The following is a 113,634-nucleotide window of genomic DNA, read 5'->3' on the forward strand; positions in this document are numbered from 1 at the left end:
CCCTGCTATTTCCCGGACCTGGGGAGCCGTGGTTACAATTAACTGGTGCATAAATGGTATAGGACGCTGCCAAAGACGCCGCCTTTAATTTATGAACAGATATAAGACTATTTGCTTGTGGCATCAACTTGTTTTTCTCTGATCTACATATCGTAAAAGTTCCGTTTATGTGTGAATAAATGAGAGTACTTTTCTGCCTATATTTAAACCCCCATTTCATTTCGAAGCAAAAATGCGGATTCATTTTTGGACTGGCTTGGAAAATCTATTCATCATTTTGAGTGTTCAGTATTCTAATCAATTGAACCACCACCATTATTTAAATTTAAACTGTTTAACCAATAGAGAGATTAAAACTAATCACATGATAATCCTGTACAAACACAAGAATGTGGACTGAATTCGATACGTTATTTTGTTAAAAAATATGTAATTTAGAAATGCGGTCGCAATCAGATTAAGCGTGTATACAGATTTCCCGCACTCAATATGGGGATGCTTTTAAATCATGTCAATTACATCACTTCCGGTATGAAATTTGGCGCTATCCTCTATCTCTTTCACTCATCCAATGGGATTTTCCTGCGTCTAGTTCCCCCTTATTAACATTTATGTTCAGATTTTTTATGTTTTCCCGTCTGTTTGTTAAGCGCATGATTTAATGTTTTCGTTTTAAATATTCCATAATATAACATTTCTAAATGTATTAGTATTTTGTATTTTTAACGTATATAAAGGTAATGAGATCTATATATTCAGCCTGAAATATTTGCACGTGCACGCTTGTACTATAGGGCTCATGTTGTTGTTGTTGTTGTTGTTGTTCATGTTGTTGTTGTTGTTGTTGTTGTTGTTGATAGTTTATACTTATTTCTTTAAGCTCGATTGTGACGAAAGCTGACAGTTGAAAGAATCCCGCTCGAGTCCATTTCCTGTGTAGAAACCAGTGCCTGTGTCCATTACCCGTGTAGAAACCATGCCTGTGTCCATTTCCCGTGTAGAAACCAATGCCTGTGTCCATTTCCCGTGTAGAAACCAGTGCCTGTGTCCATTACCCGTGTAGAAACCAGTGCCTGTGTCCATTTCCCGTGTAGAAACCAGTGCCTGTGTCCAGCAGGTACCTTTGGTAAGAATCGAACCCATAAACTCTTGGAAGAGTCGGAAACCTTTAGCACCAGATCACTCTGAACCCCACATTTAGGTTATCTGACGGGCCTCAAAAAAGTTCAATAATTATGTAGAGTTACTATCTTATCATGATCAACAAGCACTGTGTGTACTTTAGTTGACCCCCTTATCATTTGTAAACGCGAAATGTTAGTTATTACAAATAGCATCATTTCTGTGACTTTTATATATCATAATGATATTATATGTTGTTATAAATGCTATTCCAAAAATCAAAAACATACACAAACAAATAAGCTATATTGGTTAAATATGAATTCTCCAGCCGAAAAACAATCGCGTTCTTTTTCAACGGAGTAAATAAAAATTGTCGTAAAAGATTCCGTACAGAGCATTGTTCCTAACAAAACATACACCACACTGATGGCTGACTAAAACGAGACTCACAACACAAGACCACACTCTCGCGCAACATCGTGCCAACGAGAGTGACTTAGTATAAGCTATCATAGCTTTCTTCACAATCGTTGTAAAATATATAATGTTTAAACTAAAACGAGACACGGGTCATCTCATATGGAATTACGTACATGCAAATTCATAAGTTAACAATAACCTTGTAATTTGTTATTTGTTAGTTAACATGCTAGACCTTTAAATCTTACAATGTCAAAATCTGAATTTCATAAAAATTGTTGTTATCGTTCCGTTATGTTAGGCGTGTTCAGAACATATATATGTAGTTCAACTACAAATAAGAAATGAATTTGCTATATTTGATAAATTAGGATCGATGGTGTGCATGTTTTGCTTTCAATTCATACACTGTGATGGCAATGGTGTAAACTACGGAATTCTGTTAGAGCTTCCGCCTTGAATGTGTAGTTCTTACACGCGATACTCGATAGTACGAGGATGGTAACATGACAGAACGATGATCATAATGCGACAGTACGATGGTGGTAACGCGACAGTACGATGATGGTAACGCGACAGTACGATGATAGTAACGCGACAGTACGATGATGGTAACGCGATAGTACGATGATGGTAACGCGACAGTACGATGATGGTAACGCGACAGTACGATGATGGTAACGCGACAGTACGATGATGGTAACGCGACAGTACGATGATGGTAACGCGACAGTACGATGATGGTAACGCGACAGTACGATGATGGTAACGCGACAGTACGATGATGGTAACGCGACAGTACGATGATGGTAACACGACAGTACGATGATGGTAACGCGACAGTACGATGATGATAATGCGACAGTACGACAATGGTAACGCGCCAATACGATGATGGTAACGCGACAGTACGATGATGGTAATGCGACAATACGATGATAATAAGGCGACGGTACGATGATAATAATGCGACAATACGATGATGGGAACGCGACAATACGATGATGATAACGCGACAGTACGATAATGGTAATGCGACAGTACGATGATAATAAGGCGACAGTACGATGATGATAATGCGACAATACGATGATAATAAGGCGACAGTACGATGATAATTACGCGACAGTACGATAATGGTAATGCGACAGTACGATGATAATAAGGCGACAGTACGATGATGATAATGCGACAATACGATGATAATAATGCCACAGTACGATGATAATTATGCGACAGTACGATAATCATAATAATGCGACAGTACGATGATGATAATGCGACAGTACGATGATGATAATGCGACAGTACGATGATGCTAGACAGTTCAAAAATGATAACGAGAAAGTACGTAGATAATAACGCGACAGTACGAAGATAATATCGCGACAGTACGAAAATAAAAACGCGACAGTACGATGATGGTAGACATTGCAAAAATGATAACGCGACAGTACAAAGATAATAACGCGACAGTACGATGATGAAAACGTGACAGTACAAAAATGATAACGCGACACTACGATGATGATAACGTGAGAGTACGTTGATGATAACACGAGAGTACGATGATGATAACGAGACATCTCACATCTCGCGTTTTCATCCTGGTACTATCGAGTATCGCGTTTCAGATCAACACAATCACAGGCGATGGCTCTCACTTAAATTTAGTATTTCGTATACTACTGTAGCTACCATAAGAGTTTATACCTAGACATGGTATATTTGAGAACATACCTGACAAAATCAATCTAAGCGTTCTTGAGTGTAGTCTTGTTTGTTTTTTTCATGAGTGCCTTTGCAAAGCATTAATTGGTGTTTGCACTTAATTCTGTGTACCAATCAAAGAGCATATGTTGTGGGTTTAGTTGACTTGGTGCAGTACCCCGTCGTTTAGATCGCTCTGTCCTCTGCGCGTGCGGGGCGTAACAATGACTGACAGCTGGGGTGCGGTTGTTTCGAGGCTCATGAACCATTATTTAAATAGATGTGTAAACAGCTATCAAATCGAATTGACAACTACTCAGTACACAATTTAAATATGTATGTGACAATATTCAATTTAAAATTAAGCAATCACGTTTCTTTCTTTAATATGCTCTCTATAATATACAACCAATCAACAGATTAAGTACCAAGATGTGCATTATGTTGTTGATCAATTTGAATAACAATCTTAACCCAGTCATCCCAGTAAAGTTATGTTCTACGCATTCAAACCTATGTAATTCTAATAATTGTTGATATTTAAATGAAAAATATTGTAACGTGTTTCATGTGTCGGTGCTTCTTAATTTTTTTTGCACCAACACCATTTTATTGCTATTTTAGGATATTCACAAAACAGCATGTGACCTCACTGCTTTCGTTCCATTTTCTGTATGGACAAACATCCTACCAGTATTGTTGAATCTGCAACATATGAACCTCTGGAGGATGATCCAGAGGTGAAACATTCGTGTTGCTTTGCTATATGTGTAAACAGTGCAGGAAATTTCAGTTCTGTCATAGAGCGTTTGGAATACTCATCTGACTGGCACAGAGCAATCAAGTCTGTTGCGCTTTGTTTGAGATACATTTCAGTACTCAGACGAAGAGTGGTTAGTCGAAAAGCGGATTGCTGCTGATGGAACATGCCAAACTACTGGTTGTAAAGCTAGTTTAGTCTCTTTTTTAGAAAGAGAGAAAAGAGGTCTCTACATCGAAGATGATGACTAAGGTGACTCTAAGGTATGCAGCAATACACTTCTAATATCCTCTTTTCTTTTCCGTCTAGATCCATTCATACATAATGAAAGCTTGTTGTGTGTAGGCGGACGCCTCGCCATTCTACTTGCCGTATTCTATTCGGCATCCTCTTGTTCTGCCACGACATGGACACATAACAAACATCATTGTAAGGCATTATCATGAACGAGTAAAGCATCAGGGTCGCGGAATAACCATGAACGAGATTCTTGCAAATGGTTTCTGGATTTTAGGTTGTCGTTCAGCAGTCGACAGTATAATTCGCACGTGCGTGAAATGCAAACGTTTGCGCGAAAAATGCCAGACTAAAAAAAGGTCTGATTTGCCAGTTGATTTAATTGAGCCCTCTCCTCCTTTTTAGACTATCTACGCATGCGCGCAAGTAGTCTTAAGACCACAAACTCCAAAGAACTACTTCTATTCATGTCGTTTTAACCCATTTTTATGTCTCAATGCGCTCTATGTTTAGCAGAATGACTTCGAAACCATACAAATGGATTGGTCGTGTTGCAGTCCGCGTATGAGTTCTTGCTTGTTCGGCTATTTCCGCTCTGTTACTTATTGTGGTGTGGATTATTTTGGACATTTCTACATTAGGGAGGTTCGTAAGGAATTGTACTGGTATGACGTGGTATTGACATGTCTATCAAGCAGAGCTGTTCAAATTCGCTATGTACAAGCTCTTTTATCAACGCATTGAGACTATTCTTGGCTATGAGAGGTCATTTCAGACATATTCGGTCTGATCGCGGAATTTCGTTGGTGCAGAAAGAGAGCTCAAGGAAGCGTTGAAAAGCATTGACACATCATACAGATCATATCGGTGAATTTCTTTTAAAGGAAGGTTATGATTTCCACTTCAAAATAAATGTTTCAGCAGCAAGTAATATGGGTGGCGTAAATGAGAGGCAAGTACTTTCTATACGCAATGTATAAGCAAGCCTGATGGACACGTGGGGCTCTCATGTAGATGATAAATAGTTGAGAACGTTCATGTGTGAAGCTGCAAACATTGTCAATTGAAAACCTCTGTCGATTCTATCAATGACACAGAACCACTTTCACCACAAAACCTTTTGACTCTCAAATCAAAGGTTATTGTGCCTCCTCCTGCAAATTTTCTACGTGCTGACCTCTACAAGGAAGCGCTGAAGACGTTTTCAATACTTGGCAGAACAGTTCTGGTCAAGATGGAGCAAGGAGTACCTTCAAACTTTGCATATAAGACACAATTGTCAAAATCCCTCTCCCAATCTGTCGATTGGGGATGTCGTTCTGATAAAGGATGACAATGTTGTCAGAAATCAGTGGAAACTCGAATTGATAGCGTCACTGTTGACAAGGATGGGTTGGTTCGCAAGGCTAAGTTATCCATGGCTAGAAATCTGAACGCCAGAGTCAGGTCTGTTTTGTCTGAAGTTGTTCTCGAACGTTCAATTCACAAACTGGGGCTAGTTGGTGTTGTTGGCGAGAGAGACCGAGGAATTCCAAGTCGATGAGCCTTGATTTAAGTTTGTTTGTATCGTGTATGTGCGATAAAAGTGTTCAGGTCGCGTGTAAATATCCTTGTTGATTTTGTAGGTGATTCTTACTTAAGTCAAAAGGTATTTTCTGTTTTGTCATATTCATCGTCATATCATTATTATTTTTTCATTATCATTATCATTATTATTAAAACAATTACATTATTTATTATTGAGATATATTAACTTGTTAAAATTAGATTACTAATTTTGGGGAAGCCATGTGACGGCAGCCGCTGACGGTATTTTGTTTTGCTTTAATTGTGTTGACATGTATTGGGCATGCGCAGGTTTTAGATAGGGTGCGTTTTTGGGGAAATGTGCAGTCAGTCGTTTTTAGTCCGCTCGAAAAACATTGCGTTCTATCGAGAATTATAGTGTTTCATGCGCTCACAGAACTTTTCGAATTCTGTGAGAAGAAACTAATATTCCCAAAAGAGGTACATTTTATGTCTTAATTCTCAAATTGTTTTAATTCAAATGCTGAATTTTTAAGGTGTAATCCATACGTGTACTTTTTTGTAATTTCTTACAGTCATAGTGAAAGTTATCTTATTTTAAGTTGTTTTAAGTATTTTGTAATTTTTTCTTTCAGTTCGACGTAGACAAATGTAGAACGTTAATGAAGCTAATAAAGCTACCAAACTACATAACTATGGTCTTCAGTCGCTCTTTTAACGACATGCGATATCGGGCCGTTACACCCACCCTACCACATTTCACAAAGTTATGGACAATGCAAGCAATGTTTTTACATAACTGTAATGTTGTTTAAATGGTAAGGGAAGCTGAAACAATACAAGCAATCTATGGCTTAAAACTTCATTTCATAGGGTTAGCCTACGCTGATTTAGAAAATGCTGAAATTTAACCAATGCATGCACTTAATCCGACGTATTGTTTCATGCATGCCATGTAATGAACTATGTTCATTTTGATTACTGGCAAGTACATTTTCTGTGATCTTACGATTTTTCAGGTGGAAACAGTGTGCTTTAGGTATAAGAAAAATATCCAAATTAACAAAAGCGAACATTCTTTCATGTTACAATGAATATCTTCCCTTAAATAAGTACAATTAATTTAACACAATTCATTTCGTTGTTGTTACAATGGGCCTTCTTTACGCGGATTGAAAACGGTGTTAATCACCGGCGGCCACATCGCCCTTTTGTACATCCTTACAACTATTGACGATGTCTATCTCGAAGCTTGCCGGAGGTCGCCGAGTTATTACGATTGTGAACCTGTTTAGAAAGGGAAACACATAAAATATTATGGATGGGGTTATTTTTGTTTTGTACAATTTCCGACTGTTATTGTTAAAAATAGGAATGGACACTTTTAAAATTGTTGTGCATTGCACAAGTATACGTGTCAATCAAGAAATGTAATAAAATTTCCAGTTATGCTGAGAGACAAAGTTTTGATTGAAGTTTGACCCCAAAAAACACAGAAAAGGGCAATAATTCTGTAATTTGCTAAAATAATTTAATGATTCATGTACACTGAACTCCTGCTCATTGTGCTGTACCATTGTATAAAGTTTTATGACATTCCGTCCGGTATTTTTCAAGTTATTCTCCGGACAAGAAAAAAGTAATAGAGGGCAATAACTCTGCAATTGGCTGAAATTAAATCGTGGTTTCTGTACACTGCACTTTCTTACCTTATGACCAACACTGTATGAAGTTTAATTAAATTCTATCAATAATATATTTCAAGTTATGCACGGAACAAGAAAAAAGTATTAAAGGCCATAACTCTGTTATTAGCTAAATTAGAGTTATGGTTGTTGTGCACTTCACTTCTCCTCATTGTGCTTTACCATTGTAGAAAGTTTTTAAAAAATCCACCTAGTAGTTTGCAAGTTATTGTCTGGAAAAATAATTGACAACAAAAAAACAACAAAATAAAGGGCCACAACTCAGTAATACGCTCAAGTAGAGTTATGGTTCTTGAACACTGCAATTCCTCTCATTGTGCATTACCATTGTATGAAGTTCAAATGAATTCCATCCAGTAGTTTTCAAGATATACTGCGAACAAATCAAGTAACAAAAGGCAATAACTCAGTAATAAGCAAGAATGGAGTTATGGTTATTACACACTGCACTTCCTCTCATTATACTCAACCATGGTATGCAGTTTAATCCAATTCCATCCAGTAGTTTTAAGTAATGCTCCGGACAAGGTAAATTGCAACGGACCGACTGACAAACCGACAGACCGACCGACCACAGGCTGACTCCAATATACCCCTTCAAACTTCGTTTGTCGGGGGTATAATGAGTCAGAGCTAAGCATTGTTAATGTTAATAAAGACTTGGATTGTTTGTCATTATTCAGTAAGTACATGTATATATCGAAATTGGCTGATGAAATGAACAAAGCATCCAAAACGTTTATGGTCAGTTTGTGGTACATCTCGTATTTAAAACAAGTGACAGTTTGTGTGCTCCTCCTCATAGTGCTTGCCATGGCAACAGGGTATTGGTCCATTTAGAACGTCTGAATGTTCTTCAGGATAGTGGCTTGAAGGCATGTTACATCACAGCTAAGTACATCAAAGCTGAGTACATCAAAGCTGAGTTCATCAATACCAAAAATGATTGCGTTGACTTCCTGAAGGCTTCAGATTTCTGAAAGTACATGTACCACATACATAATCATTAATATTCATTGTGAAGTACGAAGTGTTTATGCACCAGTCAATTGTAACCACGGCCCCAGGTGGTGTGGGGGTATACCGGGGATAACCGGGGGAAAGGGCCGTGTTTTTACTTTCAAGGTGGCCCCGCAGTACCGGGTGACTGCGGTGGTTTTGTGTTCACGCCAAATATAGCGGGAAATTGGCCTTATCTAGGGTTCCTTGGTGGCGCGGGCATTTAGGGTGGGTTTTACCAGCAAGTGATTAAGTGAAAGAACCGATTTGCAGAATTGATTCTGTTGTGATGACAATGTGAGTTGTACCTTGACCTTTGGGGAGGGATGTGGGCATTGCTCATTATAAGTAGCCAAGTTAAAGAGCAGACACAGCCACCTTGACTAAATGCATAGGACACATCTATAGGCAATGAAAGCCACTACATCCTCAATGAATGTTAAGACATAAGAAATGCATAGGAGCTAACAGAATTGTGTAGGACTCATAGACAATGAAATCCACTACATGCTCAATGAGCGTAGTGGTGACGGAATCGCATAGGATGTAACGGAGTTGCACAGGACACATAGGCAATGCAATGATAGCCACTACATGCTCAATGAGCGTTAATATGACAAAATTGCATAGGAGGTAACGGAATTGCGTATGACACATACGCAAGGATAGCCACTACATGTTTGATAAGCATTAAGGCGACGGAATTGCATAGGAGGTAACAGAATTGCGTATGACACATACGCAAGGATAGCCACTACATGTTTGATAAGCATTAAGGCGACGGAATTGCATAGGAGGTAACGGAATTGCGTATGACACATACGCAAGGATAGCCACTACATGTTTGATAAGCATTAAGGCGACGGAATTGCATAGGAGGTAACGGAATTGCGTATGACACATACGCAAGGATAGCCACTACATGTTTGATAAGCATTAAGGCGACGGAATTGCATATGAGGTAACGGAATTGCGTATGACACACACGCAAGGATAGCCACTACATGTTTGATAAGCATTAAGGCGACGGAATTGCATAGGAGGTAACGGAATTGTGTATGACACATACGCAAGGATAGCCACTACATGTTTGATAAGCATTAAGGCGACGGAATTGCATAGGAGGTAACGGAATTGCGTATGAAACATACGCAAGGATAGCCACTACATGTTTGATAAGCATTAAGGCGACGGAATTGCATAGGAGGTAACAGAATTGCATAGGACACATCTATAGGCAATAATAGCCACTACATGCTCAATGAGCGTTAAGATGACGGAATTGCATAGGAGGTAAATGAATTGAATAGGACACATAGGCAATGATAGCCACTACATGGTCATTTAATGAGCATGAAGGTGACATAATTTCATATCGATTCAAGACAATGGAAAGGGCAAATAAAATACTGATCGAATGGTTAAACTTGATTGAACTAAACTGGTACATTGAAATCTCAGTATTGTGCAAAGTGATCTCGATCACGTTCAACTAATCTCACAAAAATTGGTATGGCATACTCCAAATCTTTATTATATTTCATGTTAAAATGAATGGCATACCTAAATGAAATTACCTTCAAGTTTGACTTGTGGGTCATTGACAAGGCAGCTACCTAGTGTACATGTTGAAGATGACTTGAAGCGTTAGCTCAAATATGAATTCCTCCATTATCAGAATAATTGCCAGTTCCTCCCCTGGAGACTTTGCTGGTGCATGTTATCTTCCTGAAGCAAACATTTCAAAATTCATTGCCTAATACCGCATCTTCCTCTAGGAAGCAACATAGAAGCTGGCCAAAAAGAAAGTGATGTGCTTCCAGAATCTCAACATAAATTTTATCCATATCTGACGACTGAGTTATTTTTTTGTTAATTTCATTTTCAACAAAGCATAAAACTTTAAAGGCTGAAATTTAAGGAATAGTACGTCATGTTATATTTAATTTTGATAAGGCCACACCAAATTGATAACTTGTTCATCGGATTTTTTTCTAAAAAATAATGGGGCGAGCGAGCGAAATAATAATAAAAATATTTGTTTTGCATTTAGCAAAAAAGAGGAGCGAGCGAAGAGCGAACAAATATATATAGTGATTTAACTCACTTTTGCTCACATTTTATTCACTTATTAACTAAAGAATGATATTGTAAACAGTACAAGGATAACATCCAGTGAAAGAATGATAACACTAAAAGATAATTCTATACAAATATTAGTTTTGAGATCAAACAAATGTTATTTGAGATCAAGCAAATGTATTTCTTAAACTATTTTATAAATGAGAGAACTCAAAACCACAGTTTTCCAGTTTATTAAACCTTTTTTTTCAAAATACCCTTTGCATGGCTAAGAAAAAGCCTGGACACAAGCGCCAATGGCCACAGGCACCTGCCTGCACATGACATATCCAAATCTATTAACTAGGTTTTCCACTTTTCCTTAGGAAAACTTGTTTAAAATAATTCTCTATTAAAATACATTGTCATATCTCATGCCATGGGAATGACTAGACAAGATGACTTGAAAAATAACTCACAAAATGAATATAGGCATTTGCAGTCAAATATAAACTACAGCTATCACTCTTGCTTTTACTACATAATTGGCCTTGGTAGCCATCTAAGTTCTGGAAGAGAATTTACAAAAAACTACAACTTATTGTAAATCATTTCAGCTGAAAATATGTCACAGAAAATTCCAGCCAGCGCCAGTTTGATTTTAGGCTTTCTCAGAATTTAATGCCTATCATTTTTAAATTTGCAGATTTTCCTTATTTTTTTTTAGATATCTTATTCAAATTTAGACAAGTAATAGAAAACATAAACATAAATGCAAAAGACACTTTTACGTCTTTTGTACTGCAAATACTGATTGTGTCAGTTTTCATAAATAGCAAAAAAATATTTCAAGAAAATACAAGAATATGCAATATTTTTTTCATAGACAAAAACCAATCAGCATAAATATTATACATAGTTTAAATATACACATGAACATCTAAACAAATCTACAAACATTTATTCGCAACACAAAGCGTGATCAATACCTTTTTCCAATCACACAGTCAGGCACCATTTTTTTTATCCTTTTTGACTAATATTCACAAAATATACACAATCCGGCTTGTTAGATGTTTTTGTGTTAATGGTAAAACTCATGGCATTGCATGAAGCACATATAAATGTCAGTCAGGTTAATTTTTAGTGTCATCCTACTGTCCACGAACATTGACTCATCGGCGACCAAGGCCTCCACCACAAGCATGCCCTTGTTGCCTCATCGGGACAGGAATTTCATGCTTCGCTGCGTTGGAGGAATATGAAATTTTGATAAGCAATCTATACATAAATGTTCATTGTAGTATAATGTAGTATGCATTACTGAAACAGTTTGATGATTACACAAGAAAGATGGTGCTCGTTTCTTGGCCAAACTTTATTTTTCTATTATTGTCCATGCATTGCATATGAATTAAAAAACAACAACACTATACTCTGATCTGTAGCAAAATAAAAAAAATGCATAAATAATTAAATGTAGTGTATAATTATTTTTGAAGAAAACAAATAATACAAAAAAACATCATATTTGCTATATTAACAGCAAAACAACAAAGAAGTTAAAATACACACCTGAAGTTTTTACCTGGACAGGTGTAGTAGTTATAGATGAACGGTTGGAAACTGTCTTTTCACTGTAACGGTCATCCGAATTCCCGTCGAACTTCTACCTACCTTGTGTCTACCTTGTGTCTTCTAGGGAAATGTTTAGCCCTTTGGGCTAGTTGATCCCTTTAGATTACTTCTATGCAAATCTCCACTCCGATCTGATTTTGTTTATCAATGAAAATATTGATGAATTCACTCCGGTCTGATTGTTCACTGATGAATTTATTGATGAATTTAATACACATCACTTAGATCAAAACGTTTGTGTGCCCATAACTTATCCAGTTGTGATTTAAAACTGTTCACGGTGCTGCATGTAACAATATTATGTGGAAGGCCGTTCCAAATGGATATAGTACGATGTCCAAAAGAATTTAATCGAATAGATTTGCAAGCTTCAAACAGTGACCTCTTGTTCCACTATTGTCCGCAAAATTGAAAAATACACTTGCATTGATGTCATCAACTTCGTGAATAATTTTGAAAACTTGTATCATATCAAATCTTTTTCTACGGTAGTCCAATGTTGGGAGATTCAGTTCATTCAATCGTTCTTGATAGGAAAGTCCACGAAATTCAGGTATTAGTCTTGTGGCTCTACGTTGCGCATTCTCCAGAACTTGCTTACATTTCTTCGTGTATGGGAAGTATATTAAATTTCCATAGTCCAAGTGGGAACGAACAAGAGACTTGTACAATGTTAAGAACAAGGATTTGTCCATGAAGGTGAATTTCCTTCTAATAAGCCCAATGATTTTGTTTACTTTGTTGACTGTATTATTAATGTGGGTTTCAAATTTCAAATTATTTGTGAAGAGCACACCCAGGTCTTTTTCAGAAAAATCCCTTGCAAGTTTGTGAACATTTCCATTCTCATCTATCATGTTATAGTCATTGTAAATTTTTTCATTACCAAATGACACAATTTTACATTTCTTAATATTAAATTTCAGTAACCAGTCCTTACTCCACTGACATAAACGGTCAATATCTTCCTGAAGCTGTTGTTGATCAGTTGCGGAAAGAATATTATTATAGATTTTACAGTCATCTGCAAACATTTTACAGAGGCATCCAACTACATCCGGTATATCGTTCACGAAAATTATGAAAAGAATCAGCCCAAGTATGGAGCCCTGGGGAATTCCTGACAAAACTGGATTCCACTCAGATTTTTGACCATCAACAACTACTCTTTGTTTGCGTCCATTTAAAAAGTTTTCAAGCAAGTTCAAAATTTGTCCAGAAATACCATATTCATTTACTTTCTTAAGAAGTCTACGGTGAGGTACACTATCAAAAGCTTTTCTGAAGTCAAGGTATATTGTATCAACTTGAATATTATTGTCATCTGCTTCAGTCCAATCCTCCAATACTGACAGTAGTTGGATAATAGTGTTTCTGTTCTTACGAAAGCCATACTGACAGTCTGACAAAAGTTTATGACGGGACAAATGTTCAACTATAACAGCCCGAATTATTTTCTCAAGCAGTTTACAAATCACAGGAGTCAATGACACGGGGCGGTAATTTCCTGGGTCTGTTTTGTCACCTTTTTTAAAAATGCATGTTACATTTGCTAGTTTCCAATCACATGGTAGGATCCTGGTGGAAACTGACTTCTGAAATATTTCGCTCAACGGTATGTATATTTCTTCAGCACATTACTTTAAAAAGAAAGGATGGCAGTTATCTGGACCACACGCTTTAGAAGCATTTAGAGCTTTTAAATGTTTTAACACCAACTGGGGTGATACAATAATATCCGAGATGAAATTTTCTTTTTCCAACTTATCCTCAAAATTAGGAATTTCAGAGTTATCTTCCCTCGTGAATACTGATGCAAAGAAATCATTTAAAATGTTAGCTTTGTCTTTAATTTCAGTAGCAATGTTACCGTTCTTATCTCTTAGATCACCAATCCCACTCCTGGTATTTGTCTCCCCTTTTACAAAACTCCAAAACGATTTTTGACTTGTTTTTGAACTTTCTGCTACACCTTTTTGGTATTTCTTTTTAGAGAACCGAATAGCTTTAGTTGTACTATTTCTTATTTTACAGTATGATTGATAGTCCCTATAACTACGGCTGTAGGTGTAACGCTTCCATGCATGATACTTTTTCTTGACCTTTCTCACACAGTAATAGTCCATCCATTTTGTTTTTTTACATCCCCCCCTTAGTATTACACTCTGGAATAAAATTCTCAACACAGAAATCCATATGTCGCAATAGAAAGGACCAAGAATCTTCAACATCCATATCCGCCATCTCCTTCCAGTTTACACTACTTAGGTAGTTTTTAATTTTAACATAATCACCCTTAAAGAAGTTTACTTCATTTACTGGTTTCCTGTCCTTGTTTACTACACATGGAATTTCACAGATTATTGATATGTGATCACTTGCGCCGAGTTTGCTACTCAAAGTTAAGTTTTCAACTTCAGTCTGGTCAACTTGTCCGAACCAAATTCAAACTTTGGATAATCACTGTCATTCACGATAAAATTCAGCACTTCTTGCCCAGAATATATACGTTTACTTTTAGCGTGAGCCAAATTAAAGCAAACACATTTGTCCAAAATCAAACTTTAAATGGTTGCAGAATTGTCATTTGTTGACGTAATTTTCAAGAATCAGGAAGTGAAATGCCAATTTAGTCTCGATCATCTAGACGCTTGTATCCGGGTCTATATAGTTCATTGACTCTTCTTAGTTAGGTTACACACCACCATTGTTATTCCCTATATAATTCAATGTAAAACGATATTTTTTAGACATTTAAAGGCATTTCGAGCGAATGCAGGCTATGATAACCACATATATTCTTAAAGTACAAGCTTTAAATTACCTTTTAAGCCAATAAAAAAGGGGGGTCAAGTTATTCCTAAGAAAAATCACTCCACTTGAAAAACAAACTCTAAAAAACTCTAAAAATTGCACCGTCCGCCATGACAGATCTTCCAAAATGACCTTTCAACTATAGGGCAGCGGTTTATGCTTTAATCTCTACTCGAAATGATAAATCAACCAAATATAGATACTTAAGGTATCAAAGTTTCAGGAATAATGATAGTTTTGATTTACAGTGTATTGAGCATGTGAAAACATGTTTATCAATCATAAGAATATTTTTTTTTTATTGAGAATTTTCCACACAACGGAAGTACATATGACGTAATGGTGACGTCATTCCTATAACTAAGACAGCCCCTGCATTTTTATGAAAAACACTTTCGATTAGTCCTTCATACATAAATACACCCAAAGCTAGCTCAATCTGATAGTCTGTGTCAGGTTTTCCAGTTTCACTGCCTGTCACCCAAGTGCCTGTGCGTCTGTATTTTCTAAGGCGTTTTGGCCCAAAATGCCATTCTTTGAGGTTTTTCAACTGAACCTTGACTCAAATGGCATTCTAAGCATCAAATGGGGCAGTTCTACACATCTTTGCACACATTTCAAGCTCTCGCAGTCAAATTTTCACCAAATTTGGACATTTTCAGTGCTCGTAAGATTGCAGACGACTCATTTAAAAAAAAAAAAAAATAGGCGAAAGTTGTGAAAACCAGAAAATAGCATATTTTGATCAACCGGACAAGATAAATGCATTTAATTGTGAAAATTTGCCAAAAATAGTGAAATGCAATACATTTCTTACCAAAAATAACACTTTTTAAACAAAGCAGTTTGGTCCCTTTTAGGTTACACACCACCATTGTTATTCCCTATATAATTCAATGTAAAATGATAATTTTTAGACAACATTTAAAGGCATTTCATTCGTTTGCCGAATGACTTTGAAAATCCCAGCGCTATAGCGTATTGTCCTGTTACACGATACCTTGTTATAGGAGGAAGTGAAAGTTTTGCTTTGATATACAGAATCACTATCTGAATGTAACAGTTTGATATGGCCTTAAGGTTGTGTTAAATGTCTAAATTTTACATGTTCACTTTCAGCAAATTAACCTCAGAGACAATTTATGAAATAATATATTTCCTAATAACATGTAGATATTATTATAAAAAAACCATATAATATAAGTTCTTGCTTGCATCGGATCATTGAACATTATCTTTACCCATTTTGAAAAACAAATAATCTTGAACTCCTATCATAACGCGCATACACAAAAAGGAGTGTAAGTCTCGCTGAGCAGGTGTTATTACAAATGATTGATGTAATAAATTACCAGAGAGGCAGGAAGTAAATATAATTTTCATAAATCAAGCAAAATTGTTATGGTTTACTAGATTGATTTCATTTCAAGTTTAAGCGATATTCCGGATTGCGGTCTTAAAGCAGTCTTCCGGTTTCCAAGGGTGACACCTCAATGATAAAATCATAAACCGTCTGGTGATCCTATTTGCGGAAACATGAGCGTAAACACTCAAATATGATAAAATATTTTAGATATTTTATTATGTCGTTTCGTTTCAAATTCAAATAAAGTATTTTCATGTTTAGTTTGGTCAAATTAATGTGTCTTGTATGGTTGATAATGAGGTATGCATTTCATGCATATCAAAGCATTTGTTAAATCAAGTACTTATAATGGCAAATATTAATCAATCAAGTATACGTATTAGTGCTACAACTGGCGTGTGTGGTGATAGACACAGTGTGTGTATACCACGTGAAAATTGCGTCGTATATGCAATATTTTGCTCTGAAAGAATACTTTAAACAAAGATAACTTTACTATTCATTCACCATTTTAAATAAAACATAGCGCCCCGCCTTCGGTCATTTATCAGAGTTTGATTGTACAAGCCTTTTCGCAATACCGCTGCCTGTGACATGCTGTGTGAGGTTAATACGTAGGAAGGCAAATTTGGTGAGGCAAAAGTCGAAATTATTTGTGAATATTTTAAGTTATTTCTTATTTTTTACTTAAATTGCTATTATTATTGTTTATTAATAAAGTTGTTGTTGTCGTTGTTGTAGTTGTAGTTGTTGCTGTTGGTTTTTGTTATAAAAGACAATGTTATATCATTGCAAGAAATTTCTGGAATTGTAATTTTAATGCACTTTGTTTCATTTAGAAATTAGTTTCTATGGAGTGGGCAAAGCAAGATGATACTTTGTATAGAGTCTGGACTATATGTTGTAACTTGCAATTGTTAAATCATGCATTGGCTTCCTGTTAAATTACTATTTTTTATCACCTTTCTTTGAATGTAGGCCAGTCATATCTTGACAAATTTTTACCAAATTGTGCACTTTGGGTTACAATTCTGAAACTTTGCCTGATGACTCGTTAAGGTTTAACAAAGCTCATGACTTTTCGTCCAAGATGGCCACCAACATCCAAGATGTCTGCCATTACCCTTAATAGTTTTAAGAGGAAAAACTATAAAAGAAATATATTGTAATATGACGGCAGTAAATACATTATTTATGTTGTATTTATTTTTTGATATATCTTACAAAGACACCCTATAAAATTGAAATATTGCTAAAATCCCCGCCCTGCGGGAGCGAACAGATGGTAAAATCCCCGCCAAATGCCCCCGCACCCCAGGGACCCTTGGTAAGGCCCATTCCCTGCTATATTTAAAGCGAAGACAAAACCACCGCATTCTACCGGCACTGCGGGGCCACCTAAAAGGTAAAAACACGGCCCATTTCCCCGGCTTTCCCCGGACCTGGGGGGCGGTGTGGTTACAATTGACTGGTGCATTAGTCCTTTTAACACTGAAAGCAACCCCATGCTCATAAGGCTGCGTGTTTACATGCGTTACAGACAGAACCAAAGTTTCCATGGCAGCGCCAGTCCACACTTCCATACGGAAATCAACACTCGTCTCCACTATATTGAAACAGCGATCCATTCCACAGAACGTCATTGGCATTTTGACTCCAGGGTCTAGTGTTGTCAGTCAACCGAGCACTAGCGGACTCGTGAAAGTAGACCAGCGTTACTATTCTCAGAAATAAAGGAACAATAGGGTTCATTCCCGTTAAAATCGGTAATTTGTTCTATCATAATTATGGTAATGACAGCCATATCGCATTTTGGCAGCCATATTGGATGAATTCAGAGTGGGTCATGAACTTATTTAAATCATATACATATTTTCTGCAAGTGTAAAGAGTTTTAAAATTTTAACCCAGTGTGCATTTTTTTAAAAAAATATCAACCGAATAATGGTGCAGTAGGCCATTGACACTACAACCTTCAAGTTTTTAGAGTAATTAACAAGTCTTACTTACTTGTCTTATTTGCATATTTATATCCCGAGATTAAATTGGCCAGTAGTTATGGCTTTTCCATATTTTGTGAAATGACTTTTTATTGGTTAAGTTTTCTTATTGGGTTAGGACTTTTTGTAAATGAGGCCTTATATAGAATTTCGGGTGAGATTTGGGACTGGACTTTGGCTTTCAATTAGAAAACAACTGATTTTTTCTAAATGGCATAACCATAGTCATACTGGGATAACAAAAGACTTCTAAACAGTTGGGCCACATATGAAGACTTCAGTTGAATAAACATAAAATAAACTTAAAACATACTGGATTTGCAATTGGATGAATGTTATTTGTTATTGGTAATATCTGATTTGAAAGGATTGCTATTCACTAAATAAAATATTGGTTAACTTGAACTTGACTCGGTGTTGAAAGGCTACATCAACCAAACTCAATTACAAGTTTCAGCCTTCTATAAGTGCCCCCCCCCCCCCAAAAAAAAAACCTTGTATTTGTACACAACCTCTGTTAATTGATATTTATCTTATTGCCTCATTGGCTTATCATATCTCCAATCTGAGTATCCTGCTGTGCAGTTTTCGCTGTTATATTATTAAGATGGACCCTAAATTGCCCTGAGCCAATAAACGAATACACAGGAAATTGGCCACTACAGTGACACCAGTGCAATTAGCAGATGCACAGCAGAGGATTACCATGCCAAACATTCCTTAAACTAGAACTGTAAGCCATAGGCTAACGAATACCCCCCACCCCTCCATGTCTAGGTTGTTTGCCCTGGAGTTAGGCCGGACAAAGCTAATTTTGCCTACAAGGGGAGATAACTCCAGTCAGGGTCATGTGACCTGTACCAAATTCACAGAGGCGAAAGTTTACAACATGGCCATTAATTTCTGAAAGTTTGATAAAGATTTGTTGAATAATAACAAAGATGAATCCCGGACAGGGCTTATTTTGCCTACTTTAACACATCAAGGGGAGATAACTCCAGTCAGGGTCATGTGACCTGTACCAAATTCACAGAGGCGAAAGTTTACAACATGGCCATTAATTTCTGAAAGTTTGATAAAGATTTGTTGAATAATAACAAAGATGAATCCCGGACAGGGCTTATTTTGCCTACTTTAACACATCAAGGGGAGATAACTCTGGTCAGGGTCATGTGACCCGTACCAATTTCACAGAGGCGCAAGTTTACATCATGGCCATTAATATCTGAAAGTTTGAAAAAGATTTGTTCAATAACGACAAAGATGAATCCCGGACAAAAAAAAACGGACGGACAGACGGACAGACAGACAGACGGACAACCCGATTCCAGTATACCCCCCCCCCGAACTTTGTTTTGGGGGGTATAACTAGGCCTTTAAGGCTGAGTGACCAACGTTGTCCGTCAACAGGGACTGAAAACAAGGAGGCACAGGGGCTCTACCTAGCTTTCCCAAATCATTCCGAAGTACTCCCTGTAACCGCTTCAGGGAGCTTGCACCCAAGTCCTAACAAAGGACTACATATGAATGTAGTCTTCTCCTTCTAGTTAAAGTGGCCGCCGAAATTCCAGACTGGCAAACTACCAAGTGACACATATATCACATGTCTTAATTTGGCTTTTCATAATTAATTTTTCGATTACAATAGTAGTGTAGAGAAAAACAATACAACACCAATAATGACAGAATAGGCATAGTAGCTATCATATAAATTTGTTAGACCATTTACAAACATTAAAAAACAGCCAATGAGATCATCTTACAATTTACCGGTAGGTATGGGGTATTTAGGCTTCAACATTTCACATTACAGTCACTTACACATTGAAAAGAACAGCATAATAGGAGATCAAAAAGTTTAATACTTTACAATGCTTGTAAGTGTCTGGATTATTCCGCTCAAGTTTATAATTTATAATACAGCTTAGATTATATAACCTTTTTGTCATCAAAAGCCACACACACACTTGAAATAAACAACATTTTATTTTACTGTCTCAAACAAAGTTACTATAACATCACATAATTGCATTGATATTTGTTCAAACACATGGCAACTCAACAAGTGAATTGCAAGAAAGACATTCCGGGAAAACATGTTAATTTTTACAATAAAGTACTAAATACATCCACTACCACACAGTTCACATGCTCCAAGTGTCATCAAGTTATAACTTCATGTAAATCATCATGTACTGTTAATTTCTGCTTAACCAAACAGCTTGGAGCAGCTTGATTGCCGATTTTAATTGGGGTTTTTTAAGCAAAATTATATATAGAGAGTTTTCTTAGTTTGGGCGCGAATGTCTCTACACTAGCCAGTACACACTTGTGAACTGCTGCATAACCCCCATAACACAGCCAATTAATGACAATATGGAACTTCGGTGGTCTTCTTCTCTAAATGATTAAATCAGAATTCATCTGACGACCCCATTAGAAGAGACATTCGCAAAACAACTAAGTAAAACTATAATCAAAAATAAAAGACCACTCATCAACAAGATAACAGCTTAATTGGTCCCAATGTAAAAAAGCTTTTAAAAAATTATCTAAAACACTTAAATTTCTATACAATAAAATATGCAGACAGTAACAAGGAAAGAACATATATATACTAATATTACTGTTTGAGAATAGAACCAGTCGAGAACCAGTGCTCCAGGTAAGTGTAAACAACAGGGCAGGGTGCACTGCTGCCTTTTCAAGCACCCTGATGTATTTTTATTACACCCTGCTGTGCCCTTTTGTTTTACAGTCAATTTTCAGAAATAGGTATAAAAATAATATACATAATTTAAACATTAAAGTAAAGGGAACAGCTAAGGGCAATAAAAATCAATTGCTAGATTTTCATCCATTTTAGTATGCGGTGGGCGGTAACCCTTTTTTCATTTTTTATTGTTCTTAGAGGACTGTTTCACCTTTGAATATGTGTTCATGCTTTTTCTTGTTGCATGAGGGACACTACACATGTTTTTCTAGTTTTCTCTAGACAAACGAAGAATACCATATAATTATTCTCCTTTTTTACCTGTGAATGTTTACATCGACACTGGCTTGTAGGAATAAACACCATTCCCAACAGTACTGAAGTGATAAGCAAATTTATACAGATCCTCATTCAACACTTTTATTTGAGTCAATAAAAACGAATGGGGCTGCAGAAAAAAAGAGGGAAAGGCAGGGGTGACAATCTAGCAAATAATTTATAGAGCCTAAGGTATTCATAACAAACTATAGGTATTGAAAGTATTACAACACATACACAATATGAATTCAACAATGGCCCTTGCAAGCGCTTATTTAAGCTTGTTCAATGCGCATCAAAACTGCCCTTTCGGACACCCTGCCCTTTTCAAATCCTGGCTTGAGCACCTAAATGAACAAAACTACTAACAACAGAAGGGAGGTAGATAAAAAGACTTGTGACTTGAATATTTTAACAATTGTAAATGCTGTGCTGAAATTAAATGTGTGGAAGGCCAAAGGGTTATTCTTTACATTTGACATGGACAGTATAGGTATTTACATTTGGATAAACCTGTAAATAATTATGAAAATAGAGATAATATATAAGATAGAAATTGTTTCTTTAACTATACTTAAACTTGAAAGTCAGCAGTAACAACATCTTAAAGAGAAAATTACATTAAAAATTTATAAAATATAAATACAATTGACTGCAGTGTTACCAGTAGATGAATGATGGTCTGTAACAATAACTATACTGAGAAACATACATATATTCAGATCATCAAGAATTCCAAACATAAAACATGACAAGTTAACAACTACGAAATCAATAATCTTCATTAAATAACAAAAACAATATAGAAAGGCATACAATTATTTCTAAAAATATTTTCAATATCAAAAAAAGTTTGGGCCATTTAATTCTAGTGAATTATGAACTATTTCACAAAGAACCTACTGGCTGAATATGAACTTATTTTTCATTTATCACAAATAATTTTTAAAGTAACTTTATTGTGTTTATAAAGACGGTAAGCCTCTTAATGTACATCCAAATGAATAAGGAAAGTAGCTGAATAGCCACTTACACTTGCATACTTAATTTATATTAAGTATGTTGAAATATGTAAATGTTGTATCGATGATCAATTATATTTGAATATTGACCAAAAAGGTCAACACATGCGACTATTGATGATGATTTTGTCATAATTAATTATTGAAAATATACATTTTCATTCTTTTCTTTTTTTCTTATAATACAAGTTAATCAGAGGAAATGCATTATTGTAGTTATAAATTATTTTTTCAAATAATATAGCATAAATGCGAAGAGGGAAGTTTTTGTACAAGTATGAAACTATTAATTGATCATCATTCAGTTTTTAAAACTGACAATCAACAATAAAATTTGGTTCAATTCCCAACACTTATGTAGGCCTGACTCAGTGGAATGACAATGGACTTTAATTCATTTGTAATTGACTAACTGGTACAAAATATTTTCTTCATAAATGAAAATGACTAAAGTAGAGCTCAAGCCAGCTCATGCAGGTTTTTTGTGGTATCCACAAATGAACTAACATCAAATATTCCAGAATCCCAACCCCATAACCGCATACCACATCAATAAGGTGATGCCTACCAAGCACCACTCTGGAAATTGTCACCGTAAAAGACCAGGCAAGAATCAACAGTTCCTTGGTTGGACAGCTCAGATACTCAATTAAGAAGAAGCATGCCAGCATGCCGGCTCTTGAAGCGTGACCAGATGGGAAGGAGTAGTTGTCGATAGAAACAGTGGCAAACATGTCCATTTCGTTGTGTTTTGGTCTAGATCTTCGGAATGCAACCTTCAAGATGCCGATCACGATCAGATCAAGGATCAGACCTAAAGGAAAAAATAGCATCATTTGAGATAATGTATACATTTAAAAATAACTTTTTCTGAATATCATAGACTTTTCTTAAATGTGTTTTATTATGCTGCATTTCAGGATATCAACTTTTGTTATTCTGTATGATTGTAGTACATGTAGATATATGTATTTTTTTAAGTGAATCAAATCAATCTTGCACACAAAACCTTCAGGGTCAATAACTATTACAATTACTATCTTATAAAACTGTTGTGTTTGCATAAACACTCTGCATTCATTAAAACAAATGCTTAATTTTGTTCCTTGTCTGCATGCAAAAAAAACATACACAATTAATTGATAATACAAGTTAAAGAAAACCTGGGAGAAAAAGTCTGACCGGTGTGAGGCTCGAACAATCGACCGCTGTTACACTTAGACAGAGCTCAAACAACTGAACTAACAGGGTGACTTGTTCTTACCAACACACACTAGTACCAGGGATGTGATTGACCTGGCAGCTCGAGGGCTGAAACCATTTTTGGCCATGGGTTCTTGGGGAACTTTTGGAGTCAAAAGCACACTGCCATAGAAGAAAATCTGGCTTTTTAGAAGCTGTTTTGAGGGTTCTTCTGACTTTAAATTTGAAGCAAACTGGGATATCAACTCTAACAACCAAAAGCACACTAGTAACTTTTTTAATCAGCTAAAAAAATTTTTTTTAATTTATATTATTTTTTTTTTTTTGGGGGGGGGGGGGGGGGTCCCTGGATTCCGAGGACAAATCACATCACTGACTACACACCTCTCCCCTTGAACATTTTAGGCCGACAGGAGCCTCCTGCTGTTTTCCGCTGCCACCACTAAAGAAAAGTGCTCCCAGTGTGGGGCTTAAACACACAACTACCAGGAGAGTAGTCTGTAGCTCTAATTAACTAAACTAACTGGGCAGCTGGTTCTGGGTCCCTAGACTTACCGAAATACGATTATTTACCGAAAGACGGATAAAATTACCGAAATACGCATGAAAGTTACCGAAAGACGCCTTCTAATGCATTTGTATTTAAATAATCTTGTATATATAATGATTATACGCATTGTAGCCAAAAATTAAAAAAAAAATATTTAGAAATAATGACTTTATTGACAAAAAGAATTTCCCTTTTTTAGTCAAATAGAGTTATCTCCCGTCGTCAACCGAAATACGATTTATGGATATGGTTAAACTGGAGTAAATCAAACTCCGCGCAGTGTTACTTCCCTTGCAGTACAGTAATCACTGCCACCACAAGATTTTCATCCAAAATTGGATGAAAACTTTTAATGGCATTTTTTTTAATCATATATATTTATTCTTATATCCTTTCTTAAATAATTACTTTACGCCAGTTGATAGGCATAATATGTTTTATAAAAAAATAACAATTAAAAAAAACATTCGGAAATGTTCGGTCTTTTTTCAAATTGAAAGTAGGATTTACAAATTACAATATCAACATGGATGTGTTGTTAGCTATTCAGACATGTATCGAACGTTTTGCATTTTTTCCTTTTATGGAATAAAATCGTTTATTTTCTAAACAAATGAAACATGTTGCTGGAATTTCTTTTAAAGGTGTTCCGTCCATTTTGTAAATTGCAATCACGTGCCGTTTCTATCATCACGTGATATTTGTGAAGGCAGTGATTACTGTACTGCAAGGGAAGTAACACTGCGCGGAGTTTGGGAGTAAATATGATAGAAATTTACCGAAAGACGCTTGCTATTGTATTTATTTTTAATATTCATATATATTTGATGATTTTACACATTGTATCCAAAAAAAAATAAAATAATATCTAGAAATAAGTTTTTTGACAAAAGAATTTCCTTTATTTAGCCAATACGAGTATTCTCCTGTTCTCAACCAAAATACGATTTATTGATATGTTTAAGGTGAAGTAAGAACAAATATATACAGTTAACTTAATACTAAATTTTTATTTTATTTTTCATCATTTCTCTACATACATGACATATATACATTTGATTAACATCGAACATGGAAGGCTGCATAAAACATAAGCCATACACATAATAAAATTATATGAAATATTGAATGCTGCAAATACAAAATAAAATGATTAACTTACAATATGTATTTAAATCATTGACAAAGACATATACATGTTAATGACAAAAGCTATGGTAAATGTACATTGAAAATTCACCTTGTGTTACAAACAAATGTGTCAGACATACAAACAATAAAATTGAGATTGAGTTATAAGAATATATTAATAATTACCTTTGAATGCACCATGCGTATATATGTCCATGAAGAAAAGAAAGTTGTTGTTACCTAAGTTCATATGTGCATGGCAATAATGTTGCCCGAATTGAATTATGTATCATTATTATGTGCAATATTTATTATTAACTATGTAGATATCTTCATCGTTGAAATCAAACAGTTAAAGTTAAAATACTTTATTTTTTATGGTTTATCATGGTGCGCATTAGAAATAATAGCCTGCATTTCCAGCACATATAGCACAAGGAAACTCATCCATCATTAATGATTTCAGAGTGTAAAGTTCTATTAATTTGGACTTCTTTAATACTTACAGCAATAACTTACCTTTTTACTCGCAATTGTTATTTATGAATCTTCAAATGAAGCCGTCAATTTGTGTGAAAATCACCCGCAATTATAAATGTACACGTAATGCGGTCCTTTAATGCGTAATTATTATGGTATTTGCTCAACACGTGTCACAGAGCCAAAAAGGGTTTACCCAAATTAACACACTTTCAATAATACCAAACTGTCCCCCAAAAAACGTGCCGCTACTTTGTGGGGTGTCATACACTGGGTGATAATTATGTTGTTTTAAACATCGCCTGATTGTGTGTATTTGGTGTGGTCTGGTTATTATTGTCCATAAGTAAGCTAATTTATCTGAAGATGAGAACCTCGCTGTTTAAAAACTTCTTTTTTTTCAATTTTCATATAAACAAAAATTAAAATTTGAAAGCCCTGAACTATACTGTAGATCTAAGTTAGTTAAAGAAAATGATTTTAGCGACATTTTCGACCTATTTCAAAGGCAATGTTTCAAGTATATTCCAAAATACTTTCAAATGCTGTATATACAATTGATCTAACATTTCCATAAGAATATAAATGCTATTATTTGAATCCAAATTCATAATCATTTTCATAATACAACAACTAATAAATTAGTTTTACCTACGTTAAATCGTCTTTCGGTTGGCGAAGGGAGACAACCATTTCACTGACACATTGTCTTTATTCAATTGAACAATAAGTAAATATTTTCATGAACTTTTTCATTTTTATGAGTGTGTTTTAGTTATATGGATATTATGAGATTATCATTAATTGGAATAATTGATTATTTTGGAAGCTTTTATCTGTCTTTCGGTTGGCGAGTCGGCACGCGGAATTCGATCTCGAACACTGAAATTTCAACTGTCTATTACATCATTATATTTTAATATTTTTCTCTAAAATTTGGTTTGGTAATGTATTTGCGGACCCATGTATTTGTATAATATTAATATAAAAACAATAAAATAAATGCATTAGAAGGCGTCTTTCGGTAACTTTCATACGTCTTTCGGTAATTTTATCCGTCTTTCGGTAAATAATCGTATTTCGGTAAGTCTAGGGACCGGCTGGTTCTTACCCACGCACACTACAAAGTTCCTGGATTTATTCTAGGAAGCTTTTGTAGTTTGTAAACAACTGTATTAAAATGTAGATGTACCATAATATAAAATATACATCTTGAAGTATAGACAAATAAATAACCAGGTAGGAAAAAATCATTGACAGACTTCAACTTTATATGGAATGTTTGAGCTTGTCACTGTGTAATTATGACTTACCAAACAGAAGATTCACCGACATTTCCACATGATGAGCCAAGTGTACAGAGAGAATCAACAGCACTGTGCCAGTAAGCCATGGAATTCCGTGACAGGAGATCTCCAGCAGCTTCATAACTGGTCTCAAAAGGCTTAATGGCGAGTCTTTGTTTGCACATATTGCACAAATTGAAGTGTATTTTTCGTCCAGCTGCAAAATGGTTGCCAAAAAAGAGGACGAATCATTTGCAGATTTTCGTTTCTTTGATTTTCCACCAATGTGGCCGTTGGCTTTTCCAGAATCCTTACCCTTTGTTCTTATACGTGAAGTCGACATTTCGTTACACTTAATACAAAAAAAATCCAAACATTCGTCCTTAAACTTGATCACGTACTGATCAATAAACTACTATCTATAACGGAAGTCGGCTATTCCAAACATTTAGAGCATGCCGGGACTTGTTACTAAATATAGAACATATAAAGTCCATAAATTTAATAAATTTAAATCTACCGGTTACATATCACCATTAATTATATGGCATGCATCTCAAGGCTGCAACGCAAATATCACAGTAGAAATCTGAAATTCCATTTAACATTTAGCTTTATTCTATTAAAAATCATACTGACATTACTTGTCATTGATTATTTAATCAGCATGAAAATCGATCAAAAGAGTTTGACTTCGACGTCGCGAACGTCACGTATCCGAGAAAGTATAAACACTACGTGAAAAGACGTGACGCCGTCGCTTAGTAACAAATAAGCGCTGGTGAATCTGCGAGTCAGCATTATAACATTCACCGGCTTCATAATTTCGTTTATCGTTCGACATTTTTTTATTTTTAAAAAAATAATGGCTCATAAGGGTGACAAAGACCAAGAAATGGGCAACATCAACAGAGTTGTTATTAAGCCGGGGCATTTGAAAGAAATTCACCAAAAAGTTAGGGTGCTAAACTTCCGCACGCTTATTGATAACCTTCCAACCAGCATTGACGAAAGCTCTTCGACTGTTTTGAAGTACAAAACACCAAATTTTAGGTGGGTATTATTTCATAAACCATAGTACGTTATTCTTAACCAGAACATTTATAGTGTCAGCCGTGTTAGCCGACTTCCAACAGACTTGCCCTTAAGCGACGCGGTTGTATACGCTGTCCGCATGCCAAACAAAGGGTCCGGGGTTCAATCCCCGGTCGGGGCATGAGACGGAATTCGGTAGCGTCTAAAGAAATTCCACTTTGCCCGCGCTCTAACTTAATTATTTCTTATCCACTGTAACCAAATTTCGTTACAACGATTATGGGCGTTATATCTCAACCGAGTGCGACCAATAGCCAGGATCGTATTATAAACTGTGGAGTTTTGGCCCTTTATTTGTCAAAAAATTCACTGTGTCCCCTCCCTAACTTGGTAACAATATTTAGAGGCTTTATATATCTCAACTGGGTTTGATCAACAGCTTAATTGCATTATGAACTCTATAGAGTTATGGTCCTTGAATTGTCAAAAATAGATCTAACATGCTAATTCACTTTGACGGTATTCACATTATCAAGCATTCCAATGAAAATTGCGTTGCGAAAATATCTCATTTGATTTTTATGAACAAGAATATCATAATATCATTATGTTTTCCAGTGTTATGGCTTAGGGATTTTTCAAAACCAAATTCACATTTTTCACAATTTCTCAGCAGTTCTTTAGCGTAACTAGCTTAAGTTCCTTATTTCATTAAGCCAAATATCTTATTTAAAGTTAGTTTTTACTAGCTAGTTTGTTAAAAAGTCCCCCAAAAAGCGTTAGAATGCAAATATTACACAATTTACACCGTTTAAAAATAGTGAGCCTAGCTTAATCCTGTTAAATGGGACCACAGTACAGTTATTCGATAATTGCAAAAACTGTTTGGTTCGCAAAATTGTCATGTTTTTTTTTTTCAATTTTCCATGCTTTCCTCGAAATATGCAAGGAAAATGTCATCATTGATGTAAATTGATTTTCTACTTTTTTATTATATGATATACAAATGTATTGAACTCAGTTCAACAAATATCGGCGCTCCCGTCAGGCGACATGTCTGATTCGTGTTTTCTGGTACTAGTAGAATCGAACTCGCTTGGCTCGATTTCCTCGCTGGGTCGAACTGGATGTAAAGGATCAATTTTATTCTATTAAATGTAAGCATTACCGCTTGGCTCGAATTTCCTGAGGCTCGAGGTATTTTCGCCGGTCCTTGGGAGTTCGAGCCAACGGGATTCGACTGTATATAAACTTTATTTGCTCTACATTTCACCTAAAATGGGTCATAAATGACTTTTTTTTTAATCCTTGTAGACCGAAAAAACAACAACAAAAACTTGTTATATTATTACAGTAAAAGCTTTAGATTTTTTTCTGAACATTTACTGCCCTTTAAAATGACACTCACATGATCTGGAGACACCAGACATAAAACAATCGAATATTTGTGTCTCGGATGCCTTACAGCCATCCTACATATTTATTTCGACGCTACAATGGAAGGACGTTTTGACACCGTGACTTGATGCTTGGAGATTAAATGTTATTATTGACAATAAATTTATTGTGACAATGCTCGAAGTCATTGTTTATAATTGCATCCACAAAATAATCCTTAATTATGCAATAGAAAAATACGTACCCGATACTGGTAGCTACTCTCGTTTATAGCTACCAGTGCTTTGTATTGCACCTCCCTTAGAGCTAGCGCAGCGTGAGCTGCATATGGCGCCCGGGTTAGAAGATCGTCTATATCATTGCATCACTTGTCTTTAAGCTTAGCTTAAAAATTGCAAGATCTCTTACAGAGCTAGCGCCACGGTGGAAATGGCACCGCTGTCAGAGCAACACAAGTGGAAGATCGGCTGGATCCAGGCGTGCACTGACATGACCTTCCATAACACGTACAGCGACGAGGGATAGTGAGTGCTTGTAGTCATTTTTATTGTAAATGTACATGTACATCGTATAAACTTATCTCGTCAAAGATGCGTTTTTACCGAGGATTTCATATTCCCTGTCACCCATATGTTAAAGATTCATCAACTAAGATTTGAACACGTTTGCACATGCCATGTTACGCTCAATCATCACGACATAACATAAATCATTAATTTATCACGTCACTTCCTGTATTAAGCACGAGCTGGGAGTTCCCGGAGCTGAGTTCCGGTACACAAAACATGATCAGCGACTGTGACGGGCACCACTATCCCTGGTATGGCTCCCGGAACGAGACAGTGACATTCGAGGGTCCATGCAAGATGTACCAGACGGCCACCGTTACCATGAACGACAACTTCCACCCGCATGTCACCTGGAGAAATCCCGCCATGAGGAGCCAAGGTAACCATGGTAATAATATTTCATATTTAGTCAGTCAGACTTCCTCAGCAATTTTCCATTGAAAACGTGTTTGGATGTATGCAGAATATAAGTAGAATATTAACCGTGAATACGGTACTGACTACTGTGGTTAAAAACAAAGGAATTGTATGTATATAGGAGGTAGTCTAAAATAATAGACGTGTTATACGGGATTCTTCCAATCCCTAACGTCTAAACGGGAATGTGCAAAAAACGGGGGTGTTTTAAAAATATTGAAATTGTTTTAAGTGAAGTATTTTATGGTTGAAATTGATCATAAATAGTTATATTCATATTTTACCATGTAAGTGAAATGTTATTTTGCACAAAACAAGCATTTAGTGCATTAAAACAAGTTGTTTACCTTTCCAATAAAACGAAAGCTGACTGACACAGACAACAATTATGCGAAGGGGAACAACTCGATACAATCGTAATAGCTCGGCCTCCTCCGACAAAGCTTGATAGACCTCGTTATACAATCGTAACAACTCGGCCATGGCCGAAATGTTCCGAGCGATTTAAAACTGTGCCCTAAAGCCTTGCAGGTGCCCTTCATGTATATATCGTTATGTTTTGACAGAATGAAATGAAAAAAAGCCGTCAAACTCATAATTATAAGTTGGATATTTATTTTTTTGTGTACGGAACTAATATAAAATAACATTATCTGGTAATATTTCTTGTTTTTATGATATTTTATAGACGCTATATGCTTTAACCCGGAATCCTGATCGGAACAACTACCCACTTTTGATACTAAACAATTTGTACGTGAAGGATTTGCCATATCAAAAATCTAAAAAAAATCCGTCAACGTACAATTATTTGGACTAACCCGGAATCCTGATCGGAACAACTACCCACTTTTGATACTAAACAATTTGTACGTGAAGGATTTGCCATATCAAAAATCTAAAAAAAATCCGTCAACGTACAATTATTTGGACTAATATAGGAGGATGCGGCAACGAAAACAAGAACCACAAACTTGACACTTTTAGACAAATAGTTAATGATTTCTAGAGCTCACATAAGTTCATAGTGTATAATTGAAACATGTATGTGTGTGCAGGTCCCCCGAACTTGACCCATATCACCCGGGATCAGACTTTCAACGTCTGGCTTGTGGTCTGGAACATGACCACGCAGAAAGCCTACATTCTCAAGAACATCCGATGGAACATGCAGCTAAATATTGACGTTGACCCCTCGAAACCTCTCGGTAAGAATTTGAAACGCTGTAACCATGTCGCCATTATCACTGCCAATACGTAAGTCTCCGAATATGTCAATAGCTTAAGTGCCTTATTCATCACACGTCATTTTCACAAGCGTCTGATAAAAAAACTACACCGAACATTCTTATTGCATCGATTTCGATTCGTGTTCCATTTTCTCTATGACATAGTTTATATCACCGTTACGCTGGTTTCATCTTAAGCTAGGTATTTGTTTTGTAAACAAAATTTTAGTGGTTGCTGCCGACGACGACGGATACGGGTTTGTTTTGTCAACTACTTATAAATATACCGCGAAGTTAACTTCTCTCTCATCTTAGGTCAGAGAGCGAAGCTGATGAGCAATCCGGTTCCCCGCCAACCGGAAGTCCTCGAACACCACGTTCCCATTCCTAAATGTGCCCTCATGCCGCCTAACGCCAACAGCGCCCAGATGCTTGTGTGGCGCCCGCGCGTGGGCCAGCCCATGTGCATCATCCCGCCCGTGTGGAAGAAGGACGTACCCATTGATAAACAAGTTCCTAGATACGACAGCAAACTTACCAAACTTTAACTCGGCAACTAAGATAGACATTTATTCGTTGAATTAACTCAATAGATAGATCTAATCAATTTTTAGATATATTTTTGAGAAATTATTTAAATTTTAGGGAAATTTTTACTTTTTGGACCAAATTTTCTAGTGCAATAATGGGAATAAAACTATTGCTTATATACATGTATGGTTGTAATTACATTGTGTAGGTTTATGTATTTATTAAGGAGAAATGACCGACGGGAGGCAAATCAAACAACAGCAGATGCACGATGAAAGTTTGTATTACAAAAATCACAACAAAGCAAGAACAAAGAATGAATAGCTTAAGAACATGTGACTACGTTGATTTAAACACTGTTACACTTTCAACATGATTTTAACACACTTCAAATAAAGCCAGCCAACAGTTTGAATGGTTTGTATTAACCAAGAAATTCGACTTGATATTACACATGATTTAATGTATTCAACATACAATATTTGTTTGAACAGGTCAATGAATTTCATGAAAAAAGCTAGCCTTTCAGTCTAGTTTACACACAGAGAAAGTTATTTTATCCTATAATTCATCTTTCAAGTCACATAGTTGTACAAAAAAACATGGCAACATGTATCCCTATGGTGTAGAAGTTCAGACTCTAGTCCCCCACCAGCACTGTTTCAAAGGTAACCATGGTAACTGTTGCTGCTCTAGCCCCTATAACCACTGAAAGAGGGGCTGGATCTGAAACAAGGGGAGTTAAATCTTTTTTAAAGATCAATACAAAGTTCTGCAAAGTGTAAATTGTCATTTATTGTCTGCATAATTTATGTTTTATCACTCCTTATGACTTTATTTCCTAATTAAAAAAGAGTGCATTTTCAAACCATGACCGCCCTTTAAATGGATTGTCTTAAATAAAAAAAACCTCATTGTAAAATTACCTTATATATATATATATATATATATAAGATAGAAGTTTTATGACATTTGGTTAGTTCTTGACTTTCAAAAAGAGGCTGTATTTGGAATGGGAAAAACAGTTTAAGGAAATCTTAAATGATTTTTTTGCTGTTTTGAAGAAAGACCAGGATTGCAACAGTTCAGCCAATCTTGATAGCATAAATAAAAGAACTAAATAGTTACCCAAAAGTGTTGCCTGTGTTTCCACCAAATCCTGAAATAAAAACAAATGTTTCAGTGAGAAAGAACAACCCACATCCAAACCATTCTTTCTGCCAAATATCATCGAAAAAAACATTTATCTCGGAAATATTTAAGTAAAAATCCACAATTACTGCAAACACGCATAGAAGTGTACGTCTTATATTGAATTAATACTGTTATACTCTACTCCCTCTAATATCATAAGACAAGCAACAGAAAGTTGTGTACAGAACCGGAATATAACCAAGTCAGATAATGAAATAATTATAAACAAGATTGCCGCACAGCAAAGGCCAACAATTACCTTTAATAACAGTCAAAAAGGGGCACAACCCAATAAATATTAAAGCCAGAGTTTTAAGTATGGGGCTTGCTACACATGAACCCATTGCTTCTGGCAACATGTGTACCAGGGTAAATTTAAATATCTTGAGTGGTGTTGAATGGTGAAAGAACTGACCAGCTAAAAATTGACATAACACTGAAGTCACCATCTTTGCACATTTCTTAACAAGCATGAACCCACAGCTACATTGACAAATACCTGTGCCTGTGGTGGGTGCCTGGTTGAGATTTCCGAAGCCCGGGACGTCATCTGACTGGGCAAGGGCTCCAAATGTTGCACTGCCTGCGCTCGCAAACCTGGAACATAACAACACATTTCAGAATTTAAAGAAATCTCCTAATCTTATTTCAAATTTTTTTTTTATTCCACATAATATATGTATTAAACATCAGATTGGAACATTATATGCTTAACTGGTATATAACTGAAATGGGTAAACACAAAAGCAAAGCTAATAATGTCTCTCTAACTCTTTTTACTTAAGTCTTGAATCTCTGGCCAAAAAAGTTATGTCTAAGGCTCTGTTTTATTGTTAAGTATTAGATTGAATAACAGACAAAATTAGTACAAACTTGTAGTAGAGCATATATGTATTCAAAAGATGCATGGTATAGGTCTGTTCAGATTCACAACCAATATTAAGTATGTTCACATTTCCTACCCTGCAAAACCACCAGCACTGGCACCAGCTCCGCCCGCCCCTGAAGTTTGAGTCGATCCAAACATCCCCCCACCTCCTGACACAGGACTATTTCCAAACACTGGCGCTGAGCCAAACCCTCCCCCACCTCCGGAACCAAAGGCTGGCGGGCTGCCAAACGCTGGAGCACTACCAAATGCTGGGGCTGCTCCAAAACCAGGACTTCCTCCAAATGCAGGGGGGCTCCCAAAACCTCCTAGAGCATTGAGCAACAGTTATTAGATAATAGGATCATCATAAATTACATTGAATTTCATAAATTTATAAAATTTTACTCATTTGTAATGGAAACCAAGTGCAGGTATACCTGCACTGGTATATTCGCTGGGCAGATACAATATTAGTTTATAACAGACTATAAATACGGACCAAAAGAAAGCATCCTTTGTTGAGTATGAGCCTTATACCATGAGGCTGAGACATACACACATACAAGACAATACACTTTCAGTCTTAAAATTTGATATAAATATTAGCTCTAAGCTATCTCCTCAATCCTTAATTATCATGTATGTAATTTATGTCTTTGCTAATTGTACTTAAATACAATACATATTGTTAAAACCAAAATATGATACTTAGAACCAATCTTTTGAACCATAACCTCAACCTTCACAAACATTTTAAGCGTCTCCCTCACTCAATTAAACTATCATTAACTTTCCCTATTATCTAGGCCCCAAGTAAGGACATGCCCTACCTGTAGTGGGCTGGTTGACAGCAGATCCAAACCCAGTGGACCCGACACCCGTCCCACCAGCCCCGAAGCTCCCACCCCCAGTTGAGAAAGGTCCGCCCCCACTACTGCCAGTGCTGCCCGCCCCACTTGTGCTTGAGCTACCAAAGGCTGAGCTTCCGCCACTGCCGAACAGTCCTGCAAATACACAAATCATTTAATAATGATGATCAACAGCATGTATGATGACCTTACTATGGAATAAAAGAAAGATGTTTGCAAGTTGGTGCAAATGAACTTGAATGTAATCTTCATTGATGACAGAAAAATAAGTTTATTTTATCAAACCCTACTATAGATAGATTTAGGGTATCCATGACAAAGCACATTTGGCAGTCTGATTTGGTGCTAAAATATGTGAAGTGTCACGACTCTTCAAGACCTCGCCGGTTGCCTACCAAAAATCAATGATTCAGAAAATAGAAGTTTATTAGTTACTGCTTTTTAATAAAGATAAAGTCTTCAAATGTTTAGGAAATGATGTCAAGATGTGACCCATCACATATTTTAGCGCAAAATTATCCAGTAAAATATGGTGTTATCAGAAATTGATGATATAGTTTTGACCTGAGTCAAGTATGTGTGTATACATAAAGATATCTAGATGTAGTGTTTTGTAGAAAACAAATATTTCTATCATCAATGTAGATAGCACTTCACTTGAACTGTTTTTCAAACATTTAAAATGAAATTTGTTCTTTATATGTGACATTCCACGAACTTCCAGAAAAAACCCTGGTATAAATGTTTTTGGTCTTGAAAACAAATAAATCCATTCAGAAGAAAACAGGCACCTCCAGTAGATGTCCCCGATGTTCCAAAGGCTGTGGATCCAAACACATTGGAGCTGGCCTTCTCTGCGCTAGGTTTCCCACCTAGGCCACTGAACATACCCCCTCCCCCTGAACTGCTGTCTCCCGCCTGGCCAAATGCTCCACTTCCACTGCTGAAACATAAGGGGAAATATTTATAAAACTGAATATTATATCCACAGCTTATGTTTTGGCTTACAAGGGTTAATATCATTTGTCCGAAAGATATATTAAAATATTAAAATTGTAACAGTAAATTCTTCTACATAATACATTTCATTTCAAGTTTTTCAAACCTGGCAGTTTGACCAAAGGCTGAAGCCTGTCCAAATGCTGGGGCAGTAGTCTGACCAAATCCAAACCCTGACGTGGATCCGAATCCCCCGCCACCACTGGATGCAGGGGAACTCCCAAACAGCCCACCTTGACCCGCACTCGTAGTGGTTGTAGCACCAAACACACCTCCAGTGGAAGATGTTGAAGAGCTCCCAAATAATCCACCCATAGTAGTACTACTGGCTGGTTGACCAAATAAACCAGCACCAGCTCCAGATTTGGCTGGCTGGCCAAATAAGCCACCTTCAGCCCCAGATTTGGCTGGCTGGCCGAATAAGCCACCTTCAGCACCAGATTTGGCTGGCTGGCCAAATAAACCACCATCAGCACCAGATTTAGCCGGCTGGCCAAATAAACTACCTTCAGTACAAGATTTATCCGGCTGGCCAAATAAACCGCCATCAGCGTCAGATTTTGCTGGCTGGCCAAACAAACCTCCTGAACCTGGAATGGGGCAGAAATAACTAGTCAGATACTCAATAACTTCTTTGGAATGAGTGATTTTAAGTTAATACAAGTCCTTTTTTTTCAAAATGTTGATGTAAGATTTGTTTGGCAAATAAACACTAGTGTCAATTCTCAATTTCATACATGTACAAAAAATAACTTATGCATATGTGTATGTGACTCTAAAGGACTGTGTTCTTACCAGCAGTGGTGGTTGTCCCAAACAGGCTTCCCCCACTGGACTGACCAAACACACCTGTAATGAAAAGTATTTGGGAGGACTTAACTTGGTGTTTACTATTATTTATCAGGCAGTATCTTGCAACTTATTTCACCCTTCACACTCCCTCGTACGATATGAAAATGAGGTGTCCCATGTTGCAAAAGTACCTTTCTTAAATACATTACATAATGAATCAAATATAATGCAAAAACTCCCTATCATTGTAATCAATTATACAAATGTTTAGAAGATACTGAAACACATTGGTTGTCACATATTTTTATCAGACCTTTCTAGTAAACAAGTGGTCTGACTAGCTGCAGTAGTCTTAATTACCTGAAGAACTGGTCGTAGTTTGTCCAAATATTCCTGAGCTTGATGTAGTATCTGTTGTTGATGACTGACCAAAAAGTCCTGCGTTAGCAGTGGAGGCTTTTCCAAATAGTCCTTGACTTGCAGATGCAGGCTTTCCAAAAAGCCCTCCTGATGATGATGTAGTGGATGTAGAGGAGAGACCAAACCCTTCTGATGAAGCAGATGGGGGCTGACCAAAAGGTCCTCCAGTTGTAGATGAAGCACTTGTAGTATCCTTGGATTGACCAAAGAAACAAGTAAATCCATTTGCTGATGAGCTAGTTGAAGTTGATCCAAACAAGGAACCACTGGGTGTTGTGTTGGCAGTAGTTGAAGAGCTGGACACACCTGAAGATGGCGTTGTTGTCTGTTCAGACTGAGGAGTGGAACCAGCTGTAGTTGAGGGCTGGGTACCAGATAAAGAAGTAGCTGAGGACTGTCCAAAAACTACTGCAGTGGGCCCAGTGGTTGATTTACCAAATAGACTGGTAGCCGGAGTAGATGATGCTGTTGAAGATTGGCTTGTTGCTGCATCAGAGTTGGCAGAAAATACAAAGCTTCCAGCTGAGCCTGATGATTTTAATGCTCCTTTCTCTGATTTAGCTTCATTTCTTGTTTCCTGACCTGCATCTGAATCTGTCGGCTGAGTAATAGGGGAGGAGGGTTGTGCAGGTGGCTGTGTGAACTGGTTGTATTCAGTTTCAGAATCATCAGCTTGAAGTAAGGCTGACATGACCTTATTTGGTTTGGGCTGGCCTAAGATTGTTGGTACAGGAGTAGAGGAAGGTACCGGCTGGCCTAGGATTGTTGGTACAGGAGTAGAGGAAGGTACCGGCTGGCCTAGGATTGTTGGTACAGGAGTAGAGGAAGGTACCGGCTGGCCTAGGATTGTTGATACAGGAGTAGAGGAAGGTACCGGCTGGCCTAGGATTGTTGGTACAGGAGTAGAGGAAGGTACCGGCTGGCCTAGGATTGTTGGTACAGGAGTGGAGGAAGGTATGGGCTGACCAAACACTGTTGCTGTTGAAGTGGTGGAGGTTTTGGTGGATTGACCAAACAATGGTGCCCCTGCAGATGTTTGCTGCCCAAACGTAAATGCTGGCAAAGCAGTTGGTTGACCTGTAGTTCCACCTTGAAGAAAATAGCAAAATGTATTTTCAATATGATACTTATTTCTGAATATCAATTCTACTGGAACTTAGAAGATACCGGTACATAATCATATCTCACCTCCTACATGATTCAAGCAATCTGTTGAGTGTAACCGACTGTTTACATGAGTCAATGGTTAGAAAATGGCGACAAAAAACAGTTTACAAGCACAACAAGTGACGAATCTCTCAAAAAAGGTTATAATTAAATTCAGAAGAGACGCTTCGATGCAACAAGAAATCTGCAAATGTGCTGAGGAGCTACCTACAAGAAATTGTTTAACTGTTGTTGTTTTTCTTATTATTACATTTATTGACTGTGAAGTGTGATACATCTTTCTTGTACAGTTATAATTTAATGTTACCTTACTGAGAAAATATATATGCTGTCAAACAATGTTATTACTACATTTACATTGTTATTGTATTTATTCCAAATAAACTTGATAACATTAACTTTTTGTACTTCCTAAAATATAATTTTGAGACAATATTTAAGCGTCACTGAATATTTTCATAACACATACATTATATCTTATAATCTTATTATTAATGGTACTCGGCGAGATATATTCGTTACACTGTTAGTAGCTGGGGGGGTATGTGATATACACCCCCAGTGGTTTCATACCATGCTCGAGCTTCGGTCTAGCATGGTATGAAACCACTGGGGGTGTATATCACATACCCCCCCCAGCTACTAACAGTGTAACCAATAATACCAACCTTAGTTGTTCATATACTTCTAAATCAATGCTTTTATTATAATTTTAGAAATTGTTAATTCATATATTTTAAGGGCATGTCTGTTAAATGTGTTTTTAATGATTGATTAATTTTTAACAATAGGTTTTATCAGAGTGCTTGTTGTTTGATTTGATTTAACAAGATCCTTCAGTGATATGTTAGCATAGAAAACCACATAGTAAAGAAGATATTTATAAATGTCTTAATGTGGCCTCTTCTCTAAATAAAGATATTATACCTATTATTATCACATTTATCATTATTATTATCATCATCAGATTATGATGATTATTATTATTAGCATTATTAGCATTATCAATTATTATCATTATCACTGTTGTTGTTGTTGTTCATAGGAAAATGTTTGATAAAGAAGTGATGTCACGACCAATTAAGATGGACTGATCATGGATGGCTTTATAATATATTCAATATCTTAACTGAAGTGAAAATACAGAACATTATATATGTCATGATAATGTACCTGTTTTGATCTGGCTGTCACCAGCAGCCACAGAAGTTCGCTTTCCAAACAGTCCAGTGATGGAGCCTGGGGCTAAGGGCTTCTCATCTTGAAAATATATGTACCCGGTATACATTGTTTATATAAATGAATACATTGCAATAAGTTTAAAGTCTTCATTAATTTCATTCTAATGAAGTCAGCATTTATTTCATTTATGTAATTGAGATGTTGTCTCTGAAAATGAGTCCAGCTAAAATTTTCATGTTAACAAAAACAGACTTTTACCAAGAAATAGGCCAACAAAACAAACATATAAAAATGAGTAAGTAAAAAAAAAAAGGCACATTTTCAAAAATATGAAAAAAGCTATGAGTGATGGCTTGAAACCTCACATTATTTTAAAAGAATGATCCATTATGTTTAATTTTTTGTTTACATACCAGTAGATAAATTGGTGCCAGGTTAAAGAATTTCATCAATGAAATCACTATTTAATGCTGTGTCCAATTTGAGCCAGGACATATTCACCTAATAACTTAACATTTTACTATACTATAGTTTAAAGGCCCTCTTATTCTTGAAAATGGTTTGCCCTTATCCAGCTTTAACTGTCTTACTTGCTGTTGTAACAGTAGGGGTGAAGGTGAATGGCTTGGTCGTGTCAGAGATGGCTGGCTGTCTGCCAAATGTTAACGACTGGGCTGAAATGAAATAATTCCGTCTGGTTTTACTTGATCTGGAAATCAATCAGATTCAATTAATTTACAGGCACTGTCAAATTTCTTACTCATCCTAACTGAGATGACTGGTTTGTCTTAAGATGAGGGATATTTAGTTCAATACAGGCACTGTCAAATTTCCTACTCATCCTATCTGAGATGACTGGTTTGTCTTAAGATGAGGGATATTTAGCTCAATACAAGCACTGTCAAATTTCCTACTCATCCTAACTGAGATGACTGGTTTGTCTTAAGATGAGGGATATTTAGCTCAATACAAGCACTGTCAAATTTCCTACTCATCCTATCTGAGATGACTGGTTTGTCTTAAGATGAGGGATATTTAGCTCAATACAAGCACTGTCAAATGTCCTACTCATCCTATCTGAGATGACTGGTTTGTCTTAAGATGAGGGATATTTAGCTCAATACAGGCACTGTCAAATTTCCTACTCATCCTATCTGAGATGACTGGTTTGTCTTAAGATGAGGGATATTTAGTTCAATACAAGCACTGTCAAATGTCCTACTCATCCTATCTGAGATGACTGGTTTGTCTTAAGATGAGGGATATTTAGTTCAATACAAGCACTGTCAAATTTCCTACTCATCCTATCTGAGATGACTGGTTTGTCTTAAGATGAGGGATATTTAGCTCAATACAAGCACTGTCAAATTTCCTACTCATCCTATCTGAGATGACTGGTTTGTCTTAAGATGAGGGATATTTAGTTCAATACAGGCACTGTCAAATTTCCTACTCATCCTATCTGAGATGACTGGTTTGTCTTAAGATGAGGGATATTTAGTTCAATACAGGCACTGTCAAATGTCCTACTCATCCTATCTGAGATGACTGGTTTGTCTTAAGATGAGGGATATTTAGCTCAATACAGGCACTGTCAAATTTTCTACTCATCCTATCTGAGATGACTGGTTTGTCTTAAGATGAGGGATATTTAGTTCAATACAAGCACTGTCAAATTTCCTACTCATCCTATCTGAGATGACTGGTTTGTCTTAAGATGAGGGATATTTAGCTCAATACAGGCACTGTCAAATGTCCTACTCATCCTATCTGAGATGACTGGTTTGTCTTAAGATGAGGGATATTTAGCTCAATACAAGCACTGTCAAATTTCCTACTCATCCTATCTGAGATGACTGGTTTGTCTTAAGATGAGGGATATTTAGCTCAATACAAGCACTGTCAAATTTCCTACTCATCCTATCTGAGATGACTGGTTTGTCTTAAGATGAGGGATATTTAGTTCAATACAGGCACTGTCAAATTTCCTACTCATCCTATCTGAGATGACTGGTTTGTCTTAAGATGAGGGATATTTAGTTCAATACAGGCACTGTCAAATTTCCTACTCATCCTATCTGAGATGACTGGTTTGTCTTAAGATGAGGGATATTTAGTTCAATACAAGCACTGTCAAATTTCCTACTCATCCTATCTGAGATGACTGGTTTGTCTTAAGATGAGGGATATTTAGCTCAATACAAGCACTGTCAAATTTCCTACTCATCCTAACTGAGATGACTGGTTTGTCTTAAGATGAGGGATATTTAGCTCAATACAAGCACTGTCAAATTTCCTACTCATCCTATCTGAGATGACTGGTTTGTCTTAAGATGAGGGATATTTAGCTCAATACAAGCACTGTCAAATGTCCTACTCATCCTATCTGAGATGACTGGTTTGTCTTAAGATGAGGGATATTTAGCTCAATACAGGCACTGTCAAATTTCCTACTCATCCTATCTGAGATGACTGGTTTGTCTTAAGATGAGGGATATTTAGTTCAATACAAGCACTGTCAAATGTCCTACTCATCCTATCTGAGATGACTGGTTTGTCTTAAGATGAGGGATATTTAGTTCAATACAAGCACTGTCAAATTTCCTACTCATCCTATCTGAGATGACTGGTTTGTCTTAAGATGAGGGATATTTAGCTCAATACAAGCACTGTCAAATTTCCTACTCATCCTATCTGAGATGACTGGTTTGTCTTAAGATGAGGGATATTTAGTTCAATACAGGCACTGTCAAATTTCCTACTCATCCTATCTGAGATGACTGGTTTGTCTTAAGATGAGGGATATTTAGTTCAATACAGGCACTGTCAAATTTCCTACTCATCCTATCTGAGATGACTGGTTTGTCTTAAGATGAGGGATATTTAGTTCAATACAAGCACTGTCAAATTTCCTACTCATCCTATCTGAGATGACTGGTTTGTCTTAAGATGAGGGATATTTAGCTCAATACAAGCACTGTCAAATTTCCTACTCATCCTATCTGAGATGACTGGTTTGTCTTAAGATGAGGGATATTTAGTTCAATACAGGCACTGTCAAATTTCCTACTCATCCTATCTGAGATGACGGTTTGTCTTAAGATGAGGGATATTTAGCTCAATACAGGCACTGTCAAATTTTCTACTCATCCTATCTGAGATGACTGGTTTGTCTTAAGATGAGGGATATTTAGTTCAATACAGGCACTGTCAAATTTCCTACTCATCCTATCTGAGATGACTGGTTTGTCTTAAGATGAGGGATATTTAGCTCAATACAGGCACTGTCAAATGTCCTACTCATCCTATCTGAGATGACTGGTTTGTCTTAAGATGAGGGATATTTAGCTCAATACAAGCACTGTCAAATTTCCTACTCATCCTATCTGAGATGACTGGTTTGTCTTAAGATGAGGGATATTTAGCTCAATACAAGCACTGTCAAATTTCCTACTCATCCTATCTGCGATGACTGGTTTGTCTTAAGATGAGGGATATTTAGTTCAATACAGGCACTGTCAAATTTCCTACTCATCCTATCTGAGATGACTGGTTTGTCTTAAGATGAGGGATATTTAGTTCAATACAGGCACTGTCAAATGTCCTACTCATCCTATCTGAGATGACTGGTTTGTCTTAAGATGAGGGATATTTAGTTCAATACAGGCACTGTCAAATTTCCTACTCATCCTATCTGAGATGACTGGTTTGTCTTAAGATGAGGGATATTTAGCTCAATACAAGCACTGTCAAATTTCCTACTCATCCTATCTGAGATGACTGGTTTGTCTTAAGATGAGGGATATTTAGCTCAATACAAGCACTGTCAAATGTCCTACTCATCCTATCTGAGATGACGGTTTGTCTTAAGATGAGGGATATTTAGCTCAATACAGGCACTGTCAAATTTCCTACTCATCCTATCTGAGATGACTGGTTTGTCTTAAGATGAGGGATATTTAGTTCAATACAAGCACTGTCAAATTTCCTACTCATCCTATCTGAGATGACTGGTTTGTCTTAAGATGAGGGATATTTAGCTCAATACAGGCACTGTCAAATTTCCTACTCATCCTATCTGAGATGACTGGTTTGTCTTAAGATGAGGGATATTTAGTTCATTACAAGCACTGTCAAATTTCCTACTCATCCTAACTGAGATGACTGGTTTGTCTTAAGATGAGGGATATTTAGTTCAATACAAGCACTGTCAAATTTCCTACTCATCCTATCTGAGATGACTGGTTTGTCTTAAGATGAGGGATATTTAGTTCAATACAAGCACTGTCAAATTTCCTACTCATCCTATCTGAGATGACTGGTTTGTCTTAAGATGAGGGATATTTAGTTCAATACAAGCACTGTCAAATTTCCTACTCATCCTATCTGAGATGACTGGTTTGTCTTAAGATGAGGGATATTTAGTTCAATACAAGCACTGTCAAATTTCCTACTCATCCTATCTGAGATGACTGGTTTGTCTTAAGATGAGGGATATTTAGCTCAATACAGGCACTGTCAAATGTCCTACTCATCCTATCTGAGATGACTGGTTTGTCTTAAGATGAGGGATATTTAGTTCAATACAGGCACTGTCAAATTTCCTACTCATCCTATCTGAGATGACTGGTTTGTCTTAAGATGAGGGATATTTAGTTCAATACAGGCACTGTCAAATTTCCTACTCATCCTATCTGAGATGACTGGTTTGTCTTAAGATGAGGGATATTTAGCTCAATACAGGCACTGTCAAATTTCCTACTCATCCTATCTGAGATGACTGGTTTGCCTTAAGATGAGGGATATTTAGCTCAATACAGGCACTGTCAAATTTCCTACTCATCCTAACTGCGATGACTGGTTTGTCTTAAGATGAGGGATATTTAGCTCAATACAGGCACTGTCAAATTTCCTACTCATCCTATCTGAAATGACTGTTTTGTCTTAAGATGAGGGATATTTAGTTCAATACAAGCACTGTCAAATTTCCTACTCATCCTATCTGAGATGACTGGTTTGTCTTAAGATGAGGGATATTTAGTTCAATACAAGCACTGTCAAATTTCCTACTCATCCTATCTGAGATGACTGGTTTGTCTTAAGATGAGGGATATTTAGCTCAATACAAGCACTGTCAAATTTCCTACTCATCCTAACTGCGATGACTGGTTTGTCTTAAGATGAGGGATATTTAGCTCAATACAGGCACTGTCAAATTTCCTACTCATCCTATCTGAAATGACTGGTTTGTCTTAAGATGAGGGATATTTAGTTCAATACAAGCACTGTCAAATTTCCTACTCATCCTATCTGAGATGACTGGTTTGTCTTAAGATGAGGGATATTTAGCTCAATACAGGCACTGTCAAATTTCCTACTCATCCTATCTGAAATGACTGGTTTGTCTTAAGATGAGGGATATTTAGTTCAATACAAGCACTGTCAAATTTCCTACTCATCCTATCTGAGATGACTGGTTTGTCTTAAGATGAGGGATATTTAGCTCAATACAAGCACTGTCAAATTTCCTACTCATCCTAACTGCGATGACTGGTTTGTCTTAAGATGAGGGATATTTAGCTCAATACAGGCACTGTCAAATTTCCTACTCAATCTATCTGAGATGACTGGTTTGTCTTAAGATGAGGGATATTTAGTTCAATACAAGCACTGTCAAATGTCCTACTCATCCTATCTGAGATGACTGGATTGTCTTAAGATGAGGGATATTTAGTTCAATACAGGCACTGTCAAATTTTCTACTCATCCTATCTGAGATGACTGGTTTGTCTTAAGATGAGGGATATTTAGTTCAATACAGGCACTGTCAAATTTCCTACTCATCCTATCTGAGATGACTGGTTTGTCTTAAGATGAGGGATATTTAGTTCAATACAGGCACTGTCAAATTTTCTACTCATCCTATCTGAGATGACTGGTTTGTCTTAAGATGAGGGATATTTAGTTCAATACAAGCACTGTCAAATTTCCTACTCATCCTATCTGAGATGACTGGTTTGTCTTAAGATGAGGGATATTTAGCTCAATACAGGCACTGTCAAATTTCCTACTCAATCTATTTGAGATGACTGGTTTGTCTTAAGATGAGGGATATTTAGTTCAATACAGGCACTGTCAAATTTTCTACTCATCCTATCTGAGATGACTGGTTTGTCTTAAGATGAGGGATATTTAGTTCAATACAGGCACTGTCAAATTTTCTACTCATCCTATCTGAGATGACTGGTTTGTCTTAAGATGAGGGATATTTAGCTCAATACAGGCACTGTCAAATTTTCTACTCATCCTATCTGAGATGACTGGATTGTCTTAAGATGAGGGATATTTAGTTCAATACAGGCACTGTCAAATTTTCTACTCATCCTATCTGAGATGACTGGTTTGTCTTAAGATGAGGGATATTTAGTTCAATACAGGCACTGTCAAATTTTCTACTCATCCTATCTGAGATGAGTGGTTTGTCTTAAGATGAGGGATATTTAGCTCAATACAGGCACTGTCAAATTTTCTACTCATCCTATCTGAGATGACTGGTTTGTCTTAAGATGAGGGATATTTAGTTCAATACAGGCACTGTCAAATTTTCTACTCATCCTATCTGAGATGACTGGTTTGTCTTAAGATGAGGGATATTTAGTTCTATACAGGCACTGTCAAATTTTCTACTCATCCTATCTGAGATGACTGGTTTGTCTTAAGATGAGGGAGATCAAGTATATTGTTGAGTAAGTATCAAAATGTAAACTATTGTCAAGTTTGATGGCCCAAAGCAAGTTATTCAAAGTAAAATATTCATGACTGGCACTATAATATACTTTTGCTAAAAGTTAAAAGGTCACTGCTTCTCCAAAAGAGGATGTTTTACCCTGGGTAGGGGAAAATATATCTACTTTTTTCAGGAGGAGAATGAGGATGAATCGCCCCCAATAAGAAAGAAACATACTGATTGTTCAGACATACAATATGCAATTAAATTCTGCAGATCATTCTTTTCTTAAACAATTAAGAATATCCTGCTGCCATACATTATTACAAAATATAGAACAAACCTGGTGTTGAAGCTTCTGTTTCAAACAGTTTTCTGTTGATGGGCGTGCTGGAGGGCGGAAGTTTTGGGCTCTCTCCCACATAACCCGGGGCTCCTGACAGAGCTGGCTTGGGCGTTGAGGTCGACACTGGAGCATATCAATATGTATGGAAATGTTACAACCTTCTTTTTGTTTTTATGGGCTTAAACATGTATTGTGGTGGGAGGTGAGAGTTTGGGGCTTTTTTTAAACAGAACCCTGGGCTTCTATTACCTACTTCCTTAGGCAGTAACAGAAAAAATATGAAACTGTTAGATTAACCAAATATGTGTATTTGGCGGGAGTTTGGGCATTTTCCTACAGAATCAATGTCTCCAAGTACTGCTGCCTTGGGCAAAGTAGACGACACTGGGAAAGAATCATGTTTTTGATTTCATACGTACAAACATGTGTACAAGTCATTTAAGGTGCACTTCCAAATTTAATCACCCGCCACCCTTCTTTTTATTAGATGGTTTTAAATATCATTTATACATGTGTAGCAAACAACAGAAACATGTTTCGGTTTAAATACCCTATGATTGTCATTGGAGTTTTCATCCTACTGAATGTTTGAAGAATATAAAAAGCTTTGACTTTGCCAGTCTTACCCTCTGAGGGTATGCTATACTGGGCTCCAAAACCCTGGTTGGTCCCGTTACTTTCACTGGAGTCTTCATCATACTCCTCACTCTCTGAGATGTTCCCTACATCGTTCTCGGAGCCGCTGGGTGTAATGTCCTCAAACTGTACACCATTTGCTTCCTTCAACTTTATCACTGTGCAGTAAACCAGTCAAATTGTTAATAAATTAGGCAACCACTTTATGAACCAATCAATTTACATACATTCAAGTTAAATAAGTCACATTATTTATAAACCATAATTAACTATTTCAATAAAGCTAGTATTTAATATTTTTTTATCATTTCTGCAAGCATTATTCAAATCAACAGAAAATGATTTACATCCCATTGATACTGGTCAGTTTCAATTAAATACAATTATAGAAATAACCTTGATGTAAGGCAGGCACATCTCCAGTCCCCTGCAACAGGGTCTTAGGGAGCCCAGACCTCTCAATGGGCTTCCCCGTGAATCCAGGCATGGGGAGACCTGAGGTAGACTTGACAGGAGGTGGAACAGGCTTGCTATCTGGGGGTGGGGCTGTCAACACAGGGTTGAGGGTGATTCCACCAGATTGAACTGTTGTATAAAATTTGTGACTTGAAATTTGGTACCGCAAGGTAAAATAGGAACTTTTGAGATAAATGAAAATAAACTGTCACTTTTAAATGAGGCCTAAAAAAAATAATTGTTTGGTTAGGGTTACATCCTTAAAAACAATAGGTAGGGTAGGTAGGCTTTTTTTTATTTTTTTTTTATTTTTTTTTTTATTAGGTTTTATATAAGAATATAATTTTCATCATTGGAGAATGGTGTTAAAGCTATCTTCTGTACAAGCATTTAAGGTTTAAACTTAATATTAAAAAGCAATTAAAAAAAAAACGAAATTTTTCTTTTTTTTTAGTTTTTCATTTTTTTTTCAAACTGACTATAAAAACGGTAGGGTCGGCGCCTATTCCGTACGTAGGGTCGGGTAACCCGAACCAAATGTATTTTTTTTTTTAGGCCTGATGGCTTCAGAGCTGCAAATAACTTTAAGTGTATAAAATGCCTATGTTATATCGTAAAGTGCAATGCAGACCTTTGTTTCAACTAATTTAGTGTTATGGTCTTTTATAGTTAAAGTCTGATTGGACATTGATGTATGCATGTATTTTATGTACATCATAGGTTTGATCCTAAGAGCATAACTTAATCAATTAAAATCACTGAACAGTGCTTGCTTCCCTTAGCATTATTAAACACAAAGCTCGTCAGAGAAAATTACAGCATATGAGTATTGACACCAATTACACCCCTTATCTGTAGCTCTGCAGCTTTAGCATGTATCTCCTGTAAAACTTCATCATTAGAAGAGTATAAGACTTTATGGTTTAAGTCAAAAATGTAAACAGCATTTATTTGGTTCATGTTGCCAGGGCAACGCTCTGTTCTTCATAGTATCAATTCCTACCTGACTGCTGTTGAGTACGTTTAGGTTTGATGAAAATCTCTTTCAATTTCTCTGCTGGTTTTTTCCCCTTGTCCTTCCCCTTGTCCACGATGTTCTGCAGGAAACCCTTTACAACTCCATCTCTTTCATCCTTAGGCCGTGCTATCTGTTGTTGTTGTTGCTGCTGCTGCTGGAACTGCTGCTCTTGCTGTAGCCTGCTTCTTACTGGCTTAGGGTCCTGAAAGGTACCCATATGATACATTAATTTCTAGCTAGATACAGAGACGAGACTTAATAATACTAGGTGCAAATTGCTTACTAAATACAAACTCACTCCTAGCTACAAATGTGCTCCTTAATACAAATGCAATTCTAGTTACAAACTTGCTCCTAAATACAAACTCATTTCTAGGTTCAAACTCACTCCTTGTTACAAATTGCTCCTTAAAACAAATTCACTCTTTGTTACAAACTTGCTCCAAGACCTGTACAAACTTGCTCCTTAATACAAACTCACTCTTTGTTACAAACTTGCTCCTAGACCTGTACAAACTTGCTCCTTAATACAAACTCACTCTTTGTTACAAACTTGCTCCTAGGCCTGTCCAAACTTGCTCCTTACTACAAACTCACTCCTTGTTACAAACTTGCTCCTAGGCCTGTCCAAACTTGCTCCTTACTACAAACTCACTCCTTGTTACAAACTTGCTCCTAGACCTGTACAAACTTGCTCCTTACTACAAACTCACTCCTTGTTACAAACTTGCTCCTAGACCTGTACAAACTTGCTCCTTAATACAAACTCACTCCTTGTTACAAACTTGCTCCTAGACCTGTACAAACTTGCTCCTTACTACAAACTCACTCCTTGTTACAAACTTGCTCCTAGACCTGTACAAACTTGCTCCTTAATACAAACTCACTCCTTGTTACAAACTTGCTCCTAGACCTGTACAAACTTGGCCCTTAATACAAATTCACTATTTGTTACAAACTTGCTCCTAGACCTGTACAAACTTGCTCCTTAATACAAACTCACTCTTTGTTACAAAGTTGCTCTTTAATACAAACTCACTCTTTGTTACAAACTTGCTCCTTACTACAAACTCACTCCTTGTTACAAACTTGCTCCTAGACCTGTACAAACTTGCTCCTTACTACAAACTTGCTCCTTACTACAAACTCACTCCTTGTTACAAACTTGCTCCTAGACCTGTACAAAATCACTCTTTGTTACAAACTTGCTCCTAACTACAAACTCACTCCTTGTTACAAACTTGCTCCTAGAGCTGTACAAACTCACTCCTTGTTACAAACTTGCTCCAAGACCTGTACAAACTTGCTCCTTACTACAAACTCACTCCTTGTTACAAACTTGCTCCTAGACCTGTACGAACTTGCTCCTTAATACAAATTCACTCTTTGTTACAAACTTGCTCCTAGACCTGTATAAACTCACTCCTTGTTACAAACTTGCTCCTAGACCTGTACAAACTCACTCCTTGTTACAAACTTGCTCCTAGACCTGTACAAACTTGCTCCTTAATACAAACTCACTCCTTGTTACAAACTTGCTCCTACCTGTACAAACTCACTCCTTGTTACAAACTCACTCCTTGTTACAAACTTGTTCCTAGACCTGTACAAACTTGCTCCTAGACCTGTACAAATTCGCTTCTTAATACAAACTAACTTCAAGGTATTAACACCCTCCTTTCTCCTAAGAACAAATTTGCTCCTAAGTACAAACTCGCTCCTAGATATCATGATGAAATGGCCTCCAAATCAGCCAGTTCTCAGATACAGAATTTAAATAAATTGCACATTTTAGCATGCACTTCAATGTTCGTGTGATGTAGATGCAATCCAAAAACCATCATTTTTATTGTAGTAATTTAAAGGTGAATTATACTGGCTGAGTGTCACTTTGGTAACTTTTTAATGTGCTTCATCATTATTTTTTTTAACTAGGAAAAAAATATTTCATGAAAAACCGGCGTGAACAATTCACACTCATGCCCAGCTTCCGAGACTCTAGAGATTTAGGATTTAAGGCTGGGATTTAGGTACTGACAGATTTTGGTAGTCCACCTGAACACAGGTAAACATCAATAAATTGGAAATCAAGACAGATCAGCAAACTGGTTAAGTACCTTTGGTGGCTTTTTCTCTGCCATAACTCCAGGATTCCTTTCTCCAATCTTTGCAAAATTTCCTGAAAAAAAAAGCAATTTCACACACAATCATAATCTTACAAGGGGTGTTTAATAAATATGTGTTAAAGTACTCACATTGCTTCCAACATATATATGAAACGTATGGAAACTATTTATATTGATGCAAATGAAACTTAGTCATAGGTTGGTTTATAACTTGAAGGCAGTTTCTATGGCAATGTCATTTTAAGTTATCCAACCCTAATTGCCATTTTTTCCTTATGTTTTGAATATATTGTAAAGGTTTCAGTTTTATATATGTTTGAAGAAATATGAGATGTCACAGTATTAATGCATACCCAGAAATGCTGCCTGAACACAGGAATGGCAATTGAAAAAAGGCCATAACTCTGAGGTAATTATACACTGCATTTCCACTTATCACCAATCATAGTATGTTGTTTCATTAAAATCCATTGAGTAATATAAAATATACACTGCTGACAAGAAAAAGAAACAATGGGCAGTAACTAAGTAATTAAGTAAAGTAACTAAGTAATAATAGAGTTATGGTTCTTCTTGTACACTGCACTTCCTCTTATTGAGCTTGACCATAGTATAAAGTTTAAATTAAATTTCATCGGTAGTTTTCAAATAATGATCCAAACAAAGAAAATGACAGAGGGCAGTAAATCTATAATAAGGTAAAATAGAGTTATGGTTCTTGTACATTGCACTTCCTCTCATTGTGCTTTTACCATCATATGAAGTTCAATTAAATTCCAGTATTTTTTAAGTTATATTCTGGACAAGGAAAATTGTAACAGACTTACCGGCGGACTACGGAGTGACTCAATTATACTCCCTTTAAAATTTGTTTGTGGGAGGTATAATAACTTCATAAGCACACCTTTCTGCATATTCTTTTGAGTTTTAACTACCCTTATACTTTATAATGAAATGTTTTTTAAGACAACAACTACATTTTTATATTTACCAACTGTGAAGGGCATCTATAAATCATTCTTATATAATTTTAAGGACTTAAACATGAGTAAAATATGACTGTATTATTTAACAAAAACAAAACAATTGAGTGCACTAATTTTCTAAGCTTTACACTGTCAGATTATTTATTGAAACCGGATAATCATTGCAATGAAATAACAATAAAAACTTTTTATAATGAGTGTACGTTTATAACCAGATAAGAAATTCAAAACTCCTAACCTGCTTTATCAGTTTGTGACATCCCAGTGAATGCCTGACCCCCCCTCAGGCGGGCAGTCATGGCCGGAGCCCCAGCCTCGCCCCGAGGTCTGCTTGCCCCACCTCGAGACATGCTGTCTGTACAGGCAATCTGGGAGTCGGAGATGGTTAGTACTGATAGGTTCCCTAGAAATGAAGAGCAAGTTGTTGCGATTCATTACTTAAATATAAAACAAACAAGAGCATCCTGATGCCAATATGCATCTGCATTTTTCTGCATTTATCATGAGACATTGCAGTGGGTATAAGTTTAAACACAGTTAATCTGAAATCATCAAGACCCAGATAAAAAATCCGAAATAACGATATTAACAATTTTTAGAAAATGACAGCATTCGCAAATGATAGATGAAAAATATTAAGTTGTGAAGATTGCAATGTCGGTTACACGTTAACAACATGTTACATTCGGAGTGAGCTATCATTCAGTATACAGATTTGTTGAATACGGTAATTGTTTAACAAATGTTATGTCATGGAAGTTTTTCAAATTGTTGCGTCTCGTAGCATCCTTCCGGGTTGGTTACCGGGCCCTTCTCCTGAATGTTTGGTAGCGGGTCGAGTGAGAAATGTGGCGATCAAATTTGATGAGACATTTTTAAATGATATTCAGGTTGTGTTAACCAGCAATTACTTACACACTATATCACCCAAATGAATCGCTCATTTTCTGACATCGATCTTTGTAACATACGCGTGCTCAATGTCATTCTTTAACAAGCGCTAATTGTGCTCCATTATCACCTCAAGCTGATGCCATGGTGTGAAAAACTATGAGATGATCAAGTTCGAAATAAGGATTGATAAATAGATGTGAAATACTAAATCAGGACAGTAATTTTCATTTCAAAATAGCGATTTTTTCGGAATACCGATTTCAGATTAATGATTTAGTTAATCAAATTTAGTTAAACAAAGAAGAAATAAAATCAGGATCGAAAAATAATTTTGAAATAGCGATCATTTCGGATAAATAGTGTTCGGACTAGCAGTGTTTAAATGTATAAGCATAAGACTGCAACCACTGTACTCGTAAAATAGTTTATGGGCTTGGAATTTTTTTGAGTTTGAGCTTGTTTATCAAAAAGTCTAATTTTGATGACTGAGTAAGAAGAAAAATATCTGTGATAGTTAACAGGTGTATCACGTTCCATATCAAATATGTTAAATGGATTTCAGTTATCAATGACACGGTACCAACTTAAATTCTAAAGTTCACTAAATTTAGTGTTTAATTCAAGGACTAAGCAACACTTACACACATACATTTCGAAGGCCTTATATCTGTATCCTATACCATGTATATATATATATCAAAGAAACCTTATAGATACCAGGTCTGGTTGAGTGTACAGTGGGTACATGACTACGAGCCATCAAATGTTCCCGAAGCCTTTCAACTCTCCCAGCAAGCACCTTCCTCCCATCCAATCCTATAGAACTCGATGCTTTTGTCTGTTCCAGCACTGAAGTGTTACTTGAAGTACTCTTCACAGGGCTTCCAGTTAGCAGAGAGTCAGCCAGGCTAGAGAGCTCACTTGTACTGCAAGAGTAGAAATGAGAATGTATCATTTATATCATAAAAAAATAATATCTTTGAAAACTATAGTAAATGCACACTGACTTTGGTTGTAACATAAAAAAAACCCATAATACATTGGAATTATACAGCTGAAAATTTACCTTGTCAACTTTTGGGAAAAGAATTAGAATATTTTAAGATGATTTGTGAATATGGGCACGCTAATAACTATTTGTTGATGGCGTTTGAAAGGGGTGATACAAAGTGCCGTCTGCCTGCCCAGTTAATGCTTTTTTAAGGTTTTCCAATGTTTATAAATTAATCAACATTTTCATACTGATAACTTTCTTTAAGGCTTCAACACTCACTCTTGATTGGTGGTATTGGCCGCGTTACTCCACAATGCTGTCTGGTTGTACAGTTTGAGCTGTTTAAGTCTCTTCTCTACCTCGCCCAGTCTTGTACGCTGGACGTTTATCAGGTTACTGTTGCTCTTCACCACACGATACAGCATGTCACTGGCGGGTGCCCCACGCCTGTTGGTGGATAAGATGGTTAAACAAAAAAGGGCATAACTAAGCGTAATTCAGCAAGCCAAGGCGTACTAGTAAAGTCTGGTTTCCCAAAAATGGCATGTACTTAAATATAAAAACCAGGAATAAAAATTGAAGATTATACGGATGTATATCCATGAAACTTTAACCTGGTTAATTTAACTGGGTATTGGATAAATAGTGGCACACATACAGTACGAGTGCTGCTATATATAAAAAATCTGGTTACATTAATACTTGTTGTAATTACACTGAAAATTCTTTCATAACTGCATTCTTCATAATACCTTAAAATGTCATCACCTCACTTTAGAATAGGAGTGTGCAATTCAAAATGCACACGACTGACAGGATTTGTTTTTATAATTATTTACAGAGGCAAGCGCTAAATGCTTCATTATCACCTCAAATGGATATCGCTGTATGATGTGTGAAAACTACGACTGATAAATAGGTGTGAAAAAACTGAATCAGGACCTTAATTTTGACCTCGAAATAGCGATGATTTTGAAAATGATTTCAGATTATTGATGAAAAATTTCATTAAACAATGAAGAATAAAAAAAGGACTGAAAAATAAATTCGAAAAAGTAATAGTTTCGGATAAACAGTGTTAGGATTTACAGTGTTTAAATGTAATTAACAATAAAACCAAAAAGCCAAAGGATATTTGGATCATTATATCAATGATTATAATTATCGTACGATATATTTTTCGTATTCGTATTTCTTGGTTGTAATGATAAACATTTTAAAACAAAAGCTTGACTGAAAGTATTATTTCAGGCTTGTTTAGACATAAAAGTTTAATTATTTATTAAATTTCTGACAACTCGCTTTGCATTCAATTGAAAATCGTGATCTTCCGGCTTTTTTGTAGTACGCTCCTAAATAAGATTAGCCAATTATCTTCTAGTTCAAAAAATGTTTAAATGTATATATGAAATGGTTGTTCCCATATTGGTACCTTTACATTTGGATTTGACACTCAGCCAGGCTGGAGTTTTGTCCATGCCACATACACCGCAGTATGATATGTTAGTATGTTAGATATTTAAGATATAATCAGTGTTCACCTGTTCTTTTTGCTGTTTTGGTATTCTTCCCACTGTGTGTCCAGTATCAGGTCAACATCCTGCACTCCTTGGTCCAGCAGCTGGAATATTTAACACTTGTGATTATATGGTTGTAATTGTAAAGACTTTAATTTTCTCTTGATCTGTTACCAATATTTTAGACATGTTTACATTGCTTCTGACAATTAGCCCTTCAGCCACTTGCCTGATACTGAAGTTGCAGATGTTTGAGTTTCTCTGCACTGCCCGGGTCGAGAGCACAAGTCTTCAGAAGGTGAAGGTACTTGGGGTCAGAGTTGAGCTGTTGTCGACGGCGACAATCCTCTGTCTGGGAGAACAGGTCTAGACACAGAGCGCGCTGCTCTTGGACTTCTTTACTCTGATCCTGTTGGGATGAGGGAAGAACATGACTTTATACTAGGGATGGCAACGAGTACCCGAGTACTCGAGTACTCAATCGAACGTCCGAGTACTCGAGTACCAAATCACTACTCGAGTACTCGGAAAAAAAATAAAAAAATCTATAAAAATCACCAAATACACGATTTACAGACAAAATATCAGATCTAGTTAGTTGCCAAGAGGACAATTAACGGTCCCTCTAATCCCCGCTGTGTACACAATTAACCTCAATCAATTAGTTGAGAGTTGTTGTGATAGTTGCAAACTGTCAACAAAGGACCCCTATTTCAAATTAGCACTGATGTCAATTAGCGAAGTTTTGATAGCAGTACTTTCACCTACACAATTCTATTGCATACCAATTAGAGACCTTTCATCAAACAATGGACGCTAACGAGCAAGTATCGACCGTTACGAAAATTTATTGATTTCTTAACGGGCGTATTTTAACTATTTTTGCAATGATTATCACAATTGATTGGTTGATATTTTAAATCAAGAATTATGAATATTAATGAGGTCAACAACAATTACACAGTACAAAAAACTATCATTTAAAAATTAAATTATAGAGTGAACAACTGAACTTCGTATTGAATTTCGTTCACTATTTTTATGTATGCTTTTAATTTTTGTTCATTGCAATTCTGATTGTTGTTCATTTCTGCAGTGCATACTTGTATAAAATGAAACGAATAAGACAAATTAAAAGCCTGAAACAACATTTGTTTTCTTTTTATATCATTTTTTGTTGAAATACGTAATGAAAGTTTACTTTAAAGGTGAAAATGACCAATAATACGACCAACGCACAATATACGTCATTAACGATACATGTATACACAATCTTGTCTTTGCGAACACATATTCAATTTTTCCGAGTAATCGAGTACCCGAGTACTCGATCGAACGATCGTCCGAGTACTCGAGTATTAATTTTACTACTCGTTGCCATCCCTACTTTATACATTGAAAAAACATGTTGTTTATAATCTAAACTAAAAACACTAAACTTAGAAAATACTTTTACTTTCCAACAATGGGAAAATATTACTACAATATTACACAACTCTCTGTATAAAGTTTTCTCTTAGAAAATGCAATTGCATCAGCTCTACTGACTTGAAACAAGAATAACAATCAATAGGTTACTGAGCAGATGAACACTGATATGCATACATCAAGTACCATCTTATACCAGATTAAAATTGCTTGTATAAATCATATATTTTTGTTTACATGAAACAGAAGTTCAATTTATCAAGGTTGGATACATGTAAAGTAATTCACCAAATCTGTTAGAATATGATATGAAATATGAGTGCTTACTTTATACTTATCTCACACAGATCCACCCACAAGCCCTCAACAAATGGGCACAACTGTCTGCATTAATTTTGATAGTAGTTCATAATATTCTCCCGATTCGAATATCAAGCACCAATCTCATGCAAGAAATGAAGTATCAAACACATGAAAGTATTAGTTCAATTATTTAAACTTAAATAATGGAAGCATTAACCTGTACAATGGTCTTAATTTCGTGTGAGTAAGTCTCCATCTCGAGTGTTCCCTGGCGTATAAGTGCCATTTCTTCCCGACTGCCTATGCAAAAGTCCACTGACCGCGCTCTGGATCTCAATTCTGACAGCTCTTGCTCAAAGTGCTGAATCTGTGGGGCCAATAAACAGTTGTATTTTTCCAAGAATATTACCGGTATATATTATTTGATATTGTAAACATTTAATCATGATTTTGCTGACATTCATTGGATGTGAATTATCTACCCCAATATAGAGTGAAATCAGCAACATATATTGGAACTTTCATTAATGACTAGAGGTTAGAAATGACCACATGTTGTGTATATAAACCTCAGAAATTAACATTGGCAGATTGCACAAATATGTGTTCATCAAATGACAACTGAAAATTCAGGGTTGCATCTTAAAGTACAATTGATATAATGTGGCCACAATATTAAAGGTATGCGTCCACACTAATACATGTATAATGTAGCCACACTATGACCAGTATAATGTAGTCAGACAATTACAGATATAATGTAGCCACACTATCACAGGTATAATGTAGCCACACAATTACAAGTATAATGTAGCCACACTATAACAGGTACAAGTCAAGTACCTCATCCAGAATGCTAGTTGAAAACTGTTGATCCACTGTATCTGTTGTCTGCCGCCCAAGGCCCGTTGAGCTCTCTCCAGTAGAGTCATCAACTGCCACCACCCCTAGTCCTTGTGCTGCCCCTATCCTTGGGTAGCTAGGTGGGGGTGGGGCATACTCGGGCGAGGCTGGGCGGGCTACTGGGTAGGCAGGGGGTGGGGGTTGTCTTGGGGATTGGGGCACACCTGCAGGAGCTAAAAGGAATCAAGATAACAATAGTGTGAAGTCAGTTTTAAGACAGACCAACATGGGTGAACGATTCGTGTTATGCATAGAATATTATCAATATACACATTTTTCATAATATATATAATCACTGTAAACTACATCCTCAATCTTAAATAAATGTATCAAATGAAGACATGACCATTTTGAATATATGCTACATCTCACATAGAAAAATACGGATCATTACAACATATTAAGAATTTGGCATAAGGTAATGTCCTTGGGATTTTCATAACATTGTAGGTCCCAAAACTCAAAAAGGCCCATCTACATGTAAAAATGAAAATCCTACCTGTCTGCTGAGGCAGGCCACTTAAGCCCTCACTTTGGCTGCCTGTTTTGGGCAATGTTGCTGACAATGGGGCAGCTGCTGGTATGGAACTGGTTTTACCCACACCAGTTGAGCTCTGCCCTAGTATGCCAAACCCTGGGGCACTTGTACCTATGATAAGAAAAAACAACATATTTTGGCTGGCTTTAAAGCATTTTCCAAATATATAACACTGGGCAATGTTTGGCTGGCGATGCAAAAACATAGAAGAAAAAACAGAATGACACTTCTAATTAGACTGGCTTTACAAATCTCAATAATGTTGATTATGACATTAAGAAATAACATTAATATCTGATATTACTGGACCTAAACTTTCCAGAAGCTATTGTACTTCTATGAGAAAACAGGAAGTACACATGATCATCTCCTTTCTCTACTTCCTGTATCTCCTTTCGCTACTTCCTGTAAATATCTCAACAAAAGACTAGTATCAATCTAAAAATAAACCCACGACTCCAACCAGTGACTTGAGCCAGTAGTTGAGGCTTGAAGGCTTGAAGGCTCCTTCAAATACAAACATGGCATGATTCAAGGTTTTTTATGTTTAGGCTTTAAAAAAATGCATACTCCTATAAAGCCTACAAAGGTCATTGCTCAATATCCTTGAGAAAAATCATTCTTAAGCAAAAAATGTTCTTGATGGAGTAAAAACTCAAGGAAAACAATTTAGAGATGTTTGTCAAATGTTATGCTCTCCTGAGCAGCATTTTTGGACAATTGGACAAAATATGCATGGACTGAAATTCAAGCTGATTGGTCATTTCACATTGCATGCCTATGAGGCAGTTTGAAGCTTATTACCAATGTTCATTCAAAGTTTGAGGATAGTAGGTACAGTACTTAATCATGTTGAGATGACTTTTGTTTTCAGATAAACATGTATCCTCCTGGAAGTATGGAATAAGTATGTATCCCGATTGACCTCTAACCTTATGATGTCATAATGAATTAGGGGCATCTACTGGTCACATCTAACCACAACATCAAGTTATAGGTGATGGCATTGTCAAGTTATCTCTCTGACAAGCTATTTGCATTCACGGTCGCTATGACCTTGACCTGATAACCATAAAACCAATCTACTAGTCACACCCAACTTTCCTGTCAAGTTTGAGGTCCATAGGTTCAAGCATTGTCGAGTTATCACACTGAAAAGCTTTGGTCTTACGGCCTACCAACCAAGCAACATGTGCAAATGCAATATACTCACTCTTCTTTGATAACGAGCTCTAAAAGATACCTGTTACTTGAGCTGGTACTGGAGGCTTGAAGGCGAACACTGAGCTGGCTGCCTGACCTGTGGCCAATGCTGGTGTGCTGTTCTTGGCATCTGGGGATTTGAACAAAATAGGTCATTTTTTTTTTCAAGTGATGGAAATAAATAAACAAGAGGGCCAAGATAGTCCTATAATGCTAACCTGATTGGAAATACGGTTCTTAAGTTATTGATCGGACATCATACTGGACTTTCTACTTCCTGGACATCGCAGGTGAAACTATAATCAACCCATTTTTTAAAAGGTCTTATAAAAACATGGAAAAATCATATGTATTAACAAGAGTATTGCCTGCAGGTGCTGAACGCTTGCCTGATTTTATCCTTTTTCGGTTTAATTATTTCATATAGTACATTTGATAGTAAACAGGTTTTCCAAAGTTTTAAAGTGATAGCTTTGATAGTTTGCATGTAAGTGACCCAAGCACAACACTTAAACTAGAGTGTTAACAAGGTTTTTCTATATTTGGGCTCTGTGACCTAGTTTTTGACCCCAGATGACCCATATTCGAATTTGAGCTAGAAATCAATGAGACAACATTTCTGACAATTTTCCAGGATATTTGGGCTGAAAAAGTTATTTCTAGAACGTTAACAAGGTTTTTCCATATTTGGGCTCTGTGACCTAGGTTTTGACCCCAGATGACCCATACTCGAATTTGAGCTAGAAATCAACAAAACAACCTTTCTGTCAAATTTCCAGGATATTTGGGCTTAAAATGTTACCTCTAGAGTGTTAACAAAGTTTTTCCATATTTGGCCTCTGTGACCTAGTTTTTGACCCCAGATGACCCATATTCAAACTTGAGCCAGAAATCAACAAAACAACCTTTATGACAAATTTCCAGGATATTTGGACTGAAAATGTTACCTCTAGAGTGTTAACAAGATTTTTCCATATTTGGGCTCTGTGACCTAGTTTTTAACCCCAGATGACCCATATTCAAACTTGAGCTAGAAATCAACTAAACAACCTATCTGACAAATTTCCAGGATATTTGGACAAAAAAGTAGCCTCTAGAGTGTTAACAAGGTTTTTCCTTTTTTTAGGTCATGTGACCTTGTTTTTCATCCCAGATGACCCATATTCGAACTCGTCCGACCACGTTTTGTGAAAACTGAGGCAAAAATGTAACCACTAGAGTGTTAACTATCTAACTGTAGAAGGTCGACGGATGACAGACGATAGACATTCATCTACAGCTAAGGTGAGCTAAAAGTTATCAAAACAACAAATTCAATTTGATAACAGAAATACTGTTTTTATTTTACTGACATCAATGCTGATCAATCAAACAGTTGTTTGCTGTGTTTTATTGTCAGAAATGCAGTTCCTACAGCAAGAATTGCTATTTCAAGGAAAGACCAAGAATTCATAAAATTGGAAATTGTTTGATAGAAAAACATTCACCTGCAGATGTAGTTTTCACCCCAAGTGCTGAGACATTTCCTTCCCCATTGCCAAAGCTTGATTGTCCTGTAGCAGCAGTCCCTGTCTTTAGGGTAAATGAAGCTCCTGGTCTGTCATAATTTCTCTGTGCAAATGCTCCTGCCCCAACTCCGAATTCTGGCTTGCTTTCTGATTGGTCAGTTTTAGTTGCTGGTGCCCCTGTGCTTTGGGTAAAAGAGAATCCACTATTTGGTGCTCCAAGTGAATCAGCAAAGCCAAGTCCAGCACCAAAAGTTGTCTGGCTGGCTGTAGTTGCAGGTGCCCTCACGTTGCTAGGGGTGACAGAGAATGCAGTATTTGCTCCTGATTTATTGGTAGTGTTGCTACCTGCGGTCAGCAGACTAGATAGACTACTTTGTCCACTGCTACTTGTGCTATTAACACCAAAACTGGATTGTGTACTGCCTCCAAAACTAAATGGTGACTGCCCCCCAGCCCCAAATGCTGGTTTGGTACTGGATCCAGTTGTAGACTGGGCACCAATTCCAAATGGTGACTGTGTCCCAGTTCCAAACGGTGACTGGGTACCAGTTCCAAAAGAAGGCAGGGTACCAGTCCCAGATGACTGGAGCCCAGCTCCAAAACTTGATTTGGAGCCAAATGTAGACTGGGTACCAAATAAACTTCCCTGATTCCCTATGCTTTGAGCTGCAGGGGAGGCTGTAGTCTGGCCCCCAAACAGGCCTGTACCATCTGCTGCTGGCTTTGAAGTGGGCTGTACTGTGGTACCTAGGACGAAATCCAAAACATTATGGACAATTTGATGGTGTTTTTTTTTCAGACTTAGATTTAGATAGACACATGCCTAAAATGGACTATCAACTTATTTACCAACTTATTATTAAAAAAAGCCCTTGTCTTCCCCATTGTGTGGTCATAGCTGAAAAATAATCAATGATGGGCATGAAATCTGTACCTTTGAAATTTAGCCTTTGTATTTAATAGTGAAAATCTACTGCATAATCAGTGATCCTCTGAATATTAAGATTTTAATGTGATAAATGAATGAAGGAAGTACCATTTTGTTTAATTTAATCTGGAGCCTACAATCATCACAGATGATTTTGTGGAATGCTGATGACAGCATATGTCATGCCACGTGAACTTAATGTATTGGAATCACACCAGATTCTTTGCAGTTCACAATTTTTACATACCAAGTATGAAGTTCCTGGGTGCAAGCAGAAAACATTTTTCAGCTTCAGCTTGATGCCACCTTGACCTTTGACTTACTTATTTCAAATTCAACAGGGGTCATTTGTTAGTCATGACCAAGTCACATACCAAGTTTGAAGTTTGTGGACTCAAAGGATCTTCAGTTATTGAGCGGAAACTGTTTTTTTACCTCAAAGTCACCACAACCTTTACTCTTGATCTGAAAACCAAATAGGGGTCATCTACCAGGCATGACCAACCTGCATACTAAGTATAAAATTCCTGGGTGCAAGCGTTCTAGAGTGATTGAGCAGAAACAAAGTGTGACATACAGAAGGACTGATGGACAGTGCGTTAACAATACCGGTATGTCTACCCATGAATGGGGAAGACATAATCACTTGTTTAATTCTGAAGACTCATTATTTTGGAGATGTTATTTACAAAATCAGGTTAAATTTAATATATAACTTTTTCCTTGTGTGCCAACTATAATAACACAATAGACCTGTAATAACACAAATAATAAAGTGAATTTAGCAGATTGAAATACAACTGGTTTACACTTTGTGCAGTATGACTGGGTCAACTGATTCATGTAATAGAAATGGAGTTAATCTTACCAGGTTTTCGAAGCCCCTCCAAGGGTAGAGCCTGAGGGGAAACAGTTATTTCAGGAGTAGACTGGTGCATGTACATCATGTAATAGGGGATCACAAGGCCTTCAGTGGATAACACTAGCACTATTGGAGATGCCGGATGAAACTTCTCATCACCTGTAAAGGAAGGAAAATTATATTGATGGTAATGGGCGGAGCTGACAGGTGCGAGTACATCAAGTCATACTGGATCACTAGGCAGTCTGTTGTTAACACAAGCACATGTCAGTGGGGTCATAATAAAACATTTTTACTGGGCGTTATGGTTGGAGGGAATGTGTGCACATACATAAAAGCAGCAGACCTCTAGTCTGCCGGTGGATATCAGATCTTACTATCGAGGACACTGTTAAACTAACACTGGCCATGGGAGAACAAATCTTTTGTGTACTATGAGCATAAAATACAAGAGGAGGAATTTGTTTTCCTAGAATAAAAAGATACCGCAGCATTTGAGCATAAAATGAGTGCTTTTAAACATTAATTACATAGAGAAGATATACAATGAAGTATGTGGACATACCTGCTCAACTTCACATGTACATGTAAGTTTTGCCTACTGAAATGACTGTAGTGAAATACATCTGCCATGGTGGTTCATGTAACTACATTATCAGACTATAATCTTTTATTTTGGGTGATAATCAAACATCATATTAGAAGCCCTACCCATAGCTATTCTCTCTTGCAAAGAAAAGTCCACAGTGATGCCCATAGGATAGGTATCCCCATAGTTGTCTGTGAGGGGGCACTCCGCCCGGGCAGAGTCCTCCAGGCACCATCGTTCCAAAGACGTGCCATCCAGGTGGCGCCCCACCACACCCACCTCAGAAGCATTGTTGGACGCTGCCAGTACCATCTCCCTGTAAACAAAGGAACATATATTCATACATTTGAGAAATCTATGCATGCCTTTCACATGGACAAGAAAATAGACCACAGTTAACCGATTTTTAAACTGATTTGGTCAAGGGGCATTCCTGAAAAAACACTCACCAAATTGATGAAACTTGCTACACATGTGTACATATTGCCATTGCGAACAAGTCTACTAAGTTTCGTGTCAATATCCCTCACAGTTTTAAAGGCCATCATTTAAGAGTTTGCAAAATAATCTACCCGTGCCAATGACACCGAGGCTATAACAATTCCTTAATATATTTTTTCTTTGTAAAGCTAAAAAGAACCATCAATCAACTGTTCAATTCTATTCTAACACAAGTCACCTACCACTGTTGTACATAGCTGAAGTGATACTTGTGCTGTCTGTCCTCCCCCGTACCAAAACACATGTCTTCAAACATGGAATGGGATAACGAGCCATCTCTCTGTGGAAGAAAAGCACCACTGTCATTAGGCCAAAAAAGAATCATGGTTTTTCTTAAATGCTGACCAGAAAAAGTTTAGATACATGTAGGTAGGAAAACCTTTCATTTTGGAAAACTATTCAATTGTGTACAAAGTATGTATATCGTTTTAATGTTTACATACAAACACATTCTGACATTTATGTTGCCAAAAAAATTAAAAATACAAGTAAACTGTATAACCCTTTACAAAAAATTGTGCCACAAGAGGGTCATTCAGGTAACCAGAACCACAAAATTAATTGTGCTACACCCTAGATGTGTTAATTTGAGTACTTTTTTAATTCTCATTCAATGTAGTACAACATATACAATGAGCGGATTGTTCTTCAAGTAAACATAGATGTAAACGTCATTGTTGCAAACATCGAAATCTTTATTGCTCCGGAAATGTGATGGAAACACTTCAGTGTTCCTTACGAGAGCTGAGACCTCTGTCTCGGCTCTACTTGTTTTATTTAAATATATGAGCACAAGAAAAACATTTCACCTTTTAAAGTTAAAAACGCAGCCATCAACAACATTATTAACTTCAACAAAGTTCTGAACAATTGGCCCAATATTAAGGAACAAGAGGCCCAATATTAAGGAACAAGAGGCCCAAAAGGGCCTATGCTCTACTGGCATGGCTTTTGTGGTCATATCAATCCAGAGCATGTATGTATGGGTAAAAGGCAACAGACATATGGTTTATGTTTTGTGTTTGGCTTACCTGAAAACGTAGCACGTTCAACATCTGAGCCCAGAGAGTATTGTAAGCAGATTAGTTCCATGAACTATTTTAATATGTGCCAAGTAAAAGTCATCTGACAAAAAAAAAATGCTTTCAAAACTGTACTCATAGTAAAAATTTCTGTAGTTTTAAAAGTTAAAAAAAATTGGTCAAAAGGTCAAAGTCAAGGGCATCCTAGGACAACATTGATCAATTTGAACAAACATTCACAATCAATTGTGCTGAGATGGATGCACGAACACACAAAAAGATTTTCAAACCTTTCCAGATTTATGTTTACCAAACCTGTGAACCCTGGGTCTGGCCAGTAATGACACCAGGTGCATAACTTAAACATTCACAACCAATTTTGTTAAGATGAATGCGCAAACTACAAAACTTAATGCTAAAAAATGGCCTTTGGGCTTTCAACAAGAAGAAGGCAGAGTAATTCAAAAAATCAGCTGCAGAAGCAAAAAGCAAATTGTCTCTCAAAATCCTAGACTTGCAAATTGTCTCCCTTAACTCTAGACTTGAATTTACATGTACATGTAAACTTGGCTAAAAATAGAATTCGCTCATGCAGACCTGGCTAAAAATAGAGAGCATTTCTTTAAAACTTTCATGGCCCATAATCTAGGCATTCATGGGCGGATCTGGCTGGTTTTTGAAAGGAACCGAGCTCTAATGGATATCTAGATACTGTACAAGTTTCATTGAGATACAATAAAAACTGAAGACTGTATCGTGTTCACAACCAATTGTTTACACAATAGCATTTTTTATACTATCAAGGGCCATAATCTAGGCGTGCATGGGCGGATCTGGCTGGTTTTCGAAAGAAACCCAGCTCTAATGGATATCTAGATACTGTACAAGTTTCATTGAAATACAATCAAAACTGAAGACTGTATCGTGTTCACAAGCAATTGTTTACAGACGCACGAACGCACGGATGCACATACTACGTACACATTACCATCGCATAAGCTCTTCTGGCCTTTGGCAAGTAGAGCTAAAAATGTGTTATTTTATAATGTATAGCAGTGTTCTCAATAAGAAATTTTGGAAAACTAAATGAATTTTCATTAAAATAAGTAGAAGCTGGTCATTTACTATTTGAGATGGTTCAACCAAAACTTATTGAGAACCCTGTTCCATGACTGGTGATATGAAGTCTCAACACAATTAAGAAGGCAAACTTCAAACACAGGTACAAGATATAATAGCAATAAAAGCTGGGTACTAGGTACTTACTGATCCGTTGATGTGGACGACCACAGGTTGTTCACAGTCCTGAACCACATACGCCACGAGGAAACTGTATGTAGACAGCCATACCAAGTCAAGGGCTGAAATTGGTTATTACAAGTATAGAATACAAGGCCCTCATGTTACAACATTGACAATAATATGATGGTCATTTGATCTTAGGTCATGTCACATTTGAGTCGAGAATTTCATAGCTTTCAACTGTCTTAGTATTGCATGATTAATACATAAAAATTTAAACGTTCGGTCAGAAATTATTTGTTAAACACTACATTTCCCCATACATAGTGATATATCTTATGCAAGCAATGAGAATTAATAAACTACCACATATAAACATGAAAGCATCGTTCTTCTTATATTTCAAACCTATAAAAAATTTGGACAAAAATAAAAATGTTTTACTTATAAATCATTTATATTCAAGTGGGATTCATCATTTTTCTTTTGTGTAGTCTTTCGCATGCATACAAGGGTAAAAGGTACTGTGTGTTATGAAATTGGACAAAAAATACACAGACTTTAACAAGAAAATTCTTTCTTGATATCTTAATTTTATTAATAAATCTTGCAATATTTATAAAGATGGAAAATTTAAAGCTACAAAACAATTGTTCATACATTTCACCAACTGCTGAAAAAAGTATTTTAGCCAAATGACACATAATATCAAACTGGAAAGGATCATTTAGAATGACCGTTACCCTATGCAGCTTAAAGACATTGGTAGATGACCATTACTTTATCAACAAACCTGCTACATCTATGGTCCCTTTTATGGGTGGCCTGGATAGTAGTGTTCAGAAACGGACAAAAAAATTACTATCAATAATCGGTTTATGAAACCGATCAATGATCGATTATTAATCGATTTAATCATTATTTGATTATCTCTTGTCATCATATTTAAGGCAAACAGATACAGTGCATGCACCAGTTTTAATCACCAACGTTCCCTTACAATATTGTTTGTACATTTCTTTGTATAAATTACATATTTTATTCAGAACGCAACTATCTTTTAGTGTTCAAAAGTAAATATTACAGAACATGAGACCACAGGCTCTTATTTTTGTCTTACAATTAGTATTGTATATACAAAGAATTCAATTTCTTTTTAATAATCAGTCAGTAACAAGTACAACAAGCAGTTGAATGTTCTTTATGTCTTACAAGATCATTTTCTTTAAGAAAACTAAGTTCTAACATGGTAAGAAGTAAACGGAACCATGTTCTAAAAATCACCTTTAAACCACAAACATGAGAAGTTGAGAACCAATCCTTTAGCATTAAAATTACAAAGAAAATTCATAATAACATAGTAACACCTTAACATTTCAACATTAACTAGCATCAACCAGAAAAAGAAAATCAGTAGGTAGCGGTTACATCCCTTGTTTCTATAATCGATTGTTCAAATTCCACTATCGATTGTCGCTGACGCAGGCCTTTCCGATCAATTGTCCATTATAAACGATCATCGGCACAAAACTACTGGATAGTGTTTTGAAAAAATTGTCCATAAGATCACAGTGCATCATAAAACACTGCACTGATAAATTTTATAAGCGGACTAAAATTGAATGGATAAGTCAAGGTATTCAATAGATTCTAATATACAGCTAGAATATTCGCATCTAATGACCCTGAATATTCACCTTGAGCAGCTCCCCCAAGGATGGCTGGGCAGTCCCACACCCGTTTTTGATTGAGGTCTGGGTCATACTGTGCTAGGGTCCCGTCAATACAGCCAACCACAAGCTGCTTCCCCTTTGGGCTCCAGCATACTGGGTGAAAGGCAGTGGGAAACATTAAACATGTATGTGAAGGGGTTATTTAATCATATAGAATGATGCATGAGAAAATTTAGCAGATGCAATTTATGTTTTAACTGACTGGCAACTGGATAGCGGCAACTGAATCAGTTCGGGAGTTATTCTATTCTGTTCGTTAAATATTAATTTCCTTGTACAAAGTTTATCTTGGGTATTTTTCTAGGTGCAATTTACTGCTGTTTAAAGGCTATTTAACCATGCAAAATACATTCATTTTCATCAATAAGTCCTAATATTTCCCAAAATGTTAGCCTAGAAACAATTTCTGTGAAGGAACAAAAAATATATATTTCTTGAACAAAATAAACAGATCTTCACAAGTCTGGCTGAAACACAGTATACAGTTTATATGGAAAGAGTCAAACCATGTTTAATTGTCTTTATATCGTTTATTTGGCATGTTTTTATATTTTCCCAAAGATGAAACTTGTTTTTCAAATTTGAAATGCACATGCCATGGAATTAATATTTCTTGCAAATGTCACTCATATAAAGATGTTGTTTAGGAGCTTTTTTCTAAAAAAAATGAATGATATTCTATGATTTAAAAAAAAATGTGTTCATAGTGGGAAGATCGTTTTTTGTTAAAATGACTAGAGCTGGCAGCTTTAATAAGAAAGGGTCGGGTTACCTGAAACACACATTTTGGGGGGGCCCAAATCTGTGAAGAATTTTAAAGTTTAATCCTTACCACATGTAGCCTTTGCTGATGCGAGAGAGGCCCTTCTCTTATTCCCGCTATACACATCAATCTGACCACTTGAGAACACTACTGCCAGCGTGCCTGGTTCCCCGGGATTCCAGGCCATGTCCAACACAAACGGCGAGCCTTGAAAACTGTGAAATGGCTGAACATTGCCAGATACCTGAATTAGAAAGGAAACTCAAGCTATTACAGAAATATATATATATCTTGGGGCTAGCTCTGATAGATATTTACTGATGATAAGTATCAAATTGTATGGTGACCGGAACTTTAAAGAGAAATGTCATTAAGAAAGAATAAAATACTAGAGCAATTATATGATGAGATAAAAGTCTGGTAAATGCACATTCGACAGAGGAATCCATGTAAAGACATTTTAGAGTTGAACTTGGCTATTTATTAAACATGTAAATCAAAAGAATGAATACTTACAGATGAAAAAGTGTTAAATTATATACACACTTCTCAAATAAATACACTTAAATAAATATTGACAAAGGGGAGATAATTTGACACCAATAACATGTATGTTTAAATGGGTGGTTCAAAGAATTGAAGATCTTGCGATTTCCACAAGTTCGCATTTGTCAAAGAAAAGTGGAAAGAAGGATTACTCCTAATCAATATCTAGAGAAGTAATTTAAGGATCATAAGTTATGATTCTCCAGGTACAAATATATATTGGCATCAACCAATTTTTCCAAATTCTCTTTCTGGAGTAATTTTCATCAAATATACTTATTTGTTATGGGAGACAATTTGGGAACAACACAACAGAGTTGTCTTGAACTGTATGTTAAGTTTCATTCACTTATTTTCACATGATTTTAAATTTAAAAAAAAATCAATTTAATGGAGGTAATTTTGTAATAATGGGTTAGAGAGTTATAGTTCTTGTTGTGTACAACAAGCAAGCACACATTGTCATTTGTTGATTTCAAAATCTGATGCTCCTGCAGTGATCCATATTCACAATGGTCTTAAATGCAATATTGAGAAATAATAATATTCTGACTAACTTTATTGAGTAATGGAGGAACACATTTGAACTTTAACACAAACTGTATTTCTTAATATTTGATAAAATGACTACTAAAGTTTTAGAGCCAAGAGGACCCATATTTCCGCTGGTCTTATTGTATACATATTATGTTGACAAATATTCTGACTGAGATTCATGAAGATTTGTAATGCACTGTTTATATTATGAATGCAATTATTTTCTTGATTTGATCTAGTTACCTAGTTTTTTACTCCAGATGACCCATAATCAAAATGGTCCTAAATACCATGCCGAGAAATATTCTGATTCTTGAAGATTAGATAAACACTGATAAGTTTGTGAAAGGAAAACAAAACTTAACACAAAGTCCCAATATTTGACCTATTGACCTAGTTTTTAAGTAGAGAAAACCCATATTGGTTTTAAATACCTTAAATTGTAAGGCCTAAAAAAATTGTTTGGTTAGGGTTACATCCTTTTCAAAAATAGGTACTAAGGGTAGGTAGGCTTTTCATTTTTTTTTATTTATTTTTTTATTACAGTTTATATAAGAATGCCATTTTCATCATTGGAGAATGGTGTTAAAGTTATCACCTGTATAAGCATTTAAGGTTTTAAACTCCATATTAAAAACCAAAAAAACATAAAAAAAAATATTATTTTTTTTTTATTATTTTTTTAAGTTTTTCTTTTTTTTTCAAACTGACTATAAAACGGTAGGGTCGGCGCCCATTCCGTAGGTAGGGTCAGGTAACCCGAACCAAATGTATTTTTTTTTTAGGCCTAAGTGTGTTTTTCCATTTCTAAGGGAATAATAGCCACATCCATTAACAGGCCAAAAATAGCAAAAATTGTTTTGGCAAAAAAGGGAAATACTAGTGATTGTCTTGGACTTTCAAAATCAATTAATTATAGACTCTTATGGATTGATTATCCGATTAATCGGCTGTAATTGGACAGTATCACAAAAGCATCATTTCCCAATTATATTAATAAGGAACTTAGTTTTCATGTATATTTCTTTTCTAACGCCTCAGGTATAATTTCTGGCACCTTGAATAATTCTAAAACTAATTAAAACAAGAGATGTTTCTCAACTCCCCCCCCCCCCCCCCCCCCCCCTGAGCGCCATGTTGTCAGGATCATATGGACAATTGAATGAAATATGCATGGACCGAAATGACAGCTGATTTGTCACTGACATTGGATGCCTTTGAGGCAGTTTTAAGATTATAACCATTCAAAGTGTGAGGATAGAGTGTGTTATGACCATGACCTTTGACCTCAAAATCCAAAGGAGTCAACAGCTGGTCACAAAAAATCTAAATGTCAAGTTTGAGGGCCATGGGTGCAGGCATTGACAAGTTATCACAGACAAGCTTTTTTCGTTCAAGGTAACTGTGACCTTGACCTTTGACCCGATGACTCCTAAAATCATAAGGGGTCATCTACAGGTCAGACGCAACTGCAAGTCAAGTTTGAATATTAAGATTTAATGTGATAAATGGATGTAAGAAGTACCATTTTGTTTAATTTAATCTGGATAATGCAATCATCACTGATGGTTTTGTGGAATGCTGATGACCGCATAATTATGTCATGCCATGTGAACTTAATGTATTGGAATCACACCAGATTCTTTGCAGTTCACAATTTTCACATACCAACTATGAGGTTCCTGGGTGCAAGCAGAAAACATTTTTCAAGTTCAGCTTTGACTTACTTATTTAAAATTCAACAGTAGGATTCAATAGGAGTCATCTTCTGGTCAGGCCCAACTTCCATATCAAGTTTGATGACTATAGGTCTAGGCATTGTTGAGTTATCACTCGGACAAGCTTTAAAATGATTTTACCATTAAAGGTCACTGTGACCTTGATCTTTGACCTGATGAGCCCTAAAATCAATAGGGGTCATCTACTGGTCAGGCCCAACCTTCATGTCAAGTTTGATGACCATACGTCCAGGAATTGTTGAGTTATCACTCGGACAAGCTTTGGACTACCGACGGACCGACCGATCGACCGATCGACTGACATGTGCAAAGCAATATACCACTCTTCTTCGAAGGGGGGCATAAAAATAAATATTCCAAGGTTTATGAAGTAAAGGAACATTTCATGGTGAGGTTTACCTAAGTTGACTGTTATTCATAAAATAATACATGGCTGACCTTGGCTTTTGGTTGATAATTGCCCCAGTGTGAAGAAAATTTGACAGAGGGTAATTATTTTCACTGGGGCAATTATCAACCGAAAGCAATGGTCAACCATGTCTTATTCTGTATAATACATATATGTTTTGTCATTTGTCAATGACCTGAACCGGTTTTGAAAATTAAACCGAAAACAATGAGACACAAAAAAATTGGTTCTGGATGGCATTAGCTATAAAAAATAACAAGTAATTGGAAATTAAAATAGCAAACCTTTTCATGTATTGTCCGAATTAGACGACAAATATCCGAATATAAAGAAAATTGAAAATAATGGATGGACAGCCACACGTATGAACAGACAGGGGGATTACTAGAGAATCAAACACACTTGGAAATTGCTAGTTCTAAGTCACCCTAAAATCCTTCAAGAGCTCCTCATTCAAATATTTAAAAGTTTGAATGATATAACAATGAAAATGTTTTGAAAACAAATAAAAATTAAATATTGACATGCATAATTTATGTTCTGTGAGATAAGTTGACAAACTTTCAGAGTGTTGATCAGAACAATATATCAAAAAAATGAACTGCAAAAATCAAGTTAATATATTACCTGTGATGCAAAATTGCGCACATCATACAGGTGAACCATGCCATCAGCTGTAGCAGCAGCAAGTGTGAGGTCATCACAAGCCAAGTCCAAGTGAGTGATCAACTGACCGCTGTCCACTGTAGCTAAGGTTGGCATGTCAGTGACCACATGGGTCAGTCTGTCTGTAGCGTGAACCTTGTCTTGCTGCAGAAACTCCTGTGTCTTAAACACTTTGAAACCTTCAACAATGGAAAACATATTTAATTATTATGAAAAAAAAAAACCTTCACACTCAATGTCATTCTCACGGTCCCTAGTAAGAATTACACACACTTTGTTTGCTTGGCTCAATGTCATTTTCACGGTCTTAGGTTAGAATTTTACATATTGATTTGTTTGCTTGGCTTGATTTCGCACAAGGCGCTACTTAATTAGATTTGCTTGATAAGTATCGTAATTATATCAAATGAAACTGGATAATAGTTTTAGCAAACACAATCACCTTCATTTCTGTCTTTAATTGGCATTTATAAGTGAGTACAAAACGTCAAAATTAAATCAAAACAATATTAAAATAAACATGTACGTATAAATCCAACTGCACTTTGAGAAGGCCTCATTCAAATACAAGAAGAAAATCCACTTGTGTATAAAACATTAAACAAATGTCAGAAAAATTATGTTTCCTTTAAAAAAAAAAAATGAGTTGAATGTAATCACTATGTGTTCGATAAGTTTGCTTATTCCGGCATAGGAGTCAGTACAAACAAACTTGTGAAAATGTAAACAAAAATCAAGTAGACATCCAGTATCATGAGTATGTTCAGATTTTTTAAAATCACAAACCATTCAGCCTGAAAATTTATACAGATGACAAATAGCCAATGATTATACTTGTAACACTAAGTAGTCACTCCCGAATTGTAATACGCCATACATGTGATAACGTCCCGGACGTCCGGGATTGTCCCGGAAATCGTATCTCTGTCACAGAGTGACGGAGGGTGCATGTTTGTCCCGGAAAGTCATAAAAAAAACGAAAAAAAATAATCTCGGAATCGATTATCTTAATTTTACCAATGTAAGTCAGCTATTTTGCCTGTCCGGGACACTGGTCGTAAAACACAGGACATGTTGACACTAATCCGTTAATTGGTACGTGTGTCGTCGAGGTCATCATCAATCACCCGATGATTGATCTATTGGCCTATTGTTGTGGGAGTCGGGGAGGGTTCTTGTATACAAATTCATTGTTTTCATATGGATTTGTTTGGTCTTATGAATGATAGCTTTTAATTGATGTATTGATATTTTTCACACATTTTACTGACATACTAGCTAGTCCAAATAATTGTACGTTGGCGGATTTTTTTTTAGATTTTTGATATGGCAAATCCTTCACGTACAAATTGTTTAGTATCAAAAGTGGGTAGTTGTTCCGATCAGGATTCCGGGTTAAAGCATATAGAGTCTATAAAATATCATAAAAAACAAGAAATATTACCAGATTATGTTATTGTATATTAGTTCCGTACACAAAAAATAAATATCCAACTTATAATTATGAGTTTGACGGCTTTTTTCATTTCATTCTGTCAAAACATAACGATATATACATGAAGGGCACCTGCAAGGCTTCAGGGCACAGTTTTAAATCGCTCGGAACATTTCGGCCATGGCCGAGTTGTTACGATTGTATAACGAGGTCTATCTCGAAGCTTTGTCGGAGGAGGCCGAGTTATTACGATTGTATCGAGTTGTTCCCCTTCGCATAATTGTTTTCTGTGTCAGTCAACTTTCGTTTTATTGGAAAGGTAAACAACTTGTTTTAATGCATTAAATGCTTGTTTAGTGCAAAATTACATCTCACTTACATGGTAAAATATGAATATAACTCTTTATGATCAATTTCAACCATAAAATACTTCACTTAAAACAATTTCAATATTTTCAAAACACCCCCGTTTTTTGCACATTCCCGTTTAGACGTTAGGGATTGGAAGAATCCCGTATAACACGTCTATTATTTTAGACTAACATACTAGCATGAAGGTAAGTTCAAAGAAAGTGACAAAATGAGTAAAAAAACAAAATTGAAACACAGAAAACATCCCATATTCCATTCAAATTTCAAAGTTGATACGTCGTTATACTTTAACAACTTTAAACAACTTACGCGTCCATAAGGAATTTTAGGGTTTTTGAACTTTTTTTCTAACTATCGTTGTGTATTTTTACGCCGAAAATAAACTAACGATATGGGGTTTACATGTGGTTATATAGAGTGCTTTAATCACGTGACCATGGTAAGTCCGGACCCCCCTAGTGTGCATTGACATTACGACGAGTGTCCAGGAATCGACCCAAGAAATTATCACATGTATGTAATATGCTGTGTTGAAAAAAGTAGAACAGGTGAGTGGTCTTATTTATCAGGAATATTTCATATGTTTAAAGCACCAACCATTGTTAACTCCAATGAATGTGCGGCCATATTTGGATGCTGAGGCCACAAGTGAGCTGCGGTTAGCTGGAAGAGATGAGGGACTGTCCGAAACACGGACCTTCACCAGTTGCTGGAACTTGAAGTCCTGGAACATAAATGAGCACTTGTTATTTAATATTATGAAATGTTCCATAAGGCTGTATTGTTTGAAATTTGAATCACTTTCGTATTTGATGTAATTTCACAACAATTAACATTTCGAAGTGTGTCGCGAAAATAAATGACGAAATGGCTTACCTTCGTGTTTCGCTCTGGAACTTCCTCCGACATGCCTGTTACGGTCAAGTGTACAGTAGTATGGATATTATGCAACTATTATATAGTGTATTATATTAAAAAACCCCATATATTATATGATATATAAACTTGAGAAATATTATTTCCACTTTCGTTTCTGAATTTAGTAAAAACGGCAAGTATATTTAGTCAAATCGCTAGCACTGAAAAACGGCCTTTACCGGCCTTTACGTTTTACAAACACTTTTGCAATTCTTGTTTATTCACAATGTACACTATTTTGGTGTTTAAATCAAATATCATCATTGTCGCTTTATATGGCAATTCATATTATTTTGATTATAATTTCATTGGAAATTTAGAGTCGTATCAAATAATATTTTGCTGCCTCCGATTTGATTTTGTTTTACAGTCTGAGTTGCGTGATCCCAACTGAATACATATTTATTCCAGACATTATTGATTGTTTATATATATATTAAAAGTTAACTTTATCGGCCTCGTAGCATGTGTGTTTGGTTTGCGTTCAACTAGCCGGACAAGTGTGTTTCCTCCGGGTCGACGGATACCACCATAACACAAGCCCACACACTCGAGTAACTTTTTGAAACAGTGAAATATCATTTTAATTTCAATCATGAATCTCTGTTTATCGCAGAAAATCATATCCTATTATACGAGCTTTGAAATAGGAAGCCATTTCATGCCGCTGTGTCCCCAGGCATCTACTGACCTCACGCCACTAGGCCGCTGAACTGCTTGATCGACATTTTTGAAAAAATGCTGATAATCGTATCAAATTGATCATTTGTGCATACAAACAATTGATTGATTGATTTTTTTTAAAGAAAAAGTATGTATACTTTGTTTGAAATAGGAAACTTTGTTAGGATGCTACGCCTTCAGGCCGCTAACTTCACACCGCTAGGCTTGATTGACACTTTTTTAAAAAATGTAAAGTTTATAATCGCGTCAGATTGATAATTTTAGCATACAAACAATTTATTTATCATTGTTTTAGAAGACAAAAACATGTATACATGAGTTGAAATAGGAAATTAAACCATTTTAGGTCGCTAACTTCACGCCCATGGGCCGCTAGACCGCTAGGCCGCTAGGCCGCTGAACTGCTTGATTGACTTTTTTGAAAAAAAAGTATATAATCGCTTCAGAGTGATATTTGGGCATACACACAACTAATATATCATTCTTTTAGAAGAAAACGCATTTTAAAATGCTCTGAAATAGAAAATAATTTAAGGCCGCTATGTTAATGTATTTGAATCAAATAAACCCATTGATTTATCATTTTTTCAAGAAAGTGCTTTGAAGAAGAGAAAAAATAGGCCGCTAGGCCGCCAACTATCACGCCGCTAGGCCGCTAACCTCACGGCGGTAGACCGCTAACTTCACACCGCTAGGCCGCTAACTTCACGGCGGTAGACCGCTAACTTCACGCCGCTAGGCCGCTAACTTCGCGTACAATGTCCATTAATTATCGATTTTCAGAAAATGACGCTACAAACGTGACGTTATCGGTATTCCATGTTCGCGTCCGCTGTCCCCGTACTTTCAATCGAATCACAGACAAAGGCGCATCGCATCGATATTACAGCATCGATATTCTTCTTTGTCCGACGGCACATGCACGCCGCGAAATCGACTGAATTGTATTATAGTATACATATGTAGTATCTAATAAGCAGACTAAATAATTTACATGTGGACGACTCGGGTCAGTCTAAAGAGGGCGGCCTTTCATTGCTTTCAAATGTCGGCGCTGTGGAAGCAGCCAGATGTCATTTAAATCGCGGTCTTCATATGATTTGAGTTTCGCAGTGTCTTCTTTTACGAAACAGTGAGTCGCATGGGGTGGGGATATAGCCAAGATGCAGTCATAATCGGTGCGGGCACACAATGTAAATTTCAAGAATAGAATAACTTACTGTCGATTCATTTTACAATTTTTTCATACAACACGAATCTATAGATACACACGTATATAAACTGTACTTTGACCTTTATAGGGCATCGCAATAACGAATCCTTATCTCGGCGATGATGAACTACTACTATATAGAAAGTAAATGCCGCAGTGATATCAAATAAGAACATCATTCCATCAAGTCAACAGAGAAAATGAGTGAGTTTATTTTGGTTTGTTGTCTTAAAATGTGTATTATTCCGATCGGTATTTATAGACTTTTTCAAAAAACTGACTTACTCATTATAATATAACGACACAGTTATCATTTTCACAGACTAATTATGTCGCGCATACTTTGCTCTTTCATTTAAACATTACATGTTACATAAAGTTACAGATGTTACAGATTTATGGTGTCTGTAGACACTACGCATTGTTTGTATTTTATTTCTATAATTGGTCAGTTATTTTAAAAAACTTTAGTCCAATTCAAACACATGGTTTCTGATCTAAAAGTTCAGTGAACTATAAGGTAGGTATTGAACATATGTGTTCGCAATACATTGTAAAACTTGCTGTTCAACACAAACCGAATCGATGGCTTTTAGAAATAATGGAGTTAAGTTAATTCTCTCTTTTTTCAGGTTTGACCGTACAATATCTTGTACTGATTGTAGCCTGTTCCACTGGTATGCATTTTGACTTATTCAAATGTTTTCCATATCTTTAAAAACATGTTGTTGTTGTTGTTTCAGTCAAAGCATGTTTTCTCCTTCTTTTTCTGCATTACAAATACACACCAGTTTCACGCCGTAGTAAATCATGTAACAACTGTTCAACCTAAACGGGGTTGTATCTCTAGTATTTTGAACTGTACATACGTCCAATGAGCAAGCTATTCTATGTGTGAATGTATGTTATACGGGATGGGAGCGAGAGTGCTGTCCCCTCACATTTTCATGCATTCGAAACTCCAAAATTCAGTGGAAAAAATCACAAACTTTGACTAGTAAAAGGCTACATGTAAAAAACATCACATAGCCCCCCTTTTTTTTTACTGATTTCGAGATTTAAGCATTTGCAACTTCGATGGAACCATAAATGATTTGTACGCCAGGGCGTACTAGAGTATGCCCATGTACGCTCCTGAACGAGTACCACTATTACACGTACGTAATGGCATTTTGCGTATAGTTCGAACTTTGATTACATATCAGAAGCATGTACATAAAGTATTCTATAACGCCTTTTTTATCACTATTTGACTTGGACCCCGTTTGTATCAAAATACCATATTCGGTGATCTCTAATTTGAAATCATATGTGATTTTTTGACTGTAGACCGTGGGCCTACATACTTTGATACCGCAAATCGAAAAAAAGGTTAAAATAAATAATGCACAGGAGTTAAAAATGGGACATATGGTGTTATGCAATTTAAAATAGTGCGAATTAAAAGCCCACTTTATTTAATTACGTTCATAAGATTTCAACATTGATGTGAATATGAAAAAGCAAACCAACTATTCTTAAATAAATCTTGGTGAGGAACCGAGGGGACTAGATACTTACAGATAATTACGAAGAAAATTGAAAAATGTTGACTAAAAGACCCTGCCATATTTCATCAACTACAAATAGACTAAACGTCCTTAACCAATATCGGTTTTCATTTTATAAATCTACACTAGCAATGAACTTGCGAGAATAAACATATAGGTTTACTAGTAACTGTTATGAAGCTACCCGATTGTATTAAAATTCACCAATTTACATTACCTGTTCTTATGCTATGACAAACACTTATCGGCTACAGTCTGGGACCACTCAAAATATTTTTGATATCTAAGGACTGCGTGGATGTTTCATTTGATATCTAGGACTGCGTGGATGTTTCATTTGATATCTAGGACTGCGTGGGTGTTTCATTTGATATCTAGCACTGCATGGATGTTTCATTTGATATCTAGGACTGCATGGGTGTTTTATCTAGGACTGCGTAGATGTTTCATTTGATATCTAGGACTGCGTGGATGTTTCATTTGATATCTAGGACTGCGTGGATGTTTCATTTGATATCTAGGACTGCGTGGATGTTTCATTTGTTATCTAGGACTGCGTGGATGTTTCATTTAATATCTAGGACTGCGTGGATGTTTCATTTGATATCTAGGACTGCGTGGATGTTTCATTTGATATCTAGGACTGCGTGGATGTTTCATTTGAGATCTAGGACTGCGTGGATGTTTCATTTGGTATCTAGGACTGCGTGGATGTTTCATTTGTGATCAAGGACTGAGTGGATGTTTCATTTGTTATCTAGGACTGCTTGGATGTTTCATTTGAGACCTAGGACTGCATGGATGTTTCGTTTGATTTCTAGGACTGCATAGATGTTTCATTTGATATCTAGGACTGTATGGATGCTTTATTTGATATAAAGAGCTTTATTTACAGCCTTTGGCCAGATACCAGATGAAAACAAGCTGTACTGTTGGCTGTGTACCAATGCCAGGAGTCTTTCAGACTGCCGAATCGAAATATGTGACAACCGGACCGAGGTTTGTCAAGGAAGATAAGTTAGAATAAACACCCATTTGGGTACACGATATTTAAGGATTTTTTTAACCGGTATTTATTACCAGAAGAGTATGTTCGCTTTGTGCAAACAGACTTAAACCTGGTAGAACATTGTATTGTTAGTAACAATTTAAATTTTGTTGTAATCGTCTGATGATATTAGAGTTTATGATGGTCTGTCGGAGCCTTTATGGCAGCATTTTCAATTCAATTCATTGTAATCAAGTAAATAAAGGCCACCGGCCCAAAATACACAGAATGTACAAAAACAAACATAGTATAGTAGTTGCAACATACGATTTACACATTTATCATGTCTAACAGATGGTATACATAGATTGGTAACTTCAATATTGTATTATCATTTTCAGTAGACATTAAAGAGTAGAAATCATTTAAACTATTACCAGATGAATACCAATTTAAAAGCCTGGTCCCGCCATGTCTAAAGCTTTAGACGGCAAAAAGGAGAATTTACTCTCACTGGTAGATGGGGATACGGCATAACAGAAGCCAAAATGCTGCTGCTGTTGCTGCTGTTGCTGCTGCTCACCCGTATACAGTACAACTACAACTACAACTGCTTTCGTATTTATTTTAGAGTTGCTACATGGACCAAGTGATCACTGCCGCATTTCAAGTTGTCTACAGATCTGGATGCAGAGCTACGGCGGTACCGAATTCATTACATTTTAAATTATGATTTCAGATATAAAATCATCTTAGATTCCGTAAATTCTAAACAAATAGCCTCATCGACATACGTATTAAATGTTTGATACATATAACTGACATTTATTTGGAATTGCATTCCCTGTCGGCAAATCACCATCATTATCGCGATTATTATTATTATTATTATTATTATTATTATTATTATTATTATTATTTTATTATTATTATTATTATTATTATTATTATTATTATTATTATTATTATTATTATTATTATTTAATTATTATTATTATTATTATTATAATTATTATTATTATTATTATTATTATTATTATTATTATTATTATTATTATTATTATTATTATTATTATTATTATTATTATTATTATTATTATTATTATTATTATTAATATTATTACCATTATTATTATTATTATTATTATTATTATTATTATTATTATTATTATTATTATTGTTATTATTATTATAGCAATGTTCGGGCCAGATTGGTTTGATCGGAAGAAGGGACATGGAGGAGGAGGAAGAGAGATCCAGACGACAAAACGAGCTGGTCGCCTGTTCCAGGTTCTGTAGTTGTCAAGAATTAAGCTGCTTCTTTTTTCGACGTCCATGACGTTCTTTTTTATGGCGTAAATATTTGTTATTACTGGTTAACCCACAAAAAACTCCTTTTTACTGAGCTGTGTGAAGTTAGCTAAACATACGACATTGGACATTGGACATTCTAAATTGAAAGTCATGCTTGCACGACATTGGACATTGGACATTCAAAAATGAATGTCGTGCAGACACGATTCAAAATCGAATGTTCTGCTGGCACGACATTGGACATGTCGTGCCAGCACGACATTGGACATTGGGATTTTAAAAATGAATGTCGTGCTAGCACGACATTGGACCATTCAAAATCGAATGTTGTGCTGGCATGACATTAGACATTGGACTTTCAAATTCGAATGTTGTGTTGGCACGACATTTGACATTGGACATTCAAAATCGAATGTTGGACATTGGACATTCAAAATTGAAAGGTGTGCCAGCACGACATTGGACATTGGACATTTGGATTTCAAAAATGAATGTCGTGCTAGAACGACATTGGACATTGGACATTTAAAATTGAATATTGTGCTAGCACGACATCGGACATTGGACATTGGACATTCAAAATCGAATGTTGTGTTGGCACGACATCGGACATTTGACATTCAAAATCAAATATTGTGCTGGCACGACATTGGACATTCAAAATCGAATGTTTTGCTTGCACGACATTGGACATTCAAAATTGAATGTTGTGCTGGCACGACATTGGACATTGGACATTCAAAATCGACTGTTGTGCTGGCACGACATTGGACATTGGACATTCAAAATAGAATGTTGTGCTGGCGCGATATTGGACATTGGACATTCAAAATCGAATGTTGTGCTGGCACTACATTGGACATTGGACATTCAAAATCGAATGTTTTGCTTGCACGACATTGGACATTCAAAATTGAATGTTGTGCTGGCACGACATTGGACATTGGACATTCAAAATCGACTGTTGTGCTGGCACGACATTGGACATTGGACATTCAAAATAAAATGTTGTGCTGGGACGACATTGGACATTCAAAAGAGAAAGTCGTGCTGGCACGACATTGGACATTCAAAAATGAATGTCGTGCTAGCAAGACATTGGACATTCAAAATCGAATGTTGTGCTGGCACGACATTGGACATTCAAAATTGAATGTTGTGATGGCCATTCGATTTTGAATGTCCAATGTCCAATGTCGTGCCAGCACAACATTCGATCTTCAATGTCCAATGTCTAATGGCGTATGTTTAGCTAACTTCACACAGCTTTTTTACTGACCGTTCTAAAGTGGAAGTCCAAGAATTTATTGATGCCGATATTTTATTGTCTATGTAATCCGCGTTTGTTTAATTATACCGTTGTGTGTATCTCGTTTCGAGCGTCTTAATTAACTCGACGTTGAACCGTGTGTACCTAAACAAGTTCATGGTTAACGTGCGCTTCGACTCATGTAAATTAAAGCAGTTAAACAGTTGTCAAACACTACTTTCTCCACCAAATATTATCAAGTATCTTCGTCAAGATTTTACGACGCCACCGGGAAATTTTTCAATCGGCGTCGGACTTTATACTAATACTATTAGGTTGGATGCCATAGTGATGAGACAGGATGCAACCCTGGTTAGAGCTGCTTTGGTTCTTTAACACGCACCGGTGTATAGCACTCTCATGGGATCCCCGTTAATTGTCCCTCTTGGAAGATTATAATAGTGTTGAGGCTGGGGATCGAACCGGCAATTAAGTTTCCGTTCGAAAATTAATGGCTTAAACCGTTACTAATGCATGAAACATCATTTTTGAACTTGAATATAAAAATCTGCGAACTAATTTTTTGTCAGCAGTCGTGTATAAGTGGTTTCCATGGATTTTCGCAAGTTGGCTCGTTTCAAGACCAAAAAATGAAAAAAGTTGTCAAAACGTTCAATCTGTGAGATGGCAGCTTTAACCATTTGGGTTAAGCAAATATGTTACAGTACTATAATTAACTGCCATAAGAAAACCTGTTAACGTTCGCGAATTGTCTCGTGTTAACCACATAATTTTCGCGATAACTATCTAGCTATCTTTTGTTACCTTTTTGGCAAGATAAATAACATGAGACTTAAACACAGGTCATCTTACGGCAGTAGTATGCCACCTTACGAATAGGAGCTGAGCTCCGCCTGGTCACTTGCCGGAAGCTTTTTTGTCAGAGGCGTTCAACGTATTTAAAGCAAATGGCCAGTTGCCAATACAAGCCTTCCCTCACACGATAATCATCAATTCTGTTTGTCGAGCATCTTTAACGAAAAACGGATAAATCCTTAAAGCATTCATGTTGTGTTTGTAAATGCTTCAATCTAGTAAACAGCATTGTTATAATATTCGTTTTAAGTACAAACTTTACAAATGGATGCTTTTCTTGTGTAGATGCTGTAATATGGACAGCAACTGTAACCAGAGACTCTGTGGCATCAGCAACAGTAAGTTTACACCATCGTTATAGTTTCAAAGCAAATGTTGTATGCTCTAAGACGCAAAGGGTGGCATTGATGGAGAATGTTCTTTATGCTCTAAGACGCAAAGTGTGTCAATGATAGAAAATGTTTTTTATGCTCTAAGACGCAAAGTGTGTCAATGATGGAAAATGTTCTTTATGCTCTAAGACGCAAAGTGTGTCAATGATGGAAAATGTTCCTCATGCTCTAAGACGCAAAGTGTGTCAATGATGGAAAATGTTCTTTATGATCTACGACGCAAAATGTGTCCATGATGGAGAATGTATTTAAGACGCAAAGTGTGTCAATGATGGAAAATGATCTTTATGCTCCAAGGCGCAAAATGTGCCCATGATGAAGAATGTTTTTCTCCTCCAAGACGCAAAATGTGTCAATGATGGAGAATGTTCTTTATGCTCTAAGACGCAAAGTGTGTCCATGATGGAGAATGTTTTTATCCTCCAAGACGCAAAGTGTGTCAATGATGGAGAATGTTCTTTATGCTTTAAGACGCAAAGTGTGTCCATGATGGAGAATGTTTTTTATCCTCCAAGACGCAAAGTGTGTCAATGATGGAGAATGTTCTCCAAGCTCTAAGACGCAAAGTGTGTCAATGATGGAAAAGTTCTTTATGCTCCAAGACGCAGAGTGGTCAGTGATGGAGAACGGTCTTTATGCTCTAAGACGCAAAGTTTGCTAATGATGGAGAATGTTCTTTAAGCTCTAAGACGCAAAGTGTGTCAATTATGGAAAATGTTCTTTATGCTTTAATACGTAGAGTGTGCCAATGATGAAGAATGTTCTTTTTGCGTCAAGACGCAAAGTGTGTCAATGATGGAGAATGTTCTTAATGCGTTAAGGAGAGTGTATATTTCTTCTGATTATATTAATAGGCCTAGTATGTTCAAATTTATTTAACCTCTCAATGTCCGAAATAAACACCAAATGCATAAACTAGCATTGTATGCCACAAAAGCTCCTTAAAACAAAGAAACAATATTATCAATATTGTACAGTAGAACATATCTTATATTGAATTTATGACGGTAAAGTTGGAAGGTAGTTGGTAGTTGGGGATTCGAATAATCAACTACTTACCAGCTGCCAGTTGGGGATTCGAATATTTAACTACCTGCTAGTTGCCAGTTGGGGATTCGACAAACACTGTTTTAATTCACTTTTATTCGTATATTCGCCAGTCGGATATTCGACCATTTCCTGTCGATTATTCGCGAATGTTCAACTGCAAACCAGTCAGTAGTTAGTGATTCAGATTATGTCTATATGTATGGTTTTAAAGGTCACATATGGAAAAAATAATCGCCAAATGTTTCTTTTTGCATGTACACATATGTATCTTTGCGACAAACACTGTTTTAATTTACTTTTATTCGTATATTCGCCAGTCGGATATTCGACCATTTCCAGTCGATTATTCGCGAATGTTCAACTGCAAACCAGTCAGTAGTTGGGGATTCAGATTATGTCTATATGTATGGTTTTAAAGGTCACATATGGGAAAATTAATCGCCAAATATTTCTTTATGCATGTACACATATGTATCTTTGCGACGAACACTGTTTTAATTTAAGTTTATTCGTATATTCTCCAGTCGGATATTCGACCATTTCCAGTCGATTATTCGCGAATGTTCAACTGCAAACCAGTCAGTAGTTGGGGATTCAGTTTATGTCTTTATGTATGGTTTTAAAGGTCACATATGGAAAAATTAATCGCCAAATATTTCTTTATGCATGTACACATATGTATCTTTGCGACGAACACTGTTTTAATTTACTTTTATTCGTATATTCGCCAGTCGGATATTCGACGATTTCCAGTCGATTATTCGCGAATGTTCAACTGCAAACCAGTCAGTAGTTGGGGATTCAGATTATGTCTATATGTATGGTTTTAAAGGTCACATATGGGGAATTAATTAGTAGTTGAATATTCGAATCCCCAACTACCAACTACCAACTACCTTCCAACTTTACCTTCATTTTGAATTTCCTTCCTTCCTTTTTGTAGTTTGAGACATGTTACGCATTAGGAAGTAATTAGTGCTATCATTTGGTATTGAAATTTATTTCATTATTTGTGTATTTATGAATTACAGATTTATGCATATAATGATGAGCTATATATGATGAAATCGAAATAAATTTATGTTATGTGAAAGCTTGAATAGAGAAACATATTTAGAACGAACATATTTTAATCATAAACGATTATATGCACGCACCGACAAACATCCAAAGTACTGTTATTTTTTGTGGAAAAAAAAACAACAATTGGTAAATGATTGTAAAGGGCCCTTTTCGAAAAGGCCTTAATGGCAATTAAATGGTCAGTAATTTAAATACAGTCGAAACCCGTTGGCTCGATATCCCAGGGACCGGCCAGAATACATCGAGACTCGCGAATATCGAGCTAAGCGGGAATACTAAGAACGAATGAAACAAAATCGGTCCTAAACATCCAGTTCGAGCCAACGAGTAGATCGAGCCGATGGGTTACGAGTGTATTTGCTTGTCATTGCTTTATAATTGGAATTGACCTAACCAGATATCTAAATATTTTTCTTATATAAAATGTCCATCACAGATATACCCAAATATTCATTTTGAATTGGTGGTAGCACCATATATCATATCTTAAGGTCAATCTCTCATTAAAATATGAAACTTTCCTACATATACCAGCCGCAGCAAGTTTAAACCATAACCAAGGAGGTTTATTCAGTTTATTTTGCATGAACCGCACGTCGTTAAGTATGTGTATACCACCTGATAAATTACGCCATAAATGCTTCATCGGAAGGCAACATTTTGCATCAAATGATAATTTAAAGAAAGAAAACTTTTCTTTTTCTTCACCATTATAAATGCAAGAAAGGGCAGTCTATGCCGCTCAAAGAGTCCCACCTTCGTTTGATTACTGGAGTCTGAGTAGGTATTTATTTTTCTCAAACACTTCGACAAACCTGTTTCCAATATGTTTTTTATTGTGCTCCATCTTGCGGCGGTTTTGTGAAAGTTTGTCGAAGTGTTAAAGAAACTAAACCCTCAATCAAACTGTAAATTTATCAGATAACGTGAGCTTGTCCATGTGTCATATCAAGATTAGATAACGTGAACGTGTCTATGTGTCATATCCATATCAGATAACGTGACTGTGTCTATGTGTCTTATCCATATCAGCTAACGTTAATGTGTCTATGTGTTATATCCATATCAGATAACGTGAACGTGTCTATGTGTTATATCCATATCAGATAACGTGAACGTGTCTAAGTGTTATATCCATATCAGATAACGTGAACGTATCTATGTGTTATATCCATATCAGATAACGTGAACGTGTCTATGTGTCTTATCCATGTCAGATAACGTGAACGTGTCCATGTGTCATATCCATATCAGAAAATGTGAACGTGTCGTATCCATATCAGATAACGTGAACGTGTCCATGTGTCATATCCATATCAGATAACGTGAACATGTCCATGTGTCATATCCATATCAGGTAACGTGAACGTGTCCATGTGTCATTTCCATATCAGATAACTTGAACGTGTCCATGTGTCATATCCATATCAGATAACGTTGACGTGTCCATGTGTCATACCATATCCTATAACGTGTCCATGTGTCATATCCATATCAGATAGCATGTCCATGTGTCATATCCATATCAGGTAAAGTGAACGTGTCCATGTGTCATTTCCATATCAGATAACGTGAACGTGTTCATGTGTCATTTCCATATCAGAGAACGTGAACGTGTCCATGTGTCATATCCATATAAGATGACGTGAACGTGTCCATGTGTCATACCATATCAGATTACATGAACATGTCCATGTGTCATATCCATGTCAGATAACGTTAACGTGTTCATGTGTCATTTCTATATCAGGTAATGTAAATGTGTCCATGTGTCATATCAATATCAGTTAATGTGAATGTGTCTATGTGTTACATCCATGTCAGATAACATGAATGTGTCCAGATGTTATTTCCATATCAGATCACGTGAACGTGTACATGTGTAATATACATATCAGATAACGTGAACCTGTCATTGCATTACTTCCATGTCAGATAACCGTGAACCTGTCATTACATTACTTCCATGTCAGATAACGTGAACCTGTCATTACATTACTTCCATGTCAGATAACGTGAACCTGTCATTACATTACTTCCATATCAGATAACGTGAACCTGTCATTACATTACTTCCATGTCAGATAACGTGAACCTGTCATTACATTACTTCCATGTCAGACAACGTGAACCTGCCATTACATTACTTCCATGTCAGATAACGTGAACCTGTCATTACATTACTTCCATGTCAGATAACGTGAACCTGTCATTACATTACTTCCATGTCAGATAACGTGAACCTGTCATTACATTACTTCCATGTCAGATAACGTGAACCTGTCATTACATTACTTCCATGTCAGATAACGTGAACGTTTCCATGTGTCATTACTGCGACTCCTCGGCCAACGACGTCACCCACGACGTTACCAACCCAACTGACTGCATAACCTACACCATCTGTGACTACGATGAGGTATGCAATGGTTATCAAGTAATACAGTGAGGGAACTCAACCCCATCCCATCCCATCCTAGTCCATATAAACAGCCGCTTCAGAGTATTTGACGATTTTTGATTTGGCGACTCTACGTTTAGGGAACAAAATGAATATCAAAATGTTAATGAAAGTTCCCTAAACGCGCATTATTGTGGCTAACACCACCCCAACACACACATGTGAGAAAACTTGGACTTAATTTACAGTATACCGTTTGTACACCAAGTTGATGAAGCGGATTAATCTATTATAACAGTTTTGTTTTGTTTATGAAGAGTAAATTTTATAACATAATTAGCTCTTATCATCCTTGTATTAAGTAGAATTACTGTGTAACCAGCTTTTTACGTAAATGCTGAGCGACATTAATTATCAAGAAAAATAAATTTAAACAACAGTTGTTTTTGTTTTTGTCATACTATTTCGTTTTTTGTCTTTTTTATATTGTTGCCTATTTGTAAGAAATGTTAAAAAGTGTATTATTGTTATCAAACAAAAAAACATGGTTTCATACGTCGTCGTGGTATTTCACTTTCAGGTCTGCACAGCAGAGACAGAATATACAGCTGGGAAAATTTCTTTTAGATATGGATGTGGGAAGATATCGGTAAGACTTTCTGACCAAAGAAAATAATGCCAACTTTGTGACTGTTGAAAACTATTAAATGTAAAAATTTAAAATTCGTGAAAATATTATATTAAAAAAGGACTTCATAAAAGGTATAACTATGAAGTTCGTGAAAATATTACATTAAAAAGGACTTCATAAAAGGTATAACTACAAAGTCAGTCATGAATGGTCGTTTGCTATAAGTATTCATTTACGACAACATCCTTGTTAGATATATGTGCTGGGTGTCAATACGGAACGAAACCCTTTGTTGGTTTTTATTGCCAAATAAAATACAGTACCTCAACTTGTAAGTAAGCCACAACTGGTAGTTTGCTGAGTATCTTCATTTCACTGCTACACTATCTTCATTTCACTGCTCCGCTATCTTCATTTCACTGCTCCGCTATCTTCATTTCACTGCTCCGCTATCATCATTTCACTGCTCCGCTATCTTCAGTTCACTGCTCCGCTATCTTCATTTCACTGCTACACTATCTTCATTTCACTGCTCCGCTATCTTCATTTCACTGCTACACTATCTTCATTTCACTGCTCCACTATCTTCATTTCACTGCTCTACTATCTTCATTTCACCGCTACACTATCTTCATTTCACTGCTCCACTATCTTCATTTCACCGCTACACTATCTTCATTTCACTGCTACACTATCTTCATTTCACTGCTACACTATCTTCATTTCACCGCTACACTATCTTCATTTCACTGCTACACTATCTTCATTTCACCGCTACACTATCTTCATTTCACTGCTACACTATCTTCATTTCACCGCTACACTATCTTCATTTCACTGCTCCGCTATCTTCATTTCACTGCTACACTATCTTCATTTCACTGCTACACTATCTTCATTTCACTGCTCCACTATCTTCATTTCACTGCTCCACTATATTTCACTGCTACACTATCTTCATTTCACTGCTACACTATCTTCATTTCACTGCTCTGCTATCTTCATTTCACTGCTCATCTATCTTCATTTCACTGCTCATCTATCTTATTTCACTGCTCAGCTATATTCATTTCACTCTCCGCTATCTTCATTTCACTGCTCCTCAATTTTCATTTCACTGCACAGCTATCCTCATTTCTAATGTTTGCCAGATGTGTTTAGTTAAGTACGGTAGTCTGTCAGTGACAACAGTACATTATTTCTCTGAAGCAAGCTTAAGTCTCTTATTTCGTGTAATTAAGATATTAAACTTTGTCTTACTAAACACAAAAATAGTTTATCATGATTATCATAGAAGTGAGTTACTTTAAAAGTCCTAAAAAACTTCAAAGTAAGACTATTACACCAGTTATTACAGTTATTTAAAAACAGAGGTCGTAAGGGGGTATAACTTGTGCGAGAAAAGGTGCCCAGAATATGGTTAATATTATGTTATATAGTTTAGGCCACACCAAATTAATGTTTCGTTCCTTGGATTTTTGCCAAAAATAATTGGAGCGAGCGAGCGGAAAAAATAATACAATTTTGTCAGTTTTCATAAAGGCCAAATCAATGAAGAGCGATTTTTTTTTCTTATTGTCAATATAAATAAGATCGTTCAATAAAATTGCCTGTAAACCCATTTGAATGCAATCTGGAACTGAGCCTCTAACAGAACTTGGGAAAATGTCCAAATACATACTTTTTATTCGTCCGTTTTAGTACACACATTATATGGATAAACCAAATTCTAATATAATTAAAACATATTTTAAGTATGACGATCATTCATAATTAAAAAAAATGCTGTTTACGAAAAAGTTTGAAACAGCTTATATAAATCTACCTGAATCACTTTAACATCATTTGCAACTGTATTTAGACATTCATAATAATTTCATTAAGATTGATTTCAGATCTTTAAAAAATTATGTTTTACTATGGCATCATGTCGCATCATCAAACATCAGACTCCATTTACATTCAATTTTCTTGGCTTAATTTCATTTTTATTATCACAATAAATACAATGGCATGTGCTTATCGAAATGGAAAGTACAATGGTATGTTCAGAGAATTTTTAAGGTCAGTGAGATGTTTTTAAAATCCTGTATTAGGCTGTAAAAACAACAGAAATTAAAGAGATACACTTAGCTTACCCATTTATTGGTGTATCCAAACCAGTGTTAATATTTATTTAGTGAAAAGATATTTGTTCGAAACTGTTGTTTTGGTCAGAATTTGGTCAAAATTGAATTTGATACATCAATTTGGACCAAACAATGAACCATGTTCCTTTTAACTGAAGCTGTTTTCTTCTGCATCGACGTCAGTCGGTAAAAATCTGGTCACTAGTATTAAGACTTGAATCAAATAATACTTTGTCTGAGTCATTGTTCACCAGTAATACAAGCCTGCTGACAAAATAATCAGATCACCGATTTTCATATCTCCATTTGAAAATTATTATTTTATGAATAATTTTGAAAAGCTTTACTTACGGTTTACGAAAAATGCATTAAAATATTTTTTTACTTAAATATGAAAATTCTGCGATCCGATGTTTTGTCAGCAGCCTTATATCACTGGTGTTCTTGCACGTTTGCATAAATTGGCTCGTTCGAAGACAAAAAATAAAACAGTTGTCAAAATGTTTAATTTGTGAGAGGGCAGCTTTAATATCGGTCAGATATTTAAATAGTAACAATTTACGAGTAGATTATTTATAAGCTGTTATTCTAAGACCTGCAAATGTGTTTATATACACCACAGCAGTCAGTATTTAAATGTCCTTCTTATTCACATTATGCTTTAAGGTTCATTTACTTGACTGCTTTAAAGTTGCAGATTTTAACAATATCACACTAATTGCAAACTATTATTCATTTAATTTAATAAAAACACTCAAAAAACCACAATTTAATGCATACTTTATAACATTGAATATGTATTTGAAGTCTTTGAGAACTACTATGAAAGTCTTTACCATTATATTTGTTATTTTACCCCACCCACTTAAATGTGTACTGAAGTTGGGTATAAACGTCGAAAATTTCATTTGCATTTACGAAAAACGGTAGAAATTTATAGAAGAATGTATGAACTGATGTTCCTTACTTGTTTTACTCACCTATCAATCTATTTTGCCAATTATGCTCTTCCTTTCACTCGTATCGATAACTAGGAAATTGAATGCAGAAAAAAACCGGAAATCACCTTTGTCGCAAAGCATTATGGGCTTCTGGAATAAGGCGATTTCCATCCAAAGAAACCCACTAATAACGCAATTTTATAGCTACCAGTATCAGAAACATTTTGAATGTTGTATTGCATAATAATTGATTCAATTATCCTTTTATTATAATAATGTATGTGACGATAAACAATGACTTCCATCATGGTCAAAACACATTTAGAGTAAAAACTAATATTACATTTCCAAAATTCGAGCCACAGTATTTATACCGGAAGCCGCCATTTTGATTGAATTTATTAAAACCCAAAGGCTAAACCGATCGATATACAGAACAAAACACCACGCATAGGTTACTTGCCTTCACAAAAACACTTAATCTAGCATAAATATGTATATTGTTATTATATTATTAAATATATTATTTTTTGAGCCTTTGAAAAAGTATCACCACAAAAAAATCTGGTTGGCGATAACAATTTAGGAGCGGGCGCACAAAAATATTTTTTTTTTTTACATTTTTTAAAAAATAGGAGCGGTAAATGCGCGGAACGAAACATCATTTTGGTGAGGCCTTACCATATTTAAAACCATTTTACTATAATCTTGGTAATTTAAAACAGCCCGTTTTCTATGTTAAAGCAATATCGATGTATACGTGTATTAAGCTATATAACTTATATTAAAAGTTTTGTAAAGTTACTTTTTTAGAATATCGATAGTATCATTACGAAATATGTCTAGTTCATCATTGTTTTGTTGTTTGTGTTGTTAATTTTCACATTTATAAGTGGCGGCTCCAGGAGCTCATTACTAGGTGGGGGAAGGAGGGCAACCGTTATACACCCTTAAAACTTGCAAACTTTTATCAGCGTTAAGATTGTTAGTGAATCGATGCTAGGTTAAATAAAGGTGCTTTTAAGGTTCATTTTGCCGGCCAGCTGAGGTGGCGGGGGGACACGGGCCGTTGTGCCCCCTGCTAGATCATCCACTGTGTATGAACTGTATTTTCATTGCAGTAAACTCCATGTTATGTTATACTTGTCAGATATGCCGAGTATTGATGCGAGAGGCGTTCAAGTACATGCAACTATGCGAAGGTCGGGAGGGACATCGTGGCTGCGAGTTTGAGTCCGTCGCTATTTGCAATGCCTGCTGTGCTGGTGGAGGCTGTAACTACGGATCCTGTCATGACCTCAGGGGTAAGGAACTAATAAAAAGGCAGTCGTATATACATATATATGATATATTTTGAACTAGGCAGGTAAGTAAAATTAGTGCAGATAAGGTTGAAGTTCACATATTCTAGTACGCACACAACTTTAGTTGGTGTTTGTTTTCATCTGCAATGTTTGCTGTACTAGAAAATATTGTAGTTTTGGCCCTTGTCATGAGACAATTGGTAAGACAGTAGTTATAATAAGACAAAGTAGTTTTAAGAAGCTACTGTACACCAATGCAGTTAGGGTCGGTTGGGTTCTTTACCTGCGACTATGAGTCGACGCATCTATCTTACACACGCAGTGCTGAGAGAGATTGTAGTTAGTGATACGGTCATGAATTTCTGGAGGTCGATCTGTAAGCGGCAGCAAGTAACTGTAAGATGGTAAAGGTCGAACGGGACATCACGGACACGACAACGAGAACATGGCCATCTATAGTTCTTTTTATGTTGATGTGAATGTACATGAGGTATTTAAAAATACGCGGAAAAGTGCTCTCATTTTTCTAAACAATATGTAGATCCGAACATAGCGGATTGACAATGTGTCAACAAATGTGGTTGTATTCTATGTCAGTAAGATAACCTGAAGTTATATCTTAACGATTAAGAAGGACACGGTCGCTATGCTCACTCCGCCCATTCTTAATAATTAAGAATAAACTGCATGTCATCTAACTATTACATAGTCAAAGGCCTGTTCATAAATGGGAGGCAGTCTCTATGACAAGATCACTCACCATTACATGTCGAAAATTTCTTGTCTGATTGCATTAACGTCTCATTTTTATCTCTCTTTCAGAGCGGCTGTATAGGGTCTGGAAAAACAACCCGAAATTATTCGACCTTGGAACGTTGATGTTGGCGCAAAATGCAAGCACTACACCGTAGTCCCAAAGCGGCGATTGTTTGCTCGTCTCTGTATACATTTCCTTAATTAAATGTTTGAACGTTTTGTTTGTTCATTTCTGTAAAGAAACGTATACAATAGTTATTCTCTGCAACATTAACATTTTTAATTATCCAATGAAAACTAAGCATCAAGGTTTGGCGTGAGAGGGGCCGCACTTTGGACGTGCGCAAGAAACCTTGGCGTCAATGATTTGGCGTTTTAGGGGCCGCGCTTTGGACGTGCGCAAAAAACCTTTGCGTCAAGGATTTGACGTGAGAGGGGCCGCACTTTGGACGTGCGCAAGAAACCTTGGCGTCAATGATTTGACGTGAGAGGGGCCGCACTTTGGACGTGCGCAAGAAACCTTGGCGTCAAGGATTTGGCGTGAGAGGGGCCGCACTTTGGACGTGCGCAAGAAACCTTGGCGTCAATGATTTGGCGTTTGAGGGGCTGCATTTTGGACGTGCGCAAGAAACCTTGGCGTCAATGATTTGGCGTGAGAGGGGCCGCACTTTGGACGTGCGCAAGAAACCTTGGCGTCAAGGATTTGGCGTGAGAAGGGCCGCACTTTGGACGTGCGCAAGAAACCTTGGCGTCAAGGATTTGGGGTGAGAGGGGCTTCACTTTGGACGTGCGCAAGAAACCTTGGCGTCGATGATTTGGCGTGAGAAGGGCCGCACTTTGGACGTGCGCAAGAAACCTTGGCGTCAAGGATTTGGCGTGAGAAGGGCCGCACTTTGGACGTGCGCAAGAAACCTTGGCGTCAAGGATTTGGGGTGAGAGGGGCCGCACTTTTGACGTGCGCAAGAAACCTTGGCATCAAGGATTTGGCGAGAGAAGGGCCGCACTTTTGACGTGCGCAAGAAACCTTGGCGTCAAGGATTTGGCGTGAGAGGGGCCGCACTTTTTAGGTGCGCAAGAAACATTGACATTAGGATTTGGCGTGAGAGGGGCCGCACTTTTTAGGTGCGCAAGAAACCTTGGCGTCAAGGATTTGGCGTGAGAAGGGCCGCACTTTTGAGGTGCGCAAGAAACCTTGGCATCAAGGATTTGGCGTGAGAAGGGCCGCACTTTTGAGGTGCGCAAGAAACCTTGGCGTCAGGGATTTGGCGTGAGAGGGGCTGCACTTTTGACATCGCGCTGTGCAAATGGTGCTCTAACAGACCTATAAGTATGAGGTACTCTGTGTGTGTGTGTGTGTGTGTGTGTGTGTGTGTGTGTGTGTGTGTGTGTGTGTGTGTGTGTGTGTGTGTGTGTGTGTGTGTGTGTGTGTGTGTGTGTGAGTGCAGCTCGTCCGAGACAGTTTTTAGAAAGATATCGAAGACAAACACAATTTAAACAAACACATTAACATAGAGAATAACATGCTTAGAATTATAGAAGTTAAATGATTTCTTAAGAAATATCGCTTGCATCTGTTTATAAATTAAATATGTAAATCTGTTTACATATCTAACCATGCAAGGACAGACCTAGCCACTGGTTGAAAACGAAAGTGTGTCTACGACTTTTGACATGGTGACATTCGAATAAATATACAAAATATATACACATTGCATAATAATTACAACGGCGAGGATGCACCGTGAGTATTAAAATAACGTAACAAATACAAAAAATAAATAAACGATATGCGCTGTAACGTGTATGTCAATTTTCAATTAGTGTGAGAGCTTGCCAGTAATGCACCAGTCAATTATAACCACGCCCCCCCCCCCCCCCCCATGTCCGGGGAATAGCGGGGACTTTGACTTTCGGTGCAGCCAACCCCGGCTAAAATCCTCGCCCTGCGGGGACGAACAGATGGTCAAAACCCCGCCAATTACCCCCGCACCCCAAGGACCCTAGGTAATGCCCATTCCCCAATATATTTAAAGCTTATGAGAGTATATACTTTGCATTTCATTATTTATATACATTGAACTTAATCAGGCTCCTTTATAAAACGTGTCCGAATCCAATGCTTTATACGACGTATTGTTTTACAAGTACTAATAACGTATTAACTGTACATTTTTAAACCCAGACTTTGTTTTATTAGACAATTTAAATGCATATAACATGAAAGTTAATTAATTTCCTTATTTTCGGATTCAAGGATACACGAATGAATTGAATCCAAAAAAACAACAAGTGAAAATATGAAAATAAGTACTGTGAGTATAACTGTTAGTCATAATGTATACATATTTTGTATATACAACGAAAAGGGATAATAATAAATTGGAGTGTATCTTTAATATAAATTGATTGATTTAATAAGACAAGTTCTACATGTATAACCAGGTACTAAGATGTACTGAGATGTGTTCTTGTTTTCAAACATACACATATGTAACGGTCCGCTGTAGGCGGCCGAGGTGCGTTCATAATAATGTTCCGAATAGAGAAGTTAGTGTATATAAAGACCAGTGGACACCTTCAGGGTCGAGCATGCTTTTCCCTGAAGGGATCTGTTGGTGTTTGTTTGGCTCGCACGTTACACATATATTCACTGGCTATGTAGAAAAGCTTTATAAGCATAATTTGACAGTACGTAGTACAGTCTCATTTTGGCTAGTCGATACGATATGATACGGTATGTTTATTGCGTAAAACATTATACAATGTTCATAGCATATCACATACAATACAATGAATGAATGGAGAAAGTACAGAAATACAATTTTCTGGAGCAATTTAACATGAATGATATAACATCCTATAGTTGTTCGAGTGTGGTTATACAAATAGAAATGTAGCTAAATTTGTTAGTGTAATTACATTAAATAGCAGCATTTTCGGTATAAAAGGATATACGCGCCTAGTTATGTAAAACCTCCCTTAGCTGGTTAGCAAAGGATATTTATTTTGCTGGTCTATATGTGTTATTCTTTGTGTTACAACTTAACTTGGATTCAAATTTATTTAACGTTGGCCATGTAGTAATGTGAAATAGACTATATGTAGATCTTACTTATGGTTTGCATTGTCTATATGTATTCAGTTGTACTGTTATGCTTGTCGAGAATAAATGTGTGTAATGCTTACGAAATCTTAAGTTATTACACTGATCTGCAGGTGTTATCTGGATCTGATTTAAAAGATGAGCCACCGCCCGAAAAAAAAACTTATTAGTCGAAGGCATTAACGATTTCTTCCATTTCACCATTATATTCAAAATTTAGGTTTCTGGGTAAAAATCCTGATTTCCTAACAACCATAGCCTTTGTTCATCCTACATTTACTTTCATTTTTATATGCAATACTTTAGTAAAATATAATAGCCTTTCTGCAAGCCATCTGGTGTTTCACAAGATAGAATAAAATCATTTGCATATAATAGCATATTTTAAATATATACATCTCAATCTCGCCATAGCCGTTTAGTAAAAGCATGTATTTTAAGTCATAAAGCTATAATGAGAAAAGGCAAAGGAGATAAATATTCACCCTGTTGCACTCCTAACATACAAGAAAAATCATTGCTAAGAGTATTGCTTAGTTTAATTCTTGATCTGATATAATCATACATGTTTCTTATAACATATATAAAATACCTCTAACAGCATAGACCTCTTTACATTTATCAAATGCAGCAATATGTACAGTGCCATTCATGGGAATGTCGATAGGTTAGTTGATATGATTTATTTGAAAAAAATAAAACAAACCACAAAACATTATATGAATAATGCTAATATTTTTTGCCAAAACGATGTCTTTTTTAACCCCTATCAAAGGATCCCACAACCATTCTCTTAAGTGTTACCAAAACGCACATGCTCAGTGGTGAGGTAATCAACAAGATGGATACCGACCGTCAAAATTAGTTTTTGTGATAATTCAAAATTTATTCATTGACTGTAACATATATGAATAGTAAAATTTCAAAAATTATGTTTCCGAGTAATAAATGTGTTTTTTACCCATACATATTTTTTGAACGTTTCACATTTACATATACAAAAAATACTGTAACAAGGGATACCGAAGGTGCTCTTCGTGAACTTGATATTCGGATTACACCGGTAATAGGTCACCAACGGTAATTCATACATTGGGAATAATACATCTCATGACAATTTATCACGCTGTTAACGATACTTGCCTAACTATAATTTGTAGTATAAACAGAATGTTCGGCTTAGACCATACTTTGGTGTCATGTCAGGGCGGGTGAATAAAGCATTACGATTTGAGGACAAAGTTGCCATAGTTACCGGAGGATGCCAGGGCATTGGTAAAGGTTGCGTGGACGTGTTAGGTAAGATACGTACAATATTTTCTCCGATAATAATTGTCGTTTCAAAAGAGGATTTTTGGTTCCGTAATAAGTTAAATAAGATACGTACAATATTTCTTCCAATTTCTTCTTGTTATTATAAGTAAAATAAAGTATAACAATAAAGCTGTAGAAAGTGCATGTAATTTGACTTTAAGAATTGTAAAAAAGCATTTAGAGCCGAGCGGAGTTTATTACTATTTCTTGTGGTTAACACACATTCTTATTTCATGGAAATTTACATATGGCAACATATACTTTAATACAAATAAATAATAATTTGATCGGAAGCTAAAATCTTGAATAGAGCATCATCTTCGCCATCAAACCGATATGTTTATTATCATATTGTCAAATGAATTTCGAAAAATGTGTTTTTATGAATAAATACCATGGTATTTGAGTAGTTATCTATAAAAAGTCAACTTTATGAATATTCATATTATAATAAAAAATGTATATGTCTAACGTTAGGATTGCCTTTATGTTGACAGTTGAAGAAGGAGGCAAAGTTGCTGTTTTTGATATAAAAGGTATTGCTTTGCAACATATAACTATTTACAATCATTACTATATTTACTATTACGAGATCATAGTGCGTTCGTTTCATGAAACAAAAATATCTGCTCTATAAACTCTCATTATCATGGAGACATTTCATTCTATTTTTTCGACTTGTGACTTTTATCAATCATTTACATTATACCCATTTCATGCAATAAGGGCTTATCATCTTCCTTATTTCACACGCCCTTAGGTCAGTTCAGCATATCTAATAGGACGAGTATTTACTATGTTCTGAATAAATGGCACGCTCTTTTTCAGACTCATTTGGAGAAGACCTGGCATCGAAATGTGACAGCATCATGTACATCCACTGTGACGTCAGGAATGACGATGAGATTAAGGTATTAATTTAAACTATTTCTTCTGGTTTTGGCATGTATTGTTAAAATCTTGCCAAAACTTATTTCACATGTTTGAATAAGACCATATTGTTAATTAGTTATGTAGCTTAATGTGTTACCTTAAGGGGCGTAGCTAGCCCTTTTTTCATAGTTGTGCTAGGCGCGTCCGGGGTCATGCCCCATCGGAAAACTTTGAAAACCTTGATGCAATCTGGTGCATTCTGGGAATCTGAGGTGCTTTATATAGATCTGGCGAATTGACAGTTTTAGAATGATGTAGTCTAGTACGCATACTGCAACTTTGGCTGTTTTTTTAATGTCAGAATCATGTTGATTCAGCTGCGTCTTCGCATAAAGGCAGCTACGCGCCTAACCTTCAAACTAAATAAAGTTATAGTTATTATTAGAATGTTAAACTCAGTACTGTAAATCATCCCATCTGGCAATCAATTTAAACTTAGATCAATAAATACAACTCTAAAACACTACATTTAAGTAATGATATAATTCAAAATTTTACGAACTATTTCATCTGATGTACCGGCATGCATCCGAAGTTGTTTCGATAAAAATGGCCGAGGAGTTCCGAATGGTCGGGAACAAACAAAAAATTGCTACGCATGTAAGAACCGGAAGGCAAAACAGCATTTAGTAAAGAATGTTATGTTTAATGAAGTCTACACGATATCCGCTTTCAAAGTCTTTCTTAATATCTCTAAAACAAAACATTGTCACAGGCAGCAAACAATTATCTAAATCAAGTATGGTCAGTTTCAAAGGTAAACGGATTCATTAAGAAAATTTAATTGTCATCCAAAGCAGCCTTTAACTGGACTTAGGAGTATATTTATGTAAACACAGTCACAACTGTAATCAAACCAAATCTTAAATACTGCGATATATTGATAGTTTAATAGTGTTGCGTGCTTTAATCAAAGATGGTGTTTGTATATCATATTGAGATTAATGACACTACTGACCAGCTGATAGCCATGTGGTCGAGTGCAAAAGGTTGATAGTTCACACACTGGTCGCGTAATAACGAAATACGTCGAACTATGGTACTGAAAATTCCTTTGCCTGGTGTTTGGCATAAAAACTATACTACTAGGAAAATGGTGTACTCGGTACTGGTTTAAACCGAGTTACGTCCTTTACATTGCTTGTTTACACCGAACTCGTTAACGAGCTGGGATATCGCGCGCATAATTCCTTGTATCGCAGGCTGTTTCTTCAAATCCACTTAGTATCTGGATGTATCTGGGAATTACAGTCACTTTTGTCTCCTGTAAACGCAATTTAAGTCGTGATTGCGTCACATCGTGGTTACGCTATACTGCAACCAATCGACGACGCGAATAGACCTTAGATAAACTCACCGACTAACTCACTTTAGAATACAACCTACATTTTCACCAAATGAGATTGCAGACAGGCAACCATTAAGTAGTACACTTAATCATTAAGAATTTAGCGCGTGTTTAAAGATCCGCCTACTACCAACCATCCTATACACACTACCTGCGTCGACAATGTATAAGCCATTGAGGTTGTATTCTAAGTCAGTTAGATGACATGAAACTACGCTACGCTCACTCCCCCCATTCTTAATCATTAAGAATTCACTTCATGTCTTCTTACTATCATTAGGGGGCAATGTTCTTGGTCCTCGTTAAACAGTTCGACGGAGATGCAATGAATTGCTTCATCTCCGATTCCGCTTGTACTTATCCGGCACGACCGGGATTGTTAATTTTTAATATTTTATGTATTTATCATCTATCAAAGTAATGCAACTAGCAACAATATCATCATAACACTTTAATCTCAGACAAGATTCAGATTATGTCTATCAGTATACAATATATAGTACTGACGATATGAATTAAGATATATAGAAAACGTACACATCCTACCAAGAATACCACAATAATATGCCCATAGCAATGTTTTAATGACCTATGATATACTAGGAATCAAAGGCACTTTTGCATCAAACATGAAACAGACTTCTTCAGAGCTTCGTGTGATAACAGTTAAACTTAAAATACTCCTTGTATACAAACGTCTCCGGGTCAGCCTTGTTCGAACCCTGATGCAAACAAGCTGGGGCCTTGTTCTGAACCCCGATGTAAACAAGCTGGGGCCTTGTTCTGAACTCCGTTGCAAACAAGCTGGGGCCTTGTTCTGAACCCCGTTGCAAACAAGCTGGGGCCTTGTTCTGAACCCCGATGCAAACAAGCTGGGGTCTTGTTCTAAACTCCGTTGCAAACAAGCTGGGGCCTTGTTCTGAACCCGTTGCAAACAAGCTGGGGCCTTGTTCTGAACCCCGATGCAAACAAGCTGGGGCCTTGTTCTGAACTCCGTTGCAAACAAGCTGGGGCCTTGTTCAGAACCCCGTTGCAAACAAGCTGGGGCCTTGTTCGAACCCCGATGCAAACAAGCTGGGGCCTTGTTCTGAACCCCGTTGCAAGCAAGCTGGGGCCTTGTTCTGAACCCCGAAGCAAACAAGCTGGGGCCTTGTTCTGAACCCCGATGCAAACAAGCTGGGCCTTGTTCGAACCCCGATGCAAACAAGCTGGGACCTTGTTCTGAACCCCGATGCAAACAAGCTGGGGCCTTGTTCTGGACTCCGTTGCAAACAAGCTGGGGCCTTGTTCGAACCCCGATGCAAACAAGCTGGGGCCTTGTTATGAACCCCGTTGCAAACAAGCTGGGGCCTTGTTCTGGACTCCGTTGCAAACAAGCTGGGGCCTTGTTCGAACCCCGATGCAAACAAGCTGGGGCCTTGTTCTGAACCCCGTTGCAAACAAGCTGGGGCCTTGTTCTGAACTCCGTTGCAAACAAGCTGGGGCCTTGTTCGAACCCCGATGCAAACAAGCTGGGGCCTTGTTCTGAACCCCGATGCAAACAAGCTGGGGCCTTGTTCTGGACTCCGTTGCAAACAAGCTGGGGCCTTGTTCGAACCCCGATGCAAACAAGCTGAGGCCTTGTTATGAACCCCGTTGCAAACAAGCTGGGGCCTTGTTCTGGACTCCGTTGCAAACAAGCTGGGGCCTTGTTCGAACCCCGATGCAAACAAGCTGGGGCCTTGTTCTGAACCCCGATGCAAACAAGCTGGGGCCTTGTTCTGAACCCCGTTGCAAACAAGCTGGGGCCTTGTTCTGAACCCCGTTGCAAACAAGCTGGGGCCTTGTTCTGAACCCCGTTGCAAACAAGCTGGGGCCTTGTTCTGAACCCCGATGCAAACAAGCTGGGGCCTTGTTCTGAACCCCGTTGCAAACAAGCTGGGGCCTTGTTCTGAACCCCGTTGCAAACAAGCTGGGGCCTTGTTCTAAACCCCGTTGCAAACAAGCTAGGGCCTTGTTCTGAACTCCGTTGCAAACAAGCTGGGGCCTTGTTCTGAACCCCGTTGCAAACAAGCTGGGGCCTTGTTCTGAACCCCGATGCAAACAAGCTGGGGCCTTGTTCTGAACTCCGTTGCAAACAAGCTAGGGCCTTGTTCGAACGCCGTTGCAAACAAGCTTGGGCCTTGTTCGAACCCCGATGCAAACAAGCTGGGGCCTTGTTCTGAACCCCGTTGCAAACAAGCTGGAGCCTTGTTCTGAACCCCGATGCAAACAAGCTGGGGCCTTGTTCTGAACCCCGATGCAAACAAGCTGGGGTCTTGTTCTGAATCCCGATGCAAACAAGCTGGGGCCTTGTTCGAACCCCGATGCAAACAAGCTGGGACCTTGTTCTGAACCCCGATGCAAACAAGCTGGGGCCTTGTTCGAACCCCGATGCAAACAAGCTAGGGCCTTGTTCTTAACCCCGTTGCAAACAAGCTGGGGCCTTGTTCTGAACCCCGATGCAAACAAGCTGGGGCCTTGTTCTGAACTCCGTTGCAAACAAGCTGGGGCCTTGTTCTGAACCCCGTTGCAAACAAGCTGGGGCCTTGTTCGAACCCCGATGCAAACAAGCTGGGGCCTTGTTCTGAACCCCATTGCAAACAAGCTGGGGCCTTGTTCTGAATCCGTTGCAAACAAGCTGGGGCCTTGTTCTGAACCCCGTTGCAAACAAGCTGGGGCCTTGTTCTGAACCCCGATGCAAACAAGCTGGGGCCTTGTTCTGAACTCCGTTGCAAACAAGCTGGGGCCTTGTTCGAACCCCGTTGCAAACAAGCTGGGGCCTTGTTCAAGCCCCGATGCAAACAAGCTGGGGCCTTGTTCTGAACTCCGTTGCAAACAAGCTGGGGCCTTGTTCTGAACCCCGATGCAAACAAGCTGGGGCCTTGTTCGAACCCCGATGCAAACAAGCTGGGGCCTTGTTATGAACCCCGTTGCAAACAAGCTGAGGCCTTGTTCTGAACCCCGATGCAAACAAGCTGGGGCCTTGTTCTGGACTCCGTTCCAAACAAGCTGGGGCCTTGTTCTGGACTCCGTTGCAAACAAGCAAATATATTAAAACAAGTTTAAAATTGCAAAGTAAGAATCCTCCCATATTTTTTATTACTGAATATTTCCAAACACTTATTACTGAATTCTTCCAAACACTTGAAATAAGAATTTCAGAACTCGTGCTTTAAAACATGGACATCTAGTTTTGCTTGTCCAGCCTGTAATTCTGTCATTTATTTGGATAATTTCAGAAAGCGATAGACAGAGTTGTTCAGACTTTTGGAAAACTGGACTTGCTTGTCAACAATGCTGCAGTTGGTAAGTTGACACTTTTGTATAATTTCTTTCCTGTTTAGATTTTAATAAAATTACGTAATTCGGGCTGTTTTTCTTTCAAGATTTTAATAAAAACACACTGAATTGTTTCAATGAATAACCCGTTCAATGTGTAATTTAGATTAATTTTATCGAAATGAATATTGAATATGACTTATACTGTCAATCCCATTTTTTAGCTCCACACGCTCACGCGATTGATGACGTCACTCCGCAAGACTTCCGGGACCTTCTCAATCTCAATCTCGTATCGTATTACACAATGTGCAAGGTGCGAACGTTGTTTCATTAAAACGTATTATTTTGTCTTTCTTATTAATTTTGATTGAAAGCTATTATTTTTGTATTCTCATTGTGAGTGCTAGATGACATGAAGTAATTTATTAATGATTAAGAAATTCAGATCATCTTACTGACTTAGAAATAGACACATTTACAACGCAAACTCTGTGTATCGGATTAATGGCTGCAGGCGGACCTTTAAACACCAGCAAAAGTTGATTTTCTTTATGATTAAGCCTTGTACTTAATAAATGACTGCCTATTTGCAATTTCATTAGCTGAAAATGTAGGTTAAATTCGCGGGTATCGCCAAACTGCGAAAGGCGAAAGCCACTAAATCAAGAGCGAAACGTCAGTACATGGCCGACCACTAAACGGCTACTTAACTCTCACAATTTACTCTGGCCGTGCTAGAACGCATCTTGTCACATTTTTAACTGGTAAATATATATCAGATATATGTGTTATATGTCTTCGATGTATTGTGGCGTTATGCGTTTTCGTCAAAACGTCTTGCCACGTAAAATGACTGATCGTAAAATGGTTGCCTACTTGGTCCTTAACATCACCTTGTATTATCTTTATGTTTTTGAGCATGGTTCATTGATTGTGATGTCATGTTGTTTGCAGTACAGTCTTCCTTACCTCCGTAAGAGAAAGGGGAGCATTGTGAACATCTCCAGTGTGTGCTCCTCTGCAGCTGCCAGCAACATGAGCATGTACTGTGCAACAAAGGTAATTGATTTTAAATGACAAATAACAAAAAGAAGCTCCAGAAATAATTGCCCTTTTAAGAATTTTAAATATCTCCGCTTTATATATATTTTGCTTTAAGTACATCATTGTATACGTACCTAATGTTGTAAAAGGTTTGTTCTTAAGTATTTATGAAATTACATTATACACGCAACGTCACTTTAACTGACAACAATCCCTAAAATATTCCAGGGCGGAGTCACATCGCTCACAAAAGCACTAGCTATAGACGAAGCGAAACGTGGAGTTCGGGTAAACTCGTAAGTGTGGAAATAAAACTATCGTACTTCTAAAATAAATGTAAATGGATGAACGTTTATCTTATCAACGAACATACGATAGAATACCAGGTGTATTCGTATGATGACAAATTCAAATTTCTTTGTATTACTTATCAATTCAAAATATAGATAATTGCTTCAGGCAAATACCGATTTCAAAAAGCGATCTTACGATAGGTCTGTTGATTAGACGTTATTAGTATACAGCTAAAATCGTCTATGCTAGTACTTGACAAGTGCACGGTCGACTTATGTACACAATATATGAGATAATAAATGTTTTGATTAATATCGTGCTCACAAGCACGAATACTCGTTACTCAGTGACGTACAAGTGTGTTTACACATGTAAATAAATAATCTAACTGTAGTAAACCAGTTAACCAAACGTTAAAAATGTTAACTCACGTGCACCTTGAAGGTTGCCTTAACATTACTAATTGGCAATTAGATAATGGGAAAAAATATCCGAAACAATCGCAAGAATCAATTGCTTCCCGATCCAGGTACTTAATTTATATGTGTTTTTTTTCTATTGCCATAAGAATTGCTCCTTCGACTGTACGTACACAGATGGTGGAAGATTTTGTGGCTTCCCATTCAAACCCCGAAGAAGTCATGCAGAAGTTGACAAGCAGCTTGGTATGTTAGACCCCACTCTTAGAATTCCTTAATTGCTCTGTAGACCTACTCATTTCATGTACACTCTGTTGCAAAAACATATAGTATCTGAGGTAACTGAACTGTTTTCTTGACTTTGCGAAATTGTTATTAAACAAGTAAGTATTTAAAGGATATGAACATATAAAAAACTCTCAAAAACCAATAAACCTAGCCATGCAGTTTAGTTTAAACATATTTTATTCAGTTCGTATATACAAAAATAACAGTACAGCAATAGTATGATGAAATGGATCGGAAAACAAGCAATGTAATTGCTTATATTAATTCCTTTCCATGTAGCAGTGTACAGTAACGAAATGCATAGAAAAGTCAGTGTATGATGTGAAGTGAACAGTTTGACGAAATATATTAGTTTAATAACTGTTCAAACTATTATTTACATTTAATTTGAATGTTTTGGAATAATAAGATAACTATTAAAAAGACAAACAAACAAAAAGAAAAAAAACGCAAAAATATTCTGTCGCACACACTGTCCCGATGAAAAGCGATCGATACACCAATGGGGTCGACTGTTAGGCATCAAAACGCTTTGATGCTGTAATGAATCTCTGGACTTTTAAAAACAAGCTTGAATTAGCATCAAGGGTAAGGCGATCATTACCGAAAAGAAGATTTTCTACAGTAGCAGCACAAGGTAAATCATGGATAAAACGGTTACGCATTAATTGATATCTAGGACACTGAGTGAGATAATGTGACACAGTTTCAACGGCGCCACAAGCACAAAGGGGAGAAGGAATAATATTTCTTCTGTGAAGGTCATAATTTAATGAGCTACATCCTAATCGCAGACGAGCATGATTAACTTGGTGTTGTCTGTTTCCTACATTATACAGGAGTTGTGATTTCTTTGGTTTCGTGTTAAATTGTGATTTAAACTCGCTGAGAGTAGGTGCATGTCTGATATCTTCAGGAAGTGAGTTCCACTGGCGAATAGTCAGGGGTAGAAATGAAGTAGCATAGGCTTGAGTTTTACAAGGGATGACTGGAACTTCTGAGCGATTTCGTAGGGCATATGGCTGAGCTCTCGGCTGAGGAATTAGATTTGTAAGATACTCTGGAGAAAGACCATTTTTCATTTTAAAGAACAGAATGAGGCGATGTTTGCGTCTCCTTTCCGCAAGTGTATCCCAGTTAACGTCAGCTATAAGCCGCTCAATACTACAAAGTTTGGTAGCACCGGTTACAATTCTAGCCGCCTCGTGTTGGACAGCTTCGATATCATTTTTTAATTCATTACTACAATTGTCCCAGACAACATCGGCATACTCGAGTAAAGGTCTAATAAAAGTGACATACATTTTGTCCAAGGCTGCACGGGAAATTACAAACTTTAACGTCCTAAGAATACCAATTCTCTGCCATGCCTTGTTGACGTTTGAAGATATGTGGGATTGCCATTTGCCATCTGAAGAGAAGGTTACCCCAAGATGTTTATGAGTGCTGATTTGAGATATGGGTACATTGTCGAGATAAAGTGGGGGTTGATTTTGTTGTTGACGTCTACGAGAAAAGAGAACAGATTCTGTCTTGGATGGATTAAAAGTTACTAGCCATTTCTTCGACCAAGATGATATTTGAGATAGATCATGGTTAAGGTCGGCTGCAGAAGATACGGGATCTTCGACAATAATGTAAAGACTGGTGTCATCTGCGAATAAGCGTATGTTTGCCTTAATGTCATTGACAATGTCATTAATGAAAATAAGGAAGAGCAATGGTCCAAGGATAGATCCTTGAGGAACACCAGCGTTGATAGTGAGGATTCCTGAAGCAGAGTTGGATAGGACTACCCGTTGTTTGCGGTCAGAAAGATAAGAGGAAAACCAATGGAGAAGTGAACCACTTATACCAATGGATGACAGCTTATGAATAAGGCCATGATGCCAGACTCGGTCGAACGCCTTTGAAACGTCACAAAAGACAGCCCTTACTTCTTTCCCTTCATCTAAGGCTTTGCTGACGTCGTTGTAAAAGAAAGCTAACTGGTTGACGCTAGAATCGCCTTTGATGAAACCAGATTGGAAGGATGTAAGTATTGTATTCGAGATGACGTAGTTGTAGAGGTGTTTGTGGATACAGCGCTCCATGAGTTTGCCAATACAACTTAGAAGTGATATTGGTCTATAATTGCAGGGACTAGATGGATCAGATTTTTTGAAAATGGGGCAGACGTTCGCCAACTTCCATGGAGAAGGGAAGGTAGAGTTTGCCAACAATCTGTTAAAATATTTCGAGAGAGGCACAGCAAGTTCGTCTTTGCCCTCTTTAATAAGTTTAGGACTAATCGAGTCAGGACCACTGGCTTTACTAGGATCAATACAGGAAATTGCATCTCTAACGTCCTGGCTTGTCAACAATATTTGTGAGAGGAAAGTGGATGGAACGTTCTCAACTGTAAAAGGGGGATGTTGCTGGGGTTCTATGGTTGATTGTTTGCTAAAGTATGAGTTTAGAAGGTCTGCCTTTTCTTCATCGGACTCTGCCTTAATTGTTCCATCAATAAGAGTTGGAATTGGTGAAGATGTTTGTTTTTGAGTTAGTTGTTTAGCTAGTTTGAACCATACTTTAGTTGTTATGTTATCAGAGTTAATTTTGTTTATTATTTTATGTTCGTATTCCTTTTTAATTTTTCGAATTATATTTGTTGTTTCGTTGCGATAGTTTCTGAATTGTTCCCAAGCCAGTGCATTATTTGAAAGTTTAGCTTTTCGGTGTAATTTGTTACGTTTTCTGATTCGTTGTTTTACCTCTTTGTTTATCCAAGGAACGTCGCCTGGACGAATAGTTACGTTTTTATTTGGAATACTCTCAGAGGCTGATTTTAAGATTGAGCTAGCGATTGTGTCTGCCGTAGCATCTAGATTTTGATTGTTTTCGATGAACGACCAGTCGGTGGATCTGAGTTTATCGTTATATTTTACATAATCGCCTTTGTCATATAACCATATTTGGCGCTGAAAGTGAGTCTGCTTAGGTTTTGTGAATTTTAAGACAGCAACAGTCGGACAGTGAAACCGGACAAGATTTGGAACAAAAGGATCTGCGACGAAACTTGAAATAACTTGATTAGTGTGTTTAATGAACATGAGGTCAATAAGTGAACTAGAGTGCTCGGTGAAGTGAGTTGGTGAGTTAATGAGCTGTTCAGAATTTAGGGAGTCTATCAATCTACACATTTTATTTGACGAATTCAAGCTAATGTTGATGTTAAAATCACCTGCTACAAGTATGTTGTCAACATGCTGGTTGAATGCTTGGTCGAGTGAATGTTCCATGTTAAGCCACTGTGTGTTGTTTGAGTTAGGAGGTCGATAGATTCCGCCCACAAGTAATTTGCGCTGGCATACATGTATTTCAACCCAAACCGCTTCGACACCATTAACATCAAGATCATTTCGTTGAATTGCATGCAGAGTATCTCGGACATATATTGCGACACCCCCACCAAGACGATCGTTTCTGTCATAACGAAATGGTTTTTTAAAGTTTGGGAGTTCGACATCTTTGTCTGAAATTTTATTTGACAGCCATGTTTCAGTAAGGACAAGAATATCGTACGGTTGTGCTTCTACTGTTAGAATGTCAAGTTTTGGTTTCAGACTTTGTATGTTCAGATTCATGATGCTCAGACCACTATTGGTTAGTGCTGCATATGAATTTAATGAGGAGTTCAAGCTATCAGAGTTTGTAGAAGGACCAGGATTAAGCTCAATATCGCCCGATCTGCTGATGAGCAGTGTGGCGATGTACATGAAAACTAGAACAAAGTACATTAATGAAGCCAGGGATGCTACAAGTTGGCGAGTTAAATAAGAAAAACTATTTGAGATTAGCATCTAGAAAGTTGGTCGTTAAATCATAATCTGTCGCCAACTGAAATTGAAGGGGCGTCCGATTACCCAACAATATCGCACCAACAGTGAATCGATGATCGATGACAGTGTGTGTGTGTGACAAAACAAAAATATGAAGAAAAGGAAGATAATTGAAGAAATACATTGCCATAGCAAAACTGTTGATATATGTGGAGGGGACATTTATAAATACATAATACATTTTAAGTTGCCAGTATGTTAAAGATGGTAAACTCCATGGAGTTGAAAAGTATAAGTTAAGATTGAAATATGTGATATAGTAAGTATACGAGAAATACGAGAGGTGCATTGTTGTCATTATCTGTTGATTAAACACTAAAAAATCCAGTCTGGTTTTTAACAAGTATCAATAAAATTTAAACAACAAAGAAAAAATAAGAAAACAAAAACAAAACAAATACAGATTTTGAGCAATGTGTTTGAACGTGTACCTTTACAACGGTTTTATTATTATATATTAAAAAACAAAAAAACAAAAAAAAAACACCTTTGTCTAGAAAGAAAACAAGTATCAAAATGCTTACAAATCGACGTAAAAGAGAAATAAAAAGTAATGAACATCATATGTGTACCTTTAGCTAAATAAACAAACAAACAAATAATCAATAAAGTAGAAATAATAATAATAATAATTAAGGCTACACTTTTATCTATGTACCAATTATGAGACTGAACAAATAAATACAGCAGCGACTCACAGCAACATCAAGCTTAAGTAACAATTACAGGATATAGTCAGATAAAAAAGATTAGGCACACAGACACACACGCACACGCATGCACGCACGCACCCACACGCGCGCGCGCGCACACACACGCACGCACGCACGCACGCACGCACACACACGAGATTATCTGTTTACAAAGTCATGTGCATTAGATTACTTCTTAAATAATGTTGAAAAATAATATTTAATTTATTGTAGTAATTTTTAAGGATCGTTTGTTTGTTTTAAGTCGCTGTATAATGTTCGATTATACAATAAAGACACATTGTCGGTATTGCTTACATCCTTATAAATGTTCAATAATGCTTTATCGCTATAAACAAACATGACAGCATCAGACTAGTAATATGTTAATTGTTCGATTAGAGTATTTCAACTTTATTTAATACAACGTTGCTTATATCGTTAAACAGTGGGTAAATTATTTAGTCAATATAAACACAAGTATGCTATCGACGCTGGTGTGAATAGTCTATCCGTATAAACACTTGGGAATCGAAGCGTTACAATTTTATGTAAACTGCGGAGCAGAAAGTTACGTCTACTAATTAAATTTGGCTAATTCGCCCATCGACTCGCATCTATGCACTTTGTCGGAGTTGTCCTTAATCAGAATAACGCCATTGGATGTCCAGGCAGACTGGACCCGTTTGTTCTTCACAAGACGTCTTGCATGGTAATATACTTCACCACGTGTTTTGGTAAGTTCCTCGTTAATGAACACACGCTCAAGGATTTTCGAGTGTTTCAGTTGAGAACGATGAGTGAAGACAACTTGCCTAGCTCGGTACGATGTGAACTTAATGATAATGTCTCTTGGACGTGAGTTAAGCTGCTTGTTGGAACTAGTCGACTGGCCAGGGGAGGACTTCTCAGAGGAAGATTTTGGTTTGCCAAGACGGTGCATGTTGTCAATGTCGTGAATATCAATGTCAACTTTGATCTCGGTTGACAGACACTTGAATATTGCATCCATAGACTCGCCTTGCTCCTCCTTGATGCCAGAGACCCGTAAACAATTCCGTCTACTGTACTGATTGTTGGTATCGTCCTGTTTTTCTAGGATGTCAATCCGACGCTCAAGTTGCGCGATTCTATCATTAAGTGAAGCATTATCGTGCTGAAGCGCCGATATCTTACTGTCGACATCTCCAAGCACTTTAGAAACGACGGCAGTCACCATGTCGGTTAACTTCGACTCAAATGTGGCTTGCAAAACTTCTGCTATTTTCATAATCTGGATGTCGTTTAACGTAATTTCAACATTTTCAGCCATAATTGAGGAGGTAGAGTCAGAAGACAATATTCGTGACTTTTTAATATCAACTAAATCTAGTGGTGATGAAGCTTCACGTTTTTTGTCACAATTGCTAGGGGTGTGGCTCATGATAGGAACGCTACTTTTGTCGCGCAGCGTAGATACAGACACATGAAGCGTGGCAGGTATGAGTTCTCGTGCTTTAACCGAAATACCAGGTGCAAACAGAATGTTTACAAACCCGTGAAGCGTGACACAGGTAGATATTAAATAAACGTTGTATCTAAGTCAAAAAAGCAAAAAGGAAGTCACCTCTTAGCACAATTTAGTCCATGATACATTCACGCACACTCGTATAAGCTCTGAATAGTCCCGTAACTAAGTTTCACTGAATAATTTGCAAAAATGTCCCTCGAACAAAGGTGTGACTAAACCATTACACTGACCGGAAACGGAAAAAAAGCCATGCAGTTTAACCACATAACTTGACAACGTTAATAAAACAACTTGTGATTCGAAACAATTATTAATACACGCAGTTTTTGCACATTTTCCTCCCAGATGTGTTGAAAGCACGAAACTACAATGTATAACAGAATACCTATATTCAGAGAAGTTATTAACCTCAAAGCTGGGCCCATATTCACTAACGGTTCGGAATATTTAATTTATAATTTGCTATATATATCAGGTGATACGTGTCATGTAATTTTATACCGTGATAACGTAGATATCAGATATATAGCAATATGTATCACCAATGTTATACTGTTACCTTTGTTGGGTCTTGAGTCACCAATTCAGACTCCAGTCAGTTGTATACGGACTATTGTGTATGGGGCGGATTGGTAGTTGGAGTTGATAACCATTGCACACAATAAATAGCTTGAATAAAACAGGGAAAGCTAATTCCACACTTTGCTGTTCGAACGCTTTAAGAAAGTACCCTTAATCAGCCTAAGCGTTCGCGTTTACCCGTTGGCACAAAGATCAGGCCCAAACATGCAAACGCTAGGCATTCAACAGCACAGACAAATTGCATAAATTCAATTTAGAAATACCTTTATCTTTATTTCTTATCTCGAAATTTGTATTTCATTTCAGCATTCAGACCGTCTAGGCGAGCCACGAGAGATCGGATTGGCTTGTCTTTATCTCGCTGTAGACGCTACGTTCACCACCGGCTTTGAGCTCAACTGCACCGCGGGGTCAGAGATCGGCTACGGTGTTAAAATGTGATAATGACCAGCACAGTTGTGCCATATATATATAAAAACGATTATTCATGTACCAAGTATATGTTTTTGTATTTCGTGTAAATACTTTGTAAATATGTGCACCTCATATCACATGTATATTGTGAAGAAATGAAAATTAAACTGCGAATCCTAAAACTGTCCATTTTATTACATATACAACAGGTTAAATTGGTTCCAATGTACATTATAAATGTCAAATCATGCATGTTATATGAGAAAATATATTCATACACAGTAAATAGCATGGTGGTTTTAAAATATAGAGATAAAGACAACGATACTCGCAAAAGTAAGGGAGGATAATAAGTCAGTTATCA

At 36.7% G+C, this 113,634-nt stretch overlaps 5 protein-coding genes across 5 annotated transcripts in view; 2 read left to right on the top strand and 3 right to left on the bottom strand.

Moving 5' to 3' along the window:
• The window catches only part of LOC128223567 (DBH-like monooxygenase protein 1), a 17,687-nt gene extending 16,604 nt beyond the window's left edge, over positions 1-1,083 (bottom strand). Inside the window, exon 1 of the mRNA XM_052932843.1 lies at positions 964-1,083. Coding sequence (XP_052788803.1) covers positions 964-1,083 — 120 coding nt within the window. The remainder of the gene's footprint in view (positions 1-963) is intronic.
• Positions 1,084-20,330: 19,247 nt separating this feature from the next.
• Positions 20,331-27,496, bottom strand: LOC128224193 (polyisoprenoid diphosphate/phosphate phosphohydrolase PLPP6-like). Its single transcript, XM_052933948.1, has 2 exons — positions 27,094-27,496; positions 20,331-23,230 (listed from the first exon to the last, which is right to left on the bottom strand). Exons 1-2 carry the CDS (start codon positions 27,407-27,409, stop codon positions 22,848-22,850), a joined length of 699 nt encoding a protein of 232 aa, XP_052789908.1. The 5' UTR covers positions 27,410-27,496; the 3' UTR covers positions 20,331-22,847.
• A 98-nt stretch (positions 27,497-27,594) lies between these two features.
• Positions 27,595-32,373, top strand: LOC128224195 (protein FAM78B-like). The gene is made up of 5 exons (XM_052933950.1): positions 27,595-28,119; positions 29,910-30,023; positions 30,242-30,447; positions 31,544-31,693; positions 32,030-32,373. The coding sequence occupies exons 1-5, from the start codon at positions 27,932-27,934 to the stop codon at positions 32,260-32,262; spliced, it is 891 nt and encodes a 296-aa protein (XP_052789910.1). The 5' UTR covers positions 27,595-27,931; the 3' UTR covers positions 32,263-32,373.
• Positions 32,374-32,510: 137 nt separating this feature from the next.
• LOC128224180 (nuclear pore complex protein Nup214-like) lies at positions 32,511-75,697 on the bottom strand. Its single transcript, XM_052933927.1, has 35 exons — positions 75,543-75,697; positions 75,264-75,390; positions 72,821-73,038; positions 69,032-69,206; positions 68,164-68,292; positions 66,491-66,585; positions 64,385-64,482; positions 63,824-64,017; positions 63,119-63,271; positions 61,302-62,069; positions 59,855-59,944; positions 58,573-58,722; positions 58,014-58,246; positions 57,388-57,537; positions 55,669-55,848; positions 55,464-55,543; positions 54,202-54,369; positions 53,646-53,854; positions 52,273-52,437; positions 51,040-51,101; positions 48,908-49,124; positions 47,845-48,033; positions 47,439-47,606; positions 46,810-46,935; positions 40,330-40,413; positions 39,731-39,817; positions 37,331-38,479; positions 36,974-37,027; positions 36,285-36,768; positions 35,971-36,122; positions 35,141-35,314; positions 34,402-34,636; positions 33,939-34,036; positions 33,374-33,404; positions 32,511-32,971 (listed from the first exon to the last, which is right to left on the bottom strand). The coding sequence occupies exons 1-35, from the start codon at positions 75,573-75,575 to the stop codon at positions 32,938-32,940; spliced, it is 6,759 nt and encodes a 2,252-aa protein (XP_052789887.1). The 5' UTR covers positions 75,576-75,697; the 3' UTR covers positions 32,511-32,937.
• Positions 75,698-77,623: 1,926 nt separating this feature from the next.
• On the top strand, positions 77,624-94,364 carry LOC128224189 (uncharacterized). The gene is made up of 10 exons (XM_052933940.1): positions 77,624-77,685; positions 78,114-78,158; positions 79,927-80,030; positions 80,651-80,722; positions 81,215-81,309; positions 83,744-83,796; positions 88,290-88,402; positions 88,965-89,033; positions 93,236-93,389; positions 94,212-94,364. The coding sequence occupies exons 1-10, from the start codon at positions 77,682-77,684 to the stop codon at positions 94,298-94,300; spliced, it is 798 nt and encodes a 265-aa protein (XP_052789900.1). The 5' UTR covers positions 77,624-77,681; the 3' UTR covers positions 94,301-94,364.
• Positions 94,365-113,634: the final 19,270 nt, after the last annotated feature.

Source organism: Mya arenaria, chromosome 17 (assembly GCF_026914265.1).
Source record: "Mya arenaria isolate MELC-2E11 chromosome 17, ASM2691426v1".
Lineage (NCBI taxonomy): Eukaryota > Metazoa > Mollusca > Bivalvia > Myida > Myidae > Mya > Mya arenaria.

Coding starts and splice junctions, on each gene's coding strand:
- LOC128224193 (XM_052933948.1), bottom strand. CDS start 27,409: ATGTCGACTTCACGTATAAGAACAAAGGGTAAGGATTCTGGAAAAGCC. Junction 23,231..27,093: donor GTCGGTGAATCTTCTGTTTG/GTAAGTCATAAT, acceptor TTTTTCCTTTAG/GTCTGATCCTTGATCTGATC.
- LOC128224195 (XM_052933950.1), top strand. CDS start 27,932: ATGGCTCATAAGGGTGACAAAGACCAAGAAATGGGCAACATCAACAGA. Junction 30,024..30,241: donor ACGTACAGCGACGAGGGATA/GTGAGTGCTTGT, acceptor TCCTGTATTAAG/CACGAGCTGGGAGTTCCCGG. Junction 31,694..32,029: donor TGACCCCTCGAAACCTCTCG/GTAAGAATTTGA, acceptor CTCTCATCTTAG/GTCAGAGAGCGAAGCTGATG.
- LOC128224180 (XM_052933927.1), bottom strand. CDS start 75,575: ATGTCGGAGGAAGTTCCAGAGCGAAACACGAAG. Junction 64,483..66,490: donor TCGTCCACATCAACGGATCA/GTAAGTACCTAG, acceptor TTTCTTCCACAG/AGAGATGGCTCGTTATCCCA. Junction 57,538..58,013: donor CAACTAGCATTCTGGATGAG/GTACTTGACTTG, acceptor TTGGCCCCACAG/ATTCAGCACTTTGAGCAAGA.
- LOC128224189 (XM_052933940.1), top strand. Junction 80,723..81,214: donor CTGGATGCAGAGCTACGGCG/GTACCGAATTCA, acceptor TTATTATTATAG/CAATGTTCGGGCCAGATTGG. Junction 88,403..88,964: donor CCATCTGTGACTACGATGAG/GTATGCAATGGT, acceptor TTTCACTTTCAG/GTCTGCACAGCAGAGACAGA.